Source organism: Temnothorax curvispinosus, unplaced genomic scaffold (assembly GCF_003070985.1).
Source record: "Temnothorax curvispinosus isolate PA1 unplaced genomic scaffold, ASM307098v1 QBEX01017838.1, whole genome shotgun sequence".
Lineage (NCBI taxonomy): Eukaryota > Metazoa > Arthropoda > Insecta > Hymenoptera > Formicidae > Temnothorax > Temnothorax curvispinosus.
This window is the reverse complement of record NW_020227618.1, coordinates 692,068-830,235: the sequence shown is the minus strand read 5'-3', so window position 1 is coordinate 830,235 and position 138,168 is coordinate 692,068. Positions and strand designations below refer to the sequence as shown.

General features: G+C 37.2%; 3 protein-coding genes and 1 long non-coding RNA gene across 5 annotated transcripts; 2 read left to right on the top strand and 2 right to left on the bottom strand.

The window, feature by feature from the left end:
• Positions 1 to 20,501: 20,501 nt before the first annotated feature.
• Positions 20,502 to 56,503, bottom strand: LOC112467874. The gene is made up of 3 exons (XR_003042336.1): positions 55,676 to 56,503; positions 36,441 to 36,756; positions 20,502 to 25,752 (listed from the first exon to the last, which is right to left on the bottom strand). It is a non-coding gene; the product is annotated as an uncharacterized LOC112467874 (long non-coding RNA).
• A 15-nt stretch (positions 56,504 to 56,518) lies between these two features.
• LOC112467873 (protein doublesex-like) lies at positions 56,519 to 80,678 on the bottom strand. The gene is made up of 5 exons (XM_025036761.1): positions 79,376 to 80,678; positions 72,749 to 73,217; positions 71,808 to 71,847; positions 57,746 to 57,925; positions 56,519 to 56,945 (listed from the first exon to the last, which is right to left on the bottom strand). Exons 2-5 carry the CDS (start codon positions 73,013 to 73,015, stop codon positions 56,824 to 56,826), a joined length of 609 nt encoding a protein of 202 aa, XP_024892529.1. The 5' UTR covers positions 73,016 to 73,217; positions 79,376 to 80,678; the 3' UTR covers positions 56,519 to 56,823.
• A 22,826-nt stretch (positions 80,679 to 103,504) lies between these two features.
• LOC112467866 (protein UXT homolog) lies at positions 103,505 to 104,526 on the top strand. 2 transcript variants are annotated; one of them, XM_025036749.1, is made up of 2 exons: positions 103,505 to 103,615; positions 103,875 to 104,526. In XM_025036749.1, the coding sequence occupies exon 2, from the start codon at positions 103,896 to 103,898 to the stop codon at positions 104,334 to 104,336; it is 441 nt and encodes a 146-aa protein (XP_024892517.1). In that variant the 5' UTR covers positions 103,505 to 103,615; positions 103,875 to 103,895; the 3' UTR covers positions 104,337 to 104,526. The 2 variants fall into 2 exon arrangements, with proteins under 2 accessions (XP_024892517.1, XP_024892516.1); XM_025036748.1 differs by having other exon boundaries at positions 103,505 to 103,729; positions 103,875 to 104,525.
• A 4,089-nt stretch (positions 104,527 to 108,615) lies between these two features.
• LOC112467875 (elongation of very long chain fatty acids protein AAEL008004-like) lies at positions 108,616 to 111,227 on the top strand. Its single transcript, XM_025036763.1, has 6 exons — positions 108,616 to 108,671; positions 109,018 to 109,208; positions 109,343 to 109,423; positions 109,614 to 109,776; positions 109,944 to 110,083; positions 110,923 to 111,227. Exons 1-6 carry the CDS (start codon positions 108,626 to 108,628, stop codon positions 111,085 to 111,087), a joined length of 786 nt encoding a protein of 261 aa, XP_024892531.1. The 5' UTR covers positions 108,616 to 108,625; the 3' UTR covers positions 111,088 to 111,227.
• Positions 111,228 to 138,168: the final 26,941 nt, after the last annotated feature.

Genomic DNA, 138,168 nt, shown 5'->3' with positions numbered 1-138,168 from the left:
TATCCCGTATTTAAAATAAAAACAAGATTGGGTGCTACTAAAAAGAAACCATATTAAACCATGTTAAATTCGATAAAGTTAAATATTGACCAAAAATATAAAAAAAAAGATGTATAGAGTGAAAAAAATAACCCTCCGTTTAAAACGAGAAAACTGAAACCAGCGCGGAGGTGCATTACGATTCGAGATCATCGCGAAAGAAAGATAATGTTATCTACCACAACGTATAATACGTTTTTATAAATCGCGAAGCGCCATTTTTCTATGAAAGGTATAAGGGACGCAATATTGTTAAAACCGGTTTTCAGTTTTGCTATTTCCCAAGCCAATAAAGAGGAACGCAGGATGCAATTTGCCGGTTACACTGGTTTTAAGTTCTAAATTCGACAGATCAACGCAGTCACACACGCAGTACGACAGTGACGAAGAAGCTACTCACAGCTTCTCTCCTCCGTCTCTTATGCTGAGGCCATAGACATGGAAACGCTTCGATAGTAAAAAAAGAAAATAAATAAAAGTTTGCACGTGACAATATGCTAACTGACAATGAACAAATTCTCGATAATAGTTAATCACAATTCTCCTGAGCCAATATGTCGCATATCTACGACATAAACACAATGGAAAATATTCTTCGCGCATTCTACAAGCGTTTGAGATCACAGTAGCATATGATAATCACGTGAATATAACGAATCCGGAAAAGGAAGAAATACTACTCATAGAATTTTCGCTGGAATTCGCGAAAGACAAAATGCCCTCCGCGCGTGTAAAGTATCGTTTGGAAGAAAGCGAAGGCCCGAAAACAAAACGCAGAAGAAAGCGAAGCCTAGAAGGGACAATTCTGTGAGAAACACTACCGAGCCCTCTGCCTCTGTTTTTAAGCACGCGTACCATGTGACGTCCATCGACGAGAGCCTCATATTGATGACACACGCATTGGGACACTGTGAAAATAACGAAAATTGCCGCGAATATAAAACGCCAGTAAAGCGCGTCCGCGCGGACGTGACCGAACCATTCTTCTCGATCGACGTCTCCAACCATAGATTCGCCTGATTGTTGAGTTTAAGTTTTATAGTGAGTACGTAGACGCAAAGCGACTGGAAGACTCGGTCCGGGCAGTGCTCGTGCCGGCGGACGATTTGTTCCCCTTAAATCGCCGCCTCGGGACGCACGACACCGCGGTCACACGAGCTTCCCGATCGCCGAGATTTTTTATACATTCCGCAATAGTTTAAGTGCCGCTTCGAATTATCGAATTAATTAATGTGTTTTTTCGTATTAACGATGTTTTATTGCTAGTAAGTCTTTCTGAACACGTGTTGAGTGTCTGCCACACAATTGCGCGCTTCCACTTCCGAGGCGTGGATTCGGTTCTTCGTCGTGACCCGCCTCCGTTTTGTACAAATATAATAAAGTAGCTAGTCACGTTCCGTTGTTTCTCTTCGCTTGGTTACTTAAATCGTTAACATGTTAAGAGCCGCGAGGCCGAGCTATTATGACGAAGAATTAATTGCTCGTTCGTTCTGTTCCTCGAAAGTAGGTTTAGCACGCGTGGAAGGAGGCGCGCGTTGTATGGCACTCATTACCAGTTTAGAGAAATCCGCGTATTTGGAGAAATCCACCCGACTGTTGTATAGATTATGCCGTTATCAGAGGGTGCCACGGACAGTAGGGGAAAGCAGTATTATCAATTTACTTAGAGACGACCTCTAGGAGCCACGCATAAATCGCGGAACTGTAACACGAACGCCTCGGTCGAACGAGAACGATTGCCGTTCCTTTTGCCGAGAATCTTACCATCATTCTCATCGACGTACGTTTCTCGTCGAGAAATAAATCACTTAGAGGACGCAAAGATGTTCAATCTCAATCGTTCGAAAGTCGATCGAAGCGACGGCTTCCGGTTCTACGCTCTTCCACGCCAGTGAGCAATGTTTCCTTCTCCGACGAAATTCTTAAAAATGCAGAGGATAAAAGAGTGATACACATATACGTACACACACGCTACACACGCATCACGATATACACGCAGGCTCTTCACGTTTTTGAATCCCAGTGCCTGGAGTTCGCGCGTGAACGGCTCGACTCCGATCGTCCGTCGAAGATCATGTTGTACCGTGATAATTAATGCCGTCAAGTAACTCAGCGAACACGTGACAGACAATTCGATCGGAGACAATCCACTCAGGATTGCACGATCGTTTTAACCGGTTTTAGGTTTATCCACCTTCTCGCAAGGATACAGCAAAAAGAAACAGGTATTCCGATGCGATCCGTCGTCGACGACTCCGACGGTTGCAAAAGGAACACTCACAGCAGAGAACACGAGATTTCGCAATTACATTTTATATACTCAGGGAAATATTTTTAACGTTCTTAACCAGATTTAAAAAAAAAAAATACCTCAGTTACAGATACCATAAAAGCATACGTGTTTTTAATAATTTACATTGCTGATCCTTGCGAGCCGCAATAAACTGAACTAGGTCTGGTCCATTCTCCGAACATTTCGACAGAATTACCGGTTTTGATTATCAAAATTACAGCCACGGTGCGATCTTCGTCGGAATCACGAATCGACGCCGTGTGACACGCGCGCGACTGCGGGCACGAAGTACCCTGAAGACCATTGTGTTTGGCCTGGGCAAAGTCAGGCGAGCGTCGGGCCGGCTCTCAATTTTGAAATAGCCATTTCGACTTAAGCGAAAAAAATGAACAGACCCCCAAAACCCGACGCAATAGACGAAGGCAACCGGATAAAAATAAACCGTCACACGAAACAACAGTTTCTCGCGCGGGGCCCGGCCGCGGCTGCCACCAAGATATATCTCACCCTTAAGATTATACCCTGTTCTCCCTTTCCTCCCCTCGCCCGCCCTCTCCCGCCCTATTTACCCGTGATTGTCCCGTGCTAGCAACGGGGGTGCATAAGGCCCCTGTGGGCCCGCAGCAAAAATATTGCCAGGCTTGCCGCGGCCACGTGAACCACGTGGATTCGGGACCCGCGCCCAATCTCACTCACAGCACACACTGGGCCGACTCGTCCGATAGAATGTGCCTTCAGTGTTGATTTTATACGAAAAAAATACTAAAATTATACAAAGGGGCCCGACATAGACCGAACGCCCACCCAAAGCCTGACTGGTGCTCGCCCGCTGCCCGTTTAATTTCATCCTGAACCGGCTATGCACATACACACATGACAGGCATACAGGACAGAAACAAGATTCACACTTTCGCACGAGCGACGACTGCTGTCGAGAGGACCGCCACCGTCAATCGGCGCCCCGAAAGATCAGCGCCGCGCCGTAAGCTCAACGAAACGACGAGCGTAGCACGTCGTCGCGGAAGAGGGGGTCCTCTAATTATCTTCGGTACACCGACACGCGAACAGCAAACGTTCGCTAATTACTGCAACTCGTATCGGGACCATGCGTAAAATATATCAAATCGTAGTGAGACATTCCGTTGTCGATTCAACTGCAAAAACGAAAAAAGAAAGGAGCACACCCGGAGTGGTCAACGTCGCGCGTTTCCGGACGAATCCGCGCACAATACCACGATGCCTCGACCTCGTCTTGGGGCGCAATTAGATGCGCGTTAAACGAGGCCACGGCTATCCCATGGGCATTATCGTCCTCGCGTGACACGCGTACGCTTAATAAGATACCTCCGAGACCAGGTGCACGAGAGCTGTGTGCCGCCATACTGTAGTAACGCATGTATCGCGACGTATGAAAGCTTCGTGTACAATTCGCCGGGAAACGCGCTCTCGAAAAACGCGTCCTCGGAAACGTTTGTCCTCTTGACAGGATCGTCCGCTCGAAACAGCATTTCGCGAGAACAGAAAAAAAAAGGAAAAGAAATCACGCGTCCACGCGACGAAGATGCTCACCCACATGTATACACACGCCCACACGAGTTACACAGACAAGATATATATATACACCCTCGCATGCACACGCTAACCTATCCATGCCCCAAGGAAATATTTTGGTTCGTGCAAGGAGTTCGGAACGCTGCTTTGCACCGATAATACACACGTGTATTGATTAAATGCAATTACTATGCGATAAGTATAATTACATAATATATATGTGTACTATGGTCTCTCCCACTCCCCATCAAAGTAACCCGCATGTCGCGTGTCGATTCCGCCAGCGATCGACGGTCGCCGAGAGCGCGCGCCCACCCGCGACGCTCCGATCCGGAACCGGATGTATTGTTGCATCCAATTCGGAATCGAGCGACACGCGCTGCTTGCCGCGACCCTCGCCGCGATCGCCGTATCGTCACGGCCCGGCACTCGGCGCTACCTACATTCACCGAAACCCCCAAGAAACCCCTTAAGACTTCCCAAATACAAGCGTAGAATTTAACCACATTAACTATGAATGACGAGAGCTACGTAAGAGCTAACTAACTAACTACAATTAAACTTACTTAATTATTAACAATTAAACAAACAGTAAAGCAGTATAAACAGTAAACGCCCAGTAATCATTGAATTGTGTGTCGACAACTACATAACTAACTACCTACCGTATATCGAAGTAATAGCCGTATGTAAAAGGAAAGAAAAAAAACTTGTATTCTACCAGTTGTATCAGCCAGTCCAGTTCTAATAAGCAAGCGATTAAAAGTAACCCGATACCCGGTTTTAAGTCCCGCTCACCCGCCCCTCAACCCCTCTCCTTAAACGCATGAACCTTCTTCAGTGGATCATATTCAATTATCCCGTTTTTATCCACCGATAACTGTCCCACAACTCAATTACCGATTACCCCCAGAGATCCTTCCCCCGATAATTACCCATATGGATCTAATCGCGAACCGTTACCATCACCCCCCGCCCCCGCCCCGCCTCGACCCCCCGCCGAACTCAATCAATCCTCCGGAATATAATCCAGTCAGTATAAAGAACCCGCCGGATAACGTATTTATCATTAGTGTTTTTAGTAGACAGACTTGTAATGAAAAAGACTTCGTTTACGATTGTACGCACACGTGTGGGGAGACCATGTAACTTTAGCTCCGCCGCTCATTAATGCCGCCCAAGCGCTCGCGATCGGCGAGTCGCGCCGGATGAGTTGAACCAAGGCCAGCTCGACGATCGGCTTCGAGATCTCGCGTTGCGACGACCGGCCGTCCTCGGCCGTCCTCTCACCCGCGAGAGACCCTCGAGCGTCGAGCGTCGAACGGTGCGTCTCCCGCGACGACCACGTCCTCGAGCACCGATCGCGAGCGCGGACGCGCGTAACGCCCCGAAATAACAACCACCAAGCTGGTGTTAGCAGCTAGCGCCCCTTTCGATTCCCCCATAACCCAATGTCCTTCGACGTCCTCTCTACCCTCGAGCCTACCCACCCACCCACGGAAAAAAAACACCAACTATCCCCCAACTAGTCCCCCTTACCTCCCTCCCCTTATCCAATCGCAACCCCTCGATTCCCTACGTGTTGTATTATCCGTTATTTTCGATATAATATTATATATAGTATACTAATGATATTTAATGATAATACGACGATGATAAGGTATGGGAGACGTTTGGTCACACACTAGTAGGACACCACACGGATTACGCCATCCTCACACGACCATTTGATCGACACGGGACAGAGACATTTTACACACGAGGACACGTAATATTACACTGGGCACACGCATACGCATACGTAACACAGTAAAACAGGTATACCAGCAGTAATAGACAGACGTAACAGCAGAAATAAAAATTGATAAACAGAACACTAGTTGCCGTGCAGTTTGTGAACAAAAAATAAATAACAATGGTAACCTACCCGCGGGTCCGCTTCGTTCTTGCCCCGTGAGACTGGGTCGCGCGTTCTCCGCGCGCGCGTAGAATCGTCTCTCGCCGCGGATCACTTCCTTAGAGAATGCTGAGGAATCAATGACGGCAAAAAATTAACGGGGAGACGCGCGCGACTCGGGCTTACCGTACCGGGGCTGAATCTGCCTCAAAGCGTAGCTGAACATTTTTGTACAGGACTTAAACGAGATGCAATTAACTGGATGTAAAATCTTGAGTTACAGAGCAGCACTATACATACCACACAGATGATGTATATATTTTTACGTTACAGAATATGCCTGAGCTTTAACAGACAGGCGCCATAAGACTGGTTCTCATTTCCCATGACAATGCGTATATACATGCCACATAAACTTAACAAGAAAAAAAAAGATCCTATATTGTAATGATAAAACTTAATGATATTTGTATACAGTATACCGCCTGGTGCCGCCGCGACACGGCGACCAGTTTAACACACACGCCATGGTCAACGAGACTGGGGCCCGCCCGCTCGCAACACAGGTGAAAATCGGATGAGACTATCGGATTCGAGGGATCGACCCGCGGAACGGGATCGGAGAGTCGCACACGGGGAGATCTCATCCCCCGTTGTGGCTCGCTGGTGAAAATCAAAAATCGATCCAACGATCGATGCGCGTGTCCCCTACCCCCGATGCGCGGGTCGAGCAGCCACTCGAATCGACACGGCGTGTCGATTACAATGTCGTGCCGTATTAACACGGGCGTTAGGTGGAGGAGAAACGGAAAAACAGAATTGGCCCACGAATTCGCGATAATCCGTGCGTTTTACACACCGTGGAAATTAACATCCTGATTTTCTCATTAGGCCGTTATTGCCCATCGAGCTCTATTAACTCGTGTTGAAAAAACCTAAAAAGAAAAGGAAAAAAAGTAACAATGGTTAGCAAGCGGTAGCGCAAACCCGTGCCGTCGGCTGTTCGCCGAGGACGGTTGCGAAGGGATGTAAAGACGATCACACAGCCCGGGAAGTGTTGCCTGCGGGTACCCCGACAGAAGCATAACGCGGGTAGGAGTTTCTAAACAAGAACTCCCGACGTGTCCGAGTGGCCACGTGCGACTCGGCACGCGGGAAGGTCCTAATTTTCCAAAAAAAAAATAAAAAAAAACAATATTAAGAATAATAAACACTAAAATCCATACTCCCAAAGTCTGTCGACGTTCGCGCGATCGATCGATCGAGTTGTCGATGAGAGACGGCTAGCTCCGACCGTCGATGTTACCGCATCGACGCGCGATCGATGCCTCTCCGTCAACGAGAGAAAAAAAATAAAGAGCAAAGTACGGGCCTAAACGACGAGAGTACGGTAACTCCCGCGATTCAGCGCGCCATCGATCCTCTCTCCACGAGAGAGCCTCGCTCTCGTCGTCGATCGGCCGATTTCAGCGCCGACGGCCGACGGACGGCAGGGAGATATTCACGACACACGTTTGAGTTACAGTGCAAGCGAACATCTGTAGAGCCATATACGTATAGTATGTTGTTGTATCTTAAATGATGAAAATGATGACAATTAAACGTAGTAAGTGTACATTTTTATAAAGGTCGCGGTTGCATTTCGAAAGATAAAAAAAAAGAAGAAGAAATACGTTAGATGCGGCAGACAAAAATAAAGGGGCGACATATTCGTAGCGAGGATTCATGATAATAATATTAATTTGATGAAAAAGAAAAAGAAAACGAGAGAAAGGGAAAAATCGAGCGAAAGATAAACAGGTGACCATGTGAGAATGATGGTGCGCGAGAGAGAAAGCGAGTGTGCGAAAGCGAGACGCGTTGAGAGCGAGAATACGAAGACATGTGCGACAATGTGAGAAAGTGATAGAATGTAAGCGCGACAGGACGTGAGCGATGCGAGATGAAGGGAGGAAATGACGAAATGTCAACCAGAGGTTGAATCCTACTATCGCGATTGACGGCTCGGTCACCGGCGGTCCCGTCCGTAATGGATGCAAGTAACGTTTAGGTGTATAAAAAGGAATTAAAAGATATCGACTTTATCTATCCTCTCGTGGTTTTTAGGATGTTCTAAAAAAAAAGTTATTGTAAAAAAAAGAGAGAAGACGAGAAAGAGAAGGCGAAAAAGCTGTTATAGAGGGGAAAGGAATAAACGAATGCATTGGGGAAACGAGCGTTTTGTGGCAGTGTGTACTTTGGTGGAAGACGAGTTAGTCTTGTGTGCGAGAGGTGACGCGAGAAAAAAAACCGAGAGAAATTTATTGTACATTTTCGGGAATGATTCTCGGTCGCCCGGTGACCGCGCCTCGATCTTCGATGCGAGGCTCGAAATTTCGGGGGCGCCAAAATAGCCGGATAACGCGCGCGAAGAGAGACATCGCGTTGATCTCGGCGGAGAATTTTCACTCGTCGTTATCAGCGGGGCGATATCGAGGCCACGATTGTGAATGTCTCTCCTCGCGACGGCATCCAAAGACATTATACCTAGACTTTTCACTTCGCGGTCCACAAGTTCGCGTGCGACGTTCGCGGGATTTCTCAGGAAGGAGGGGTCGAAGAAGGGACAAAATCGCGAACGTTAAATGCGTGTAAAAAGAAACAAAGCGGAAACGAACTCTGTCCCTCGAATCTCTATCCGTAGTAACTTGGCGCTCCCGTTCGTTCGAGCTGAAACACGCTTGTTTCGATTTCGAGAAAAATCGCGATTATGTCTTTTTTATATATTTTTGGCAAAGATACGTCGATACCATTTAGGCGTCGCAGGAGAGAAAAAAAGGAGATAACAAGTGACGTAAACAAAAAATGACGAGAGATCGGAAGCGTATCGCTTCCGTGATTTGTAAAAATTTCGTCAGATCGGAAGTTTACGGTGACGAGAGATAGGGTGGTAGAGAGAGAGAGTACGAAAGAGAGAGAAAAAGAGAGAGAGAACGAAAAAAAGTGAGAGAGAGTTGTGTGAGTGTGAAAATGAGAATGCGAGAGAAAGAGGGGGAGAGAACGGGACAGGAAAAAACGGTGGTAAAATAATATTTAAATATTCGTATCAAAAGAAAAAAAATGTGTAGGGCCTCGAACTACTGGCGACCGAATGGAACACGAGAGATACGAAAAAAGTTGCGAAACGATAGCGAAGGCGAGAAAGAGAGGCCGAACTACTAAAAATATTTATAATATATGGCTACAAGTACAAATTACTTCGACTACTGAGCGTAGGTGTATTGATGTGTGAACAAAATTTGGTTGGCCGATGACCGTTTTTGAAACCATCATACTGCGTATCAAAGTATGTAAAATTTATCGAATAAACGCTAGCGTATTATGATATAATGTAATCTAATAATGTAATATTGTAATGACGAGTCTAAATGATGATGTTACCTTGAAGTTTAGGAGCGCGCGTGAGAGTGCACGTGAATGAAAAAAAGAGAGAGGACAAAAGAGGTTATTGTGCATACGAAAACAAAAAAAAAAGAAAAATTACATCTTTATAACGATTATCGGTATGATTACTATTATTATTGCGATTAACTATTGTCAGTCATCCACCACCTAACTTATTATTGATATTGTTCGTTGACGATTTCAAGTCCATCCCCCTCTCCCAATACTATATATACATTATGTTATTACTACCCTATCGTGATTATAATTGTCACCGTTATTACGGCGATTGAGAGATTGTATTATTGTATGTACATGATGCGTTGACAGCGAAACGATATATAAGTTGTTCACAATTTCGAGACACATATACGTTCTTGGCAAACTATACAAAAAGAAACGGAGAGATCGACTCGATTAAAGTGAGAGGATACTAAGATCGATTGATGTAAGACAGTGAGGTTGAGCACGTAAGTGAGAGAGTGATAGTTGGTGGTAAGAATGAGATGCGAGAGATAAAATGAGCGCGAAGATATGCGAGAAAATGACGGCGAGTGAATGCGTGCGCGAGTGCGTGCAAGACTTACGTAGGGGGAGTGAGAAAGAGTGAGAAAGAGGGTAAGAGTGGCCGAAATCGGAAGAGAGTGAGAGTGTGCGAGCGACGAAAGTTATAGCGAGGGAGAAAATTCACACGCTAAAAAATTATTCGCACGGGGACAAGCGTCCGAGCGGTCTGGCGCGGCTCGAGGGATATATAGAGAGAAGCGTGCAAAAGGGAAAATCACACACTCGCGGTATTTCGGTCGCCGAGCGATGAAAATAAACGTTAGGACTAAGGGATGGCACGAGGCTACTTCCCGAATCAAAGTGAAGATGAAAGAGAAATTCCTATAAGCTCGCCCGCATCCGGCAGCGACGCGTTTTCCGCGCCTCACGAAATTCTATTTTTGTAAGCATATTTCTATAAAGGTATACTAACGATACGGCAAAATTTATTATTCCTAGTGTGGTGAAAATGAAAATTGAACGTTTAGATTTCGTTAGTATAGTGTAAAGATGAAAAAAATTAACGATGTCTAGGTCCTATTCGTGTACTTAAAAGTGAACTATAAGGAGAATAAAATTATATCGTCGGCGGCGTCGTAGGTTGTAAAATTGTACATAAATTATTGCAAGAGGAGGCGCGGTGGGTTGCATCGCTGGCACGCGCTGCGCGGCTAGTTTTTCTTGTATATCTTTGGCTTAAATAAGAGGGAGATATGTAAAAGACACCTCTTTCGGCACGGGAGTCAAAATTCACATTCTCGCCGCCGCGAAAGGCCGTCGGACGAAAAACCCCGGACGTTCCTAGATATATATCGCGGCCATGAGACGAAGAGTGACTATTTCGTCGCGAATTGAACCTAGAAGAATATTAAACGGAGAGAGTGATAAAATGAGAGAGCGAGAGAGAGAGAAAGAGAGAAAGAGCGTGAGAAAGAGAGAAAGAGAGAGACAGAGAGAAAGAAAGAGAGAGAAAGAACGATCGCCCTCCCTTCTCAAAGCCCGAGAGTGAATTCGACGACGATGCACTGCCGCTTTTTGAAGCAAAGAAACAAAATAATATATATAAATATAAATATATTATATTATATATAGATAGATAGATAGAGAGAGAAAGAGAGATAGAGGCACCAAAAATGGCAGAACGGTAATCGTGCGAAATTCCGCGCGCGGCTGGATGAAACGCGGAGGGCGCCTCGTGCGAATTTCTTTCGTTTTGGGATCTCGATTTAAGTTTTGCACCCCTCGCGACCGATATCGAAATCTTTCGTTTATCTTGGACGAGCGGCGTCTTTTTTCTGGCGCGTTATACATTATATGTTATTTTTGTATTCTTTTTTTTTTCACTGCAACACCACATATATAGTATTTTCGGAGACGATTCACCACAAATAGAAACAGAGAGAAAGAAAGAAATAGAGAGAAAGAGAGAGAATGAAAGGGAGAGATAAAGGGAAAGAGAGAGAGAATGAGCGAATGCATATCGATGAGAGAAAGAGAGGGAGAGACAAGTGGAAAAAAGAGGGTTAGCGAAAAAGAGGAAAGAAAAAGAACGACAATAGAAGCGCGCGAGGGGACGCAAGGAGGGTGGAAGCTATCGACTACCAACTCAAGACGCGGGATCGAATGAGAAACAATTATGATTTTCGTTCGATCTCGCGTAGTTTCCTCGTTCCGAGTCGAGTTCAGTTCCATAGAAGTACGCGAATCGATTATCGGTACATCGAGAGAGGAGAGCGGACGCGGAATGTTAGAAAGTAAGACAGAGAGGGAGAGAAAGGCGGGCGGAAAGAACGTGTGCGGGCGTATATGCGGCGAAAGGAGCGCGAAAGGGCGGGAGAGAATGGGCGTGAAAAAGGAAAGAGCGGAAGGACGCGAGAGTGAGAAAATAAAAGAGAAGAATGAGAGAAAGAGAGAGAGAGAGTATCGTAGTACACGGAGACACACACATATACAACCACACACGTGCAAATACATGGAAATGCATACAGATACATACACGCGACATATGTGAAACACAAGAACACGCAATATTATATATATACGACTCCATAGATGATGGCGCGGCACACTCACATAGTGTCTCTCGGATTGTTCCACAAAACTTTTCATTCGAGTTTGCTTCAAGAAACCTTCTGTTTTCTAATGTATGACGTGTTGTTGTCGATATATAAAATAAACTTAATAAAAAAAAAATAAATCATGCGGTATATGTCTGGCAACCTTTATTCAGTTTCCCTCTTTCGAAGGATCATCGTCCCAAAATAATAAAACCTGATCCGTGATGTCGGTATGCGATCGCGGCACATTTCATGGTGTCGCGTCGTGAATTCCGAGTTCGCTCTCGGGATCTCCACGGTTTCGCATTCCTAACATATATGCTGATCGCTTATTTGTGCCACGAGAAAGACGTATTTATATATATCCCAAGGACGGTGCGATCCGCTGATAAAAGACGAGCGAGAGCAGCAAAGTTCTACTTTGATCCATTTGGCCGACTCGAAGACGGGAGGCAACCTGCAGAGGGTGTCGTCTCGACTTAGCACCCTTCGGGGTAATGTCGCGTACTATTTCTCACAATTACACCGGCAGCTTTTGATAGTTACACGTGTGTGAAATTTCAATGAAAAAACTTTCGAAAGGGCAATCAGAACGGAAGCCGACCCATATGCGCGCCGTACAAGTTACACCTACCTAAATCCTGCGGGCGCACCACAGACATATATTGTAGATAAAAATAACGTAATATTTATTACCGAATAACTTTTTCTCGGCTTATGTTACAGTTTAAACATAAATTTTTGTGAACTTTACATCTCATATTTGTTCCAGAGCTTTAGAGTCTAGCTGCACTCTTTTAACGACATATTTTAACGTTGAATGTAACGTTGTCCTTTTCTCTTTTAAAACTATTCTCAAGATTCTTGGATAGTCTATTATAAACTGTTTGTATATTATAAAAGCTGTTGTAAAAGGATAACATCGGCAATTATTTTTTATCGATTTAATAAGGACGCGAAGTGAATGATCGTCTTTACAGGTAATCTTCGCACATTTCTCTTACCGCACCTTGATCATATTTATATAGGAACGACTACGTCCTTATTTTACATTATAATTAAAATTATAAAAAGAGGCAAGAGATATAAGATGATTGCAATTATGATTCTTAGTTTTTAAAGATGATCGTTATGCAATTTGCAATTGCATATTCTCAAAGTAGATTATGATTTAAATACGCTATTATTCAAACGTGATCTCCTTCTAACAATAACCAGAACAATGTACAATTTCTTTTTCTATTGATTCTTAGATTCATTATTCAACTCTAATAAAAATAAAATTTAAAAAAATCTATTAATACGTTCATTATATCGGACAAAATACTAATAACGGAAAGTTAATGAAATGCAAGGTGGGGGTCCCTCTCAAACGCGAGGACGTTCTGGCTGAAAAGCTCGAGCCAGTACTCCGGTCTTCCGAGAGACGGAGTAACCGAGAACCATCCTGAAGCATGTAAATTCGCTTACGCATCTCGAAGGGCCATCCACCCTACGAACAAACAGCCCGCGCGAGAGAAGGAGAGACCTTATCCGGCGCGCTTCATTAGATCCTCAATGAAATTTCAACACTTTAACGCCCCGGCGAACCGAGAAATATATAACCAGTGAACTCGTTTTTACGCTCGGCTACCACGCATCTTCGTGGGTTCTCTCTCGGGTCCTTCGAGTTTTCTCCACCCCTAACGGAGGTCTCCGTCTCGGAGAAGGAAAACAAGGGTAGAAACAACCTTTCCCCTCCTGCCCCTTCAAAGGATGTATCGAGCATCCAAGACGTGCGCGAGGGGTTGCCTGGTTCAGGGTGGACGCAGCGATCCTGGAGCGCGGTAACTAAAACAACTCGTTTAACGTCGGTAAACAGAGGTAAACGGAGACCGACCGACGAGAAACAACTGTGGCGCAAAATATACGTTGTATTCCTCCGTTCACATGCCGACTGTGCACGCAAAACTCAACGCAGAAAACTTGTGGCATAACTACCGACGTTCGATATTACTTTCTGCTGTTTTTTTTGATGCGATTATTATTTTTTAATTCATTATAATATAAAAAGCTGCAAGATTAATAAATAAAGTGTTAGAAACGTAACGGAATATTAATGTTATCTATAAAACTATATTACCTGCAATATTATTGTACTTGTAGACTTCCAGACATATCGACTGTCCAAACTGTAGTTGCAATGTCGGTACAAGCAGTTCGAAGCAACACAGAGAATGCGCTGTAATATAACTTGTTTGTAACAAAATCCAATAAAATTAATTAAACAGCGTAATGTTATTTTGATATGGTCAATTTAAGATACGTGGGCGTACGATGACGAGATCAGTTTACCATTTTAATTTTTCTTGTTAACTTTCTCTGCCTCAACCGGTTAGGTAAGATAACGATATGAATATAAAGCGATATAAGTACAAGTGCGAATTAAACCCGAAGCAAACATTCGGGATTACTACTGGATATATTCGAATACAACAAGTTTACTTTCACACATCTAGAATAATATAGTTGCAAACGTAATTATAAAATGGCACACTGCGTATATGATAGTACATTTTACGATATTTATTTAATTACTTCTTTATCAATTTGTACAATTATTAATAATGAAAAAGCTCTATTTATAATGATAAACGACAATTCCGTATTTGATTATCGTTTTTGTATCAAGTGAGAAAATCATTCGTTCATATTTTAAGACACAGATAGTTCAGAAAACATCTTTTGATTAGAAAACAACCGAGATTACTTAGCTAAAAACGAAACGATTATTTACGTGAGATTAAAACAAAATGATACACATTTATTTAAAATATACTTTCTTTCAAATGTCAAATCAGTATCAGCTCGTCAATAAAAAGCAAAGTAATTAGTAAAAATAAAATTAATTTGCAGAGAGAAAACTGTTTTTCAATGAAAAAATCACTTGTTATAATGTTTGAAGAATAGGACATATTTCTACATATTAATTATTTAGCAACTTCGTGTGTATCGACGTTACAAATTAAACAATTTAGTATTAACGTAAAAACCGCGTATGTCGTGAATAAAGTGATGACCGTGAGGCTAAATCAAAAGTTCGGCGTTATTGAAACAAGAAAACCACGTTAAAATCCGTTCGGCTTGGCTGCAAAATAGGTAGTCTGTCATTAGGTAAAACCGGTTTCTTCGGCCCACCCTGCAGCCGTACGAACTTCTACTCATTGCGTATATCTACCATTCGGGATCTGTGATTTTCTCGATTAATAATTATGTTTCTCGTAATCTTTATCAGTTTTTGCAAACACTGTATTCCTTCTTGCAGGAAAATGTAAACCCGTCCCGCGCTGTTCCCCCCCTCCACCGACTTTCTTCAATATACATTCCAAACAGATTGACAGACAGATCCAAGGATGAGCGAAGATACCTTTCCAACGGTACGTTTCTCACGCCTGCCTCTTTTGCTTCCCCTAAGAATCGTGAATTGTAAACGAGACACGGTTGATCCGCAAACGGGATCGCAAGCGGACAGAAGGAAGAGAACATTCTTCATCTCAGAAGATCACGTTTGTAATCTCGAGTTCGCGATTCAGACAATAGCGATCGTCTCATTTCGAGTTTGACTATCCGACGAATCGGACAAAATAAAAAGGAATTTACACAAATTGTATACAGACAAATAAATCTCGTGACAAATCAACAATATCTAAACATGCTGAGAAACGTGCGATCCTTAGTGGAATAACATTCCGCAACTTTTTACTTCAAGGAGATCCGGGTACAGATACTTTCGCGCACTTGTATGCGCGACAACAAAGCAAAACATAATTAAGTAAATAACGAGAAGGAAGTAAATGCGTCGCGTGCAGATAATTTCTGCACGACTCCTGTTATAATCATTATCATTTTCGTTTCACTTCAGAATCCTCCAACGCAAATCTATCGAAACGCATTACACCTTTTTCACTTTATACAGTAAGTATCTATTATCTTGGAATAAAAATATATATCTAATTTTCTGAAATATACTTCGTTAAAATTTATATAATACGCTTGTAACTTTCTTTACCAAAAGGAAAAAAAAACAGAGTGCAAGAAAAGTAACATAATAACGCGTGACCAACATACGATGTGATTAGATCCGTTCTTGAAGAGAGCATTTGTTTGCATATATATATTCAATAAAGGATGTAGTGTCTCGCTCACGAAAGAATATATATATTTTACGAAAAGTACACTTGATGCGAAACGCTAGCGTGTCCCTTGATAAACAAAATTTAACACTTTGCACTCTTTTTAAATGCCATGTCTATTATACTTGTAAAAGAATAATAGATAAGTTAATGATGGATAAGTTTTCCCAATGATATTGCCCCGTTATCGGAGCTTCGAACATATTCTTTAAGTCTACATATAGAACGAGAAAATATGCACATACGTAAATCGATGTGCACTGCAATATGGAGCTGAAAGTATCAAAAACAACCGATGTGCTCGATTTCTTCTGTACTTGCATATTGTATATAGCGGCACACATGTGTGCATAGCAATTACGGAGATAAATAGAAAGCGTACGTACGCTATTCGAAAAGCTCCGCGAACCTCATTCGCATAATTACGCGGTTGTATTACACGTCTTGTCCTTCATTATTTTAATCGGAATGTAGGCTGTCTAATTGATCATGCATAAAATAACTCTTTTAAAAAAAGTAAGGCATCGCGCGAGCGCGAGTGTGTCTTCATGAGAGAGAGAGAAAGAGAGAGAGTTGAGCCGTATAGTTTCAAACATTCTTGTATCGCATCGATAACAATAAATAAATATAACGATAAAGCATTTGGTTGTTTTAAAAATTACCAACTTACTGTAACAAATAGAATAAATATCATGAGTAATGAAACAAATGAGTAGATTTATTTTGTGTGTGCGGCCTGGAAGATTTGGAAGCCACGAGATACATTTGTAATTTGATAGTTATGTATTCTATTCTCCGATTTACTGCGACAGCGAAAAGCGTGAGGAAAGAATGCGGGGAGAGTCAGAGAAAAGAGAATTTGAATGGCAGAAAGAACAGGGAGAATTTTTTACGTCTTGTCACATGCCCACGTCGGTGCATGCGGAATCGTCCTGTGCATAATAAATGGACAAATTGCAGCTACATTGTCACAGAAACGCGTACAATCCGCGGCAAGAGGCGCGTACATACAGTCAATATTGAATTACTCAGCCTTGTAACATCAGTGTGGTTCATCTCACAGCAGGAATCCAGTATCTCGATTGGCGAATGTTCGCACGGACGGTGCGGCCAGTTTTTTTTTTTTTTCGTTTCGTTTCTCTTCTGCGTACGCCGCGAACCGTCGCCGGTTGTTGCGCCGAGTTTGCATACGCATGAGCAACTCCGACAATATCAAGGAATCACGCGGCGCGCACAAGTCGAGCCGAAGCTATCGCTGATAAATGATTCCCCCTATATGACACTTGCGTCATCTCAATTTTATTGCCGTATATCTTATTAAACTTTAAAAATACCAGAGAGACAGAGAGAGAGAGAGAGAGAGAGAGAGAGAGAGAGAGAGAGAAAAAGAGAGAGAGAGAGAGTGTGACTGAGTGTCTGAGACTGAGAAATGAATGAGTGACTGAGAAGATTAGTTTTCGTTACGTTAATTATCAACAATAAATTTCTTGATTTAAAAATTGGCTTTTTCTCAACAAGTATTTAAAATATTATACATATTTAACTCATAGAAGAGTTTTATGTATTTCGAGACATATAAATCGACTCGTTTGACCAAAACATTTGTCGTTTTTACAAGTGATTCTTCTCTCGTTTGTACAAGTTAATTTCTACGCTAAAAAAATGGACAAGATAAATCTAAATAAATTAGTGATGGGATCTTTATATTGCACATTTAACGTAACCGTCGGCAAAAGTGTATGTATCCGACAGACAGGGAGATAGGGATCAAGATAGATCAGAAGAGAGTAGGTGGGGACGGAAAGACAGGAGGAACGAGATAAGTTGGTGACCTTGGTGAAGAGAATGGATACGGGGAGTAATTTTATGGCGAGAAAAAACTATTAGGAATATTACAACGGATAATATCCCGTAGCTGATTTACTTCACCTATATTAGGACAGATCATTGTAATGATGAGAATGAGGTAAGCATACTAATAAAACAAGAAGAATAAGAGAATGCGTTATATGCATTGAATGTATCACATATCATGTAGTTACATAATGTATAGCATCTTTATCTGAGAAAACTCAGAGTTCAAGAATAAACATTGTATATATTTACTTAACGTAATCAAGGACTTGGCGAAGCAGCAGTCGCGAACAGATCTAATCAACTGTAAATAAATTATTATACTGTTAACACCTTCTAAATTTGTAGTATATCTGTAATACGGATTATAATTAAATCAGTTAATAGAAAACGTGAATCCTGCCGCGAAATGTTTCGAAACTGTGTTACGTATTCTATGTTCTAGTGATTATTTCTATCTTGGATATATAGCGTTACAACATTTTGCAAAAGTAACATTTGCAATGGAAAACAAATATTCTACAGATGTTCGGTCCATTACAGACATTTATAGGACCAACATTAAGATATTCGTTTCTGAAAGTGACGTTTTTATACAGTATAAACTTCATGGCATGAAAGCCTCTAATAGTGTGATCATATCTTGCTCTTCCAAAAGAAAAGCTTCAGAAATGTGTATCAGAAAGCGCATCTTCCGAAACAGTTACATTTCTTTGGTATCGTTCACCATTGATGGTACCATTGATGGTAGCCTATAGCCGAACCCTCTGACGCAGTAAATGGCGCAGCGCAGTTCCTTTTTTACTCAACATTAGAGTGATTTTCAGCACGCACGTAGGATATGTACCCATCAGGGATCTTTTTTTTACGCTTAAAAGGAACGCGAAGATCGTTGCAAAGTGCTCCTTTGTTTCGTGAGGAAATGATTGAAAAGATTGCTCGCGTGCATCGGATATTTTACCTCGGCCGAATGCGCCGTAATAGCAGGTGTGATCTTCTGGCAGGAAGAAAAAGTTGGAGCGGTCGAATACAGATCTCAAATTTGTGACTCTTGCTCGCTCCCAAACCAAAAGCAAATCGTTGCATTGGGGCCTGATGTTACGAGCTATGTTAGTGTTGGTGCGATTACGTGGATTGTCCACTTTCGGCGCGACTGAGCAAGATGATTACATTGTTCCGCATTGTCCGTGTCTCCACACGTCTCCGCATTATTATAGCTATTATCGTAGCGTCGCTTTGACAATTTGTCGAGTAATTCAACGACAAAGTTAAATAGATTTCTGAATTACAATGTTAATCGGCGCGTGACTTCATTTTTCATTAATAGATATATTCGTAGAACAAAACAATACACAATTTTGACAAAAACTTTAATAATTTCTGAATAAAATGGCACGGTTATGTGAATCTTAGCGCAATCTAATATAATTGCTCTGTAACATTTTTATTGAGGTTCTCTATTAATTATTGTTATAGCGTGACAAATCATATCGGCACATTACGATTGACATCACCGATCACTTTACTTTCTTTTATATTATTTTTTGCGTTACATGTTGAGCGTAACCCAGGTAGCAAGCACTCGTCATTTTGACGTCAATTGACGTCAAAAGACGTCAAAATGACAGACTTTTGACGTCAATTGACGTCAAAATGACGAGTGCTTGCTACCTGGGAAGTGTTATAGATGCCATTTATTCATAACCGATTATCCGCGAAAGCGTCTTGTTCTCTGCGTTTATAACGTTAATCTTGATGCGGACTCGTTTCTTCTTTCCCGTTACAGAGCGGGCTCTCGCTCTCTCCATCCTATAATTACGCGGGCGTTTCGCGAAAAGTTTCGAACGCACGCTAAAGATGTTAACGGTAGCGGCAAAACATACGATTGCAATGCGGTGAGAAATTGCGGCTTAATATCACAGAAATGATTTTAATGAGAACGTAATCATAATTCCTAACGCTCTGCGTCGTCTTAAATCGGGAATAATTGCAGCATTGACCGAAGAATGAGGAAACCACGGAGTTATAGTCTCGGGGCCACGAAGTAACATTACATAAAACAAAAACGTCGCAGAAAGTACGAGCGTCGATGGAACATTAGAACGGTTTACTGTAATTACTGTAATTATTTAACGCGAGCAGAGTCAGGAAAGTATCAGAATTTTATTGGTCCCGTACTTGTCCGCTCCTGGAGAGTTGCAGAACGAGCTGGGCGATATCGCTCGCAAAATAAAAGCATGATATACGAGTTCTCTCTTTCTCTCTCGCTTTCGAGTGGTCGCCAAGTAAACTCGCGAGTTCTTGTATTCTCATAAAATGGATTCTGACATGCAATTAATTTCTGCTAATTGAGTCCCCGATAATCTTATTTATATAACCCACTTCTTACTTGAACGAGTTTAAGAGAAATCAAATAATATGAATATACGAAAAAATTAAACTTATGGAAAATGTGCAATACTTACCTCAATTCGCCGAGATACAGTCCTTCGATAATAATTTAATTCTTTTCTGTAATTGTGTTTACGGTAGGAAGCAGAAGAGATACGGAGCAACATTTCGCAGCAAAATGTCAGAAGAGAGAACGAATCTGCAAATTCCAATGGTTATAAAAATATAAATATTTTGGCCGTAAAGGAAATCCAAAGGTTAAGTGCATTAGGCGCCGCTGTGATTATATATAGCAGTACTGTTTTATTTATATGCCATATAACGTAACACTTAGACAATAGACAATAATACGCGTACGCTCCATATTTCGCTTCCTCATTTTCCTCCATGCTGCCCTTCCATTTCCATAATATCATAATCATAATCACCGTCCACATCTTACGATCGTTGTCATTACACCGCACTCGTTTCCAACACACAATATCTTTCTCTACGAATCGTTGGTTAAATAACTACAACAGCCAAATTTATTAGAACAAGTAAATAGGTCGTATTAAGTAGATACCCATTCCTTTTCTTAACTCGGATACTGTTATTGAGCACGTATTAAGGAACGATCGGAATTCATTCCGAAAAGTTTCACTGGTTACGAGCTGTTAAAAACGATCCGCAAAGTTTTACATTTTTCACACCCTAGCAATGTCGGTCTGACTCGTTCGATGCGAGCCAGGAAAATAAAGACGCGAAACCTCGATCGATTGCGATCGATCTCACGATCTAGCGATTTTACGTGTAGATCGACACTTCATACGGAGACATAAGTGCTGGTGTATCTTTTTTAGCTTTTTATTTAGTATGAAAATTGCGTATTCGCCTCATATTAGATCTTGAACAGCTCAAACAACAATATTCATACGAGGTTAACTTTGCAGCTGCGTTACAGCGCACATACACAATTCATTTTAGATAAATTGGTTAAAAGTATCCCAATGTATGTACGTATAGTTGTCGATTACTAACTAAAATGGTGTCTATTACAATTTTTCCAACAAAAGAAAATATTATCAAGTGTAAAATAACGCTTAGAAGAGTCTTCTCGATCGGAGAACGAGCACCCCGCATTTCGCAAGAGAGCTCTTCTTCACAACCGCGCTCACAACCGAGAGAATTTACGACCCTCCTTGTGCTAGAAAATACTCTATTATAGAATATACACGTCAAATATCAAACACACTATCCCTCCATCGATCGTTTCAACTGCGTGAAACGAGCGATCCTCAAAACCGGAATTGCACGAAGCACGATTTCTTGAATGATTAGCTTGCACGCTGCTATATCTGCTCTGATGCATTCAATGCATGCTAGACCTATAGACGTTCTCGCATTGAATAAAGCACTCTGGCATGCATGATTGCATGCACCAATTAAACGTCTCTATTTTTTAATCCAAATCTGACGTTTGACTTGTACTACGAAATTAGCACAATTGTTTCTTTTCTGAAGATGCGATGCTGTCGATCGTCTGCTCGATCGTGACTGTTTTCAATGTTTTAATTGGTGCATGCAATCATGCATGCCAACGTGCCTCGCTCAATGCATGATGTCTAGGATCTAGCATGCATCAGAGCAGGCATAGCAGCGTGCAAGCTAATCATTCAAGAAATCGTGCTTTATGTGATTCCAGCTTTTTAGGAAAAAGAAAAAGGAGCAATTAACAACTACTTCCTTTTAGAGAGCTGGCTTCGGAAACCCAAGTAGCAAGCGGACGTTATTTGTCGTCATCTTGACGTTGCAATATTGTCAAAGACGTTAATGTGACATCAAAATAACGATAAATAACATTAGCTTGCTACTTGGGAAATTATTCACGAATACGTCCCTCAATAAGTACTTATAATTAAAGAAAAATATAGATATCACGAACGATAGGTATATGTATAAAGGCCGAATTAATCGTCGTCGTTGACACCAATAATATATAATCTGATACTTCGTCACTCGCTTAGACTCGAACGTGTGCGCTTTTATTCATACAGCGCAATAGTGTTTTTATCTAAAGTGAAAGGACGCGTGTACCCCTCTAACAATACACTTACAAAATAGATTATATTACGATTACAGTTAAAAGTTATTGCTTAAAAAAATATGGCGACAGTATGTAAAACTCGCAAGGTCGAGCGAATCTGTTACGCGCGTTTTAGCGCAGCACCTCACGTTCGTGTTGAATTTGTCGAATCTCCATTCTCTATAAAATAGTGTACCTCAGAAAAGTGCAACAGCCGACAAATATAGAGATTATCTCAACGAAACGTGTGGACATTAACGTTCAAAGTACGAGACCTGCGTTACATCACGGCGAAGTTTGTCAAATAAAAATAGAATTTTAATTAATTTTAATAAATCAATTTAATAATTTTAATAAAATTATCAATTAAAAATTAATTTAAACCTCTCCTTTCAATTTCGAATTCCTCGAATACTTCACAGACAAAAAATAAATTGTCAAGATAAGATAAATATCTCATTTTAATTTAATTGATAACCCGGCGGTCTAATTAATTATATAAAATCCGAATTTCTTTTAGTTTTTCCGGCAATACAGACCACTGAAAAATTATAAATGAGTCCTCCTGTTTTCTAGAAGATCAGAGAATTCGACGTCGTTGCACATGACACTTTGCAAAACATGCGTGCGAACGCACGCATACGTACTTGACCGAGGTGACAAGGTGTGAGTGCAGATATATGCGACCCACAATAGACACATGTTTCACACGCAAAGGTAACGGACGTGAGAATAATGCATGCCGTTTACAGCGACCATTATCTTGACACTTCGCGATTCTAAGTTTCACGGAAACGTTACGAATATCGTTTAACGATATTGATGTAACTTCTGAGAATAGCGAATCTGGAACAGAATGCTCTCCAACTCTATCAAATGCAACAAGTCGCGTCGTGTAATTCGATTTACCTGTTCGCCCCGTTTCCCCGTCAGATGCTTTAAGATGATAACGCGATTGCGCTCCAATCGCACTGTTTTATTTACATCGATGTCGAAGTGAACTGCCTTAAATTAAAATTGCGGGTTACGACAATAAATACCAGCACGCCAAAAATTATAGGATCGGCCGCCACCCATGGATAGGTTTCTGCGTACGTCGTCTTCGTACGGACATCTGACGCGAGTCTCACACGTAACAAAAGGATCGCACGAAGTGCGTGCATTTTGTGTAATGCTGTGCGATGGTTAATTAAAAGTCAATCGTCGTATGGTGTCCGTGAGAATTTCTCTTCGCGATTCAGACATTCGCAAAGCGAAAGTAGAACGATGTTGTGTTTTTCATGCAAATGCGAGCCTGCTGGAATATCTGAAGAATACCCAGTACGATGTATAAGAGAATAAAATATATATAATCATATATATATATATTGTGTGTGTGTGTGTGTAACTATTAAATTAATTCTAGTTGAACTTCTAATCTTAAACTATCTAAGCAAAAAAAAAACAGAAAACTCCACTAAGCGACATAACACACTTATATGTATCGAAATAAATTTTAGTCATAAATTTTAAATATAAAATATAAATTCTCAAGTGTGATCTTGTATACATGAAAGCTTAGTTGATATGCAAATTAATTCCTTAGTTACAAATTAAGCGAGATGATGATGATAAATCTGACGCAGCACGGCGCACATGCCCATTTTTGAAACGCAAATTCATTTACGGAAATGAGTCATTAAGTATTCTGTGGTAATATTCGCGATCAAGCTATGCATCAAATTGTTGCTCGAAACGTGTTTCGCGTGAAGCAAGAGGGACGGAAGAGGGGCATTCGAGAAAAGGAGCAAGCAGAAGAGAATGAGAGTGTATATCGAAGGGACAGTGTTTTTCGGTGCTCTTATTTGTAAATTAATTTGCCGCGAACTGGAGCGACCAGTTTTTGAGCTGCTATTTTATTGTACCACGTCGCACGAACTGACACATCCGCCACGATTTTGCGCGCAGATGCGCTCGCCTTCGTACGAAAAGTTTTAATTATCAAAGAATAGCGGCTGATATTATCATTTGTCGTGAAAAAAAAAGGATTTTAATATGGGATTGGATTGACTCACGATATCTCAAGATTAATGCTTTACTCGTCACCAAGATTAATGCTTAACTCACGTTAATTGCTGCGATAATGACACTTATGTTTTACAATATTAGGCGCAAAGAGATGTTATATATCTGTTCTTTGAGCATTGGACAAGTATGATTTGCATGGATATTGCTTAATAAGAATAAAAGATATATTCTTATTCGACCTTTGAGGAATAAAAAGAATATGTGCATAAAAATTTTAAAAAATCTATCATATAGATTTAAGTATTATATGATCGATTGAAATTTGAACGTCTTACTCAATTATGCTCGATCATGCGTAGCTGCACGTTTCGCACCCCTTCCAGTAGCATTAAATAACATATATAAATTGAGAAAATAGCGTTTGCAGTAGTCAATATATACGTGATATATATGAATAAAGCGGAAAGCGTCAAAATCACTATAGGTCCGTCGAATAATTTGGCCAGCGCCTCGCTTGCATGCGCGGTCACCGCCGTCATCCAGTGTCCGGTTTTCCACACGCGAAATTGGCCACACGCGTCGTTGGGAAGGACCAGCGAATAAAACCGTCGCTCACGATCGGATAGATTCCTCAGGGATCCGCTTGACGCCTGTCGCACTTACGATCGTCTCTCCGCAGCGGGGGCTTGCCGCTGCTTTTGCATCTTGCCATCGCGTTCTCGCACCGAATTTAAAATGGGCGGACACATGAGAGGAGGACGCGGGACACAAACTCGCCGAGCAAGGATGGCTCGAGGGGAGTCTCAGAAGCGGAATGCCGCAACGTTCTCGTTCTCCGGGATTCTGCTTGATCGAGCTGCCTCGCGAGAGCAGCCTCGTAATATCAAGCTCCGTCAATTTCGTGTCGTCCGAAACGAAAATCCGCGCGTAGCGATCGTGTACAACCCAGTGTCCGTCTTCACAAGAGAGACGCGAGTGACCGCTCGGAAATGGATGAAGCTACACGCCCTGCGGGTCTTGCCGATCACGTTGGCTCGTGACGGTTCACGATCGTTCGATCTATCGCCATGGAAGATCGCGATGGCATCAATCATCGTGAGATTATTCGTAAAGTAGCAATCGTTTCATCGGAAACTCTACTTCCGTCTTCCCAGGAGAAACCGCAATCACGATTGGAAATCAAAGGACGAAAAACGTCTGAGAACATCCCGCGACTTTTTCGCGACTTTTCCACGAGTTCCTCAATTCTTGACTGGTTGCGATTTGCTCGGTCCACTGGGTATGTAGCAGCGTTGACCGCACACCTCACGAAGCGATGTCCGAAACGAGTTGGCGATGATCGATAGTCAGGTCCAATGCTCCCGACAGCCGTTCTATCACTTCGGAGGTGACGCGATTTTCTTTGGATTCGACATGCTTCCTTCGTCGATTTACTTCACTGATTGTCAGCGATCGATCTGAAAGCAGAAGTAAGGAAACGTTTGACAAGTGCCAAGTAAAAAATCGATAGTGATAGCAACAGGCAATATAATGTCGCTTATTTCCGGGATCTTGTAAAAAATCATATTTTACATTTTCATTCTAATTCCCATAATACCCATTTTTTTAGTTTTAATTAATAAGTCATTAATAAGTCATCGAAAACTGTCGTTATTTTATTAATAGTAAATAATAAGTGTGACATGTTTAAGTAGAAAAAATGCCGCACATATTATCTTTTTATTCTTCTCTGTTTATTATTTTTATCTTTGCTAATTTGGATCGGAATTTTGGACCACATTTATCTTCTATTTTCATCGTATAAAATTTATGGACAATGTGATTATTTCAAATAAGCCGCAATAACGATTGCTAGATGTTGAGATTGTATGTACAGCATAGGAATAATTATGATAACGTAAACGAATTGATTTTGTCTTGCGCAATAAGATTTACGCAACGCGTCACGTGTAATTCTGCGACCTACAGTTTCTGAGATTCAAAGAACGCGAATAATTCATATGTAATTTGCTTAAAAATGTAATGAAACCAATGGGATACCGTATTCACACATACGTGTGGAATATTACATATCCACTTGGATATGTAATATTCCACACGTCCTTCTATTAAAAATATCATTATTTTCAAAATAGTAATAATTCCGGTTTAACTGTGATCACTTCAATTGCTTTTTAATTATCACCTATGTGTTACACGCAATAAGAAAATATGTATAATTGCTATTTGTTACAGCTGCGATTAAAGTGCCAGCTGTAACGAGAGGATAAAAAATGTATAGACGTATATCTATGCCACTTGCGATTCGCAATAATACCAGGTAAATCGCGTTGTTTTATCGCCGTCGACAACGTTTATCAATGTAAATGTATGTTCGCCAAACGACCTGACATGCGGTGCAAAAACGCAATGTTATATTCAACTACGTTCAAGAGTGTGGTGCGTTTATTATTAGCATCAATGAAAAACACCGCTTATTTGCGGTCTTCGTTGCGATTACAGCAAACTTGTTCCACTCTTAAATTAACAAAACAATAGAGTATTCTCTCGCGTATAAAAATTATTCATGACTATTTCATCCATCGTATATTATACTTAATTCATTTTCTTCTGTAATTTCGCGACGCAAAGATTGTCCATCTATCAAAAACTTACAGTATGTACAAAAACAGTAGTTTAGCAGAATTATCATAAATTTGTTTAAATTTTTATTACAATGATCTTGACGTAGTCGAAGCCCAATGCAGTCGTTCAATATAAACGACGTCACATTAACACAGCTAACGCGAAGAAATTATCAAATGCCGGAAACCACCGACTGAGAAACGAAGCTCGGAGAGAAGTTAACGACCGCCATGTCGGCTTATCCGGCGGATATTAAATCTGGTAGCGGGACATTTCTCATTCGAGAAGTTTTCTCAGAGAGACGACCGGCGAGAGGAAACTTACCGCGATGTTTTAAGGACGCGTCGGGTCGCGAATGTGAAGGGGGGAAGGAGGCGGACGAGCGGTACACGTCCTCCGCCGTAAAACAAAATCCACTACGGAAGGATAGCGAGAGAGAAAAGAATGGATAAGAAAGGGAAGGGGGCTGAAGAAGCGACAAGGACGCGAAGGAGGAGTGTATTATGTTCGCTAAAGCAATGTTACCAACTCGAGAACTGGCGAACTAGCCGACAGTAAAATCCATTTTATGTCCCCCTCGTAAAGCCAGTCAAATGAAACCCGGACTTAGTTTTCATACGTGCATCCACTGGCAGACTCGGTTTCCTGCCCGCCACGACAGCAGGTTGTAACAGACTTTTTCAAAGGTCTAGACGCATTGGTACCCAAAACGGATCTCTCTGTCGAATCAATTTTGCTTGGCGAAACTTCGATCATGACGTTCTCGATGACAAACATCGCTACGGTTTCGTTTTATCTTCAAAATCGCTGCGAGCTATATATTATCTGCTTAAAAAATATCTATCAAAAAAGAAATAAGTACAAATAAATCAAGAAAATAAATAAAATAAATCGTAAAATCGTAGAAACTAGTAGAAAATCCAATCAAAAAAGTCAATTTTTTAAATTAAAATTTTGAGCCGTGACGCGCCATATGACATTTCGATTGAGACTTCCATTTTATCTGACTGATACATAAAGCAGTAACTTGTAAACAAAAAGCGATACAAGATAGACGTTAAAAATGATCAGGCAAAACATCGTCCGGCACTAAAACCTGGTCGCCTCGTAAAACACGTCCCGCAGACATACGTCCCGAAAGAGTAGCGGCGATAAAGACCCAGTTCACATCTCAGAGGATCGACTTTGAAAGGATCTTTCGTTAGGTGCCACGAACTTTTTCTCAGAACTGTTTTAATCGGCTCCTTTGTTTGTCGATGTTGCAATCGTGTCTGAGATTCGCCATAAAACTTAATCATGATCCGACTTGAAGAAAAATGCGCGAGAGACCGAGAGACGAGTGTACATGTGAAGGTGGTTTCGGCGAAAATGCGATATTTCGCGGTCTATTATTGCGGAATTACGACTGGCTTCGAGGAACTTGCAAAACTTTAAACTGTCGAATCAGGTATCAAGTAACGGAAGTGTTTACGAACTACAATAAGGAAAATTATTTCGAAGACAAGACATATCCGATAGATAAACGGGAGGGAATGCGATAAGAGAAACTGAGAGTTCATTGATACGCGCGCGATGGTTATAGTCGCCCATCAATGTTACACCTATTTAACCGGTTGACGACGCTCGGAATATTATTTCCACTCGTAAAGCGATCCCTGTAACGATCGACAGTTACTTTGATGCCGTTTCAGGGGCGAGACCGGGCGTTACGCTCGTTTCTGGTCGTGTTGCAATACGCATTCTTTCCGTCTCGCTTTAGAGCTTGTGGATTTGTGCCGGTACGCGATTCGTCGTCACGTTTTCACGAGGCTTTAACCGTCCGCGTCTGAGTCTTTTTTTACGAGCGACTGGTTCGTCAGAGTGCCAACCACTTTGTTAAGTACACGTATCTGTAACGGTGCGTTACGACGAGCGCGGGATCTACTCGTGTTAAGTGGATGCGCGAGCTTTCAAGGAACATTCGACGACCGATTAAGAATGGCACGAGAGAGCTAATAGCTACTTCGAACGACGTGAATTTACCGTGTCACGTACAGTCTACATGCCCGTATTTGCATTTTCTTTATACAGTTCTTCAGACACAGCGATCGCTGCGCATTATAAATATGACATTTTGCACTCATTTTAATTTGCCAGCGCGTTTACCGACTCATTATGTATTATTTCCTTGAAAAACTATAATATCGTGCCATTCATTATCCACCGTCGTTATTTCTCGACAAGAAAGAATTCCTAACAGGCAGTGTATCGCAGCAATTACACTATTCTAGGACGTTAGAAAGTTTTATATGTAAATTATATAAATAAAGTTATATATCCGATTCTGTTAAAAACTGAAGTATGCGTGTAAAATATAATTTCTCTATGTTATTAACAATAGTAATGACAATAATCATTACAATAACGATAAAATAATAATGATAAAGATAGTATTAAAAGAAAAGTAGAAGGAAGAAGAGAACCGATGATTCGGAGGTATCAGTTCACAGTTTATGTTTATATTCTTTCTAAAGACCCTTTCCTCCTGATTGACCATGTAGTTCCTCATAAAAACGTGATTTATAGCTATACCGCCTCACAACATCCTCAGTTGTGTAATTTATTTATGTCCCGATAATTCGCAAATTCGCGTTATTTCTATCTAGCGATTTCCCCGGCTAATTCGTCGAACTGATTGAAAACTTATCGATCGGCAGATTAAGCTTTTCTTTAAGGTACAATTTCGCGAAGAGAAGCCAGTCTGCGCACGTATGTTCGGGAAGAAAAGCTTTCATCGATGAAGGTTCTCTTCCGGTGGACGATCTAGGCAGATCTCAAAACGAACAGTGACTTTGCTCGAAAAGTCGTAAACGTGGTCTAAGGAGAAGACATCCAGGCACATAACTAAAATGGAAACGGTCGCGGCGGGTTGCGGTCGAGGTGGGTGGAGGTTTATCGTCTGCTAGTAAGTGCTTCGCGGATTCTCACACTTCTACCCGCGCGCTACCAACCCTTGACGAGGGTTTAGGTGGGCAGGAGGGAGAGAGAGACCGTAAAATCACTGTGGAAGCTTGAAATAATACCTATTCACTCTACGTTAGCCTCAACTCGTTTCATTCCGAGTATTAACGAATAAATAATTGTTTTTTTTTTCGCATTTTTATTGAGTTTTATTTTTAATAGTTTTTAAACCGCTTTCATTCTTCCAATATTAATTACATTCGCCTTGATAAACTTTTGCAAGTGAAATGAGCTCTATTACGTTCGTATACATGGTATTTATATGTACTATAATTAATTCGTCATTCGACACAAAAAAGATATGCATTCTACGCATAATGGTGTGCTAAGTTATCAATTTACACCGTTATAACGCGATGCATGAAGATCGAATCGCGTCAATCGTTTCAAAATAAAGACATTATCACGTCTACGAAAGAGATTCTTTGAGAGATAACTTTGCTAGGGGAATGACTCGTTCGCGAACACACGGACTACCCTATCCGTTGCGCGAAGAATTTGTTTATCGAGCGCGATCGCAGATCGGTAAGAGGCGCGGCCACCTTCATTAACGAGACGCGTATCCCGGGTGGACCCCGGTGGCTTCGCTCGCCAGAGTTAGGCGGGCAAGTACGTCGTATTTCATAGAAGCCTGGTTGTATTTTCGCGCGTATGACTTTAACTGTCGATGCGGACTTCGCTTGTATTTCTTCTCAAGTTTTACTGGCGCTAGGTCGACCGCTCCGAGCCGTAAACGTCAGTCTCCGCTAAAGCCCCGCATGCCGGGTTGCCTGGGTTCCTTCCTCAACCTTCCCGCTTAGCCGTCGCCTTCTTCTTCTTTTCATTTTCTCCGTCTCCCTTCGTCCTGCCTTTGCCTTCGAGCGGCCGAGGTCTTCGGCGAGCACCATGTGAACTTGTCTTACGATTCCTTAGCCTTTGGCGCGATCGCTGAAGGACGTCACTCTTGACAAGTACACCGACGAGAAAGCTTACAAGAAAAACCTACACGGGAAGGTAACGCCCGCTCCCTTCGTATACTTCAAGAAATAAGGTTTCGTCGCGGATTACACGACGCGAATTATGTCAGTCACATTTTGTTTTCTGTCTTTCTACGTCGCGCTGAACTCGTTATATCGATTCCGTCTCGGACAGTTCACTTGTGAACAACAACGGCATATCGAAATTGACTGGTTTCTTCCCTCGATAAAAAGAAATGTTTCGCAGTAAAAGCGTGTAACCGGTAATCAGCGACAACCGATACAAATTGTACAGAAGGCGTCCTAAGGCTCGTCTTACGCGCGTTCGTCGACCACTGTAGTTCTCCAAATAGGTGAGAACTCCGGCCGTTTTCGCAAAAGTCCTAGACGGACGGTGGGCGAGGTTTTAGGGTCGACCGGAAGATGTTGGTACCCGTATCGTCTCGGGGCTTCATTAAAGATGCAATATGGTAGGCTTTTCGCCGAGCAAGCAAAGGGAACGGAGCGTGCGCGAGCGCGCAGTCGGTCGCTTTTAAAAAAGTTACGACGAAGTTTATGGAGGTTTAATTGTAGCCCGCGACTGTGGTTAGAAAGTAGTAAAACTCCTTTTGCCAGCGATGCCGAGTCTGTTACACTACTTAACGCTCCCCAGTTCTTGGTTACATACGAGAAGGACGATGATGAGGAAGAGAAGCGGTGTTCGCGGCGGCTCACGCACTTTGGCGCTACTAATTATTGCTTTGTCTCAGAAATTACGGCTCCGTCCTCTGCACAAAATAAGGCCGACAGTCGTTTCATCAAGGTCAAAGATATCGTCTCGCAACAATTTCACTAATTCGATCGTTGGTTAATCGATAATTTTGGCGGTGTCAGTACAGACGCATCATTAATGAGAGTACTGTGCACGCCAATGTGTAATAGCAATTATGTCACTTATAATTAATAACTGACATGCATTGCAGCAGGTGCGATATCGAAGCCACAATATATGATAGGTTGCAGCCAACAAAAGTATAATTTCGTTAATTTCGCAAAAATATTCTTGCCGTTTAGAGAAACTGTAATACTTATGAAAAAAGACACTTTTCAACAAAAGTAATCATAAATTTATTTATTTATTTATGGGATAACGTTTATATATATATATATATATCAATAACGGATCACTCGGAATAACGAATCTTGACTATGCGGGATTTTATTATTGAGCTTGTATAGAAATTTGGTAATACGTAGAAATAATAAACGAAGAAGAAAATATTCACTGTAGAAAATCCTGTTATAAGGATTACAGTACTCTTTTACAACGTCTTATATACATGCGATGTTCTACCGTAAAAGAGTATATGGTGCACGTAACGTTTACTTGCTTAGCATTTATACTTACTCTGCATTATATTGTATTTCATATAATACTTCGGCAGACCGTTATATCCGTATTAAGTGAAAATTATCACGCAAGCTTATTTAGTGCGCATGTTCTTAACCTTCGGAATCGCGAATAGCGTAATATATGCTCCAAAATTATAGCTCACGGTGGATGCTTATATTCGCGGCGACATGCCTTGCAGACCATGACATGGCGTCGTTTCCTCTTAACGCGTTTCCAGCAGATTCTCTGTCCTCGCGGCCATGAAAGTTCCGCTCGCGCAGATTTAAATAATGAGTGGTAGATTTACGCTTTTCGTAAAATTTATCGTGTAAAAATTAATGTTACCATCTTATTAACAACGGGCATCAGGACAAAAATTGCGAGTTTTCCACAGATTTCCGCCAAATCGTTTTAACAGAGGGAAAGAGAAAAGCTAAAATTAATAGATACCTGAAATAAGAAGGGTATCTGAAAGAATTGTATGAGATATCTTGATGAATATATGATGAATATATGATTTGAGTAAAAATTATAAGAAAATAGAGAAAGTAAAAAACTAATAAGAGCAACGTAATAACATAAGAATCATTAGTAACACGCGACACGATCAATCAAACTCAAATTCGTGGTCAACCATAAAAATAACACTGCGATTTTACTCCGCAATTATGATTAACAATTTACCGAAAATAGATCCGCGAGTTTTAGTTAGATCATCGACATTCCGCGAGGCATGAGACTATACTTCGATTTCACTCTAACGTCTCTGTCACATAAACTCTGGTAGTTTACTGCGCCTAGAGCAAAATAAGCGGAAGACTGGGGTGCGCTTTATTCACGACTTTGCGGCAATGGGGAACGTAGGAGAAGGGGTTTTAAGGAGAACAAGAAGGCAACGACGACGATGATGAGGTAGGAGGAGAAGCACCGTAAAAGAAGAAAAAGAAAAAAAAATATCCACCGAGCTGTAAAGCGAGCCGCGTTTACGACCGTCGTTAAGACCACTCTGAGCGACCTGTCTGATTACATTGATGCTGCTTACTGCAAAGCGGGACTAATTCTTCTGACGATTCGCCGAACGCTCACTGTAACTATTAGAAGCGATCACGAATCCTTACTTTCTCACACATGCGACATTAAATCGGCGACGATCGATTTTTTTGTGCCGACGAGCCGAGAAAGGAGTATTAACGTATGTAATTGCTCTAATGAGTTTGTTGCACGCAAGGGTTGCCGAGAATACTTCGCCGAATCGATTCACGATACAATATAGAAAAAAAACACCAAGAGAAATTATACGGTGCATCGCATGCGTATACTGCGTGATTGTTTTCTCAGATGTAAAAGAGGGGATATTGAAACGCGACGTCATACCTGTCGCACAAATGGCGATAACAATCAACGAAAATATCATCCGAGGCGTTTCGCGCTCTTTCACCACCCGTCACTCATATTGAAAAAGGGAAAACATATATGTATATTTTTATATGTATACATTTTTTATACATATATATATAATGTACATATACATAAAAATATATATACATATACGTGATATAAAAATGGAAGCGCGGTAATTAAAACGTACACTTATAAATAAATATTATACATATTATATATTACAGGCGTGTAAACAAAGAATCAAGTGCACGGTTGCCCATCGTATTCCATCGTTCGGAGATCGACTCACGGAGAACGAGCGTCCGACGGGAAGACCGACTCTCATTTCAACAACCCTAATCACGGGCTGCAAGCAATCAGTATCCGAGATAGCCGACAATCCTCGCCGACGTTTTAATTACCGCTTCCATTTTCATATCGCGAATATCGCCGCGCGCCGTTTAGCGAGTTGTTGCATTTTTAGGTCCTTTTACGACCATCATTGCGCCGCAACGTTGATGCCCCAACGACGGATCGCATGCACTTGATAATTCTGGATTACCTCCCTCCAACGGTGTATATACTCTAGCGTATCAACTGCTAGATAATTCATATGATAAGAGCAACTGGTTTATTGCGCCGCGCAAGTTTTTTCCAGAATTTCAGACGCGTATATACTTGTACATCGGCGATATTCATCAGGGATACTATGAATTTTTAAGTATCAACCGCTATCATACAATAAATTGAGACGTTCGCATATACGTGAACAATACGGTGAAACTACACTTCGATGAACTGCCCGTCATGACGTCATGACAATGAAGATGCTGCGGTTTGCGAAAACATGTCACAAATGTAACCATATATTATTACAAAGTTACAACTCTATTTCTTCTCGATTTAGACATATGGCAACGGAGAATACATATACAGTAGCCTAAGATATTAATGATATTATCACAATGATATTATCATAATTTTGAACGACAATATTTTATGACTACCTTTTCAACTTTTTTTTATGGGAACCGCCATTATCTCGCTCCCTTGTATTTTCATGTCGTAGCGTGCGTTCTTTCGTGACCATATTAACACGCCACTTCCGTTGGCCAACTCTTTGTAAATGTTAAAAAAAGAAAGAAAAACGTCCCGTTTGTGTGTAACACACATATCTTACTTCACAAAACGCCTCTTTCTTTAATTAAATTTATTCTTTCTTCCCTTTGGATCATTACATATATACACATGTTCTGTGGATGTATCAAACAGTGCTGACGTGGGAAAATCATGTATGAAATTTATTGATGACTCCTTTTTATTTTTAAATCTATTCAATCAAAGAATCACTGCGGTTTATAAATAATATGAGATTGATCTTTTAATAAATTTTGCAGAAAAGTAATGTAAAATTTAAAATTTGTTTAATGATATTTTCCACGATTTTAATTCAGAAAATATGCAGACAAAACTATTAATTAATATTTATAATTTTATATATTAAAATATAATTTAAAAAAAAACTCTCGTATGTGTGTGGAACCTAGTAATTTCAATTTGAAATTCACTTTTTTCTGGACAAATTTTGTGATTAATTGTATCGTTTTATAAATATACGCACACGCATATGCATTCATTTGAAGTTTATTTAAATATGCAAACCACGAACCGCTAGAATCCCTGAAATGTCAGTAATTAATCAAGATTTGCCACAATCTCCTTGGGACGCCAGCAAATATATGAGAGCAAATTAAATGTAAATACCGTAGACAGCTTATCTTTAAGGCAACTCGCGTAATCCCTGATAGCTGACCGGCATCGCGGGTTTGAGTCCTGCTTTCTCACGTATAGCAAAAGCTGTTTTCTCCAAATCGCTCAATGAGGGCGATAACCGTGTATCATTGTGAATAAGAATGAGACGGAGAGAAAACTGGTCAGCACTCGTAAATTCGATTCTTTATGGTGTTTTGCCACTGTTAAAGCCGAGAAGGCGGGGAGATGTATCTTTGAGCTCTTACACGCTTTATACATGTTCTGGGCGGCTGCTTTGATGAAGTTAGTCGCAAAATACTCGATACTAATGATAATTTCTTTGTAAAAAAAAAAACATAATATAAAAGCCTATAACTTGCTATTCTCTGCAATACGAAATGTAATTTAATGCAACTCGGCGGTCTTGATATCTTTTATATTTATAATCTTCTACAATTGATTGCTATTAATTCTGATTATAATTCTTGACACATCAATGGATTTAATATCTGACAATATTACGCAACGATATTATACTAGCATGACGAATAACAAAATAATCGCTTTCGATAATTGCAGATGCTAAAAGGAATTTAAGGGGAAAAAAAATCTGATGATAAAGAAAGAAGTAAAAGAGATGGAGCAACGAAGAAACACGAGCGGATAGAGTCAGAGAGATGAGCAGCCGTTTGCCGGTCTAAACGCCGCGGTCTGCTCGACTCTCGGAAGGAAGGGAATTTTATAGCTTAGAATCTGTTTTATGTGCACCGGATTTGCGATTACGACCCGGACTCTCGACGATCCAAACAAAAGAAGAGCACCCGGGAATAATATGGAGACCGCAATTTATATTCTAAACCGAAAACTAATCCTTTTCCTTACTTTATATCATTTTACACCCGTTTTGCATGCCATAGTAAATAAATGGGATTGTAAGATATACAATTTTTGCGTATCTAAATATTCGATACGGTAATTAAATCGGCATAGTTCATTATGACTTTATAATGAATTTTTACCGAAGTTACGAAAAAAAAATAAGATAACGAAGTAGACTTACCAATAGTATTTAGAAGATTCGGTTGAAGGGTAAGTAGAAGGATCGGTAGAAGGTTCAGTAGATTCAGTAGAAGGTTCAGTAGAAGATTTAATAAGCGGTTCAGTAGGAGGTTTAAATGAGTTTTCAGGAAACGGAGACGCTAATGTTGGTGGGGGACAAGTAGGGGGCAAAATTGGTAAATTTGGGAATGGATACTGTGAGAATTTTATGTCAACAGGTTGTCCCTCGTCTGGAGATCCGACCTTCGCCATGACCGGCGGTGGCGAGAAATAACAGTATGTCTCCGGGTGGTATATCATTGGACATCCATAAATGACTGGAAAAGAAAAAAAAGAATAACTTTATTTACCGCTGCTATTGCTTGGATTGCTTCTATTGGAAAACTTTCATATTTGACACACACAATTGACTCTAATTTAATTTCAAAACAAAATATTTTTTACTTATTTCTACGTTATGATCATATTTATATTTTCGATTATTATCGTTGTTATTTAATTATTTATTTATTTATTCATTCATTATGTTTTATTTTTGACTTATGTTAATAATGACTTATTTCATCCCCGGGTATTTATTTCTTTATTTTCCATGACACTAGCTTTTTTTACACTGAAAAAAGTGTCCAGCAACTTTCATCAGAAAAAACTGTTCAAGTACCTTTGGAGATTTTGGAATCCAATTATACAACACTCATCAAATGTATACACTTGATAGAATTTATTTCCCCTAAAATGATCGATTTGTCAAAACATATTTCTCACAACGCGCCTCCCCAGTTACCAAGAGCGCAAAACGACCTATCACATGGACATGGCTTCGCTAGACAGTTGCCTTTTGTGCTTTCATTGCTTAATTGGTGGAATATAATTTTAATTGTTACCACTTTCGCTGGAAATAATGAATACCACTCACTGTCGAGCTCTCTTCCTTTTTTTTCTCGAGCTTCTTTCATGGCATAGAGTTAAGCGACCTAAATTAGTTGCCCCTCTGATTGCTGGGATACGCCTCTAGCACCCACTGAACTGGATCGATTTATAGCCATCGAAATGGTATCATGTACAACATTTTATCCTAAAAATTTTTGCTTCACATATTTGAAAGGCGCGAATTTGAAAAGTAATTCATATATTTATCGATATTGCAATTGGTACTAATTGAGTTATCTCAAGACTAACATAACGACGTTTAATATTATGAAATCAACTTACTATACAAAAGTCAAGACCTAAAGAAAAAGATACAAAGATTAACATTTATCGCTCGAAAAGAAAAATCGTCAATCTACAGTACGATGCATTTTTATTCTTTAATTTGAGACATAAATTTTGTATGACTTAGACGCAAATTACACGTCAAGTTACTTAATTGTGGCAAGATCTTGTCCAGCGTGCATACTGATTACGAGGGCACTTGGAAATTACCCCGGTGAATTATGTGCGAGATTGCAGAATTTATTATACGCTGAAGATTATGCGACAGTTTCAATTCGCGAACAGTACTCTCACTTAGAGCCAATAATTGCCGGTTCAACATGTTACGAGCGACGTTGCTTGATTGCGGGGATGTACCCTCGCCGATCCTTGATGCGGGCCGATTTATAACGCATCTATCACATGTGTCGTAATTTTAGAGGCTGCATCTGCATACTTATTTCAACTTACGTTCAGCTCTTCTCCAAGAAAGGTTTGATGCACGAATTTTATGACACATCAATGATTCCCTCTATTATTACTGCGCTTGCAACGAATAATCGCAGTTAAAATTTACACCATCGTAAACCTCGAACTAAGAAATCACTTTGCAAAATTTCAATTGCGTACCTCGTTTGTTAACACATCTGATATAAATATAATAGCGACATGTGCTTGCGAGATTTGTCATCGTTTTTGTATGAATCCATATGTGCAACTTTTGCAACTTTCATATTTGTATAAAAAAGATACAACGAGCAGTATTTAATATTTCCGGAATCGAAAATAAAATAAGACAATGAAATATAAGGCCCTGGCGATCTTTGCTTTCTTTTTCGTGTTTGATAAAAAGGAAGAATATTAAAATGTATGTATATACACACCAATACAGATAGATGTAAACTTTTTATTCTGTCCAGTTCAGATTTAGATCTATCGATGATTATATAGACGGTCACGCTTCGAGCAACAATTTTCATAGCGGTAACGTCTTCGTGTTTTGCACCGAATGCACGTCCGAAACATTATCGGCCACTCTAATATTTATGCCGCGTACCCCGGGCAAGCGGTGCGGTTATCAACAAACTGCGACTTGCATTCGCGCAGAAAGCGTATTCTCAAGATTTATTATGGGTCTCCGTTCTCTATGTACCTTCACTCCCGTCAAGGAGGACTGCGTCGCGTCGGCCGTAAGAGAGAAACTTTCCAAGCACTTGTCCGCGCAGTTATCGTCGGTGCAGTTATCAACACGCGTGCAAGAATGATAACTCGATATCGGATGATATACATTATAAAAGGTACATTTATTATGGAGACAGAGAATAAAAGACGCTGGACGCTAAATCTTATAGTTAACAGTAAAAAAAGGATGTCTATTAAAAAGCAATGTGAATTTGACTGTCTTTGCTCTCTCACACTGCGAAGTACAAACATTCTTCCTGCCAAACTACAATCACAAACACTGAGTGGTAAATATTTTTGCAATAAAGGTATAGATAAGAGAGAAATAGAACGATCATATTAAGCTATCAGCAGAGAAAGCTTAAAATTTCTATGAATAAGCTGGCAAATACGTGTGGAATAGAATTTTATTCAATACGCTCAATCGAGTATAGTTATATAAAATTGCATTCGTAATAGATTTAATTACGAGAGTTTTCTCGCGGAAATAATTGTTCAACACATTATCAATTAAAGATATTAACGCGTTGTTTGGTATTACATGGGAGTTGTGAGATCGGAGAAGACGCAAGCAAGTTGGTGACCTTTCGGACACGACCGCTACTCGATATAGGAATGATTTATTCCAGATGCAATCTGGAAGATGAATCCAAGCAGCATAGAGAGTACTCGTAAGCCAGCCGTAAAAATATCGCTTGCCTCGTAAATTACATCCAACAACCATAGCCTTGCGTATACGCTCGTTTCACCCGATCCTTTCGCCACGAAAGGTGTCCGCAATCGCGCGATTTTTTAACGCTACATTCTCACATGTAAACACCGATACGTGAACAACGAAATCGCGTTTGAGAAATGGTCTTACGCAGTTTATAACACCACTTTCTACAGAAGTATCAGAAAAAAGGATTCGTAAAACTCTATCAATTATTAAATTCAAACTTGCTATGTAATGATGGAAGTAAAAGGATAATTCGAAGAAGGGATATAAACAGAAAACAACGTTAAACACTACGTATAAGGGAATAACTTCAACGTCGCGATAGATATTACAGGTAACAGAGTATTATCGGATCAAACGTGCTCAGAAATAGGATTCGCAGCTGCGTGTTCGCTGGCTTACTTAATCGCCATAACTTCCGGTCGCCTTAGAATTTCGTGACGTCACCTACATCCGTCGCGGGATGAAGTGTGTGATGCCAAATATAAAGCTCGGAAAACTCATGAAAGCGCAATTTACTTTTAATTTTTTACTGCTTATCGGCATCGTTGAATATTAAGATCGGGGCTTCGCTTTGTGCACAAAAATGTAGATCAACTGATAGCTGTTCAAATGAAAGTGTTATGCATAAATCCAATAGTAAGTACAACGTGAGAATAGTCGTGTAAAATGTGTGTAACATAAAATAAAATTTAGAATTATTACTTAAATATCTTAGTGATATTTTTATTTTCTCCTTTCATTTTTTTCGTATCCTCAATTTAGAGCAAACAAATTGATTGAAAATTTTCACGATTGACACTGCTTTTGCAAGCGCAGATGAACGATTTCTGTACATCGACCGTTTATCTGCCGTTACAACGTAATATCTTCCAGTAGTATGTCATTTTAAAGGTCTTTCTTTTTTATTCTTTAATTTGATCTCTGCAATTTAGCCGCGACAAACTATGCATATATCAGCAAACAGCTTACAGAGCACACGCATTCTTCCCGCATTGAGATTACCGGTTTTCCCGATGGCGATGTTATTATCCTTCCAGAAGCCATCCGTTGCGTACAGCAAGCTTACGCATATCCGCACAACTACACGCGTAATTTGTTAAAATGCTATTATTAATGAAAAGAATAAACCGTCTAAATAATAGGTACTAAAATAAACATATAAACCTCGCGAGTTGTATACCGTTCCGTCCGCTAGTTTAATTCACATTGATTGCTATCTAGAGCAGCCAGGATTAATTAGTAACAAATTATAGATCCTGAAGGGAAATGCGCAAATATTCCCACATAAATTTTTCAAAATAGCCTATGATTTTAAATTAAAATAGTTTAACATGGGAATGATTTTCATATTATTTAATAAACAGAAAATTAAAATACTTTTCCGCTTAATATCGAAGTACTGCTTATAAATCAAAAGGATATTTTGGATATTTATCGTGTATTAAAATTATAAGTTCTAAATATAAAAAAGTCTGTTACATTCAAAAAAATGTTTAAAAAAAGAATCAAGAGATGACACATTTATTGGCACAAAAATAATAATCGTATAGATACATTTAAAAATAAATTCTTAATTTTCTTCAATACAATAGGCCGGAATGATGTTGCTTATACTTAACGTTACGTGCAAAATAATTTCTAGATCGAAGAAGAGCGTACATAAAAAAGCGTCAAGGTGCAACGGATCGAGTGAAGTAGCAGGGAGAAGTAAAACAAGAAGGAATCAGCATCCTGAACGGCACACACAACCCCCTTATGCGCGTTGAGAGTGAACGGCTATGCGTGATGCAAAAGTTGTAATATTATTTGAAAGTCTTTCAAAGTTGAGGCGATTCGAACGGCCGGTTTTACGACGGAGCACTGACGTCGCACAATGCCAGCCCTAGTGGTTTTACATATCGTAAAGTGCGTGCACGCGCGAGCTAAGGAGCGCATATAAATCGGCTTGCCTGCTGTTATGTCTCCCGCGTGCAAAGGGTCGTTTACCATTTTATGTTCTCGGGTCCTTTAAGTCCAGGTCCCCCCCTCGCTTCTTTTTTCCTCTTGACCACCCGAGTTTTGATTTCAAATTTCTTTTTTAAAGAAACATTGTACAGTAAAAGTCGTTAAATCACACAATTAAAAGGCATATTCTTGTGAGAATTAATAAAGATTCAAAATCATGATCCTTGCAATAGCAAACACCTGGACTGAATCGTATGACTTAAAAAGTACTTGTATTTCTTGCAGTAAACTAAATTTCAGTAAAAAAAGAAATCAATTCCAAATTCATCTATATATGATAAAAACATTATCCAAAAATGTATATTATGTACATACATTGTATAATAACCAATAAATATGCTTATTACTTTATACTCATGCTCACATCAAGCTCGTAGTTTTTCTTAAGATAACAAAAAGCGGGAAGTTTGTGTCATAATTATGTAAGAAAAATAGATCAATATTAATTATACAAGAAGATATTAATGATGTATTTCAAATCATCTGTGACCTTGTCTTGCATTTTAATATATATTTTTCCATATTATTATACGCAAAAATGTCACATTTTTCATTACAACGCAGTTTTTTTAATGAGAAATAAACAACATGTCTCACGTTATGCGATTGTTAATTTGAATAAATTGACCACGAAGCGCGCATTGTTATCAAATGTCTAGAGCTCGTATTGGAATTTAAAAACCAATTAAATTTAAAACAGCAAAGATGCAAGTATGTATGTATATATATGTGTGTGTGTGTGTGTGTGCGTGTGTGTGCATTTAATGAGAGTGTACAGCTTATTTTCACGCCAAGAAAAACTTAATTGCATTAATTGCAATAGAAATCATATGAGTCCGCGCTTGATATCAATAAATTATTTATCGCGATGTATATGATAATGCACATATAACGTGCGCAAATTACGCATATTAAGCGTATGCTTGTTGTATAAGGTAAGCGTTATCTATCTTCGCAGAAAGACGATACTCGTACGATGCATCAAAGCTCGACTCTGAGTTTGTGCAGAACGTAACTTCGACGAGCATGAGATCATTATTTAATTCGCATTACTCGATGAACTCGTGAGATTCACGTTGCGTGCACGTGCGTATTATGCGCAACGTAACGAACATCCTTACTATCGCTATACAAGCATTAATATATGTATATATCATATAATTCATCAATAAATACGTATACAATTATACATATATTATAAATGCACACATATAAATTTTAAATGCATGTATATTAAATAGAAATAAGTTATAAGTTTGAAACTTAATTACAAAGAGACGTTATGCTAAACTGAAAAATCACAACGACATTACGTCAGACTTTTACAAACGAAAAAGAAACGGGACGGAGACAAACTTTGTATTTGTGGAGAGATACAATTGAAAGGAAACGCGCAATGGCCTTGCGTATATAAATACGTTGCAGCTTCGAGAGTACTGTCTAAAAAAAGCTTCAACGTCGCACATAGTATCGTCCTTGCACTTTGTGCATGCGTATATGCGTGAACGCGTCGCTCTGTGACATTAAAGCTGGATCCAGCTTGAAATCACGATGGATAATTTTCGCGCGCGGCACGCGTAATTACTCAATTAAAATTAAAGATTTTCAATTTTAATTAAAAACGAACTAAACGACGAGAGAATTCGCGTTCATTACATATTGCGGGGAGATTATGATAACTTTGGCGACGCAAAATGAAACTGGTTTCCAAAGTATTTTAAATGTAAAAAACAATGAAAACCAAAAATCGCTATGGATTGTTTATTTTCGTGATTTTTACAAAAGAAGCAATATAATAAGAGGTTAATTATGCAGCTTATACTCGTAACAATGTTTTATCTTCAATGTTTATTATTTACATATTGAGACATATACTATGATCTTTTCGCTTGCAAAGTTACTTCTTAAAAATAAGATGGTTCCGTATGGGTTTCCAACTTTCCACGCGAGGTCCACCCCATCCCACCCTCTGCTTGTTGCTTACAGGATGAAACGAGGTCTATCATTGTACGGTTGTGGACCGCGCTTCACGTGAAAAGTTAAAAACCCATAAGGAACTGTATAATAGACCTCCTTTCGCCCTGCAAGCGCCGGGCAGTGTGGGTAGACCTCGCTTCATGTAGAAAGATGGAAACCTATGTGGAACCAGTGGAACCATTTTATAGTTAAGAATGTAAGCAGTTAAGAATGTAAGCAGACATAGCATATTCGCGCTTGGCGTGTAGGGTGGTGTCAAGAGAGAAAAATATAAACCTAGGCAAAATGTAATATCCTTCTTAAATGTACATGGTGTCAGAAAATTACGTTCTATGAACTAAACTTATTTTGTTAATAACTTTTTAATAAACTATAAACTTTAATAAATGAGCGCGGGCTAAAACCTTTTGAGGGTTATTCAGGGTCATAAACTTGATAATAAATACTGACTAAATCGCATTGCCAAAATTATCGTAATCTTGACCATATTGCAAAACTATCTTTCAAACATTCCGTTGGATATGATCGAATGACCTCGTGTAATTCGTACATATACGCGCACTAATACATCCATCGCGTCGACGGACGAACGGTCGCTTGCATTCTAGATAAGATAAGCGCGGCGCGCTTATACAAGCCGCTCAAACGTTACGCACATTATTATAGTCACTAATGTCAAGGAAAACCGCAGACTTCTATATATAATACATATACTAGACTGCAAACTCTTGCTTGTGTGATGTACCCAACTTTTATGTACCAAACTTGTACATATAAGTTAGAGTGCAAGCGCCAAATAAGATTTCAAGTAGTAACAAGCCAATAAGCTTACACGTTCTTACTTTATCTACACATGCGGTCATATACCTATATACCTATTCATTATGAATTTGTACTCTTATTTAACGCGTGCGTGCATAAGACTAATAGAAGACTATGTAAGAAGTAAGTACGCGCGGTCTAGTATATTATATAAAAGTCTATGAGGAAAACCGAGACACGCCTCGCATCTATCGCTCCCACTGCACGCGCACGTGCGCTAGTGTGAGTGCACGTGTCATATCATCTCCTCTTCCGTCGCGTTGCAAGTACAACACGGACCGATACCTCATTCTTCTCCCCGACGTTTCTCCCTTCCTCCTTCTCCTGCTCCTCTTCCCCCTTCTCTCTCTCTCTCTCTCTCTCGCTCTTTCGCTCTCGCCTGTCTTTCTCTGCGTCCAGCTTGCGGTTATGCAAGCTCACGGCGTGCATTGCCAATTTACTCGACCGGATTGCCCGCAGTCGGCGCTCAGCCTCATCCTCTCGTCTCATGCTCCCCTTCCCGTACATTGCAACTCCCGCCGTGTCGTTCTGTAATAAAAAGGCAGTACTTCCTCCTCGTGCTAGAACCGTGTCTAAGTTACACATATTAACTCGTCGGTGCAGAGACTGCAATCGCGATCTTTCCTCTTGTTTTGCTTCCGTTCGACTTCTCACGTTCGTTTCGTCCCGCTCCCTCCCATATCCCGAACACGAGTCCTCCGGTTTTCTTCTCTTTGCCTGCCGGCTTCTCTTGGCCTCTCAGAGGTCTCTCTCTTTTTCTCTTTACCACCATTCCTCCGTGCCTCTTTGGAGCCCCACGCCTGGATCTCTGTGCCGATTCGCGTGGCCTCTCTCTTTCTCATATACGCCACAAAATCTCACTTGCACGCAGAGATCTGTAATTCAGGGCCGTACGAATCCAACCGCCACTCACGTCACATCAGCATACAGACTGTACCGACATAGAAATCAACAGATTCCTTTTGTTACGTGCCTACCGCGCGCTTATTTCATTGCATGCCGATCCGCGAAGATTTCACAAATGCGTACATACGTTACCGTACGATTTGCATCCGTAATCGTCCTGCCTGCACGTTTCGTAAACCGGTAGTGATCAACGTAAGCATATTAATGCATCTACTGGAGGACTGCCACACTGGGATGACAAGCCGTAATAAGAAACAGTGCAAAAGTAACAAGCGTTATATCTGCACCTTAATAATTGTTGAATCAACCCTTGAATCAACAACCATACAAATTTAGCTCCGTTTACACGAGCTTTTCCTTCCTCTGATTTGCTTTATTTCTCGAACTTTTCGTTCAAGGACATGCGATCATCACAGCTTGCGCTATCGCGCTATCGAGATATCGAAAAAAGTATTGAAACGGCTGCCGTGTTATTTGCAGACTTCAAGATAAAATGAAAAGTTGCATTAACGGTATTCGTGTAATCGGCGGCGACCGTATCGATTTTAATCCAGTTAGAAACACGGCGCGAGGAAGAAGTAATATTGGTTTCTGATCGTGTTTTTATTAAGAATGCATACACGCGTTCATCTTTTTAGAATCGATTATGCCAAGAGTAGACCTATCATAAGTAATCTCGGAACATTGGAAATTGCAAGGAAGCAGTTTGATGTTCATGCGAGTTGCATGCGGTTAATTCATTAATTTTTTTTTTTGGAAATCGTAATCTTAATGTAAAATTTTGACTTGCATACCAATAACATGATGGAGACTAATTTAAGACCTTTGCCGTATTTCTTAGTAAATAACAAATATGACTATAAAAAACGATAGATAATTTAACTCAACAATTCTTATTTCTACACAATTACCTGTATCTCGTAATATCGAATTATCAAGCTAACGGAAATTTATTCCTACGATATAATACATATAATATGCCTTCTCTCTTTCGTTTTTCTTTCTCTCTCGTTCGCTACTATAATAGTTGTATATTCACATTTCACCTGTCTGTCTAGGAAATTGTATTGGTCTGTTTTGCTTTCGCTTATTTTGCTTGGATTTTGTATCCCCCTTCCTTCTCCTGAAACCTTTTGCTCTATTTCGCATATGAAAGTAACAAACACAAACTTGTTTAATTTTTCATAAAATTGAGATATACAACCGGATAGATAACAAGTTAATTCCGCAACCGTCTTCGAGGCATTTCTTGCAAAAGTACGAGAGATAATGTTTTTCGAAATAAATTTCACATTACTGATATTCCATGAGAGAAAACCTGATTTTCAGTATACAGCACTTATATATAAGTACCGTATATACTGTACTGTATCTTTATCAATAAATATTCCAAGCAGGATCAATATGCAGGTATATATTAATAAAACTTCTTTTCTGATTCAAAATTAGCGTTAATCCGATATTAGTTGGCTAGTTCCATTCCCTGAATTTCGGACTGAATTCTAAACACTAAGAACATTGATGATTGTCATTCAGCGCTGCAATTTTCATCAATGTAACTATCTACCTTCTTTATCATATCACATAAGATCACGCGTAAGATCAGCCGTTTATAACAGTATATGCAAAAACTGGAAATGCAGCTCATGTCAAGTGAGTCATTATAAACGATACTGAAGGAGATACGAGAATACAGTCGGCCGAGTAAGTCACGTACTGCCGTCTGTCTAATTTCGTCCATGACCGGCGTCCCGCTTGTTGCTAGACAGACTAAGAAAGCGAAGACACATCGCGGATGTAACAAATCGCGAATAAGAATCTGAGAAAACTTAGGAACGCGCAGCTGTTCGGAAGAAATTAGCTGAGATGCATTAAATCACTAATGAAAATTCGCCGATGCGCTTTGCTAAGCCTTTGTCGTCCTGAAGTTCTTTCCAAAGCCGTTAAGGGTTACTACTAAAAAGTTAGGGGTTTCTCTAGATTAATTCTCTTTCTGTCTATAATTTTGTAGTTATACATGTTCTATCAATCGCAAATTCTTTGACAAATTTGATATCTCTTATTATACAAAAAATTTTCTTACCAAAAACATCTCTTTTTATAAATCTTTCTAATTCTCAGCATTTATTATTTAATATAATATATCACTCGTGTATTCACTCTTTCAATATCAATTATGTTTGCGTAAACAAAGTTATGTCCTGCAACAACTTTATCCGTACGAAAAAAAGATATTTATTTGTCCCATATACTTTATCTAATTCCATAATTTCCAATACCTATATTAAAAGCACACTGCACACTGCAACTATAAAATATAAACGTAACAATATAAAGAAAGAATGTTACTAATTTTATTTTCCAAGTGCGAATTATAATAGCCACTAAATATATTTAAGTTTAAAAGTCAAAATGCAAATTAAAGTTAACAATACGCATATTAATGGATATATTATCATACTGTGTTATTTACCAAAGAGACAAATAACAGTAGCAAAAATTAATAAAAAACTGCAATGGTATATATTATATGAATAACGCACAGTTACTCAGTGTGTCAAAAAGTTCGATTATCTCACCTTTTTTCAAGTTATAAATAGTTCAACTATTATAGTTAATTACAAAATGCTGGCACATATAATTTTAGATAAAAACAAACATTAACTTTTAAATAGCTACCGTTGTCGTCGCAATTTCCGTCTTAATAAAAATGATAAATGATAAACTCGATGATAAATAAACTTTTCTGCCGCGCATTAAAAAAGTTATAAAAGTAATCGATCGCGAAAAATTTATATGAAAATCATCAATTTGTAATTCTAATCCTATGCGATCATACAATGACAGCTCTCTTCGAACGATTACGTTGTATAAAACATTTTTCAATGACGTATATAGACATGTAAATGACAATCACCTATAAAAAGTGACACGTATAGTGACACGTATAGTGTAAAGTATAATTGATTAATTTTCAAATGCACCTTTTGTGCAGCTAGAATAATGGATCGCAAAAGTTAAAATAATTGATCCAATCTGATAGTCATCTATAATTAATCAAGAAATCTCACTTTATCATTAAAATTACAATAATTTCAAATAATTTAATTTAGTTACCAAAACATTTCCAATTTGTGCATTTGTAATTTGTAAATTTATATATGTACAATTTAATATTACATTATTTTCTGAAATAAAGTATAACTTTCGACAAGTAGACAGCAATTGAAAAACGTAAAATAATTGTCAGACTTGTGAGCGTAACGTCATTCCTTATGTGTTTAAATTGTTTCCGCGCAATTGCAATGTAAAGAGTAATTATTACTATTTGATGCGAGTGTCGTTTTACTGTCTGACAGCTATGGTCAAGGTCTTCGTTCGCGAACGCATTCAACGCGGTAACCTTGCACTCGCGAACTATACTGATTGTGAGAAGAAAACTCACGTTCAATAGAAATGTTATGTGTGAGCGACTTGAAGATACTGCAGACATGTTTCGCATATGTATGCATTTATTGAATTTACTGAGGGAGGAAACAAGAGATGTTTTTTATCAAGAAGGTAAAAAAAATGATCTTGATCGCAGCTAGCGATTAAAAAAAAACATCATTCATATTGATTGGCCGGTAATATATACGGGTATATCGATCATAGGTCACTATGATAGCCAGCATGACAATGAGTATACGTTTGTACAACGTTCGTGCACACAAGTTAGCAATAAATACAATACAAACAATCAAACAGAATTTCTGATATTCATTATTAAAAAAAAAAAAATTGCACATCTATCATGTATGAGCTACACTTATATACAGATATTATGAAAAACATATTTTAGATAGAATATTTTATATATAGAATACCTATATAAAATCAAATTGCATGTAACAGATAAAACAACATGCGTATTGGATCGAATACTGTATCACTAAACTAAATAAATAATCTGATTATACTGATCATAAAACTGTATTTTATAATGTAACTAATTATATTGGTAATATTGTTACTTATTTGTACTCACAGACAATGCGTTTATGATAGAAATTTATTAACGCAGGCAATAACAATTACTTGAACTTGGAACAAGCAATCTCACGTGACCGTGCACATTCCAGGAAGCTATTATAGACACCAATTAGAGTACCGTCAGACATTAATCGCGCACGATATATCTTTGATAGATCGAATGTATCGTCGGAATAAAAATAGGGATCGTCCTTGTTCGTGCAATAAAAGGCCGTTAAAATTGAAACGATATATATTAAATGTAATATTAATCTTTTCCATTATAATAAAATATTATTAAAGAGAAATTGCGAGCACAGAGCTTGTAACAAACGGCCAACAACATTCGTAAAATATTATCTTTCTTCTTCACAGATTAAAAAAAGTGTTAGATTCTGTTTATTATACGATATACGCGATGATCAATCAATGTTAACACACTGTGCACTGTAAAGAATACTTTTTCATGAATATATACTATAACTATAAACATAGTACATAGTGCTTCGTGTACATTGCTTCGTTTCTTATTTTGTGCTGCTTATACTGCTCCCGACGTGCAATTTTATAGATAATATCGGTGAATCAGTCGCGAAAAAACGACAGTGAACCGTGAAAATCTAATTACTCAAGTTAATGGCCTGATATTGCCGCCATTGCTCGGCAGTGTATTATTCCGCGTGACACGGCATTTTCTGCCGGTGTATGCTCGTTCTTCTTCTCGCGTGTGCGAAAGAGCGTGCACAATTTACTCGGGAAACGAAACTCATCGGTCATCAAACGGTCGCATCGATGCAAGTGATTTTGAGATATGGAATATTATCATCAATATGTCAGCTTTTTCGCCTAAGTCAATAGCAATAATCGTCACGTTCATCTAGAAACGCGATTCTTCTACGCTTTATAACGTATCGCGAAACGGAACGCGTGTATCGTGTGCAAATGATCTCAGCATACGGTATTTGTGTATCCGTGTGTCGTATATTGTATAGACATGTGAGATACGAGTAGTGACGTATTTGTGCAAAGTCGAGTGTTTCTCGTGTATTACATAGTCATAGAGTACATCAATCTTTATTTACTTCAGCTTGACTCTCGTCAAGAAGTCATGGAGTATACACAGGAGTTGACAGGAAGAAAAGAAGCTCCGTTTTTTCTCAATATTAATTCTAGACGCAGAATCTTTTGCTTGTGATATCAATTCGGCAATTTAATCATGAATTAGCAGAGCCTATTGTAAAATGAGATTAATGATGTTTGTAAAATATGTCGAAGCTAACAATCTTTATTATCTAAATCGTCTTATCTTATTTATGATCAGTTTCAGTAAGCAACTTCAGTAACATATCCTTTTCGTTTATTCGTATCGCATTTTATGCTCATAGAAGATCAATTTACATAATTCGAACCTGATGGTAAAGTGTAGATTATCACGTTTAGCGATACATTTTATTCTTTTGCAATTCCATAGTCCGCTTTAATGCTACACGTGCTTTTTCGAAGGCCGACGTAAATTTCACATTCAAAGAGTATTCGGTTCGTTATAAGGCGTTTAACGGCAGTTAGTATCAAACTGGTAGTAAAAATTGATAATTTTAAATGCACACATATTCTCCAGGCAAATACTAGATCTGAATAAGGTCGTACCACACCTGCTTGCTATCTACGAAAAGTGCCTTTCTAATTTTTCATCCTACCGAGCAAGATAATGTAAGTATGTACATACATACTTCTGGTGGAACGTTCACCGCAATCTCGTTCGCTAGGCATGTTTCTTAGTCCAATCAACAATACTTTATTTTTAAACGATATTCAACTCGTCAATTTAATATTATTATTATTATTATTATTATTATTAGCGTGATCAAATGCATTTGTTATCAACGCATACATCATATTATTGCAACGCAATTTTACATCATATTATTGCAATTATGAATCCTTGTTTGTTGATGTTGATCTTTGTAACTTGATTGTTGAAATTGTTTAATTAATATAATGCTTATGAATTAGATAATAATGAGTTGCATTGCGAAATTATATGTATGAATGGCACATAACGGTACTATAAAAATATATAAGAGTACATTCGAAATTTGCAAAATTATTCAATATTTGATACATAATTTCAATAACCATTCATTCAAACATTTATTTAGGTTAAAAACATAGAAGCTTTTCTATTCCATTCCGGACAATTACGTATCTACATGCGTTGATATATGAGATACACATGCGTATACTTAGCGATATGCTATACAGTGCATGCGATCACTAGACTACACTTACGCAAGGTCAATCGTCTCTCCAGTGATTCTAACACGTCATAAGTGGGCAAGATTCAACGCATAATACGCAATAAGTCCCGCGATATACTAGCTATCCGTAATGATATTATCCAATATAGTATTCTCAATAAAACGCCAAAATTGTGTTCTTTTGACGTGATAAATTTTATTGATTCTGTACAAAAAACAATATTAAAGCACAAATATCGAGAAACGCGTTTTTTTTTTATGACGTTTAGTTTACTTATCGAGAAGAACCATCAAAAATTTTTTTGAAAAATATCACAACTAATGTTTCGATTTTTCTGAGAATTGTGATATTGAAACCATTGTATATATTTATACATGGAAAATACGCCACGGCCGATAGATGTAACGCAAAGATTAGCAATGATTAATGATGCGGCCGACGCGGCAAACAGCAACATCACGAGATATTTTCGCATCACGTTGGTACGTATTGCACGCGCCTCGGTTATATCACGTCAAGTGGACCGATCGTAAGCGTTAAGTATCCATCTAGCGCGTGCCAAAAGTGTCTGGGGGTGTATGAAAATATATTTTCGCGTCGCAGCATGAGACGACTGTTACTCGCTCATATGCACGAACACGCGTGCAACGGATACGTGTGTGCAATGTGCTTTAATTCCTATCAGTGCTATCGCAATCGTTATCACCCTTTTACGCGGCGTAGCCGTGCGCGACCGCAGTAACCGGTAATTATCTTTACAGATTTTTATTGTTTATTATCTTCATACAGTTAACACTTATGGAATTGTATTAATCGCGCATCAAACGCGACATTCTGGATCCGATTTCCCTCATTAGAATTCATGCAGCAAACGACTCATCGATAAGTCTATTCGATTTGCTTTTTCTTCAGCGACTTAGGAGCGATTGGATGCATTTTAATTATATCTTTCCCGATATAGTCGTGTTGGCGTGCAATTATTGTACGCATTAAATTACGAATAAGCATAATTTTTTCTACGCTATGTCGGTCGCGATAACAAGCTGTTAATCATCTCGCGACCTGGACTTGAGAGCATCGGAGAAATGCCGTGTCCGACTTTAAACCGATTTACACATTGCAAAACGTTATGCTTTTTTTAATTTTTTGTAATCCAAATTATTTCTCATAAATAAGCGATCAAATATTTTGTTTTTAATTTTATTTAATTGGCGAATCTAACGTAAATCAAAGAATTTTTATTAATTGCAGCAATTTATAAAGATCCCGAAAACATAATCCGCGTATCAATTGCAATACTTCAGGAACTGTGCAAGAGATTATTATTGTGAAACATCAGTAAATTTAACAAAACCTCGAAAAATTATTTTAAATGCCCACAATTAGATAATATCGTTGTAATGTGCTTATTTCACACTTATGTGAACTATGGCATCGACACGTGGGAAGTAATTAAGGTGTATCATACGCGCATTAGTATCTGACTTATTATTTACATTATACCAGACTGGTGCTGCTACCTCTGCGCAGGTACTATTCTTATGGCAAAGCCATTCTTACTTCTTCACGAGGAGCGTCATTAATCTCTGACACGTGCGCGGAGGTGTGGACATCCGCTATTTAACTACAAGTGTCATTCCGATGCGTTTAGACTTGTCAGACACGCGTGCATGTTGGTTATACGTCAAATTAGTCAACGAAAGATGCACGTGTTTTTTTTTTCAGAGGGTAATACGATTATATTAATTAGGATATCCTCATTTATCAAATATATTCCCGCAAGATTCGTATAAATAAACCACGTTTGGAACGTTCCGAAATTATACATTAAGCGAAATTAAAATGTATATTTGACCTCTTGACCTAGTTCTTTTTATATATACTTTGACCAACTGACGACTCTCACTCAAGCACTTATTATAGATAGATAGATATGCATTCTTTGTACTACATGCTAATATTAACATGTTATTATAATATCTAGTACATATTAATCTTGTCACACACAGTATTTGATACCCGTATAAATTCACGTGTTTTATATGCCCCGTTGGTAACAGTGCGTAACCATGTGCTTAGTGAGACGTGAAGCCGTTAATCGTCCACTTGCTCATACCATCGTCGCGTCGTTGGAATGTCGCTTTCCGCATAGACTTAAATATAATTATCCAACCGGGCAAACAAGACTGAGATTGCATTCATTCTTTTGCGATGTTTATTCCAAAACAATAATAATCGGGATTAACGATATAATTTAACGAAATGCGCGACGACTAATTAGCAAGTCTGTGAAAGATAACGAGTCTGGGTTTGATCATAAATTGTGAATTTGATAACAACAATAATTAGTAATAATACTGATATATATATATCAGTATTATTACTAATTATCAGTCAAGATATATATATAACTATTACTTGTAACATGTAAAAAAATACACAATAATAATAAGAATATAAGCACTGAGTAAGCATCCTATATTGTAATTCTTATAATGACGATTTTATGATAAAATCACAAGCATAAATTCACCAATACTTCTTTGAATTAAGGAAACTAAATTCAAAGAAATTTATTTTCTTGCAAATAATAAATTTTTTTCAGTGTATATAATTAGATTATGTCTTAAGGCACTAAACCCTTTCCATAAATAAACTATAAGCGATTTATAATGGTCAAGTAGAGTCAAACAGTAGTCAATTGGCTTAACACATTACATACCTGTTTTTCCTTTAGCAACTGTGTCACCTCCGTGAATTTACCTCAAATACATAAATTGTTCACATGACTGTTTGAAATACACTAGTGGTATAAAAGTTTTAATTGTGCGAGATTAAAATACAAAATTAAAAATTAAAAAAGTATTGCAGCTACAAGAAATGATTTCAAATATTTTTTATGCAAAGGACGAATCCGAATTCGTAAGAAAATATGTGATTGAGAAATAGTGCGGTAAGTTCGAAACATAAAAATGCAATAAAAAAACATTTCAAAGTTTAATTTTTAAAATTATATTTTCAACACGGGGGTAAACTTACACGACTAAAAAGATATAACTATAGCATAAACACATAGATTAAACCTAACGGCTTCAGCTTCACGCGAAAATACGTCGTACGAAGTAATTATTTATACGAGGCTGTGTCATGAAGCTTATTAGATACGCGCATCACATGTTTAATTGCAAGATCTGTGGCAATGATACTAATCGTCAACAACTTTGCTGTTGAATGCGACACGGTGCAATAGTGGCGTTATTTCAGCGTTGCCGCAAATCGTTCGTCGACCGTTAAATAAAAGTATCTCGCAACGGTTCTGGGCGAATAGTCAATGATCCGGAACCAAAGCGATTTACGATGAAGGAGAGAAGGTTTTATCCGAGTATCGATTATCCACAGTCATAATTAGCAAGAAACGTGTATTTTTCTTTGACGCCTTAGGCCGCTCCTGACTTTCTTCGGGATAAGACAACCGGATCTGCTACGCATATCTTTAATAACCGATTAATCATTTTTTTCCCCGCGAGCTTGAGTCTCTTATAAAAATTCTTATCAGAATATTCAAGTGGTTTAACGAACATCGTTTAACAAACTCCGTTTAGATGCTCATTTATATTATTTATATTATTTATATTATTTTTACGCGTAGCATATTCTTTACAAAACACGGAAGTCAGCGAAATAGAATATCGACTTTGGATGTAGGTACTAAAATCAGATATAGCTAGCAAAGATCATTTTCGTTTACGCTGGCTGTTATCCAATAGTAAAATTAAGCACTCGCGTTGGAGAGTTGAGACAAGTATGTAACGACGGCTACATTATAATTGCAAAAATATCCGGTAACGATTCCTGCTTGGCACGGTTCGTATATTTACTGCGGAGTGTTATAAGTGTGGTAATATGTTACTTTTATGTAACAATGATAATAATATGTTACTTTTGTACGTCAAGGAGTCCGGTTCTAATAATATAGACGTAAAATGTATATATTATTGGCAACACCCCATTCAGGTTCAGAAACTAAATATTTTTAATTCGCAGACGTAATTTTTTAATAAAATGCTTTATCAACGAAGCAGATAATGAAAGTTAAATAAGTTGAATTAATCCGTTTATTTATTATTCATCTGCACCTAGATTCTCTCACTAATTCTCACCTGTTTTGCAATAACATTATTTCTCATTCCGATTGTCAAGTTATACACAATCGTCAATTATTTTCAAGCAACGTTATTGATTGATGGTGCAAGAGCAGATCTTCAGGTGTAGAAAAACATCAATAGCCACGCATTATCGGCCTGCTTTGCCATTGCATGTACAACGGCTGACAAGAAGCATTCTCGTGAAGCATCTCGGTCTGCGAGAATACAATGGAATTAAAAATGTTTGGCGTGTAAGTACGTAAAACTTGCGCGTTTAAACGCACCGCCGCAACACCAAACAGGTTCTCACGTTTTTGCATAATCTTCATGACATAACGAGGCAACATCTTCTGTGACGAGATCAAAATTGTTTCTTCTGAGGCGAGAAAAGACTTTTCGTTGACTTTTCTGGTATTTTTCTTCTATAGCTTTCTCAAGATTATCTTCACGACGAAGACATTAAATAGTTTTGCAATCAAGCACTTTATAATAATTAACAAGGCATCAGTTTTCATCGGAATATAATTATAAATAATTTCCACGGGAACGTATTTTCTTACGGATGTCAGGTGTACGCGGAAATAGAATTTTAATCGTATCGAAATTGGCAAGGTTCTTGAGAGAAGAAAATAAACATGTACCTATAATTCATAGTTAACGTTTAATCACAAGTATTTTAGAAAATGTCGGATTTTATTTATCGCAATGTTTCTTCTGCAAATTTTTTTCCGTTTTTCCGTTTTCCGTTCAGTATAGCCATAGAAGATGGAAATTATAAAACACAATACAATTTCTTCATTTAAAAAAATCGTTCCGTAATCTTTTAAATATAATATATATAAGATTTTCAAAATTTCAATACTTATGCTTTTAATATTTATATGCCAATTTCGATTTATTATTCTGACATCGGCAAACATTAAATATATCTTCTTGTTGCTGCGCTGGTTCCCAATTAAGTTTGTACCAATTCTTGAGTGCATAAATTTGCATTAGAAATATATTGCTGAGCTTCTGGCTTAAATTTAATCAATTTTCTTTATTACTCCATTCATATGGAGGTCAGTATTATCAAGAAGTAATCAAATCTAATTATAAACTTCAAATAATTAGAAGAGCAATGCTAAGTTTCAAAAATTTAAATTTTTGATTATATGTAATTTTCAAGGTGGAAGTAAATTATATTTAAATAAAAATGGAAAATATATTAAATATATAATTATGAATGAAAAAGTTATATTTTGCACGATATTCCGGCGACTAATTTTCAACTGACGAATTATAGCTATAAGACAGAAAAATTCAAGTTAATATTTCGATAATATTGAATTTATTATGTAGTTTTATATTTATTTCTATATAGTAATAAATAAGAAAAATTCTTTATTTAAATTTAAATATTTTACATTTAATATCATTATTTGCTAAAAAGTTTATTATTTATTTTTGTGTAATAAACATATTTTTTAAGGCTCCTGTTCACTCATTGCAGTCATCTTGGATTGACGTCAGAGTAAGAAAATATATCATGAAAATTCTTGCAACATACATTAAAATAAAAATATTTTTCAATAAAATAGTGTAATCGATAGAATAGACTTGTAAAATATACCAAAAACTCCCCTTTTGTTTGAGTAATCAATAAATAACCTACATGTGTCGAATTGAATTGTATCTAATCTAGGAAGAAAGCAAGTTGTTTGACAGCTGTCGAATTGAAATAAATATTTGCTTTTACATATTAATTATAACAAAATAAAAATATTCAGTATTTTAACACACTGCAATATTTTAAATATAAAAACACTATTCTAAAACGGAAAATAACGCTGTAAGTTGCAAGAATAATTTTTCACGTTATTTTTCACGTCTTATTCACAATTTTGCTAAGTGTGATGGTGTCAACGCGGACGTGACAATCGAGCCAGCAGGAGCCTTAAATATTTAGATCGTATGTAATACTTCTAAGTCGACGATTCAAAAATTTTAGAAAGAAAATTTTAATACATGCGTTCGATACTGCTCTTTTCCAAAAATATTTTCTTTTTCTTTACCTTGACGGAAATATTTAAAAAAATGTCTCACCTTGAGAGATGTTAGCAGCAAATTCCAAAGCGGCATTATTTTTAATTCCCGCGTCCAAGTCATAGGCACATTTGTTGAGGCTGGCTAAGATATACCACATCTTTGAAGGATCTCTCAAGACCGTGAAACCAGACTTCTGTATCTCCTGCAGAGTATAGTTTGTTAAAACGTGAAAGCCATCTGAAATTCAACAAAGATTCAAACGTGAAAGAAAGTTGCTGTGTTCATGCATATGTATACATATATGTAGGTATATGAGAATAAATGTATCCATGGATATCTGAACTGAGGGAATTTGTGGAGAGGGTTAATAGTGGATTAAAGATAAATGGAGTCTAAAATCAAACAGAGTTGCGGACAAATTCTCCGATAGTTACGTTATGATATATTAGACACTGCGGCAACCAATAGTAGCGCATCTAGTCCTTGTGGCTCCGCCCACTAGGGACTCCCCGGATCGTTTTAAAAATAAGGAAATGGCCCCTTGCCTTTCGTGCCCTCACCCCCGTCCATTCTTGAACACCATCACTGCCCCACTCCCAGCTAATGTCGATAGTTCCCTTTTCCTCCCTCTATCGCTGCGAAGCCGACCCGTACGACCCAGCGGAATAGACAACGGCGCGATGCAGGTGCCGCGTCACCGGGACGCATGGCGTTGGTTCCCTCCTTTTACGCGCCCAGGTGTACCCGGCCAACCACGTGCTGCTGTGCGCGCGTGTGCACATGACGAGAGCGAGAGAGGAAGAATAGAGAGCGATGGGAGGAGCCGAGATGGGGAAGAGTTCCGGGGAAAAGAACGAGAATATGGAGAAGGGATTTAGCAGCGTGACTTTCGAGTTCGCGCGCGCGTTTTAACTCATTGAACTATAATACTACTGCCACTACTGGAAAGAGCACACACATATTCCTATATATCAAGAAATACGGTAGTATTTCGCGCCAAGTGATGTACACCGCAGCAAGAAACAGAAAAAGAAAAAAAAGCTGCTACCCAAAATCTCTCTCTCTTAATTCCCGTTTCTGTTCTCCAACCATATATTGTTCGCTACGAACTTTCACCAGGCGACGCCATTTTGCATGAGATGCACTATAATACGCGAAAAGAAAGATATCGCAATACAGCGAATATAACAGTCTACAGTCTATTATTATCCGCTATTAACCCTAAGCTCTAAAGCAGTCGCGTAGATGATGATTTAGCCTTTTAATATTTCATTCTGTCCGTAACTTAAATCACTAACAAATCAACAATCAAACTCCCTTGACAAACTTGATAATATGCAATATACTTATTTAAAAAAATTTTAGGTATTGTTTCGGAAACACGCTGCGAAATTGGGCTTTTAAGAGACTTGGGCTTTTTTAATTATTCAAAAATTAAATTCAAGCCATTAGCATTATAGTAAGCTTATGCTTAAAAAAACTCACTGACATTGAGACTTTCCCGTTTACAAAAATGGAACATTTGTAATTAAGTTATATAAACATTACATTTTATAAGTTTCTATACGTATGACTTCTCCCTCCTGTTACATACTTTGTGATAAGGATTGTTCTCATATATCAGCCGAAGGAGAACGCATTATCGCATTAAATCCACTCTCGTTACTATGCGATTCTCAGTAATCTACGCTCGTGTTATCGGCGACAGGATCGATTACGTAATATGAGAGGAGTTACAAATGATATCATTCGGTTCCGTGAACAGCGCGATAAAACAGATGTGACAGGATGAACGCCTGTTGTGCATATCTCATCATGATACGTTTATATTTATTTCTTATCCGACCGAATCCTTTCGCAGAAGAGAAACGGAGAAATGTATATATAGCTAAAATTCGGGACCGATGAAATAATCCCGATAATATTTAGATGTGTCTCTCTAGTGAAGATATGAGTATGTTGCGCTATGACGTTATGAATGACTGTCCGTACTCTTTGATTATATTAATTGACCCGTCTCGTAACGAAGAAACACGATCCATTCGTGTAACATTAGTTAACAGGAATAATTTTATATTGTAATCGATATTTAAAGTATCTTTGACTGGTCTTAGCTTCTTCGCTATTTTCATAATCTTTTTTACTATTAAATTTTTTTGACCCTACTATATTCCGAAGTTATATATTATATTTACAGATAAATCCACAACTGTAAACGAGCGCGAATAAATGCGAATGAACAACTTATTTCAACGTGCGAACGCGGCGACACAAATTCTTAATCTTACAAAAAATATATACACAGTGAAACAGTGAGATATACGTTTAATATCCTCACGGTAGTTTAAAAACGAGAAGAGACTTTGAACTTAACTACAAGATCTCCAACATATGTAGCGTAAAGACGACACATTAACATTTGGAGATGATATAATGGATTAGTATCTAATAATTACTGCTTAATTAAATGGAAAGTTATCACATGTATGAAATTAATCTCTATCAGTTAATATATAAATACATGTGAACAAACACATTTTCTACATCCAAACCTAGGTAATCATTCTAGGGTGTAATCATTCTAGATGTAACCATTTCGCTGATATCCTTGGAAAATCAATAAGATGAACAAATAATTATTTTTTTTTTAAAGCCGTCAAAACGTGCAATTTTATATGATGGAAAAATGTTACCTTGAAACGTGCGATAAAAATATCATTAAAATGCAATAAAAGTAACGTAAGTTACAAATATATAGCCTTATCAGAGCATTATCGGCGCTAGAAAGACATTTTCATGTTATTATCATAAATAAATAAGGAACGTACATATGTCTATCAATATTTATTTTTCACTGTCTTCTACAAAAAATAAAACCTATCCAAACAATCTTGGATCATATTCTTGTGATTGCACCAAGAAAACTGGGAATTTAATTACAAAATTAAATTACCGAAAGATGTAATTAGACTAAAACATCTATTAATATCTATTAATTAATTGTCGTACACAAATCTTATACGCAAAAAATATAATAAAAATGTGATAAAATAATAAAATGTTTCACAAAATTATGTTATAACATTATGTTAAGTACCACCAAAGCTATTATTATAGTTGTGACTCATTTTTTACTTTGCTATATACCTATAATAAAGTGTATAACATGTATTTCAACTAGATACTTTAAAAATAGATATGTGCGCAAGTCTCTTAAAAGTGTATTGTTCAAACCGCGATGTACTAAAGAAACAACTTTATTAAATTCAATTTTGATTTTGAAGATATAAAAGATAAATATACATTCATATTAAATAAATAAAGAAACAAAATAAAATGTCTGTTATGGTGTTTCATTAATATAATTCTGCTGGAGCTGCTCCTTTCGTACCCTTTTAATTCTTTGACCCGATGCGCGCGATAAGTATCGTGTCACCTGTTATACCGTCTTATCGTCGCAATTAGCGTTAGATCATAAAAAAAGTAGTAATTAGCCAGCTTCGATCTGTCCGGCCAACAAAGACGATTATGCGAGTTTTATAGCAGTGGACTCTTTGATCACACGAGAGCGCTCGTTAAATTGGTGCCGCGTCAGTTTCGTCCTTAACGAAGGCAGAGCGCCGCCGACTTTGTTAGATCCTCATAAAACGTCGTGTTCCTCAACCCGTGCCACGAAAAATTTCTTGGGGTCGGAGTGTACATCGTAAAAAACTAACTATGAAACGCGCCGCTCGTAAAACTGTTTCCGAGACCGCGGGATCAGCATGAACGTTAACCCGAAAAATCTGAAAGTTCGATTCTACGTGGTGAATCGTGCCGCCAGCAAACTTTAATCCCCTAAGTCATTATTGCTTCTTGTTGCTATCAAATGTAAATCGTGTGCGTCCGACTCATATAAAAGGATCGTAAGACCTCCGGGCCGTCGTAAATCCTACTATTCTCGCGCTTGAACAATTTCAACATAAACCACCTCCAAAGTTACATGACTCAAAGGAAAATAACGCGCAATGAAGTAACTTGAAAGGAAAAAAAAAACAGTTGCTACCATTCAATATAAGTTTCTTTCTTATATAAGCAACTCAAAAGTATTTTCATCATTACGATCAATTATTCTAATACTAATCGTAATAAAATGTAATAAAACCCTTGCGTGTCAATGACAAAGGTATTCGGCAGCAGGTAGAGCAGTAACGATCACTTTTAACACGTTGACACGTTAGTCGAGAGAATCTGCGTATTTCGAGCTCGTCACGGACTAGGAGCTCGTATTGCACAGTCAAACGTGCCTCCCTCACATATGGATCGCGGCTCGGTATAACGTTGGACACGACATTGCATCAAACACAACATGCAGGGGTTGAACAAGCTTTGTAGCAATGATACCGTTGTGTCACCGCGCGTAATCGAAACCAAGCGTCGCGTCACCGTCATGATACGACTGAGGGTTCGTTTCGTCGATGAGGAGCGTGTGTGACACAAACGCAACCTAACCATAAATATAAGCCAAATATGTGATTTATATAAGCTATTTATCAATTTAAAATAATTAATAAAAAACAATCTAAAAAATAGGTGTAATTTAAAATATTTAAAATTAAAACAAATATTTATTTTTACGCGGGAACAAGAACTAAAACATACGTCGAACGGCAAATAGGTCTCTGATCTATTGATAAATTTGGGGAAAACGCTCGATTATCGATTATCGACTGGCCGCGGGAAATAATCCCAACTATCCTCGCTACCACACTATTTCCATAAATATAACCGAAGTCTCTGCAACAATTCCTCTGTCGCCTATAAAAATAGTAAACGCGGAACCGCAATAAGTTCCAGCGGAAAGAGTCGAAGGAACGGTCGTGAACGCAGCGGCTTTTACGAGACACGACATTTCGAAAGCAGTAAAATTCTATCCTGTCAAGCGTTCGCATAAAATTCTTGCTCGTCAGCCACTGTGGCGCAAACTCAGAGGGTGTAAGGAGCGTGCTCTCGATTCGCGAAAAGAAGAGAAAGAATAGATGTAATCGTAATTTCGTCGACCGCTTAGGCAACATGGGTAGCGTTAAAGAGGATAACGTTGTTTCTTCGTTAATTTCACTTATGTGTTTTGTGACTGTACAACGTCGTATTACTCGCAACTATAAAAGTGTAAAATAAACGCTCCCCGCCTCCAAATACATAGACAAACGTCTTAATCAAATGTTGCGCTAGTATTCTTTTACATATCTATGCATGTATGAAATACATCTTATGAAAAATAAGCGGTGCAGCCTCCGTTTTATGCCTATCTACATCTACGAAATTCATGCCTCTTAATTGTTGCCTGGCCATAAAATGAAATAAACAAATAGAAGAAACAGTTAATCGTAATTGCATGTCACCGAACTTTCAATAAAGAAAATGATGATATGTTTCACGGGTATCGAGACGAAGTAGTTGTGCACGTATTACTACTACAAAAGTAACGTTGTCTACCGATGCGCGAACGACGTACAATGCAGAACGAGAAAGAGAGAGTGACGCAGACGAGGCGACGAAAGCGAGACGAAGAAACCATAAACACACTCGGAGACTGCTCGAGATGCCGCGAAGATCGTTGCCCTCTCGGAAGAGAGAAGGCGAAGGTCGTAAAGATTTTAGGACTCTTTGGACACGCGAAGTTGGCTCGCGCGACGATTCGCGAGAATGAAAATGAAGCGTCCTGACCCGCGTTTCCACCGTAAATTCCTTCGTTCCTTGAACGTTTCTCGTGATTCGCATCGAGTAAGCATCGACCAAGAGAAATGACATATAAGAAGAAAAAGGGATGTATCGCGCCACGACGAACACTCGTACACGTGCGCGCCTGCAAGTGTGCACTGTCGTCAGATCGTTGTCAACCACTGGGCACCATAATATTTTATGACATTTTTGTAATAGTGGTAGGCTGCCTCGCACAGAGAAAGAGATACGAGAGGGGAGAGAAAGTGACAGATCATTTAACCCCGTGCCTCGTAAAAGAGAACCGGCTCGACTCGCTAGACTGTGACCAACTTTACTACCCACCCTGTGCACCCTCCTTCCTATCGAAGTGGCCCTGCTATCAGGTGGCCAAAGCATATCCCTCTACCCGTGGCTAAACCACCCTCAAAACCGCTTCAATATATGCGGCTTATACATTTAAGCGACTAAAAATCACACATCAAGATTTTGCTTTTTTCGATTTTTCGATTACTCGATTGCTCCATCTATTATTCCGCATGGAAAGATATTCTCCGTGACAAATGATAAACGATGATTGTTTTATAAAACTTGTGAGCAAAATGTGACAAGACTTTTGTTGAAAAGATATCTTAACTTAGTAATTTCTAAAATCAAGATACATAAAAACTAATTCTAAAAATCTTCAGCAACATCTGTTAAGAATTAAAAAGCACTATAAAGAAATAAATTCATAATGTAAATGATTTTCAACTAATCTGATAAATTCTATCAATGTACCAAATGAGAAAACCAAACACGCAACGTTATAAATACATAAAACGACGCGCTACGATAGTTTACTGCCAACAATAGGCACGGCCGAATGACAAACATTTTGAATTGAACAGACTGCTTTTACAGCTTTCTGCACCGTCACGCTTGATCGTCTGTCGAACATCACGTGCTATAACAAATTGGGACACATTAAAAGTGCTACTTACAGACAGTTACGCGAGATAAATCAATCTGTTCTATGGAAGAACATAATCAGGCGCGCTTGGCAAAGACATCGTAGCCGTAAAACGTAAGGGATACCCAAAGTTTTCTTTCCCTCAGAATAAGAATATGCGACAACAAAGAAGCAACGAAACGGAGTCGAGAAGGAGACAAAAGCCTCCGTAGTATCATCGCAATGCCTAACGTTAAACGAAAGTGAAAAATCGATTTTTTGTCGGTGTGCACTGTAGATTATATCGTCGCCAGCAAGTCGTAACTTTCGCATCAGTGACATGACGATGGTAATAACTAAGATCGGGACAAAGGGTGGTTTCATCGTAAGAGAAGGAGAGATGAGTCAAACTGATGCAGGAACTCGACTTGCTAACGCGAAAGATTCGCTTAACAGGCTTTTGACGCTCGCATTATAATCGTAAAGTCAACGAAGCAAAAATCCTGCGATCATAATCCATACGAGATGTTGATTTGTCGAATCGTATTTTGTACATTTGTCACAGATACAACGATCTTATATTATATTATGTATGATACTTTTATCTCGGCAAATTTGAAACAAGTTCAACACGAAAGTCATATTAAATACACTCTCATGTAAAACTTTTTTAAATTTAACAGGATTATCTACATTTTTCTATTTAATGTACGTAAATAGAAATATACTTCCAATTAAAAAGATATTTGTAGCTCTTGAAACGTTTTGTCGCCTTTATCGATATATTATTTCGAAGATCGTAGTGAATCAATCACGTTAAAATGTATGAAAACTGTAACTATAATCCGTAATATAATCCGCGTCGATGTTTTAATCGCAAATTATACTCTCTTTATCCTTCAACGAAACGTTCACTTCTGCATGTGGGTAGCCATTATTCACCTCGAACTAATCGCAAACTTATTGCCTGTTAATAGTGTTTATACGATAAAGCTATAAAGCAAACGCCTTGTGTGCAGCTTGCGCGTAGGAATGGCTACAAATATCTTGATCAGCTTGATAAATAATTCATCGCAGCAGCGATAATTCATATAGCATCAAAAACTGAACTAATTATGACAAAGAGCTATTTACATATTACAAAAAGCTGTATATGTAATTTAGCATTTTAAATAACAGCGAAAAGAAAATATCAATAAAAGGTATCATGTTATCAGAAAATATAAACTTATGAAGACTACATAACTAAAATAAAATAAACAATATATTAATAAATAGTAATAATATGAATAAGAAAAAAGTTCATACAACTTCGTATAAAAGTGCGTATTTAAATGCATTATTTTAACCTTTAGAAATTCTTATCCTACAATTGGTCTTGCCTATAGTTAATTAATATGTAACACAGTTTCATAGCTTAATAAATTTTGTTTGTGTTCACGAAAATTTCAAAACAGTCGCTACCTACCTGGGATAAGAGGCAACTTGCTAAGTACCGTGGTCGATAGATTGATCCCTATAAACTCAACCGATACGAGGCCCGTAATATAACAGTTATTCGTAAGTCAGTATATCGATTATTACACACAATTTAGATAGTCTTTAGACTTAATATAAGGCAGCAATAAAATTACATTTTAATTAGAATTCCATGAAAACCTATGTCTTAACATCAGGCTGTATTTGAAAAAATACACAAATATTTGGTAATAGTCTAGCAATAAGTACATAAATGTATTACACTACTTAAGGATTCCTACAGTAATATCTAATCAAAACCTAAGTATATCTTTGCAATCCCTGAAACACTACTTTTTCTTCTTTTGTTCTTTTACTTCTAATGTTGCAATAATACTCCTATTTATGTAACATAAAAAATAATCTGAGAATGTCATAAATGCCATCTCAAAATGGCACGTGCATCCTTGGAAATAGCAGTTCTATTTTTAGAGCGTTTCGTGCAATAAATCCATTCTTCTCGGTTCGATCAAAAGATCTGCGAGAATGATTATCGAATTTTGTAAGTGGTTAGTCTAAACGAAATGTCATCGCACGCTGGCCAAGCAAGAAAGGAAACCGACACCGAGATTTACGAGTGGGATTTTCGGTGAGGTCTACCGAAAGGGAGTTAACGATCGTAAAAATCTCAATGATGATCAGTATAAGAATACGAGAGTTCTCTCCGTTTCGTAACCGCAAACGGTATCTCTCCGATTAACTTTCCGAGAACGGTAATGAGGGTCTATTAGTACATATAAAACACATAATTATAAAAATCCATGGTTTAGGTTTCTTTCTTCAAGACATCTTCCGAATTTCATACTCTAACTAATTAGACTAGCAACATAATCAATAGTCTCGATAGAAATGTCTATCGATTAAGACAATTTATTGTGTTCAATTATATATATATATATATATATATATATATATATATATATAATTGAACGAGGTGTTATACTCCACACACACAGAGGTGATTACAAGTATAATATAATATAATATAATATAAATTATACGAAGGTATGCCGAGTGCAAGAAACAACAAACTTCCTCTTTAACTTAATTATCACATGAAGCAAACGAACACGAGCCAATTTCATAAGCCACACGTAGCTACTCCACGTAGGAATAACGACGCGTTATTAAAAGCCCGAACTTAATATTTTGAAATACAAGCTCGTAAAGCCAAACTTTACAATCCCCATATACTTGTAATCACCTCTGGAGTATAACACCTCTACAACGCCATGGCGTGATGCCGACTTTCCGTATTATCGGGTGTCGCGCCACTTTCCCATTATCACTGATCACGATAATACCACAAGGATGTGCCCATGTTAATTTCGATGATTAACTCCGGTGGTTAACCCGCGCACGTATACGCTGTAAATTAATTAGCGCGCATTTATGACCGATTCTGACAATGCACTTCGGAGCTTACGTAAGCATAAGCGAAATGCCCGTGATGTTTCGTATACGAAAATGTGAATTAGCCTTATCTCTGAAATTATTTTCGAAAACGACTCAAAAAATAATAAAATATATTACTTCACGAATCAAAAAAAATTACGTAAACAAAAACGCCATGATAGGAGAATAAGTTCAATGATAAATGTACCGTTCACGAAAATATCCCCTTCTTTCCACTGCATATTTCTTCGTTCTCATAAAAAGACTTAACAATCCCGTTGTGGTATTATCCCAGTGGGAAATTGTAGATGCATTGTGTATACATTGCTTTCTCTCTCTTTCTCTTTCTCTCTCTCTCTCTTTCTCTCTAGAAAAGAGAATCACGTTGTCAATTCAGGTTTAGTGGTTAGCTCTGTGCACAAACTTTCTTCGCTTCCTTCAACCCATTTCGGGGACAAACTATTTCGTCCAAAAGTGAACAAAATAACGATAACTTTTAAAAACGAGCTGGATCGTAAAAGCAAGAGCGAGCTCCTAGGCTTCGGCTTTGGTTATAAGTTCGTATTATATTAGTCGAGTTCGCATGACCCGCCGGCCAATGCCGGCGCTCGTAAAACCAGGGTTAACATTAGGGTGGGTTGTCAAATGAAAGAGTGGCTTGAGTTTCGTTGGAATCCCTGTGAACGATGTTATAAGCACCTACGTTCGTTCACTTATACACCAAACACTTTCCGAACTTGGAGGCGACAATGACAAACACGACGTGACGACTTTCCGCATAGATTATTATTGAAGAGCAAAATAAAACGATTCCGACACAGTCGCTATCCGAAAAAATTTTCTTATCGTAAATTTATAAATCTCTGAATATTCTTTTCATTTATGGCACACATTGCATTATATGTGACTTTATTTATTTGCAAACAAAAAATCCTAGCTAGCATACTTCGATTTCAAAAGCCAATCGATAAAAGAAAAATGAGGCAAGAAAATTGCGAGAATGTCGAACGTACTGGTCGATTTAGCAATCTCAGAGACAGTGTGAGAATTGTTCCTCCGTGAAAGACGATCTCTCTTTCTTCGTCGAATGACATTTTGATGCTCGTGTACGATATAACGGTTTAAAGTGTACGTGTGAGAGTAAGCAATAATCTTCTTTGCTTGAATGCACTGAATGCCGATCTTTGTTCCTAGATTCCGCAACGGAGGAGGTCTCACTATCTCGCTACTATATGTATAATTTATTCTATAATTATTTCGCTTCATCATAACCATAGAGCAGTACCAGAAGCGAAATGCACTTATTACTTTATCACCGGAGACTATCACGGTTCGTGAACTTTGACGTTCCATCGTATTTTTTTTTTGCGGAGGTTGCTCGGTAAAAGGCCGAATAACCGCAGAGTCATGCGTTTGCGTTCTTAACTGCACTATGTGTATACGTAAAAGTCGTGCGTAAATAACAAAATCCATGGATCGCCGATTCTCGCACTAAACTTACATTGTAATGTTTAGATCCTTTTTTGTACAATATAATAAACCGTTATGCACGCGCCCGATTTATATCGTTGAATTAAATTGATCAGCGCTAACACGCGCGCGCGCAACGTCGTCGGTATACCCACACGAACTTATAAATAATTATATCATGATATCGTCCCATGCAATATGATATCAAAAGGAAGTATATCTTTCCGGTTGTTCCTATTGCAAAATCTGTCCTAATGTCGGAGGAAAAGTTTCTTACGTAAAACGTAAGCAAACCTTTTTTAGCGGAAATAATTTGAACGATTAAAATAATTATTAGATTGTTACGCTCGTTTTATACAAAGCAATAAGTATATAGTGTGAAAAAGAGCCTACAATACGAGCTAAATAATAGGATGTCAACTTAATAAGTTATTCATATAAAAATTAAAAATTAAAAAGAGTAAGCGTTCCGAGTTAATTAATGGTTGCCTTTCTATTTATGACGCTATTAAATTCTACTTTAACTTTCGTCAAAGTCATTCCACACCGAATGTTATTCATGGTGTCACAGTTCTGATGTTGTAAAAATAAGTTAGAAATCACAATATACCTATAATCAACATCGACAGATCACAAATATTTCTTTGCTCGCGATGCTATCTTTTCTATTTCTCTTATTCTTAACTACATTAACTTAAAAAAATTAAAATATCCATGCGACTGTAATTGGTATCTGTCGACAGTTAAATATCTTTCCTTTCTTGAATCTCAGTTATCTTAACATATTTGTCATCGACATAAAACAATTTCACTAACTTCAATAAAATGTCGACAATGTCGACAATGAGCATGTTTTAATCACATTCAGAAGCGTAAAAATCGGAAGCATAAAATTTTGAGCAATGTTTTATGCTAAATAAATTTTCAAACAACGTAGCGTTGAGGATGCGTTGCCTCTTAAAGGATTTCACAAATGCACGGAAGATGAGAGATACCGGAGTAGAATGTGTGCAACAGGTAGGCAATCTCAGTTTTCATCGCGTACATACATGTATGTACGTTCGTCATGTAAGTGCAACAGCAAATAGGTGATCAGCATGACATATCAAGATATATTTCTGCGATATGAGTACATATATATACACTTAATAAAAATTTATAGATTTACTAAAAAGTAACTTTTTATTAAGTTTATTTTATATAACTATTTTTTTATTAAATTTATTTTATTTTTATTAAAGTTACAAATTATTTTATGTTATAAATATATTATATAGTAGCCATCAAGATTCAAGGAAGAGAAGATATTTATTTCTGTTAAGGTGATCCTAAAGCCATGATTCTAGCCGATTTTTTTCGGTTTTTTTCTTAGCACTAATCTTTTAATTGGCTTTATAGAAATGCAAAATTCTTGTCTAGAATTGAAGTACGCATCAAAATCTAGGTCATGGTGGTCGAATTTATATCGAAAACGAAAAAAAAATTAATATTTTTGGTTATACGTGACGACCACCACATATAAATTCGACCACCATGACTTAGATTTTGATGCGTACTTTAATTCTAGACAAGAATTTTGCATTTCTATAAAGCCAATTAAAAGATTAGTGCTAAGAAAAAAACTGAAAAAAACTGGCTAGGATCACGGCTTTAGGATCACCTTAATATGTAAATACGAATTACGATCGTGTAGATGTTTTAATTTTGTTTTTAAGTTAATATAATTGAAAGAGATATAAAAATAAAAAAGACTTACTGCGAATAAACAAGAAATCTTTAATTTAAGAAACTGCATGTGAAATGTATAAAGATTTAAAAAAATATCGTTTGGAGCAAACTACTTATAACTGTCGACATATTAATCTACAGTTCAAAATTACGCGATTGTAACATACAGCCGAAAATAAATAATCACACACATGAGAAAAGTAATTGCGCTTTAAAAAATCTAAAACTATTTTGACAGAGAGAAGAACACGTTCAAAGTTACAAAACGTAGTTTTAATTCCTTGCACAAGAAATTAACTTATTTCGGATTATAGTTAGTTATAAATGTATATTTTGCATATAGAGCATAACAAAATAATTCTTATTCAAATTAGCAAAAGAGCACAGTGCAGATGGCAGACAATGTCTATAAAACGTTGTATCGATCTAATAATTTGAGAAACTCGACAATGGTCATTAAGAAATACGGCTAAGCCAAGGACTAAACTAAATAAAAAGTATGTGTGTTTATTTTTCGTCTATTATTTTTATAAAGTTTATACGTTCATAAGATTTTCGAGATTATATCTTATTCAGAATATTTTCAAACATTGCAAATAATTACCAGAAAACGCTTAGGACAGCTTTCAGATTTATAGAAAACGTACGCGACTCGAGAAAAATGTATATTTTCGAGTGCATTGATCTGCAACAACTTATACGTGAAACTCTGATGACTCCACACAAGTCAATCTTATAATCATGATATTTGATTATAGCCTCATCGTTCCTACTAATCACACTATAAAATACCACTCGCATCGCGACGCAAAGGTCGCGATACTGTCGGCTAAATAATGCGTTATAGGTGCCGATGCAGCTTATGCGAAGTATTCAAATGCCAGACGAATTTCATCTTGTATATAAGCGCATTGAATGACATAAAAGACCAGGTAAATTCGTGGCAATGTGACGCAACACGGTTTTAGATTGCTGCAAAGCATGCTATCACTATTGAATAAGAACAGTTCACCGTGACTCGACATAGATATGGGATGTATTCTAATTTAATTTGTTGTGACACTCGCAGATAACATAAGTATTCCTCACTGCTTACATTAATTATGTAGTAACTATTGGCGGAATATTCTACAAATTATCTCAGAAATATTGCACAAATATTAATAGAAAAAAAAATACAATCCTCTGGACAATGTAATTTGAATGATATCTCGTGTAATAAATTAACACAATGTGAGACAAATCATATCTTCATTTTTATCATTACCTATCTTTCCGATTTCTTTATACATGATAAAATAATTATCATTTGTCTCATCTAAGCAATAAACATGCAATTTATTATATAATGTATAATAATATGTCAATATTACTTACACTTTTTGAAGTTGGTCAAAAACCAAGGCATTGGTGGTATCTGTTAAGAAAAGAATAATAATAACAGTAGTACACAGATGTATACGGTAGTATACTGGTAATAAAGAATACATTACGGTTGCGATATGTAGTACATTAGCATACAACATACAACAGAATTAAAAATTAAAAATCTGCTTGTTCTCAGATTTTTAATTTTTAATCTTATTGTATTTAGGGATTAGTCGCTCGATTTTAATATAAAAATAACAAATTGAAAATATAAATCAATATAGCTCGAAACTTGTTTGTACAATTTTTCCAAGTTACGAATTGAAACTTTTAAACTATTCATTTATAGATTTCATAAATTGAGTCTAACAAAAATCAAGAAACTAACAAATGTTTAGAAGTTTATAATTGCATGATAATCCACAGCTGTTACACATTGCCAATCGATGTATAAATATATATATAGAGACAACCCTCTTATATCTAGATCCGTATCTAAATACCCGTAATAATCTTGACATAATATAATAAATTCTTATCCGTAAATGTTTTAATAAATATTTAAAATTAATTTAAAACTATAAATAATTCGTAATGATATCAACTTAAAATCGCAGCTTATGTTGGTTATTTAATTATTATCAATATTATCGATAATTGCTTTAAATTTGCATTTGCGCATTTTCAAATATAAACTCCATTAAAATTTTTTCTTCAAAATTAATATAGAAATTGAATCTATAAGCTGCTTTCTAAAAGTGCACTAAAATATTATGATGTACTACATCATGTAGAAGTACCTATGTTTAAATTAAAATGTGATCAATAATAAAATGCACAAATATATCCTTAGTTATAGAATGAATATTTGATCAATTTTTCGGAACTGCAATGTGTGTATGTGGTTACAAGTTTCTCATTCAAGCTTGAAAGACAAAAATAAGACTAACCTCTTCAGGTGCTATTTCTTTCTCTTCATTCTTAAGCGCTCGTTTCATAGCTATGTTCCTTGCCGATAATTTCTGTTCCGCAACAACTACATGGCATATTAAACAACCGCAGTTTTGGTATGCGCAGTATCTCTTGTGTCCTTTGAGCTCAACGTTCTTCACTCCGTGACGTTCGCATCGCTTACATTTCGGTGTTGTCCGCTTATAACCCGTTTTAGAACAATCCGAATCTGTTGACGTAGATTCATTCTTTTTCTCTTTATTCATGACGTTCGCAGGACTCTTTAATATTAATAGACGGAAAGCCGATCTTCTTTTTCCTTGTCGCGATCTCTTGCCGAAATCGAAGAAACCGATTCCGTTGGATCTGATCTCGTTTAAATAAGATAACGGTAATTATTATCCGTTATCCTATGCATAGAGCTGTGTTCGCGAATCTTTCGTATCGCTATCTGTATAGCTCTACTTTCTGAAACATGCAAGAAATTATTTTGACCATTTTAATGAAAAGATAAAAAGAAAAATAATTAAAATTAAAGAATTGTTAAAACTGTGGCAATATAATATAATACCTTAGCAAATAGCACGAAAAAAGAAGAAAAGGGGAATTTTATGTAAACATTTGACACATCTAAATTCACAAGTCATGATAATATCAGTTGTATAATACATACATGCGAGTCAAGTATATAGCCGGTGTTTGTTCTATTTCTCTAATGATCGATGTATAATCAAATATCATACTTCGCCTGTGTGCAATATTTCTGGTGAAAAATAATTTTTAAAATCTATTTGCGCGGTAACCAAAACTGTAATCAAAAGTTTGCTGACTCGGTCGATTTACAATATAATAAACGTTATTCAGGAAATAACGACATGTTTTATCTACTTGGATTAAAATAATATAATGATGAGTATTCGTTTCTTTAAAAAGATGGCAATGATCAAATCTTCGATCAACTATAATGCTGTAGTATGTAGAGTGTACAGAGTATAAAACAAAAACAATAATTGATTAAAATTAGGTTTATAGAATGAGTTCAATATGCACGTACAAAACGGCTAGTTCGCCGAAACAAAAAATGCTACACACATAATTTATAAGTGTGCGAAAGGAAAACAAAAGAAAACTTAGAGATAGAATTACGAAAAATATATCTCGAGATGATGCATATGACAAAAATGGCGCATCTTTCAAAACAATCAAAACTAAATCGAAAGTGAATCCTACTAATCTGTCATTGACTTCCAACATAAACTAATACGATAGTTTGTGTAAATTTATCTGTTTTTTGTAACTGGCCCGGCACAGGATGTATTAAAAGCAAGCTAGCGACACTCGTGCAAACATTCTAATATTAAGGCTCCTGCTCGATTGCCAAGTCCGCGTTGACAGTACATAGCATCACACTTGGCAAAATTGTGAACTACAAGACGTAAAAAATAACGTTAAAAAGCTAAATTATTCTTGTAACTTACAGCGTCATTTAACGTTTTAGTGTAGTGTTTTTATATTTAAGATAATTGTCGTAGTTAAATATGACAAAGACTCCCATTTCATTATAATTTAATATATAAAAGCAAATAATTGTTTCAATTCGACAGCTGTCAAACAGCTTGTTTTCGTCCTTGATTAGATACAATTTAATTTTACATGTGGATTATTTATTAATTACCCAAACAAAAGGGGAGTTTTTAGTATATTTTTAAGTCTATGCTATATATCGATTACAAACGCTATATTATTACATGCGTATCGACGTTAGTTAAAATTGACGAAAAGCGCGGTATTATAAGAATATGTCTTTGGATATGTTGTTTGTTCTGGAATATGTGCAACAACGAAATTCTGTAAGATCTATAACCATTCGTGTATTCAAGTCTCAAGATAAAGGATACCCGAGCCTGAAATGGGTAATGGATAAGTTCTGTATCTCTACAAAAATTATGATAAATCCTGACACGGCTAAAGCCACTATGAAGGACACGAGAGTCACGACCTCGTGAAGGTAAAGATACGTTTCTCCTGGCATCTCCGCAGATGGTTATGGTAAGGTGAGGTAAAAGATACGCCATACCAGAGAAATACAACACATCAAAACCTGTCTCATTAAACATTCGTGGCTTATCTAAGAACGAAAGATCGCAAATCACAGATTTAAAAAACGGCTAACTATCTCAAGTAGAGCAAAGTTCAGATTCCGCCGGGTATCGCAAAAAAGATGGGAATAAAAAATGATATCTATTATTTAAAAAAAAACAAATGTGATATTTTAACATCATTAAAAACGCAATCAATAATTAACTTAATAAATGATAAATTCTGAAAAATTATATTGCAATTATATAATTATAGACGTAATAAAAATTTACTTTCGCAGAGCTAGTAGAATGTTGGTAAATAATAATCAAAGGAAAAACTATTTCATTTATTCCTCAAATCATCCAGGAGTATAGGTTATAGTTCTATGAAGTATGCATAGTTGATGTCGCTTATAGAACGAAGACACTCTAATAGCAGAAAAAAACGTAGGTGTTATCACCAGCTGTACATGCATATAAAATAATTTCATGTACAACTTTATGAAGAAAGTTTCCGTAGAAAGTATATCGCGCGCATCGATTCAAATATAAATGTTTTATATGATGTACAGTGTACACAATACGCATTATGCAACACGTAATCTATTAGTAATCTCTGATATTAGGCATGACTAAATATAAAATTGTAAGTTGTAAAAGTTGATAATTGATATAAAAATAAATTCTAATTTTCATGCAGAAAAGCAACATTAAGGGCCAGTTCCACAAACGTCGGTTAACTCTTAACCTTAGGTTAACTTACTCTTCGTCTCTTTCTAAGGGAGACGTAATTAAAGGTAAATTATTCAAGTTAATCAGTCTACATTAATTGATATGTAATAGCGAAATGGAATCTGTTATCGAAATTACAATTGCTAATGCATTTGTTCTCGAATATGAGAATGCAATAAGAGACGATGCACATTTTAAGCAGAATCGCGGTGCGTAGCCAATTATTTTCCAACAAACACGGAATCTGAAAGGTAATCATTACTTGGAATTCCGAATATACTATCATGAATAACTCTAAAAAATAATGTGAGTCGCGAAGCAAAGCGTCGTATGTTATTAAGAAAACGTCAGACAAAATCAGACGAAATTCCTTTACAAGTTTACTATATCGCGTAATTATTATATTAATATTTAAAACGCCCATTGCAAAATAAAAACTTCGTAAGTATTATTTTGTATCCCGCAATTGAAAGTCATATAGTCGCCTTGAAATATACGTTGAAGGCATCACATCATAATTAGAATGAATCGTAATGATATTGAACGACAAGCTAATCTTCTTACATCTCTTATAGTACATTTCATGTGTAGTTATATATTTTAATACTGCCAGTTAATCGTTATACACTTTTTGACAATGTCAACAAACGGTTATAAAGTGAATCATTTGACAACTAATTCATTATACAATATTGATAAATTTAAGTTATATTTAAGTTATATTTTTAAAGCGTATATCAATGCATAAATCCTGGGATAAGGCGTATATCCTATTCCTGCGTATATCAATAAATCCTAAATAGTCAAACTGACTGATAAATATTCTTTGCAATATATCGGATTAAAGTTACATTATTTCGTCAATTTATAATACATAAACGTACATTTTTTTCACAATTCTAAGAAAGAAAGAAAGAGAGAGAAAGAGAGAGAGAGAAAGCGCATCAGCGTTTAGTAATGCTACAACCTATTATTACCTATTATATTACAACTTATATTGTTTTTCTTTTTTAATCGTATAGAAACATTCAGCTTATTGTAAGTCAATGTTACGAACATTGTAGAAAATCAGCGACAATATATTGTTTATAGCACATGTCATATTGGCAATGATCGTTGTTTCCCTTTGCGATAATAATAATGGCTGTCAAAAGCTTATAAAATCTGTATGCGCGATACGAACAACTTATAGAGTCATATAATTCACAATGTATTCCGCAATGTCTCGACCAACCATGGTTGCAATTACTCACAATCATATCGATCGTATTAACCAGAGGCAACATAGAAATCAGCATAGAATATCGCAATAATCTCAATAACATAATCCCGAATAACGTCTCTTAATATCAAGATTTTAAACCTGTAATGATAATGTATTCGCACAATTAATTAAATTGTTATTAAATCTTATTCATGATTCTTAGGAGAAAGCATCTTCAGATTTCTGAAATTCAGAATATTTATGTAATTCTCTTTTTTTCCTGTTGTGCTTTTTGTTGCCAAAGAGATTCATGACAATTCCGTCCAATCTAGCACTGCATATTGCAAAGGACATTTATCAAATCCGTATTTTAAGATAACGTAACAGAAAAATTGCCAGGCACTGTACGCTGAGGTATCTATAAATAATATGTAGAGATATCTGCAAAATAAAAATTTCGAGCATATCTCACTGTGCGCCAATTATATCTATATATATAATATACAGTAAATTTATACTATACACTCGCGAGAGACTTAAGATAAATCGCGCGTTATACGACGCGTACGCGGTTTCTACGAAACTACGAACAGCGAGATAGAGCAAGGAGCCCAACCACATCGCGATAGGGAGCGAATACATCTCCGCCTAGTTACATTGTATCCCGTTCGCGCGACTTTTTAACTAACTACGACTTCCTGGCACGTCGGCGTGGAGGCAGATGCCATCGGTACAGTCACTCGCAAAAGTGTTACTTTCGGACAAACTGCGAGAACGTAAAAAATTATTTTCATAATTTCTGCCGTTGCGTGCGCGTTATTCTTGTTCGCGTTATCATCACCTCCCTGGACTTTTGCGTGTAATTATTTTAATTGTTGCTCTGCTATTTAACAAAATGTGTTCTAACGCAAGGAGGATTAATATTACATGCTTAACGCATTTTTAATTTAAATGTATGTTTTAAAAAATATAAAAGTATTCAAACTATATTAAATATACAATTTAAGTCTATTTTATATTTGCTCAAATACTTTTGCGAGTGACTATATTGGGTATCGCGTGAAAGATCTCGCCTAATTTAACTCAGATTTCTTTTAACCTTGTTCTAATATTGCTGTCGGCCGTTACATCTCTTTAACTAATTTGTGTATTTACTGTTTCTAGTGTTTATAATTTTTTTATTCAATAAATTTGCTATTATTATTAGTAGTAGTAGTATTATCGTCATTATTATCATTATTAATTACGAGCAAAATGTCCGTGCTTATTATTAAGAATTAGGACTCATTATTAATATAATACATATTAATTCGTATAGCACCATCAGTTGATTGCTTATGAAATGTGATAAGATACAACATATTCTATAATTTTAGCATATTTACCAAATAATATTTAATTAATATTTTGTTAATAAAACTATACTAGAGAAATCTCTAACACAATTTTAATACAGTCTAACATAGTCTCTTTGTGGAAAAACGTTAGCGTACATTCGTACATTGTGGATCGGAGGAAGCGAATTAAATCGCCTATATATTTTTAGGATTATATTTTTATTGCGTTCCATGCTCGAGTATCGTTGATCTAAAATTGCACTTTTAATGACAAGGTAACCATAAGCAGATTAAGATCGATAGGCAACTGAATAAAAAATCGCGTAAGACCGGCAGTTAAAGTTACTTAATTGACCGAGATAAAACTTTATAAACTATAATAACTTCTGCGGGACAAAAGGGCAAAGATAATAAAGCAGAATTGCATAAACGCTCGCAAGAAGCTGCAAGTTTCTTTGCATGTAGGCAATTGAAACTTTCGTGTCGTCGCAAACTTGGCAGCGTTGAATGATATCGGATGCACCGTAAAATTTGCGCGCAAAATTTTTCGATCGAGGCATGTTTCGAATCAAAATGCGCCTTGTATTTTTGTACATTTATATACAAGTGTGCTAACACTTCTTACTGTATAATCATTATACAAATAAAAGATAAACGAGCCAAAATGGCGATAGAATACGTTCTATCCTTTTACATCGTTACGTGTTTGTTATAAACACAATTCCGAAAGATAGAGTAAAAAAAATAATGTAAAGAGTGTATTCCTTTTAACTTATAAGCGTGTATGTATAATGTATAATTTTTTCCGTAATAATGTTGCGTCAATAACTAGCATTCTATGCAATAATCTTATCTGCGACAGTATCGCTTAAGCTATATAGGTATCATATAATATATTGCCACACAACAACTACGCTAGAATATACTGCAGTAAATTTCTTCGTTGTAAATTATTCCATGAGAAAGTAGCTGAAAGTTAATACCGGTATTATTAAACTCCAGCTGAAGCTGCGCGCGCAAGAACGGAGTAACTCTCACCTTGATAACGCATATATAAAGTTTTTTTAAGTAATTATGCCAATTTACATGTAACTCCTAATCAAAGCGCGGCCTTTCCTTTTTATGTTTTCTTTTATTACAGTACGTTGTTCGCGGCTCATTTCTTTGGCCATAAGAGTTTTTTACATCGTTTTACTGAAAGTTAGCGCGCGCAGCATCTAAGTTCAATTACCGGGGAGGCAATAACAAGTTCATTGAGATAGAAAAACTCACCCTGTCATCTGTCTCTCTCTTTTTCTTTCTATCTCCTTCTCTCCCTCTCGCTGGCTCGCAGTGGCTGTTTCGTATAATGAAGGCTTTGGACAAATTGACGGTGTTCGAGAGAGGATCCACTGGCTCTCGTCACACGCGAGCACTGAATCTAGTAATCACGCGAGATCCGCCGGCGCGGCTCAATCGAGAAGAATCCCCTCACCCGTGTATATCTCGCATGCAGAATTCTTCTGCGTAATTTATCCGTTACCGCGTGGCCGGCCGTAGCACTCTGGATGCGTTACACGTGCCGCGCTAGTGTGGCCGCGCTTTAAATAAGTATCGTGGCACCGCGCAATTTCGTTACGCGCGTCTTCAGCGGTGCACGATGCACGCACGTTGCGAGGGCACACCGCCGATCGCAAGCAACACGAGCGACGGGGACAGGAGGGAATTGAAAAGGAGAAAGGGAAGGGAAAAGCGCGGCAGGAAGTCTCCGCCTCCGGAAATGGACAATCCTCCCCTCTTTGCCACTTATCTCGCACGCTTTCTCGTCTCGCCCTTCTTGCCGTGCGCACCTTCTTTCCGCTTTTATTTGCTTATATACAAGATATATATTATCTGTCTATCTTTTAATAAACCTTGTCTTGTTTTTTTCTTTTCTTTTCATACGATATGCGGGTACGATCTAGAAGCACGAAGCAAGCAGATGCAAGCCGGCAAAAGATAAGTGGTAGCGCAAAAATTAAAACGGATGGCAAAACCGCGGGCACTCGTGTCGCACACGCGCACTTCGTCCAAGGTCTCGTCTCTCCTCCGCGCCGCGTATCACACTATTCTATCGCCGTTGCGTTGGTTCGCCGTCCTTCGCGTGTTATTCCTCTCTATCCGTCGCCGACAAATTTTCTGCAAGTTGGCAAATTCGCAAACTCCGAACTAGTTCCGAGATCCGTCCCGGCAAGTCGCTGCGCGAGATGAGAATCCAACTAGCGCGAAATTGAAATGCGGAGACATGGGGGGAAAAAAACAGCGAAGCAAACCGAGCACACTCGTCGGGGTCAGCCAAGAGACAGCCGTCAACACGATCGATGTGCACTTGCATGCAGTCCGTAACTTACTAAGACCGCCGGTAACCAGGGGTAGTGGACGGAGGGATTTTTCCCACCACTTGGCCATCTCCATCGCAAGTGCAGCGGGGACCACGTGACTGGCTCGACAGTCTCGTACTTAGATGGAACGTAGGGCGCTTCTGGGGCCCGTATACATTTTTTAGTATTTTTTTTTTATTATGTTAATTACGTTAATAATATAAAAATATATGAAGAATTGGAAATTCATCAAGACTGGAAAAAACAAAATAAATTTATTATTAGCATACACCACTGATATTATATATCTTTCTCTTATATATTATAAGTTTTGTAAAACAATTTGAATTAATCTTTAGATTAATTTAAAAATAAAATTAAAAAATATATAAATTACAAATTCTAAAGAGCATGGTCTATGAAAAGCAGACTTGTACATTCTAATTTAGTTCCGTCCAGATATCTGTAACATCGCGCAAAAATAAACTTTTAACTTTATTATAACCATCTAAGTAAATTTTTTAAAATTAAGTTATATAAATAAAACATGAGTTTTAACTTTCATTATCTTGCTCCATTTATATAACACACATATATGGATTTTACTTTTATTTATTCTTATTCTTCCTATTATTCTTAAAATAAACTGTATCTTGTTTTTGGAATATGATATGTAAATGTATGTGAGTGTCCGCAGTGTAGTCAGCTTGAATCCGTGGATAATTGTAAGCCCAAATAATTGAGCGAATCAGTTGTATTGTATCCCTGCGGGACACAATACATTTGAAAAATTATAATATTAATAAATTATATTATATTTAGTCGCCTCCCTAATACTTGCTATTTCCTTCCACTACGGACTCAAACAACACCACGTATTTCGGTGGAGCATATACGCTACTTGTTAGGGTCATGCACTTAGGTATGATGCATACGTCTTATGACAGTGTTGCGCCTGCGCGAAAAAGTCGTTCCGTCTATTCCCTCCGATCCGCGATCTGCTGGTAGCGGCGACACGATGCGAAATACGTGCTGGCCACGGGCGATGCAGGGTGGGAGCACGTCGCGGTGAGGATACTGAGGATAGCGGACACGACAGTCGTATCAGGGGTACGCGGCGTGCGGGAAACGAGTGGCTGGGAAGGGATACCGCTCTCGCGCGGTGCAGTGGTCGGGCCGGGTGGAGGTGACACGCGGCTTTGGACGGAACGTCGAGGTTTTACGATTGAATTCGTCCGACCGACAGAGACGATCTGCCGCGTAGATTGTATCGCACTTATATGCGACACATAGCGCACTTCGACGACTACAGATGACTAATCGTTTCTGCTGTTTCTGACTGATATAAGTAAATGTCTGTTGAGTTGAAGAAAGTTTCAATCGATCCATTGCTATCAACTGAACAGTTGCAAAAGTGTTTCTAATGTCGCAGAAAAAAATATTGGACACAGAAACCTTTGACAAAAAGACCACATTAATGATTAAGGCAAATATGTTATACATCCAAATTTAAATAAATTTTGTCTATTATCTTTGGTTTGCTAATCCACGCGATTTACGATATTCAGTAATATATTATATACGCGTTATTTCGATGTATTGATCTAATTAATGAATAAATTTTCGATCGATGTATCTTTGCATCGTTATTCTGTTTTTGCTATTTTTCGAAAATTATCGCGCGATATCTGTGTTTCAAGCTGGTGTTGCATCGGACAGCAGTATCATCAAATATTACTACTTCGCGCCTACGAATGCATACCGTCGTTCGTGGTTGCCAACTCGGCAAGCGAGCAGCAATCAGTCACGTCGTGATTTGACTTTGGAATTGATTCCATGAGTGCTGACTTTATGAATGAATGAAACGCATAGACTGAGACGCCAAAGAAGAGGAGATCCAAACTGTATATCGATTATATTGTTCTAAGTTCCATAAGAACTTTGCTGTTTTGGTTCTGTCCTAAATAATAGGTTCGAGTAATTTGTTCTTTATAAAAATCAATTTATGACTACACAGGAGAACGAATTGCACAATGGACGTGTGACAATTTACACCGCAGTTTATTGACAACATTTACGTCGCTACGTTATAACGGCGAATGTCTGACATTGCGAATATCTCGATTATGTGACATGTGACATTTAACATGAGAGACTATAATATTTTTTTTTTATTATTACTATTCCCCACGCCCTCGAACTTTTATCTTCAGAAGGCTCGCTATAGCGAGAAAACACATGCCAGAAATCGTTATGTAATGTAACACTAAGTACCGTGTATGCGAACAATGCAGTCCGAATAACTAAAGACGGGTGTATCGTACGGAGATACACCCGGGAAACGGAATTCAAATAAAGAAACTGCGTGTGTGTGGTATGTTCGCGCGCGGGATATAACTCGCGATCGTAAAACGAAGCTACATAGTCGTAGAAAAGGATTTGATATTTGTGTGTGTTTTTGTATATGTATATAATATATATGTATACACGAACTTTTATATATTTAATATCCTTCGCGTACAACGTTCGCGCGCAATGTATCGTGCACACGCTATATCCGATAGGATTCTTTTTACTTAAGTAACCGGAGAGACCACAATGGTCGGATAAGTGGTAAAACATGCCAGCCCCGCGTCTGCCCATATCTTGAATTTACGACCCATTATTGATTTTTTTAGCCGTTATGGCAATTACGTAGTTACTTGTTGAATATTTTATTTCGCATTATGATTGCCGATATTAGACAATGTATTACCAGATAATTTCAAGGGTCAGTTATAGCCGTCATTGAAACGTTATAGATAACGTCAAAAGGACGTTGTTACAATATGAAGTATGTTCTCAGCAAGTTTCTTCTTCGTCGATGTAATTTATACCCTATAACGCGCCTCGTTTTATATCAGAGGGTGAATACTAAAAATTAGTAAAAATCGATTGTCTTTCTTTGGCACAAGAAACTTGCACATGGAGCAACAAACTCTCACATTTTACGAGTGCAATATATGTTATCGAAGTGACATTTAAAGCGTAAGATAAAAAAATGTTTATTATTTTCGTCTGTAAATGTTGCGTGCGGTCTTAAAGTAGAAGCTGTTCTAATCCACAGCAAGGAAAGCGTGAAAACTCTAAATCTATATGATTCTAAATCTTAATATCAAAAATAGATATGGCAAAATATAAATCAATTCTATTCCTCATCACAGAGCACACACATGAGCGTAATCATTATAATAATGAAATTTTGAAACCTATATAGACTTCAGACCTATTTTAATAATAAAATCAAATTTCCTATCATGTCATTATCGTATCTTTCGTGCAAGACTTTTTACAAATAAAATATACTTTCTTCCTATTATCACTCTTTTCTCCTTTAATCGTCACAACTTAATGCGATAAATATTTCGTTTTAAACCGCGAGAAAAGCAAGCAAGAAAATCACTGTTGTGGTTATCGAAAAGAAAAGGCTTTAGAGAGAATATCGCGCTTAGCAAACATAGAGAGAAGACGTGGCGGGGTAAGAACGATCGTAAAATGTCGACGAAATAGATCCAGGGTGCGATAGTCAGCGCTCGGACAGAATAAATACATACACACCGATGCCACGGTTGATACTCCACTTGCGGCCGAATTTACTGATTGAACCGCGGCGGCCGTTCTTGCGGTAGAAACGGGTTTTACGCGCGTTCCGGAGATGCCGGCGCAGCACCGGAAGTGTTCCCGCACGGGACGACTGCACCGAATTGTTTCGGGAAAAAGATCGTAAATCTCTCGAACTCGATTCGGTATAAAACAAGTGAGTTTGAAATCGGGGCTCTAATCTCACCGAAACTGGGCACGCGATAATAAAAAAGTAATGTTCACGTTCCCTTAGCGCATATGTCTCATAAAAACGTTATTGGGATTTTATGTCTCGAGTAATTAAGATGGTGACGGAATTGTTACTATATAGTTTATAAATTCTATATCTCATAGCTTATATATATATATATATATAAGCTTATATATATATATGTATATATATATATCATTTTGCGCAATTATATATTCATTAACAAAAAAACATGTTAAAATCGAGCTACATTTCTTCAGATATGTCCATTTTATTGGCATGTACACATACACACGTAAAATATTTTTAGAACGTAATTTAATTTATTAAAAAATTTAAATTACTTGAATCAAGACCTGTCCGTTTCGTAATAGAACTCGTGTAGAAACCATTTGCATATTAATATTGATAAATAAGATTTCAAATTATTTTACTCGACTTCTGTCTGTTATTCTAATATTATATAACCTTGTTACAGGTAATTCCCCACTATTTACGATATTTCGAAGATTGATAATTGTCTGATTTGATAATTTTTAAGTCTGATTATCATTTTTTACATTTATTGACGGCATATTATCATCACATTAGGGCCAGATACTTTAAGAATTTTTATAAAGTCTCAATTCTATTACTAGAAACTTGGAGTGCTTGATAGCAAGCTTGATATAGGCTTTGTCATGATATGCAGTATAATTTTTAATAACAGGGGACAGCATGACAGCATGTTGTGTGACGAGCAAAATATTAAGTTCATAATAAGTTAAGTTTCACAGTAAGAAAGTAACAAGAGCAAAAAAAGATAAAAGATATCGAGCCATGCATACACGCAACTCGAGTGTCAAGTATCCAGGCGGGGATTCGCGATATAGTCTGAGGTCCATTGAAAATGTTCTGCGCCTGCAACGATGGCACAGTGCATTCCACACGGTAACAGCGACAGGGCAGGCGAAAAAAGATAACGTCACACATCACGATTGGACAGAGACCGAATCATTCCGATAAGGAATCGTGAATTGTATGCGCGTGGCATTTTGCAAGATGCAACCAGGCGAATTTGATTTAAGGCGCATCCGGTGAGCATCACGAAGAGCGAAGGTATAACGGGATGTATTTGATTAAACGATTATCGTCACGATCGCGTGATTTTTATTACGAATCGTACGAATTAAAATCGGCGAAAATGCGAATAATTTCATTGGCCACTTTCAAGACTTGTAATTTGTAATGTCTCCTTCCGAACTGAACAGCGTGCATATTTACTGACTTTCGCGTTTTTGTATACGTATATTTGCGGTTCTCGATCTTTCGGAACTTTCTCTCGAGAACTCGCGCAGAACAAAGTGTGCATCAAAGTTAAAGAAACGGTTCCGTGAACCATTTTTACCTTGTCGGTCGATTTATATTCTGAAGCGTATATTTCGTATAAATTTACATTAAATAAGAAGCGCTCGGCTCCGTCTTGAATCAACGAATAAGTTGTTTCTGTTTCCAAAATTTTGTTACATTTGTTCAAAATAAAAAATGTTAAATATATGTATATACATTAAATATCTATTTTTGTAAAATATTGCTCAGAAAATATTTTGATTTGAAAAAATGTCTATTACAAGAAAAATTTTTTATCTCTACAAAAATATTTCGCGAAGAGTGAGCGCAGCGAAAAATTACGTTGCGTATAAAAAATTTTTTTCGATGTCGCGTGAGCAGATACGATGAGAAAAACTCAGCAAACACATTCGCCGAAGAAGAAATAAAAAAGGACAAACCATTGCACTCTCAGAGATGCGATATAAACAGGATAAGCAAGTGGCCGGAGAAGGGCAAGGCAATAAAACACGGTATAAGCATAAAAAAACAGAATTAAGTAAAAGAAAGGTGCGTATGCGTCGATTAAATTGCTCCGTGATCTGCAACTTAAAATACTCAGATACGGCATTAACGTGCATTTCTGTTCAAGAAAAATACCGCAAGGCCAATATTAACAAGCAAGCAATTCCGTCAAGGCGGATCTATGTACACATGTATGTGTACCATTCTAAGCTGTTTGCAACACAACGATATTTACTTTCAGCGAAAGACATTATTTGGCATATTGGTATTTTGAATAATTACCTACAAGAAATTTCTCGATTCGAGAAATAGCTGAAGAAAATCTTATATAATGAATCCATATATAATTCGTTCAATTTACGAATCGATGTAATATATTAAAAGTTAGTAATTTTGAATTTATATCTAAATAAAAATGCTAATGAATATTCAGAAAATTCTTAAACATCGGTAAGCAACATAATTATTTATTAATATTTAGATATCAGTAAGAGCGGTATAAAAAATTTTGGAAATATAAATCTGCATATAATAAATCTAAAAGTCCAGCAATTTTACAGATATAAAAATATTTTGCAAGACATTGTTATGGCACGGCGAGAAAGTTGCACTCATACCGAATATTGATGACGAAAAACGCAACTATATATTTACACGCAATTCGTAATGTTTGAGAAGAAGATTATTTCTTACATTAAATTCGACACGTGAAACAGGTTCCACCGTGACTGTTGCGATGCACCTGCAGCCGACGCGACGCTTCTTGCAGCCGTTTCTCGACGACGATTTCTCAATTGGCGCTTAATTAAAGGTAGGTTGCTCTTTATGTGTGACTAATTGAAGGGGTCCGATCAAGAATGTATCTCGAACCAAAATCATTTCGTTTGCTCTTGAAAAGTCATCTTTAGCGGAGTTAATACGGAGAATGCGGATACGTTTATCAGCATTCAGGACTTGGTAGAATCATCGTTAGCCACCGCGAGTTGGAGAATCGCGGATAATTAGATTCTCTCGTGAGATTGTGTGGCGAATGAAATTCGGCCCTTTCGCAAACTTCATCAGCATTAATAACAGTTCCCATTAATGTTAATAACATCCGGGCCGTGTTTCAGGCGGGCTCGGCACATTATATTATACACACTTGATCTTCGATCGTTGCGCAAAGCTGTTTATTTTCGCATGCAAACGGGATATTTAATCGTACAGTCGTAGGGATCATTATTTCTGAGATACCGTCCGTTTCAAATTCCAGTTCATCGTTCTGCAATTGATCGATGGAAACGATAAGACAAAATATCTTGACAATAAATAATTATTAGACTTATTTTCGTATTCGACATTCGAGGCGACATTCTTCGTGTGAACGACGCCTAACATCGTGCATGGTAACCGAAGTTGCCGGTGGGCGTCAATGGTTTAATTCACCGCCTTGGGCAGCCGACTCTGCTACCTGGTCGGTTAGCACGCCATCATTTACGTGAAGCGTAATTCATGAGAAGCGGAGCACCTTACGGACATGAACGGTAGAGAACTGCCGGAACTATTCTGCAGATAAATTCCGAACACCAAAGCGAGTCAGCGTTGCATCACGAGCCGATACGAGCCGACTATGTATATTCGACCCTGCAGTTCCCCCCAGTCAGCGGCCTTGACCGGACATTACCTGCTTTATGATAGCACTTAAAAGAAAGTAGCCGAATTACAGTTGCCTCTCGTCTTCTGAATGATTGATGAACCTCGGATACTTACGTATTGTGATAATTAGCTGTCAACCTTGATCTTTGTAACTTGAGATAAACAGGCGACTGTTAATTCTATCGGTAAAGCTTGTGTGAAAACATCAAACAGATTAACTGGTTTAACACTGGTTTTTATCTGGCTGTAATGAGTTATGCACTTACATTTCGCAAGTTTAATGGAGAATCAGTAACAAAACGATAAACGATGCATTGTAAAATGAAAATAATTTAGTTTCCCAAAATTATCGATATTGCATTTTTTACATTTAATATTCTTGCATAAGTAATAATTTCCAACAGTATTGTAAAATATTTTGCTCCGTCTGCTTTGGATCTTAAATCGAGTAATTTGGCAATGCACTCCTAAATTCAATACTTCGGAACGAAAACAACCAGTAGCGTGTTATTTTATCAGAAGGCAGCGCGACAAACGTTTTGTATCTGCACATATAAATTTTCCTGTCATTTACTCTTTCAAGTCACGTAATAATATCGGTTATTTTCATTTAAAAGTATTGCATTAACATTGACGTTTCCGAAAAAATTACAGGAATAACAGCGATAAACGTACGCATATGACGCGAGCTATAATTATTCTGTCTGCTCGCAATTTTCTAAATTGTAATGCGGGCAACTATCTGCCCATGACGGAATTATTACATGTTTTACTGCGCTAAGGTAAGCGAATACTATGTGACCACTGTTCCCTATGCAAATGCATGCTAGCTATACCGATGTAAAGCAACTTACGTGACATGTGCCTGTCAATTCTGTTTAAATTAGCGTAATGTCACTTTTATTTAGGAAATATGTAAATCGGGCAGTAAAACATATATAAAGCTATTATGTTTCGATCCAAAATATCTCATTCGTGTTTCGAGATGTGAAAAATTTGACAATTTTTCAAAAAATGCAAACATCCGTAATTTTAATTACGAATTATATTTTTTTAAATTAATAATCGCAAAACGACCGTAACCGTAAAATCAACTGACCATTTTTTTCCGAAAGGCAAAATTTTTATATATCTACGTATGCCGCGCACAAAATGTTCCCTCTCGAACAGCAATCCTTCCCGGTAGAAATGCGCGAGAGCGATTTAATCGCATTTGGCGTGACGCGACACGCGATGATCAAAAAAATGGAGCGCCTCTATTCTCCCTCGGCAAACCTGCTCACGGCGTCTTTCGTGCATTGGTACCCTTCGATTTATCACATTTCTTGCGTGCGTGCCGAGTATTACTTTGGCATTTTGCTGCTTATGAACTTCTCTGTGCAGGCGATATGAAAAAAAAAAGAAAAAAAATCGCTATAGGGGAAGCCCGGGCAAAGCGAATGCCCTGGGCATAGCGGATAGGCTTTTTTCTCGCTCATCTATACTTTATAGCGCTATGAGTCTCTAGCAGGTAGAGTGAGCGACCGGCTGCCGACGCCATAACAGTGCGAAAAAACATGTAATTGCTCTCGTGAGTTTTTTTTTTAAGAAATAATAAATTTTGTGTTTTCTTGCGAATTTTGCTAAGGTATAATACGTAGCTTGATTTTAGTAGTAATTGTTCCTTTTAAGCACTGTGAATGTTTTTTATAAGAATTCCCTATTTTTAAAACTCTATTGGAGTTGAAAATTTTTCACTTGTTGCACATACCTATTTCAACCTTTTCAAGTTCACCCCAAGTAGATCCTTTGGGCAAAGCGGATGAACCATCTCTTGGCCTGGTCATATTGCGATTGCTGTTTTTTCCGTTTTAAAATGATAAAACAGACCAACTGAAATGAGCGGTGACCAACATACAATGTTTCTGCTTGGTGTGTTCTGAACAATACACGGACCCGCCGTTCAAAGACTGCAGATCCAATGTAGCCAGTGCACCATAGATGGGCCCATGAAAGCTGCACTGCATATGGAGAATTTGGCAGCTACTTTTGTGACGATTGCCAAGACTAATGTTGATTTATTTTGCTCCATCCGCTTTGCCCAGAAAGGGTCGGGCAAAGCGGAATAGTCTCTTTTGCCTTAGTTTTTGATTCCAAAGAGGTTTAAATGTTTAAGTTTTTTATGTTATTTTATTTGAAAGTTGATTATATTTAGAGGATTATTAGAATAAAAAAGGTTTCCGATCTCAATTTTAACCGTCTTTTTTCTTGCCAAACCTCAACACATCCGTTTTGCCCGGGCTTTCCCTACCCCTTCTTCTCTCTCTTTTTTTGGTTCTCTCCCTTTCGTTCTTATCATGTCATCTTTCTCATTCCTCGCTTCTTCTTCTTCTTCATCGTCTGTGTCTCACCTTCTTTCTACGTATTACTCTTTCTCCCTTTCACCTGATTTCACCATCTCATTTCCTCTTTCCCGATCTCTCTATACCTATCTCTCTATCTAGCTCACTCTCCCTACTCCCTACGATTCCACAGAGTTGCTCTCCTTCTTACTCCCGTTCGCTCGTTCCCCTCAGCCGTATTTAGTTACCCATAAACGACCGGCATGCAACTCCTCGGGTGTACGCATATTGCATCGAACCGCGTGTTTCTGCCACGTTCGTGTTACCACCGCTTCATGTACACGTGCGTGTAAACCGCTGCACGATCGCGCACGCACGGACGCACGCACGTTACCTGCCCTGCGTATTGCGCGCATCGCCCGAGGATGAATTTCGGGAATACATCGCTCATCTTCTTTCCGCTTTCCTGAGCCCACGATAGACGTTTCGGTACATTGTGAATAACTTGTATCAAAAATCGATACCGACTTGATATATTCGCGATATCAGACATATCGCGAATAACGAGAAGAGTATATAAATAATCCATGTTCGACGCTGTTCTTAATTCTGCAAAGCTCGACGTAACAAAAAAAATCGCCTCTCACGATTGAATCGCCTCAAAATTGAACACAAGATTTTATTATTAATATAAGTAAACGACATAATACTTTACCATTAATACGCAAGACTTTTCAAAAATAAGTAACGATTTTTTTATTTTTGATAAATCTCGTTTCAATTATTATTATATAATTTTCAGTTATGCAGCTTCCGTATATTAGAAAAAGAATTTTTCTAGTCTTAAAATTATTCTTAACAATAATTTTTTTACGTTACTTTATTTTTTATACAATACTGGTTAATGAGATTAATATATCTATCCCGTTCCCTTTAACCTGCCTTAATATGTCTGTGCTCTTAAGAGTCAATTTTACATGCTCAAAATAAATTCAAAATCTCTCGATCGGTTATTTAGTCCACGTGATGAATATTTCAATGTATAAAAAACAATATTCTAGACGAGATTCTAGACTCATATAATAATCGATATTCACATAGAAATATTATTATTGTAAGACACTCATAAAAATAAGAATTTATATTCTATATATTTTTTATGTTATTTTCGAGAAAAAAGGCGTACCGACCGGCTATATAATTCACGCACGGCGATTATTATTCGCTGGAAATTTTATGCGACCAATTTCCTACACACGTGCATATATGCGACGAAACGTCCTCGACTTATTTTATATGAGACGGTATTACGTGTGGTCGTAACTTACCGTTACATACACAAAGGTACATATATCTTTTAGGTTATCGTTGTGAAATTTGCATTCTATTAATTTACACAATGTAAAACAATGTATGTAGCCGTGCAATAATATGCGGCTACCTCTCGAATATCTATTATATAAATTATAGGGATATATTCTTATAGAATTTATAAAATTATATACCTATAACATATGTTACAAATATATAAAAAATGTGATTCTTTAGATAACAAACAATAAAAGTTTCATATAATATTAAATATTAACATAATGACTACAATCACACTTGCGTTTTGAGGCACCGTCTAATAATAGTTCGTTTTTTGAAAATACAAGCTATAAGTACTTATATTACAAACAGTAAGAGTGGCAATGATCAAGTATGTGTTCGAATAGTATCTAAAATTGGTCTCAAAGTATCTATTAGTTGGCCGTTTGGCAAGGCTTTGTGTCACTTTATAATTGCTGCAATTATATTACGTATATCTTTGTGTTATTTTTGACAATAATTGTAATTATCAATTATAAAAAATAAATCAGAAACATTGTTGCTACCAATCGTATTGTTTTCAATAAAAATGTGCTTAAAAAATGAAAGGTGCTCAGTGTGTAATAAAGTGTGAAATGAAAACTGTCCTGTTAAGAAAATGTATACTTATCAAAAAATAATACTCTTTAGAATTTTTTTTCTATTCATAATAATTAATTTAAGTCGCTAAAACATCTAATTCAGCAACATACTAATCGATCTGTCTCTTTTAACAAAATTAATAAAAATGTAGATATAGTTTTTATTAGTATATTTTTCATGTAAATCAATATCGTAAAGTATATTCGTTGTAAAAACTTCTATTTTTTATGGCTAAATAGATTATATTATTAAAAATAATTTACAAAACGTAATTATTTCTGTTTACTTTATATTTACCGCACATACCTATAGCAAATCATATCAGATATAAATTAATAAAATTAGGTATCCAAGAAAAATTTGCAGCATCTATCGAGTAAAAAATTTTTTGTCGGAAATTTTGTGTTGGTATTAAGCTTTATTAACGAAAGTAATTGATTCAACATTCTACGCACCGACTACCACGGTCGGCGATAAAATGTTATTTTATGACCGTGGTCGACACACTCGACACTACTGGCGAATCTGCTATAGTCAGTCCGGTCCTCACCGATCTTTTGCCAAAGACTGTACCGGCAGAAATAGCGGGTCGCCGATCAGATCGTATCCGATCTCGTCGCATCGTACTTTATACCACGTGCGTAAAATGCTGCGTATGCGTGTGTCCATCAACACAAAGTACGGTAAAGTGTAGCATTATGGATTCTCATAAACTATTTTCGAGACCATAGGAATATATTTCGGTCCCATCGGCCATTGCACGGTTTTGTATGTCAGACGTAATAAAGCTTTGCATGATCATTGAGATACGAAGTGGAAAGACCACAATCTGGGTTTAATCTTCTTGGATGTTTTGGTGCAACGTTATACAGATTAGGGTATTTTTAGAGTGGAAATTACATTACGGAAGAGAGAGAGAGAAAGAGAGAGAGAGAGAGAAAGAGAGAGAGAAAGAGAGAGAGAGAGGTCAAGTAAATTTATTCTACGACATAAATGACGGACTCGCGCAAGCACAGAGAAAGACAGATATAATCCTCATAATTTTATCGACTATATAGATATCTGCTATTTTATCAAGTCTCATACATATATTGCAGTTATATTCCTTGAATGATCCCTCCATGACCCTGGCAAATATTGCTATCTGTGTCATTAGCTTTTAAAACGTCTTATCACTATTACTGTAGCAGTTACGATAGTATGATCCATATTGCAATTTATGGACGAACGATGATACGCAATTATCACTTGCAAGATACATCCGATTCAATGTGTCTGAATCATTACGTAAAACGATTTCTAGTCATTTCTAATCGGTTATCTATAGCTTGCATTATAGCTTATAAATTAGGACACTCTTATCGTAGTATTGTAAACAAAAATGATGATTGTTTTAGGTATGTTATACCGATTTTTTAAATAATTTTGCATTAATGTTGATATAACACACAATCTCTTTATCTTACCGACATCAAAAATGTGTCCGAACTAATTACCATCTATATGATGCGTTTTACGAAATGCATTAAACAACAAAATTAAAAAGTAATATCTTTTATGATCTCTTAAATCGTATCGAGTCAAGTTATGATTATTCACACCGCCTTCTCTCGGGAACTCAGGAACAGGTTTTAATTTATAAATACCAGGAAAAGAGAGAGAGAATACCGTTAGCGTCTTCGATGTAATAATTAGTCGTGATACCATCTCATTCCAGCAAACATCAAAATTTTGCAGCTCACTCGCATCGTCACTGGACACTGGTTTTATAATTCGATCGCTGAATCCTAACTATTTTTTTATTATTCTATTCAAGTTGTAATCTTGAAACTGAATATTGATAACATTAGTTATATAATTTGAGTCTCGCACCGAAAACGGAAAAATTGTTAATTCGCTATTATTAAATACTTTGTACCATATATAAATTTCAAATTTCTTGAATTTTTATTTATAATTCGTTGTTCCCAATTTTATTGTAATACATCATTATAATAAAATACTATTTCCCAGTTAGCACAATTATACACTAGGTTAACAAGTAAATAGATATTTTGTTGTTCAAATATATTTCTATTGTTTTACATAAAAAGCAAAGAAGATACTGTATCATTAATATATCGGATATCTGATAGCAACGGCTTCTCCTGTCTTGTTTCAAATAAAGATTTAATTTTGCACGATATAATATTTATTACATTCTTCTAATGCCTTTTTATACATGTCCATTTATTTCTATTATCCTAGCGTATTTAGACAACGAGCTCTTAAACAACGCTCTACATTTCTATGTCCCCTCGAAAGTTTCTTCCTCATAAACCGTTAATAGTTTAAAACTCCTCGGCGAGCTAGATAAGACCTAAAGTAGTAAAGATAAACAGTTTATCTCACTGCACTAAGCATTTGTGAGGAGATTGTAAAGTTGTAACTTTAAACTTTCGCGAAAGCACACGTTGGTCACTTCATATGAAAAGGCAATAAATGACAGGGCAATTTACTATGTATATATTCGCTATTGATAGAGCGATATGTATCGTCGACGAGTGGCCGCAATATTTATACGAGCAATCTTGTGTTCATAACAAAATATCACATTGTACTATTCAAATTTCATTCGAAATAAAAGATACGCGTTTATATAATTCAATTTCACAACACTAGATAAAAATGGATAAAATTTTCTGTTAACTCGACATCAGAAATGAAAATTGTATATATTTTTTTTTACTGTCGTGCATATCTCATTTTTTCAGTTTTGGTTAAAAATGAAAATAAATTTGTTAAAGAATCCTTTTGCAAATGTGTGTATGTGTGTGCTCCAGGTATCGTCTAAAGTTACAGTTCTATCCGTCGTCTCTCTTGACCTCTGTTTTTCTCCACCACTCTCTTTCTCTCTCCCTCTCTCTCTCTCTCTCTCTCTCTCTCTCTCTCTCTCTCTTCCTCCTCCAATTTCGCCGCAGCACTTATTTAACCGTTCCAACAGGCCTCGTGTCACATTCTTTCAGTCACTGATAGAAACTTACAAAGTTCACTCGTCCAAGAAAGCGGCGAATGCGAAGCAGCTCTGTCTGCATAGCATTAAATTTTTGCGCACATTTACCAGCTTTCCAATTGTTCTTATCAGTGGCTTTATGAAAATGTTGTTATATTATACGGATGATTTCTTAAGCATAAGGGGAGATGATGCCAATATTTGTATTAATGCAAAGACTGTTGTGCAGCTCGAGTGAATTATAGATAGGTAGGTATGTATATTGTAATAACCGATGAGGTATTCTGCGTTCTCTCTTCTCTTCAAACTCTTTTCGTGTGCAACATAAATAAAAATGTAGCACGCGGTCGAATTCAGGTTTTGGGTACAAAGAAAATGGTATGGTTAATAACTGATGAAGTGATGAGATTAATAGATTAGATTAGGTAGTAGTAAATTAGAAATAAGTATATAATATTTATGCTTCTGTTATTTTGTTATATTTCCAGGACTTCTTTGTAACTAACTAAGCATAGATGAAGCCGTGTACGTATGTGTGTTCGTCGTATTATACACGGTACATTTTTTAATCGACTACTTTTGATTGCAAAATAATTTCACGATTAACAGATCATAATTAGCTGTAGAATACGATCTTTTTACACGACATTCGTTGCTATTGAAAGATAATTAAACTCTTTACAGTGTGTTTTAATAATTCGTGAACAATTAAAAACAAATAAAAAATATTTAGAAACTTATTGCACCATTCTGAACCATTAATAAAGTGTCACTTCCTATATATATTTCTGTAGATAATAACAAAATGTATATATATTGCAGATTCATTATAAACCTCGGTAACGACGATACAAGCTAAATTACAGCGACTTTTTAATTCTCATCACAAGTCCGAAAGCCGATTCTTATCTGATTTATTTCGAGGCATTTTATGCAAGCTGCCTGCTCTACCAAGTGAGTAACCAGTGACATTGCTGCAAGACAACTTGTCAGGCGCGGCGCAAGGATTTAAATAAGACGAATACACGAGAGAGTGTCGGTCGAACTCAGGTACGTGCGTCCTGGACAGAGCAAAAAGTATAAAACAGGGGACGCAATGAAAAAGGGAAAAGTAAGAAGGCTGCGGATATATATATATATATATATATGCGGCACAAAAATGCGCCGCTACCTATAGGGCTCATTTTCTCGCAGTAAATTCGCAAATTGCTCTGTCTTGCTCACGTATGAGTAAATCCTTTGATGCATTATAATCGGATATCATATTTTTTAAATACATATATAAAGCTACTCTTACACAGTTCGTAACATCATATTTCGGATTCAATAAGGTATCTCACACTTCGAAACATCCTCCGAGCAATTTGTTAAACTATACTTATCAAATTTTTGTAAACCAATTTTCGGCGTGTCGGCGAAAGTCGTCGTAAATTGAAACCTATAGAGTATATGGACTTTGTTGGACCGGGAAATCTGATACTCTATGCGGCCGAACACGACATTGAGATCGTGTCGCTTTTTCAATACCATTCGTTTCTCGCCAAGGCACGCAGATTTTAAGGAACTCTAACTTGCAAAATGAAGATCTGTGTAGTCCTATTTTGTAACTCTTAACAACAGTTTCGTAAGTTTCGTTATCGTTATATTTGCGTTGCGCAGATATTATTATGGTAAAAAAAACTGTCGTTAAGAGTTACAGAATCAGCCCCCTGATAGTAGCTTGATAACTCACGCTATTTGTGTGTTTTTTAATTCATGCGCCATATATCAAACTTTATAATTACAACAAGCAAGTCTGTCATTTATATGCGTGCGCGGCGTGTGTAAATTGCAATAATTAATTATTTCATTGTTTTCTGTGAACATACGGTTCTTATAAAAAGGTAATAAATGGATACACCAAATATAATAAATAAAAACGAATGTTCCTATTGTTTTAAACCCTTATTAACGACAAGCGATAAACTATTTGGTTTATCCAATTTCTACGATTTACGTAAGCTTTACTAATTATGTAAAAATAGGAATACTTGCGCAAAATGTAAATATGTTATGCCAATGACTGTAATTAATATGTGATATTTTTGTATTAAAATGTGTTCATATCAGAAGATAAAAATGTCAAAAGAAAAACATTCCGTTTCGTGTGGGTGAAGAGATGATCTTTAACACTGCAGCGATACAAACAACCAATTTATCCTCATATTATTCTTAATTTAGTTAGCTTAAAAATTAGCACGTAGATTTATTGGGAAACTGAACATTTTAAATATTTTAATCTTTTATCATTCAATTAAAAAAATGTGTGTTTTACTTACTTTTTTATGTACCATATTAACGCTTCCATTTTTAATGAATCTCGTTATTCTGATAATTTGTAAGAATGTTTACTAACTTTATTATGTAATAAAATAAAATTTTATAATTTGGATTTTATGATCTGATAGATGTAATCAAGAAAAATTGATAAATTAAACAACAAAATTTAAAAAATATTAGTTAAGATTGATCAATATCATTTATGTGTACTAACTATATATTAATATAAACTCATTAACATGTTATTATTCATTGACTAAATATTATACATGTCATTAATATATTACCAAAGTTGAAATCGAATTAAAATAAAAATTTAAAAATATTACAAATTGAAAGTATTATAGTAAAAAAAGTATTATATTGATTAAAATAAGGAAGCATGCAAAAGTAAATTTTTAAATGTATAATACACAATTAATATAACTGAAATTATTTTTCAGCAATCATATGTCCAGTTTTGTGTACGACTAAATTTATACTAATTCATCTATGTGTAATTGATTACTGTTTAAATTTCAATTAATACAATAATTTTGGCAAGTTGATTTGATTATATGCGTAAAAGCCAGCCTATATGTCGGAAGAAACGAAATAATTATCTAAGCCTTAAAACAAAACTATTATGTTTAAAATTATATCATCTTTGCTGCTTCTTATATTTTTCTAACTGATATAAAAATCCAGAAAAGAAGATTACAAAAGATTTCAAATTTTAATGTTCTATCGTGCTGGTATTATATGTATATGCCATTGTCATTGTTAATCAAGTCTCTTACATTTAAATGTTGCTTCTACATTTCTTTCTGGCAATGTTGAAAGCCTCAAGATCGTGCAATTGTGGTCTAAGCTCGGATCTTCACCGCTGTTATAAACAGAGACTACATTTGAATCAGCGGTGACACGAATTGTGGCGATGGCAGATGGAGACCCGTTACGGGCAGTAAGTAGCATGGTGAAATTTCATCTTGTCGCAACAACCCGACGACAATAACTGAACGCGGTACAAACTGTCGGCATCTCATTATTGCATCTGATGGAATCAAAAAGAACTTCTCAGTTGTCACAAATGAAATCATCAGTTATTTATCATATGATTATTATAAATTAAAAAAATGCGACAAAGCAAATGAGTATTTCAAATCCTATATCACAGTTACTCTACATTAAAAATAATTGAGCCTTTCGATAATAAGTTTAAAAACATAATATAATCGCGAATACGTATTTGCATTTAATATTTTTCTTATTGTATGAGATTGTATGAGAATTTAAAATAAATACATAATAAAAAAAAAGTGACACGTCTTACAAATATTTTAAATTTTTTAACTAGATGCTGCACAATTTTGTTCCCAATAATTCTTTTATTTATTTAAAAAAATTATAAAGTAAAAAAACGATATCTATAATATAACAATATATAATTTTAAGATAGATATACTTGCTACTTCCTAAATGCTAAAGAATTTAATATTAATAAATGAGACTAAATGATTTGATATACATACAATATATACAAAGCGTTCACTTTCTATGAAAGTTATATATACATATCTTGTTATATGTATTTCGCGGCTCAGAAATTGAATCCGTTCGACAAATCGTTCGATCGTTCGACAAAAGGCAAAACTTTGATCGAAAGATATTCGATTGTATGACGGACCACCATTGTTAATGCTACTTTGCGCTTCGTCATGATCGCCGAGTCTATAATACCTTCCTCTCGTTCTAAAGCGAGTCTTATACCGAATCTGAAAGTCAGTTGTATATAGTCAGTTATTGCTGTACGATTCGTTTCGTTGGCTACGGAGTATCTAAAGACGAACTTAATACAATTTTATATATAAAATCTGACTAATACCGGCCTCGCCGCCGATCCAGATAGTTGCAATCTTCGTCTTTGAAGGACAACACGATCGGCGCGACAAGATAATACTATCCGGCTTTCTCGCCGCGGGAAAACTATACGAACGAGGCCGTCTTTCGGAGACGTACAGACGTATAAAAGCGCTACAGCATCCCGGCGCGGTCGTGGAGTATTTCTGCACTATATAAGCAACACGTTTATCCCTGGATGCCACATTTAAACGTTGCGATGACTTTTATAGGCCTATGCATGAATCTGCACAACTTTTAGGTTCAGTTACGATGTGCCTGCCGCACGCACCGCGCCATTTCCACTTAATGCACAACACACGTGTGTATACATTCATCGCGTATATGGTATGCGTGCATTCACGTATACCATTGCGCATTTTGTTGCGGACACGATGTTATCCCTCGCTTGAGGGAAGAACACTGCTGCCAGTCCTCCGACGTGAAAAAGCATGTAAGAAAATAATTTGTCTGGGGCGTCCATCACCGGCATATCTCTTTACAGGATGATAGAATGTACCATTAAACCGTTTAAGAAATATTGTTGAATGTAATTCAGTTATTCCTTTGTTAAATAAGAATGCCTCATTTTGGGATGTACGTTGCCAGCCACATACGTTGGACGATTGGCTCTTAGCGATTATTGGTTGCAATAGACCTCAAGAGAAATGCTCTCTTGTGGATATATTTCAAAATATATCGTGATATTAAACGTGGAACGATTGATAATTATAGTACTAAACATAAAGGAAAGTATTGCGCTCTATGAGCTAACGTCTCTATATGGTTTACTCTGTAATAAAGTCTTTAAAGAGATTTATCAATTTATGATAAATTATATTACTTTCTAGATCGCAGACCTAATGAACGGAGGAATCGCTTCCATAATTATAACATGCCATAAAAAGCGATTTACATCCACGTATTTTGAAGATTTCCTTTTATAGGAAGAGTTAAAGACCGAATAATTATTCTTACCCCTATACTTCGTTTAATTACTTTACCAAAAGGCAAACTGCAAGACATTAGTAATTTATGAAATCGCTAAAGCACAACTAAATTATTATCTCGGATGTAAATCACAAGTTATATCGCGGATACTGTCAGATAGCCTTGACAAGCAATCTTGGTGCCTCGCTTGGTGCGCAATGGTGCTCGTAAAAGGGTGCGATACACCTACGTTACTCTATGCTTGCGCGAACACTGCACACCAAAGATAAGAAATTAAACGGAATTCTTATAAGCGGGCAATAAGCGCTCGTCGTGTCTTCAATGTCGCCGGTGATGCCGCGAGAAAAAAAAATGTTCGTGTTTTCTTGAATACCGGTTACGAGGTCCATGAAGCCTGCACGTGGCCCTGAATGCCGTGGCCGTGAGAGAATGCGTGCAACGCACTTTCCGACGCGATATCGGTTCATCAGTAACAGTGTCTTCTCGGCCGGTGGTAGGTCCGATTAATTAGCCGCGAAATTCGCCGACTTTTGTTCGCGCACTCGAACCGCCTGTGCAAATTTAAATTTTGTCACGGTAATGCGAACGAATGTGGAGAACTTAGACGTCGTTATTTCATCAAGAACACTTTATTGCGTTTTAGTTTCTGTAATCAGCAGTGCTGTTCCGTAAGATTCGCCGACCTCCCGCTGGACAGAAGTATATAAAACCGGAGTATTTATACAAAATCGTATAGCCATGTCGTGCGGTGAGCACTTGATGGAGAATCGGTATTAAAAGTCTCGATGGTCAATTTGTTAAATTATAATGTACTATTCATAACACAAATACTTTCATCACACGTAAAATAAAAAAAATTGTTTTAATTTAAAGAATCTTAAATTATTATAAAAGATAAAAATTGTAAAGAATGGCACAAAAATATAAGTAATATACACGGGGTTATATAAAAGTTTATAACATAAATCCTCACGCGCCAGTAAAGAATTAATGCCGCCACTCGTTGTAATATCGTCGATGATCGTTGAAAAAATCTCGTCACCATAACGTACCGGGACGTTGAACGCAAGTCATCGACGCTATACAATCATTTTGCCGCGGGATGGACGCGAATAATAAACTATAAAAATATCGAAGCAAAACACAATTGAGGCGGTCTCCACTCCTATCGGCCGTTGCGCGTAAATGTGGATCGAAAGTTTCGGTATGGGTTTTTTTACTTAGACAGAATGAACCATTTGTATCGGTCAATCCCAAAACGAATATTCGAAATACTTCGCTAAGTCATGGCAGAATAGCGTGAGCGAGATGCATCGCGAGATTGTCTGGTCTTGTTTTGTGCCTCGTTATTAAAATGAAACGACATGCTTCGTTCAAACCGAATGAACGACATGTTAGCGAAAAAGTCCCAAAATAAACTGGTGTCGCTATATGGAAAAACGATAAACGAATGGTCGTCTTTTCCGCGATCATATTTCACTGGCGTAAATAATTTATTTCTCGAAAAAGAGAACTTCCCGTTACACGTATACCGGCGCTTTCGTTACTCAAACCGGCTATTGAGTCCCGGTTTCGCTGTGGTCACCGTACAAAATTAGTTACAAGAAATCTTGCAATATAATTAATGCACCGTACCGAACAGCGTTTTAAAGATACGTCATTCTTGACCCAATCCGATTACACATTCATTTTTCTTAATCCATTCCAGATCAAACCATCTCTTATTATCATACCGCGAATATTTTCCGTATTTTCGTTAAATTGTCAGTTATTGTCGGAACAATCCCGTTACGCAACGATTGGTTTTACCAAATAAATAATGTGCCGTTGCATAATAATTATCGTATACATGTAGTCGTCACTTTACCGTACATCAAAAATACAATTTAATATATATTTATTAATTGAAAGAGTCTGTTTCGTAATTGTCTGATATATACGACGACGTTATGTGCGCAACTCTTTAGTTACTGCAAATGAGAAAGTAAATGAAAGAACATGAAAAACAGCATCGTGCACGGCACAGTGTATACATTACATATATTCATATACATATGTATACCTTTCGCAAATATCTTGTATATAAATATTGTAATCATAAATATACGTATGTATCGTCTCATTGCTATTTTAATTCTGTGTTTTAAGTGCCAACCTCGGCTTTAAGAATTTTGGCGTTCTACTCCACATGCCAACTCTGTTGGTGTAGTAACATTGCTAAAATATTATTTCTCTCTTAATATACCTACACAAATAAGTATGAGATATACAATATGCATTGTAAGTCTGCGCGTGACTTAAAACTATGTGCGCGAAGTAAATTATTAACGTTGCAAAATCTGCGAAACGCAAAGGGTTAACTTACAAACAATTTGAGATTATTATTAGCAATTCGGTAATATGTAATATACATTAAAAAATATGTACATAGTATATATACATATACATTTTTTAACATATAAATGTATTTATATTTAAGTGTTATACATATGTATATATACAATACGTATACGCAGAATATAACATTGTGTGCGGTTATCGTAAGTACCGGTTATTATATATACCTTCCAATTCAAGTGCTACGCACGGGTACGCTGTGCGTATACTGTATAATCGAGCAGCATCCTATACAATTATGCAAAAGACTACCGACGATATATTGCCGATATCGTGTCGTAGTTATCGGAAAAAAAGTGGAATATAATCTTCGATAAAGTGGACATTAAATAATTTTGTAACATAGCTTGCTCGTTCTTATACGAAATTCAGAACTAATGCAAATTCTAACATTACTGATACTTACGTGAGATTTTCTCAAAACGTATTAATAATAATTTAATACGTTATATATACGTTATAATAATAAACGTTATTAATAATAATCTCACCAAAAATTAAAATTAACAGCAAAAATATCTATTATTAATACCAAATGTAATCAAATACATGGTATATTAGCTTTCATTTTTCGATAATTTGATACATTAAATTTATCATATTGTTATAGAATGGTTAAAATACATAAATTTTTATGTTGTATAAAATTCATTATTTATACTAAAGCACTTAATTATAAATATTAAATAAAAAATAAATTTTATTTAATGTTATTTAATGTATCTATATGTCGTTAGTATTGATATGTGTAAATAAAAATAGAATAAATTGCATATACTTCATATAAAACAAGAATTGAATAATTTTTTAATAAATATCTTTCTTTTAACTTAAAAAATCGATAAACTAAACTGGTCGGGACCTTCCTTAGCAGCTGTTGCTTCATCTCTGTTGAACTTGTTGCTTACTACTAGATCCGCTAGGGGCGCTAGGTCAAAATGTTGTCAAAATCAAAATAATGCCACACACGATCGAAGTAGAACGTAAAAATGTCATTCTATTTACCAGATTTATAATTCGATTTTCTTTGGCTTTGGCACACTTTAATCCAAATCCGATAATGTGAGTGACATTATCATCATCATACAAGATAAAGTGCAAACGATATACACGTGTGAAGTTGTTATATGTAACATAACCTGTTATATTCGACATTCGATTGTTCAATATATTTAGGTACTTCTCTCCTCTTCCCTCACCTTAGACAACCGCGTGTTATTACTGCATGAATATTTAAGCATATTTTCCCAAGCATCATATTAAATCTTTCTACAAACAAGCCGTTCTATACTTCAACTAATTTCGTTCTTTTGTTTTGTAGTGCGGGGGCCTATAATTAATTATGGATCCGCAAATTCAGCAAAAGGTCTTACAATTTGAGACCTTCGTAAACGACGTACTGAAAGCCGACCTTGCGAAATTGGCCGAAAAACTAGACGCTAGGAATACTGACGTCACCGAATTTCTGCAACTGAAATCGATGATAACAACGTTTCAAAATACAAATGTCGAAAAAACCGGATTCAAGACCAAAGTCGATATCGGAAATAACTTCTTTATTCAAGCACACGTTCCAGATGCTTCTAAGATCTTATTGGATGTTGGTTTGGGGCACTACATTGAATTCACTTTGGGCGAAGCCTTAGTCGTTATTAATATACGAATTAAGTTACTTGAGCAACAAATCGCGAATTTACGAAGCGCGATTGCAAGAACTAACGCTCATATTAAGTTAATTCTTATCACCATTAGAGATTTACAAGGGATGAGAGAAGATGTTTGATAAAAACTACTGTGACAAAAGAAACTTAATATAAGAATATTAAAATGTAACTTTATTTTGTTCCTAACAGGTAAGAGAATTGCTCTGTATATGCTCACTAGGTGTGTACATGTGACAGTAATATGTAATTTATTTTTATAAATTTATAAATAAACTCGTAGAAAAAAAGTAGTTCCATATATTTTAAAAAAATTCATGCTTCTCTAAGACTCTAATCGTAAGACACATTTCCTTTTATCATTTAATATATATCATTAAAGATAGCGATAATTAAAATCATCGATCAAGATATTTTATGTTTTTGTGCATTTTTAATATATCTTTAACCACACACACACACATACACAAGATAAAGTGACATGCTTTAAAAGTGCTCCTTCTGTCCCCTTTATCAAATTTTAGATGCAGCCACTTATGCAAATATCTATGAAAGTAGCCTCCCTAAGCATTTTTTCCCCTATTCTCCCTTCATACGTGCATCTTGTACTTTATGACTTAAGCTAATCCCTAAGCTATACTGTCTATAAGTTAAAAGCTTACATGATATGCTTCAAGTGTTTACCAGTATACTTATGCATATATTATCCATCCCTATTATAAAATGTTCACACAATATGTATTCACTTATTAACTCTTCAAGATCTTGAAGGAAGATCCAGAGTTTCTTGAAGGGTTAATAGTATTTCAGATGGAAATTTCTAAACTTTGAACTATTGATATTGAATATTATTTACATTTAGGATATTAATATATACCTCAATTGCAATTATCGATACAAATTTCTAATTTTTTTATATGATGGAAAAATTCATAATTTAATAATTAAAATATGCTATATGTTATTTTTTGTTTAAATATAAACATGTGAAAGATTGCATTATCATAATTGATTTAAAGTGAAAGAGGAATGTTATATACATATATATTATGTATAATAAATTGTTTGATAATATGTTCTTGAAGATATTATAAATATAAGAAAAGTTGTTACAACATTTTCTATAAGCCCTATATAAACTTCTGTCGGTAAAGAAGAGTGTTGCAGAATGCATTAACTATTATCTCTTATCGTTAAGAACCCTCTGTATGAGATACCCTCGGTATCTCACATGCATATGCAAGATTCACCTGTCTTAGTAGTCAACAAGCTAAATCTTTTCCTTATACGGGCATTAGGGATTTAATTGGTTCAAACACATGAATTCGTGACAAATATATGTGAGGTCATATACGGTCATACGGTTGGATGTAATAAATCGTACAGTTTTACCAGTCAGTCTGACAACAGCGAGCGCCCATCGTACATCTTAGTTATTTCGAAATAAAGAGTTTATACCATCAATCTGCCAATCATTGTTCGAGTGTCTTTCGACCCTCAGTCGACTGTGTCCAGTCTCACCAGTGCACAAATAAATTTTGAATTGTACGTGCCTTTTTCTAACAATAAGGTTCTATCGTCAGTGGATAATATCATATTTTCAAGAATTTAAAGATAAATATATGATACTCTATAAAAAAATTAATTGCTATTTATTCACAGCATTTGTTCACAAATAATTTTATGTTATAACTAAATATTCTTTTAATAGCGATTGATAGTAAATATTTTATCAGTAAGCTTTTAATAATGTTACTCTTGAAATAGATAGATGGCATCGATGAAAAGTCTCAAATTATATTTTCTTACAATATACTAAAATCGAGATTAAAATGTTTATATACATTCTTTTTAAATCATGTAGATATCTGCATTATTTAATTGTTCTCATTTCTTTTGTTTAACTAATACCAAAGTAAAAAAAGGAGGACATAACTAAAAGAAAAGTAGTCTAATGATTATTTGTCAATCATTACATCAGAAATAAAGGAGGACATAACTAAAAGAAAAATAGTCTAATGATTATTTGTCAATCATTACATCAGAAATATAATTTTTCTCCATTTAGCATTAAAAATTAAAAAAAAAAAAAAGACGAACAGAAGCATTTAATATATATTTCAAGAGTTTAGAAAATATTTAGACGAGGTTTAATGTAAATTTTTTATAGACATTCAATATTCCGAAATTCTGGTTCCAGTGCATTATAAATATTTTTTTAAACTTTTTATATCGTTTAGTAATTATTTTCAAAATATTTTATGTTTCCTTAATATTATAAAATAAATCATCATAATATATATACATACATATATTGCATAGATACATATATCTTCTAGATGTATATGAATTCTATATAAATTTAATAATAGTGTCATCCTTTCTTCTCATCAGAAACAAATTCTTTGCAAAAATATAAAAGTATAAAAATATAAAAATATATAAGTATTGCATTTCAATTTCTATAGAGAGAGGAAAGGAAGAAGAAATAACGAATTCCGGACACGGAAATCAATTTGTTCGGTTCAATTATGCGAAACGCAGTAGTTGGATGATCTGATTAAGGGAGGTCGAGCAGTAAATTTCTAATACTAAGAGAAGGTCAATTCGTGACTATCTTCTCAACTCGAATCGTATAATATCGAGACAAGTACAAAGTCGGCTAATCCACATTTAAATGACTAAGAGAAGAAGCCGTACATCTATACTGGAATATAATTCGCCATGCACCATGGCTGTATACTCGCATTCACACTTTTGCGCGTGAAACATTATATAAACATAAATTTTCGATATTATATCATTGTTGATCAATCTAATATATTTAAACCGCCTTTCAGAATTTATGCCAATATGATAATTTGATAAATGTAATATAGGAAATGTTATTAAAATGAGAATTATTACATAATAAAATACTAAATATACATTAAATCAGATAAAAATGTGCTTAATAATCCATGAACTTCTTTTTGATTCGCAAATAATGCCCACGCAAAAATATCCTCATGTAAAATAAAAATACCGAAGAAATTATTAATGTATTAAGAGATATAAATTGTAAAATATTTTATATATTAACATTATGTAAGAGAAAAATACATGACTTTTATTGAATAATTTCATTATATTATTCTTTCTTATTTAACGCGTATTTTGGCGGTGTTTGGCAATAAATTTTTCACGGGGGCATCTTGTTCATCAATTACAACCCTGCGTTCTAAGCCGACGCTAGGGGTTCTTGGCCTGCAGATGAACGTAAAGCGCAGTAGGGTACTGACACGACGGGTTGTTAACATCAATATATTAGTTTTACACAAGTGTTAGTTTCTTAAATGTCGATAGACATGCACAAATTAAAGTCACAATGTGGGAAGAATTTGCCAAATCTTTCTTCAAAGGTGTGTGTCTTAATTGTATACTTCAATACTTAATTTTTAATACATCTCTATACCATTCCATTAATTTACGTTATTAGTAAAGTTTTGACCTCCGAAAGCTTAATGATTTTGTGATCCCATATCATTACGCATATATTATATTCCATGATTTTAGATTTTAAATATAAACAAAAGGTGTTTATAATATAATATTATTATGCATGTTATAATGCAATAATATAAAACTGTATTTAAAATATTACTTGATAATATAAAAAATATATATACACTGGAAAAAAAATTATTTTCTTTTTTTGAATTTAGTTTTCTTAATTTTAAACTCAGAAAAATGTTTTCTTTACCCAATACTTCTTTGAATTAAAAAAACTAAATTCAAAGAAATCTATTTTTTTGCAAATAATAAATTTTCTTTTCGGTGTATCTAGAAACGTTATCGATCACAAATTACATTATTGCTATATAACCATCGCAATATTGAATAAAATAATCAATAGATTTATTTCAAGGCGTTAACAGCAATTAGTTTTTAGAGGATTATACGAGCGACTCGTTAACTTTTATATATATAAATATAAAAGATCGGATTAAATCTATACTATAATTAACAAGCGCAAAAAATCATTTTTTGCCCTTTAAATCTGTTTGCTAATAAATTGTCATGTCTCTGTATTCGAAATATTTTTTCATTTTATTTAAAATCAAATCTATCCGGCATAGATATTTCGGTAAAATGCTGACCCGACACTATACAGTACAGTCGATGTTAGCAATCAACTGCGTGACAGAAGTTCGATGATTACGGGAGTTTCGCTTATAACTTTATTCCCTCTATCACGTGCGATATCCGTTTGTAACTTCATATCTATAATGTAATGTATTTTATACATCCCTATATAACTTCTACATGTTTATCGATCATCAAATTTTCCTTGAATTTATTTACTCTATTGCTAACGTGAAACAATATAATCGCTCTTTGCTTTCCTTTAACTGCCTTTATTCTTCAGGATATGGGAGTTATGGATATTTATCATTACCTTGTCGATGAAATTTCGGGTAAGTTAGACGAATAAATTAGATCGAGAACGAATGTCATAAAAAAGCTTATGAAAAAGATGATATTGAATATGAAATATTATATAATACGTGTATATAAAAATAAGTACATATTAATTGACAGCGTATAATATTATATTTACGCGGAGAAAAGTACTTATTTAATTGAGTATATCGAAAAAAATCTCCATATTAAATAATATAATCTTTAATCCTTTTCTTTAGCAATTATATAAGTTTTCATATTTTTCTACGAGTTATATTGCTACAATCTTTTTCGCAAGCTTAAATATATTATTTCAAATGTTTTATTGTCCAAAATTAAAACTTTTTTATCGATTTGCAGATCCCAGAGTTTCTGACTGGCCCTTTATGTCAAATCCGTTTGGTATAGTATTGATTTCACTCGCTTATTTGTTTTTTGTGCTTTATTTCGGACCACTTTACATGAAAGACAGAAAACCTCACGCGCTCGTCAAAACTATGATATGTTATAATATTTCTATTGCAACTGCAAGCGCTGTTTTATTCTATGGTGTGAGTATGATAAATAAATAAATAATTTAATATACGCAAGATAAAATTTTTTAATTATGGATGTTTCAATTTCGCTATTCATATTTCTCTATTTACATTTTTTAATCTAAACTATAATCTTATCTGTTTTTTAGATACTCACATCTGGTTATACAACGCATCTTTCTATGGGATGTGAGCCCTTTGTGATCTCAGACGATTCTATGTCGCTTAGCGTAAGTAATTGTAATTAAAATCTATGATAAAATTAACTTATGTATTTTATTGCTCATTAAAACCTACGTTAAAACTTTGACTAATTATTACAAAGATTTGTAATTTAACATAAATGAAATTAAAACTCAATCGATATAAGAGTATTTAATACAGAAACACTCGAGATATATGAAATTTTATTATTTAAAGATGGCTCGATGGATGTGGTGGATTTTAATTCTGAAAATTGCCGAGCTTGCAGATACTGTCATTTTTATTCTAAGAAAGAAATATAATCAAATTTCTTTCCTTCACGTGTATCATCATACAGCGACTCTCGTTTTGGCGTGGATCACCTGTAAATATGCACCTGGTATGCACTAGACAGCAGTAATTATGATAATTTTAGAAGAAACTTTTGCAATTTATGGAATTTATTTCCAAAAACAATATCGAGTACTGAAATATGTGTATATCTACATATTGATTTAATTCTAATTATATATGACAATCTACTTTCATATTTTATCTAATGTACAGGTGGCATGTGGACCTTTGTAATGTTGCCCAATTGCGCAGTACATGTAGTTATGTACATGTATTATCTCTGTGCTTGTTTAGGACCAAAAACACAGAAGATAATAACTCCGTGGAAGAAATATGTAACTCGTTTGCAACTGGTACGTACTTATATTTTACGTCTGTTTATATTCGTTACACGATATGGCGTTGTACAAAGTTCCAATAAATTTTTAGCCATCGCAATTTCAAGATAATAAGGTTTCCACATTCGATTTGTGATAGTTTTGAGAAGCATAGCGTGCCTATATCAGATTCATGCGGACATATGAAATAGCGCGTTTCGCGTGATATGTTCATATACGCGGACTTCATTGTGGTTACAGCGCTCCTATAACTCGATAACTGGCTTTTCACGAGGGATTGAAAAGCTCCGTAAGCGCTGCTTGCAGAATCACATGTGTTCTCGTCGAATCTCAATTCGGTTTGCATTTGAGCGTAACAGCGAGGGGCAGGGAGACGGGTGGACGAAAGCTCGCAGTACCGTTTTTAATTAAATAATCCGTTACCAGAGAATTTTTATTTCCAGCGATATCGACGGAACGATTTATCGGGTTACGTGGTTGTTTAATTTCGCGCGGAGCTTTTGCGTTCTAGAATTCCGGTCAGAGGTTGGACAAGGAAAGGCAAAATGGTGTGTGCTTTTTTGCATGTGGTATATTGAGCCTGTCAAGCGTGCACTATATGAACACTGTGTGTCCTTACTACTTTTACATTGCTCGCGTCGCGAATACTTATTTACATTTTCTTCGGAATAATTCCCTAATGAAACGCTTTAGGTACTTTTAGACTCCATTCCCATTTATGAGTAGGTATTTCGCATTTGCAAACTTTAATTTAGCTGTAAAAAGATCCGCGCGAAATGATTGTTGTAAACATGCGATGTGTGTCTTTTCTTCATTTCTTACGTTGAATTTCAACATTATATTATTTGTTTCAGATTCAGTTTGCTATTATGACGGTCCATACCTTTCAAGCGCTTCTACCGTCTTGCGAACCAACGCGGAAACCATTAGCATACATTTACATGTCTCAAGTAGCATTCATGTTCTATATGTTCTTAGATTACTATAGGAAGTCATACTTGCAAAAAAAGATTAAGTAAATATTAAAAATAATGTCTTATAATAATGCAGTAACTAGCTCAAGAGCACAGACATAAAAGATTCGATGCGTTCGCATTGGATTTGAATAAATGTAATGTGAATGAACAAATAGTTTCTCTCCGAGTTTCTCTCTTATATATATTGGTTAATTTACAGTTAGTTTGATAAATAGGAATGCATGCAAATTCTCGATAATTTGTAATAATTAGTAATCTATATAGATGGATTAAATGGAAATAGCAAAATTTTACAAGTTATGCAAGAAGTTTATAAATTTTATAAAAGAGTAAAAATTTGTTATTAATTTATTTTTTATATGTATTAAAATCTTATGAATTATATTTTTCAACATGCTGCATAACTGATTAATCGGCGTTAATATATTGTACTGAAAGGTACCGCTATAATTTTATATAATTTTATTCTGTAGATATTACGGATATTTAAAATTTTGCGTAATTCTGTTACCGCGATATTTTTATTCAATAAATAACAATTGCCAATATTCTACACAATATCTTGTAACATCTTTATTATTTTTCTTACACGTGATGATAATTGTTGAAAAGACAAGGAGGATAGGAGAGGAGAATCAAATATCCGAGTTACTCGTGAGATCTCAGGAGAAAAAGATTTATAAAAGGAATGCATGAAATACAGACAGATATACACACAAGTCACTATGAGATGAGATACGTTACGCTGTACGTAATGCTTCTGCGTTACGTCAGCTCGGATTTTATTCGCAAGACTATCTGCCATCGAATCTTTTTCTCCTTTCTGATTTGCTACGCATTATACAATGTTCCGGATTACGTCGTGTCCGCGTCGTAAATATGATATCCCGAATCTGCAACGCTGAATTCGCTCGTTTTTTTTCCTCTCTTGTTCTCATTTCTTCCTGTGTGTATGGTCTGTTCCTTCATGATACACGAGTATTTGTCATCGAAAACTACCGCGGGGATAAGATACGATGAAAATGGTGCTTGGAAAAACTTTAATTCTTGTTAACCATTTCTGTGAAAGCTGCAGTTACTTTTGTACGCGATTATTTCCCACGTCATAGAAGCTTGAGTATACGCGTGGCTCTCTCGGAGCCATCTTAACCAGAATCCTACTGTCCTAATACGTAGTCAAGTACATATACGTCGTTCTCTATGCAGATACGCGTGACATGGAAGACTGCATTACCTTACTCGACTATTTTCCCGCCTGACTGACATTAGCATAGCGGATTAGTGTGTCCATGGCTTTAAGTCGACACGCATGGCCTCGCGCCGATAAGACTTTATTAACATCGCCTGTATTTATCCCGTACTTCAAGCCGCGACCCCTTTCTGCACAGCACGTCTTTCCCTGTAGGCTCTCGCTGTATATATGCGATAGGCTAATCGTTTCGTCAAAGGCATAGCTCTATGTATAATGCTGAACATATACTATTAACACACATTGCTTTTTATCTTTTATATTTAATATAAATTTTTTTCTACACTAAAAAAAATGTATCATTTGCAAGAAGATAAATTTCTTTGAATTTAGTTTCCTTAATTTAAAAAAGTATTAAGTATTAAATAGATTCGAGAAAATATTTTAAACTCAGAAAAATGTTTTCTTAAACCCAATACTTATTTGAATTGAGAAAATTAAATTCAAAGAAATCTCTATTTTTTTGCAAATAATAAATTTCTTCTAGTGCATTTATTATTTTCTCTTATAGAAGATTAATATTGCGCTTTTTATATTTATTATGTTTCTTATATAAATTAACTTATTAACATAGACGTTTGTGATTATAATGAATCATAAATTATTATTATGCCAATGACCGAATAATTATTTTATTCTGCTATCGAGTGTTTACAAATTACCCTTCAACGTAATAACCAACGTGCCCATCTTCTATTCATTTAGCTGAATCGCTGCTTGATGTTGAACATATTGAAATGGTACGGTGATTTATTTACTTAGGTAGTCGGAATACAAAGAATCCGAGGACTGTGTAAGGCTATATTTGGGATGACGTACGAAAGAAAGGGAGAGCTTGCGCCGAAAGTACAAAAGATGGATTATTAAAGTTAGAATTTCATTATCTTGGTGCAATAAATATTTACTCGAAATAGCTTTGTCGCTCAATTTAGATGACTAAATCGTTTTGTCTATCTTAATTATGTTATTTTAATTAAATAACATGCGTTATTTATGCGTAATTAAATAACATGCAATAAAGTAAAAAATAAAAAGAAAAACGAGACAAAAAAGCATGAAGCTAATAATTCACAAAAACAAGTTTTTAAATATACATATATATACAATATTTAATGAATTGAATGTACTTTGGTTCCATTATTGAACAAATAACTTTACCAAGTTGGCATCGACGCCTGCTTCTAATTCATCGTCATGAAATATGAAGAGGCAGCAGCTCTACGTGTCGGCATGCAATAGTCCCGCCTACCAAAAAAAAAGTCGAACTCGGGAAGATCCTTTCGTACGAAATGTATGACCGTCTCGGCACCTATCTCGCCTCACTGTGGAGAAGATTCATTTTTCAGTCTCTCTCCGTGGGGCCAGCTTCTAGCCAGAAACGTGACCTCGACGCAATGCACAGCCACAACTTTTAGAGATATTTTGCAAGTTTCGAGTCGCGATGCACGTAGATGCGTTCTATTAGTGCGCGAGAGAAGAACATCGTTTGCGACTATTTCGAGAAAGAAACTCCAAAGGTACAATTACGCTTGTTTTAAAGTAAAAAGAAACTTTGAAGCACATTAGAACGTGCTTCTGGATAAAGAACCAAGAAATCCCGCAAGTAAAAAATTGCACGTATAAATAACCAAACCTATAAATAATATTGTTTTATTGCGAAATATTTTGTAACTGATATTACGTATGTATCATGTTTTTAAACTTATTATCAATGTTGAGTAATATCGAAGTATACGAGAAAATAAAAATAGAAGAAAAATTTTCATATACAGAGAATATCTTTTTTTGTCACTAAGAAAGTTCTCATATAGTCAAAGTGTGGCGACATGTTATAGATTATATTAATTAAATGATATAACACGCAGCAATTTTATTATATAATTATATACTTGATTGCTTATTTTATCTACATTCTTCAAACCTAAAACGTCCGTTTTACGGAAATGCAAATATTGCAGTCGCACTATTGGTAGTTAGTGCGCAAAAGTGCATATGGGGCAAATTCGCGCCGCGTAATGTATAGTAGCGGCGCCCCTTATTTTGGGAAAATTTTAATACCGCACCCGGTGTCATTATTGCTGGCTATGCGTGCCTCGTGACTCTTCGGCGCGGCGCAGCCAATTCTGTGAAATTTATAAGGTAGCACCGGCACCGGTCGCCGCTTCCATATTACGATCCTCCGTTACGATCGCTCGGTATACGACGTAATTGGTTGCTTAAATACCAAAGTACATATATACGTGAGTATGTACGTGTGTATGTGCACGTAGTATCTACTGAAACGGGCTAAGGTAGTCTCAGCTCTTTGGCACGGTACCTACGGCGTTTCGAAAGCTCGCTCGAATTGTCTGTCGTTATCGTATATCTCTTTTGGTGCCAGTGTCTTGCGACCTGCCACTTGCAGCATCGGTTACAGATCCGACGTATGCAATCCTAAATCAAATTGTAGCGGAATGTAGGTTTAAGAAAATAATGGCCGGAAACCGGAAACTGATGATGCAAAATCAAATCAAACTTTCATTATTCACCGTTGTATCAAGCAAGTTGTGTGCTTGCGCGGAAAAAAATTAATTTCTTTTATACCTACATTTAATCTAATTTGATCATACTTATTTAAATCAGTACCGTTTCATCGCGTTCAAAATATTACGAGTCATCACTCGCAGAATTATTCGTTTTTTGCGAATTCGTATATATTTTAAAAATGTTGAACAGATCTGCGAATATAGATCTGTGAATCTGTGCGCAACGTATATTAATAGCATATCATTAAAAATCCACAGATGTTTCGAAGCGGTCTTTAAATCTTGTCGAGACAATTTCGGAGATGAAAGATTACATCATATATCGCGGAAATCGTAACGCTACCGGAACGTAATAGAGGAGTCCACCGTATTTATGATCGGTGTAAAACATCGGATCCGCGCCGACTCGCTCGAAGCGAGAAAATTTCGCGGCAACATGTGGCACCACAGCGGAATTTAATAACGCCGCATACAGACTCGGGACCGTTTAGAATTTAATACTAATTTAAAAGAGATTAGTTCCGTATTCGGAGCCAAACAAGGATCACTATCCTCACTGGCAGCCCTTTCGCAGGAGGTGAATTTCAGGGACAACGAGTGAGCACAGAAGCGTAGTTCCCACGGGAGAAGCGGCTTAATTAATTGAACTTAATTTAAATTTAATTTAATTTCCCCTACCTTCGCAGACCGTTGATAGCACACGCGACTACCGTACATCTTATGTGTCGGTACAATCGGCACGATGAAAAGAGAGGTTTGGGCTTTTTATAAATGAATATTATAATTTGTGTAACTATATCTCTCTCAGATAATTGTGTTTTATAAACGTATTATTTTCTCAGTAAATTAATGCGCCATGTTTGCGAAACAATGTAAATGCTCTCTTTATACAAACTTTCAAGCAATTGTAAGTTATCATTATTCATTATTATACTGCGTAACCATGAGTTTTTGTTTTAAAAAATAGCATTCTATTAATTAAATTGTTAGATGAAGTGAACTGGGCTGCATAGCAGTGCCATAGCTAGAAACAGCTCCTACCGTATCTGAAGATACAGTAGTATCTGAAGAAGCTGTTAGTAACCATGCACTTCCATGCAGTCCAATTCACCTCAACTAATAACAATTCAATTAATAGAATGCTATTTTTTCAATTCAATGACGCAACAGTCCGAGTCAGACTTAGGCCTCCCCCAATGTGCTTGTGGTGCGCACGCAGGTTGTACACAAGCACATGGAACCTACAGTTTAACGCCGAATCCGAACGGCAAGGTAGAGGGGGTTTCGAAGCAAGATATACTCCTGACGGCCTGCCATTCCGTCGAGAAGGAGAGACAAGCGATACAATTTATTTATTTTGGTTCTACCAGAATTGGATTCGAACTTGAGATCTTTGGTTTAGTAGACCAGTGCGCTATCTGCTACGTCACGCTTGCTCATTCTCCTTAGCCGCGATTATTGATTATCGAGAATGTAATTTCTTTTTCTATAGCATTTATACGACTGTGCAGTTGTAATTTTTCAACCGAAACATCGGCGCGTGAGGCATACCGGAAGCTGGCAAAGATTAATGAACGTGAGGAGACGAGGAGGACACCGCGTGAACTGACAATGAGAGTGAAAAAAAAATGATTGCTAAGAAAATTTCTCGGTCTCACAAGCGACACGGGTAATTTCTTTCCGTTGTGATTTTTACGTCTGAAATGGTGAAGAGCTCGTTGTAGTTTGAAAGGTATTCATAATATGAGATGATTTACTTGGGGCGTAAATCACGGACTACTCGAGAGAGGCCCCGCCGAAATTTACCACAACGGCCCATCGAGAATTTCGAGATTCGATTTCAGGCCGTACACAAACCTCCTCGAACATCGAGGAGGTTTTTTTTTCCGTCCGGAAATCCATCTCGAGTAAAACTTCGATTGTTCCTTCTTCTCGTGGTGCGGCGATGTTAGAATGGAAATGCGTGTTAGAGGCAGAGACGCGCGAACGGCGAGAAGAAAAATCTGATTGGAATAAAAACTTTGAATATTTACAACTAGGACTGGGGTTCTCGAACGGCCCATTCGAATTTATTAGAGAATATCGATGAAATTTCTGCGTCGCGTAGGATTTAGGACTTTCAGTTGGAAGAATGAAAGTGGCTGCATGCAGCTGGAAAAGTCTTCTCTGGCCAGAGAGACGAGAAGATTTATTAAATCGCGCAGTGTACATGAGCAATATAAGAAAGATATAAATATTTAAATAATTAGTTTAAATATCGCGCATCATTTCTCGATAACTTATTAATTTTTCTTTCAACGAGATTAAATGCAAATGTCACGTTACATTCGAGAGAAGAGAATACTCGCAAAAAAACTTTCTGTTATGTTCCAAGTTTTATGCATTGATTCGTGAATATGCATCGACGAAATATGGCGAATGAGTTTAATCCGCAAGAAATGTGCGATCACTTCGTCAGAGGCTCCTCCCTTTCGATTCAAAGTTTTCATCTTAACTAGAGCCGTAGTTAAACTTCGGTGAGGCAATTTACTGACTTGTATAAAAAATGGATACCAACTTTTTGTTTAGTACCTACTCATCTTGCTGCCTGCCTCTCGACTAGAGAAACTAGATAATTCAGTAACTTCGCGTAATTTTATAAAATCTAGAGAAGTTTTAGCAAAACGTAATCTTTTTCGCGTTAACTGTCTTACAGATGGCAATAAATAATAGATTTAGAGGATTTTGTATGAGTAATGAATTTTGCTATTAAATTCTCACCATGTTATGGATTAACCAGCCAGCCAGGAAAATGTCGAATGACCGTCGCGTCAAATGCACTAGCAAACGCTGATTTTAATTAACATATATAGAATGATGTTGTATGGTTAGACACGGATAGTTTTGATCCAATACAACAAGTACAGACATATGCACAAAACGATATAATGAATTAGTCGCGTGATATGTGTTGTTAACACGTCGCGAATTTTAGAGAATGGATAAACAAAAGTTTATTTGAACTAAATGGAGCGTCGATTAATCAGAACGATCTCTGTCGGTGGTAATGTGATTAAATTCTGAATATTTCACACTAATATCGTTACTCTTATTTTATCGGACAATAATAAGTAAATTTTCATGTATTTTTTTCCTGATTTTTCTACGTATGACACACTAACGTAAATTATCATAATGTAACTCTTTCGTACAAAGATAATCAGACGTCCAACGCTTCTCGGTAAACACATACGGTAAACACATTATTGTAAACACAAATACAGAATACACGAATCGAATTTTATGCGATAAGCGTCAATAATCTTATTCATTTAATCGCACATTCGACGATATTAATACCGTCCGGATACTTTACGCGAAAAGGGGAATCTGATATCTCTATACGAATGATAATGTCCTGTTTCGTGATATTGCTAAGAAATAGGGAGAGTTACGGTGTTACCACTCGTTCTTGAGATAAATGGATTACGATCGACTACGCGCACCGAACCGAAATTAATTCAGTCACGATCGTCAAAGGCGCGACGAAGAATAAAACGGACCTCTTCTAAGCTAGCAGGACCAAATCGGCAGAATCAAACCGGACCTATCAGAATATTTAGTACCCATTTTATAACTAATTTGTACTACTAATAACAATTTTGTATCCCGTGCCACTTCGGAGAAAATCGTGGCGGTGCTACCTTATCATTAAGCTAGAAAGACCACAAGAAAAAAAAAGAAAAAGAGAAAATAAAATAAAGAAATTTGAAGGACTGAATTTGTACTACGTTGTACCATACAAATAAACTTAATACATATATTTATCCCTTCTGCTCAAAAAATAACTCACCGACCGATGCGCAACAGCGGAGTTGTAATTCTACGTTGATCTGTAACAAAAGAAATATTTTTATATTAAAGCTACGTCCAAGATAATCGACAGTAAATAATTATCGAAGTAAATAATTATTGCCCGTTTTTAAAACATTATTTTAACAAATATTTGATTTTAAAATGTAAAAAACAATCGCGGCCGCCGGCGCCGCAATAAGCGGCTGGATATTTCCGTGTTAACTAGTTCGCATAATTCATCCGCGAAAAATTGTGCAAATAATACTGCGACCGTGCGAATAAGAGAGAGACGCAACGTTCGCGACGTAATATCTCGCATACGCCGGAGATCAGACTCGACCCGAAATTGCACCGTAGTTAAAAACCACGAAAGTGGCAGAGTCCACCACAGAACTGACAGGACGGCAAAATATAATATATAAGAAAATTAACAACTACTCACCCCACGGTTGCTCCGCCGTCGCCCGATGCCTCCCAGGCCCCGTTCTCCTCTCCTCGATCGTCCTCCGTTACTCCGTTGGTCCATTGTCGCACTCACTCACAACGCGACGACGTTCACGAGCGAAAATCGACGATATCGTCTCCTCTTATGATCGCGCGACACTAAAGGCACACGGCACTCCCGGTATTAATCTCGCGACGCGGTAACTAAGAAACTTTTAGTTACACGGCGACAGAAGTACTACGTCGCGGTCGAAGAAACTACGAACGAAACTATACGATCCGCTTGACGCCCATGACGCCATGACGCCGCACCGTGACATCCCGCGATTCCCGCGCGCAGGTAGACACGACAAGTGCGAAGCGAAGATAGCGGAAAGAATTTCGTAAATCGCGCACGGCCAACTTCACTCGCCCGGAGCAACTGTCTCGAGAACGCGATTACGCGATTACGCGACTTTGATTAACTACGGATTATCCGAAAAAATGTAATCGAATGCGATATACCTCGGTATCCGTATAAATTCCTCGAAGCACATGAATTAAATGAACTTTCGATATATGTATCACAGTTTTTCGCAAGCTAAACAATCGGACCCAGCGACAGGCGACACCCGGCGACTCGTGTATTTACTCCGCGATATATGCGATATGGGAACGGTCAACGGGAACTGGAGCGAGTGGCGCGGGGCGCGGGAGTAACGAAGTAACGACACGTCTGACGTCAGAACAGGTCACGGGCGTCGCGGTAAACATGAGTAGTGGGGATAGAGTGGGGGTAAGGTGAATACACACTACACACGGTGCGCGGTCGCCGCTTCGCCGCGGTCGGTTAGTTCGGTATGCCGGGTATGCGTATCGCATAAAGCCTACCCCTCTCTATCCCCACTGCTCATGTTACCAAGGCGCCCGCGGCGGCCGCGGCCCGTTCTGATTTCTGATGTCGTTGCTCGCGGATCGCGCATCGCAGAGTAATACAAGTACGAATCGCCAGGTCCGATTATTCAGATTACAGAAAAATGTGATACATCAAATGTTCATTTAAGGCCGGTTCTAATACAATCAGTCGTATGTCGCTTATCCTATGTCGGATGGCCCAATGAGAGAATTTCTTTTTCGATAACGAATTTTTCTCATTGGACCATCGGTTACGTTCCGACATTGGAGGTATAAATCGCATTCGATTATACATTCTTTCGGATAATCGGTCTCACTTTTCTTAACCGTCAACTTGACTCGCGTCTTGCGTTGTGTCGCGCAGCTTCAGAATAAAATTTCCGTCGTTTTCGGAACGGATAAAGAACCCGAAATCAAGGCCATCACACACAAAATGCATAGCTTAGCATAAGACCCATAGAGATATAAGAATTTCGCTATGCGCGCGTAGACAAAGACAGAAAGGGCTTACTTATATGCAGCGTTCTTTTTCTATTCCTATATCGCAGCCTCTTACGTGCTAGCATATGACTCGCGCACTCTATTCTTATATCTCTAATCTATGATAAGACCAATGAGCATACAGCATAAAGTCGCCATATTGATTTACATAAGATGTTCATTGGTCCGTCCAGCGCGACGGTTTTATGCTATGCTTATGCAGCCTATGCAATTTTGTGTGATAGCCCTAATATATCGAATGTTTATTTAAAGCCTTGTGTCCACGATGCTAGAAATCGCTCCGAGATCTCGGGCGGAGAAAGAATTAACCAATTGCATTGGTCAATTGGCCGAATTGCTTAAATGTGATTGGTCAATTTTTCCTCCGTCTCAGATCTCGGAGCGATTCTCTAGCATCGTGGACACAAGGCTTAAGCTGCGGTCCACTTGATGCTACAAATGCTTCGAAGCATTCCTCTTCTCCTCTCTTTCAATAAAGAAAGAAGGAGAAGAAGGACGCTTCAAAGCATTTGTAGCGTCAAGTGGACCACAGCCTTAATACATGTGCTTCGCGGAATTAGATACGGATGTCGAGGTATATGTCGCATTCGATAATAGTGACTTTCTATTACGTTCTTTTGGACAGTTGATTTCGCTCGCTCGCGGCTCGACTTCAGAATGAAGTGACCGCCCAGATAGCACAGCTGATCTTCATGAATTCAAAAAGATCTGAATCTGATCTTTATGAATTCATAAAGATCAACTGTGCTATCTGGGCGGTGACCGTCGTCCATCGTTTTCGGTTTTCGGAACACGGATAAAGAGATCGAACGGACTCTACATCGAATGACGCCGCGACGTGTTTAATTAGCGATCACGGTCCCTATATTAACGTACGTTTAACCTTATATTTAATCGTGTTTGACAATTTGGCGATCGTAAGAAATAGACACAACGTTTTCATAAGTCGATAATTTAATTGCAGTTAACCAAAATCGCCTTGAATTGATAAAATTGATTACCTAATTGATCACCTAATTTGAATCGCCTAATTGATAAAGTAGCGATCGTATTATTTTCGGTTGGCATGTTCCGCGGATATTTCTCTTTGATCTTTGATTTTAATTCATCAATTTATTCCTCTTACGTCGCTTAGATTGCAACACGTAAAAGTAATCTCGATGTTATTTGTTGTTCAAAGTGCGAAAAGTACAGGTGTAGGAGGAGCAAGTAGCGTCCTCGCGACAATTGCTCTTGACGAGTGAAGTTGGCCGTGCCGGCCGCGGTCCGCTCGCGCAATTTGCTAAATTCCGCCATGTTAGATTCACTTGTCGCGTCTACACGGTCTACCTGCGGGCTGCGGGACGTGGGACGTCATCGTCACGGCCGTCACGTCACGGGCCACAAGCGGATCGTACCTATAGTTCTTCCGCCGTAATTCTTTCGTCGCTGTATAATTAAAGCTGCGTTCGCGCTTTGGGCGCTTTCGTACCGAAAGCAATCAAAGCGAACGCCTGAGTGTAATGAAGTACGCGCCGCGTCCGTGTCGTGAGCTTAATGATTAATACCGGGGAGTGCCGTGCCTTTTTAGTGTCGCGCGATCATAAGAGACGATGTCGTCGATTTTCGCTCGTGAACGTCGTCTCCATGTTATCGTCTATCTGCGGGATAATGGACATCGCGGCACGGGCCCGGGGCCCGGGGCCGACGTGGGCCGACGGGCATCGAGCGGATCATACAGCTTCGTTCGCAGCTTCTTCGTCGTAATTTTTCCGTTGCCGCGTCGAGTTTCGTGATCGGTCGTTTTTCCGTTGCATCGCGAGATTAATGCCGGAAGTGTCGTGCAAAGTGTCGAAAAAATCGCGCGATCATAAGTGACGCGATCTTATCGTCGATTTTCGTGAACGTCGTGAGTGAGTAGTGAGTGCGCCAACCGGCCAACGGACCAACGCTACGACGGAGTAGAACCTGGCGAATCGTGGAGATGAGGAGGAGGCCTGGGGAGGCATCGGGCGACGGCGGAGCAACCGTGGGGTGAGTAGTTAAATTGTTATTCGTCTATTACTTTGCTGTCCTGTCAGTCCTGTCAGTCCTGTGACGGAATATCCGCCACTTTCTCAAGTGCGCAACTTTTGATTCGTCTATTACATGATATTCGTTAATTAGATAATATTATCTTGTACACCTACTTTAATGTAAAAATATTTTTATGTTACAGATCAACGCAGGGTTACAACTTACAACTCCGCTGTTGCGCATCGGCCGGTGAGTTATTTTTTAGTTTAATGTTTTATTACGCAAATCAGTGTTTTTCCGGTTCCGGTTTATTAAAATTTTTTTATTTGAAATTTGTATTAAATTAAATTATTTACATTTAGATTTATATTTAGAATCGGTACTTTATTTGTCCCAAGGGGCCTTAAAGGGCGTTTTTAAAAAACGTACCCAAATTTTTACATATTCTCTATTCCCATAAAAGAAACACCTGGCCATTGTGCGACTCACAAATTAACACCCACCCTCCCTTTTCCTTCATATATTTCTAGTACCTAGACCGAATGAAAATATCGGTTCGGTTCCGGTTTCGGTCCATTAAAATACTTATTTATAAAGGTTTTGTTTTTGATTTTGGTTTTGTAGCTAATAAAAGTATCGGTATTACGCAAATTACAGTTTTTTTGGTTCCGACTTATTAAAATTTTCTTATTGAAATTTTTATAAAATTGGGGGGAGAGAGAGAGGGAGGGAGAGAGAGAGGGAGAGGGAGAGAGAGAGAGAGAGAGAAAGAGAGAGAGAGAGAGAGAGAGAGAGAGAGAGAGAGAGAGAGAGAGAGAGAGAGAGAGAGAGAGAGACGAGTGAGAAAAGACGGAAAAAAGTACGTCTCCTACTTATCCCGGCGGCATCGTCGGCTGCGAACGAACTTAAAACGGGGAAAGGATGGTAGAAAGTGTCGTTGATAGGATAGCTAATGAGGGGGAGCGAGAATAATGTCGTTATAATAAGTAGCTACGACGAAGGTGGTGAGGTAGTGTTTTATAGCGCGGATGGTTTGCGCTTCTAAGAACTTTAAATGTCCCCGCAGACGTTAAGTGACTCGGAGTGGAAGTCAGATAACGTTTTATTGCTATCAACCAGCCGCTATCACGAGACATTGCCGTCTAGCTGTTCCGACAAATGATGCTTATTTTGACGATGCGTATGTAAGAATTTTTTCTCCGTCCCGCATTATCCCTTTTCTGTTTTTCATCATATAGAATAAGAGTAAGATAAGCGTCGCGATATTTCAAATCATATTATTCGCGTATAAATAACGTAAATAAATTACCTACCGTTCCAGTAGCTTCAGCCATTAGCATCCAAGTGAATTGCAATTAGCACGAAAGTGTGTGCATATTTTAAGAGTTATTTAATTAATTTTGATAGTCAATTGTATAGATAATAAAATGTGCAAAACAACTGCTTATACCTAACAGTTTTTCTAATATATTTTTCTCTCAACTTTTTTAATAAAAATTTATCGTTATTCATTAATTCATATTCTACGAATAAATATTTGCCAACCTGTAGCATATTTATTTTAAGGAAGGGGATATATAAAGTATTACAATTATATATTATAACATTCTTTTTCTTTTCAATTTCTCAGTTCTGTTCGAACCTTTCCTTTGTTATTTTATGCACGGTCATATGCAATAAACTTTTTCACGCATTCATTGCCTTAAAATTAAAGAAAATTTATGACTCACAGAACCGATGCGCAGCAGCGGAGTTGCTCAGCTACATCAATCTGTAAAATGCAAATATATCCAAATTATGGCAATAGCCGTGTTTAATGTGAATCGGTGATGTTCGTTATAGGTATGTGGGGCCCTGAAAAGGGCCGTTTGTGTGCTGATGTGGCCCTAAAAAGGGCCGTTTGGTTGCGCCTTAGTATAACGGGCGTTCGCTCCAGGTGATGCACGATACCGTTCGCGTGCGGTGGAGCGGTTGCTGCGGTCCCCACGGGCCGGGCTTCCTCTAGGCCGGAGGTGTACAAGGCGGCGTGTAGGAGTCTTGCCTCTCGATATCCTGCTCGTCGGTTTGCGTGGCCTGTGTGCTGGCGGGACTCGTAATGCTCGCTTGGACTCTTTTCTCGACGGTCGGCGTCTCCCACTCGCTATCAGTTTGCGTCTCCGTGTCGCTAGCACGGGGCCGCACTTGGAGGCCTCGGTGTTCTCTGGCCGGGGGAACGGCCTGCGTCCCTTGATTGCGGTGATCTTTTGGCGACGGCGGTAACGGTGAGATCGGTGGAGGCACGCTTCAGCGAGGCGAGGTGTATCGTCTGATATGTATATCCCACGTTGTCAAAAGGTCTCGTGGAGGCCTAGTGAGAGGCCACGGCGGCGATTCGAGGCGGATCAATCTCCACGCTACAGGGCTGATGTCCTGGTGCTGCTCCGGCTGTTTCGGCAGCAGCGATTGGCGTGAAGTTGACGGCCGGGTGTGATTTCGTCGGCGCAGTATCTCTATATCAAAAGCTGAGCTCTCGTATGGTGGCTTCCTTATACGGAAGCCTGTGGAAGCCTGCGGTAGAATTGCTCGATGATGCCTTTGCTGCTGGCCTTTATATACAGGTGCCTGCTGAACTTTAAACGCGAGAAAGCTCAGCCGCCTGGTGGCGAAAGCCCTTGTTAGGCATTTTTGTCTTGGTGTTTTGATCGTGCGGATGGCACGTGCTCGTCGCGCGTTCGACGCGCGTACGCCGGGTTGCCGTCCTGCCGGCTCGGCTTGGTATGTGTAATTGGTTGCCGTTCCGTAGGCGCGGTATTTTGTGTGTGTGGTCTGTTGACCGCCACACTAACTTATGTCATAAAAGCTCAAAACAACTTCAGATATTTTGAATGAATTTTGTACTATAATGACGTAAATCGTAAAGTATCGCTTTCCCCGGGAATAAATCAGCGATGAATCTCGCACAAATAAAAAATGGCAAACAAAATAAAATAAGTCACACTTACCTAGGGGTTGCTCCGCTGTCGTCCGATGCCACCCTGACCTCCTCCTCCTCTCTCGTTATTCTGCGGTCACACATCCATGGCACATGACGAAACACTCACTGACTCACTCGTTTTTTTTTGTTATGAGAATATAACGTACACGTGTGTCGATCTGTCATCCGTTATTGGTTTCGACAGTTCGGATAATATTGATTTTCAGCTCGATTTTGTCTTTTCATTTTCTATTTCTGGACATTACATATATTATAGCAATCATTTGTTATCGGCAAATTGAAGTAGTGACTAATAGCAAGTTTGCTTTTTTACGCAAATTTTTTTCTTTTTAATGAAATTATAAATAAAATATCAATTCGAAATTTTTTCCGCAATTTTGTAAAAAGCAATATTATCTGAACTAAAAATCTCAAAAATCAAAAGTCGACAAATTGGTACACAAATATGCATATTTATAATCAACACTTTTAACTGGAAAATTATTTTGATCTTTTCATATTAAAATTTTATATTTTTTAGTAATTAATTTAATTAATCCTTAGTGTATTTGTTAAAGTACTATACGATGCTTGTAGAACATTCTGCATATTTTTACACAGTGATGAGTTCTGAAAAGCAAAAGTATAAATTATATAATAATATTAAAGTTAAAGTACTATATGATGTTTGTGGAACATCCTGCATATTTTTACACAGTGATGGGTTCTAAGAGCAAAAGTATAATAAATTATATTATAGATTTATTATTATTATTATTTTCATTTATTATGATACTATGACAAGCAAAATGATTTATTAGCAAAATACAATTTTCTCTACAAAAACCTCTAAATAATATAATTGTGTAAATTTCGAGCAAAGTGAGTGCATTATGATAGTATTAATTTCAGTACTATAATTAATATTAGAGATCATTGTTTCATTTCTATTAGTGCATTTTAACGAAAGCACAATTTTTTATTTGTAACGACAATATATCTCGTTATTTGATTTGTATTCGGCAAATGTATTCGAGAATTATAATCTATTTTCACTATAATCTATTTGTTGTTAGACAAGCCTATCGTTAGAGCACTATATAATAATTTCTGTTTTATCCGGGCTATTATTCTGCTTTTTCCGGGAATTATTTTCGAGTTTCGCACATTTCGGCGCAGGTGCTGATGCGGAACAGGCGATGTTTATAAAGCGGCGCGGAAGGTGCGCCGTATGCTTGATAACGCGCGGGCGAGAAATTGGGAAGATATATTCGCGGGGTTGATAAGTCGGCTTGCAAACACACAGGCGAGCTACGTATGAGCACGCATCGCGTTACGGTGTCTAGAACAGGCACACAGAGACGGGACTTTCTCGGATAATCCAGCGTGCCGCGTGTAACATAATAGAGAACGGAAGGATATAAGATACGGTTACGGTGGTCGCGGGGTGTAACAGCGGACCATCAACCCTCCCCAGCCGATTTCCCTTCTCTTTGTCACTTCTCCGGTTGGCGGAGACAGCTGCAGAAACTTGAGGATTTATGGCCTTTGCGGCCTGCGGATTTTCGTTTTCTGCCGAACGACACGCCGCCGCCGCTCGAAATCTCCGTGCCCTCGCGCGCGACGAAGCCGATGGAGACTCAATTAATATTTATGGGGGATAGCTCCCAACTAGCTCCGTCGTCTCCCTTCTCTCTTCTCTCTCTCTACCGCATCTTTCCTCTCGCCCTATTTCCAGCTATTCCCGGGGTGGAGGTTGCAGCATCGGTTAAGCTCCATGCGGTAAAAAGGAATGGCGGCCTGCGTTTGCTCCGACGTTCGCTATCAGTTTTATTCGCGCACTGGGATTCTTCCGAAGTATCGTTACGATACCTACCTATTTTCGAGCGAGTTCCTGCTCGAATACGGTTCTAGTTTAGCGTGCTATCTCGCGCGCTTATCTGCGAATAACACGTCTGTGACATGAATAGTAAGTTAGTCGGGGCAAACATAAATAGCTTATCGTCGTCGGTCGAATATTTTTTGACGTACTTGAAAAAAAAGTAACCCTTCATACGCGTAACATTCCCGTCTTACCATCCAAAATTTTTTATTGTCTTGTTAGCTTTTTCTGCGCTACACCAACAGCATGATTATATTCCAACTTTTACGTGGCAACGATGCGTCGAAATGTCGACAGACTTTTCCCTCTTCTCGCGCTACGTTGTAGTTACAAATGCCAAAATTACTTTAGACAGAACTTTTTGTATTTTATATTTATAAAACTGTTTTCCTGGTTTACAGTGAAAGTTATAATCTAATTTTTTAAAATACGTTTTGCCATTTATTAATAATCGTAATTTATTCTAAAATTTTTAATAAATTGAATAAATCCAATATTTGCATCAGTGTTTAGAGTTTAGGATATTACTAAATGCAGTGAAATGGTAATTAAAGAATATAAAAGCTATATGTATATATTATGCTTCTGAATTAAAAGAAATATAATTTGGCGTTATAAAGACAGATATTTCACATGCTTCGTGATACTACTTAAAATTCCCTAAGCAGCTGTGGCAGCTTCACGGGATCGAGAGTAAAAGAACGACGAATGGAAGCAGTACACTATAAAGTCTTTTTTTTCACACGGTGTAGCCAATGTCGGGCGGAGGTAGGGTCCAGTTATAAACCTTCGTGAAAGCAGGAACGAAAATTCCCTGGGCGGAAATAAAAGTAAATTAAAGCGCACGCGGTCGGTTGTTTAAAATGTAACAGCCAATTACTGACCTCCCGATAGTACGAGGTCGCCGATCGCACGAACGAGCAAAGCTTTCTTGGTGATTTTCTTCGGAAACTCTTGCTCTTTTCCTCCAATATAATTGCTCCATTTCTGTAAGCCTATCACACTTTTTTTCTGAAATAACATTCATATTTGCAAGTCTATTTCCAAATTGACCTGTCGAAGACACGAAATTATATGTACATCACATTTAGAACAATTAAATTTTACGGCATCTCGTACGGCATTTACCAAAAAGGAATAAGGAATGCAATTACATTTAAAGCTACGCCATGTGCTGTATACCCGTGCACTAATCAAAGTGTCTCACATATTTCGAACTTTTGATTTGTTCTATTATCGCAATTATGTGCCTTTATAAAATCGGTGTCGTGATTTAATTTAAGATCAAAGCTGGCGCGTGAAGAGAAAGCATTCTTACGAAATTATCACCGGCTTAAAATTTTCCTAATTTCTTAGCGTCCTCTTTGAGAATCGCACTGGGACAGGACGTTTCCCGCCTGTTTCTTATCTGCAATTTCGTTCCATTTCCTTAGGTGCGCTTTTAAACTATCCAATTCGCCCCTTCGAATAAAAAGAGTCAGCGAATGGAATGCGGGAAGGAGTTTCAAATTATTCGCTTTCTAACAGATATCTAGTTATCCAAAACAAGAGTTAAGCTCGAGTTAGGTGTGTTCTGTTTCTTAGTTATTACATTCATTTGTGTGCTGATATTTTTTTATCATGAGTAAAACAATATCGTTTTATTTATGATATTAACTATAGGATATTTATTTGAAAATAACAAATTAAAATTTTTAAAGTTTTGTATTAATTAATATCTTATACAACACACACAGAAAAAATGTCAAATGCAAAAATGTCAAAACAATAAAAGTTGTTAAATTATAAGCGAGAGAAAATATTTGTTGGATATATAAATAATAAATCTCCATTTTTTCTAGATTTTAAGCAAATTGAATTTTAATAGAAAAATAAATTTATATTTAAAATAAATTTATTTAATATAAATGTAATAAATTTATATTATATTTATTTGTTTGCATACAGTGATTATAAAATAATAATTGCAGTTTTAAATCCACTTTACAATATCACTTTCATGTTATCTACTATAAATTTTTCTATAAACTGCAAAATCTTTCCGTGAAATATTATGCAAAATAATAACTAGAATATGTGTTCGAGCTTATTGAAGCATCGCTGTATATCAATCCTGTAATTAACCTGTACCAGATGTATCTCTCGTAGGAATAAATCCATTAGGAGGGATTCTCTTTGTAGAAGGCCTGTCGATTATATCACTCAAATCAATTTAATAATTTATAACCGCGTAAGACATAACTCCGGCAAACTCTCGGATTTCTAAATTATCAATATTTCAGTTATATTTTCCAATCCTGGTTATAGTTTAATCTTGTTTTCATTTCGAGCCGCAAAGGGAAGAAGCTCGAGTGAGAGGCGCGTTTATTTCGAACACGTTGCAGACGACCGCCGTCGACATCGTTATCGGTCTACTCCTATCTCCTTTTAACTTATAGCCTCCCGCCGACGCGCATTAGGAAGATACTGGAGTGGATGAATGTTCAAGCGAATGGCACTCGATGCTGAAGTAGATGGAGGCCTGCGGTACATAAGTCTGCTCCATTAATCAGCCGGCAAACGGCATTTCGCAAGCTCGCCGCTCGCTCGCGCGACTCGATTTTCAGGATATTGGCCACTGTATACCGCGTGACCTTTCGAAAATTTATGTCGGTCCATAGCCCCGACGAAGCTCGATCTTCCTACGATAGTAGACTCCACCTGAAACGCACAGCGATTTCTTTCACTACAGTCGCGATGTCCCGGAGAAGAAACTCGGAAAAAATATAACATCGATACTCGTGGATAATGGGGCGGAATTCGTTTTATGGTAACGTTTTCAATTGTGATTCTGCAAGTGATAGTACTGTATCACATGAGAAATTGTGATACATAAACCTATTTTGCATCATTGCTTTTACTATGGTCGACGATTTCGATCGCGAGACAGCTAGATTTAGCTTGTGCGCATACTTGATTTATTGTTTTACATCACTACCAATTACGATATAAATTTTTACTGAACAATAAACCATATAGCGCAATGCGCAATTTATACGGAGTTTAACGTCGGAAAGTGCGTCGCAGCCGCAATAAATTTAAATTTTATCACTAGCAAGTCGAGAGGAGTCGCCTTAATTCTCTCCATCGTATGCATTAAACCGTATTGCATTACGGCGGTAAGAAACATCCGTGCCATTTTCGTCGGTAAGCCTCTTTCACCCGCGTTCGTTCCGCGGCCGTAAAACCGCAATTTATTAGTCGTCGTGCAATCCCACCGTTTCGCGAGCTTGCGGCCCCTCGAGTGGCGGCTGCACTTTTTCAAGCCGTTATACGAGCGAGTCGCGTGGAACGATTGCAGGCGAATTTCGGGTTTCGTTCGTCGGGGGGGGGGGGGGGGGGGGGGGCACGTCGACGTCCATGGAATTAGGCGAGGAAGGAACTATTTATCAGGCGTGTATACCGTAGCAGGCATTTTCTATGTAATCCGCAGAAGAGTAGCGCAGGCGGGACGGGGTAACGCGGACAACTCCCTATTGTTCCGAAAGCCTCGATCCACGGAATTCGGTCCTTCGTCTCCGTCTGTCGGGTGAGCCGGAACTGCCTCCGTAACGGTGGGTTCGCCCGAGTCCATTGTATCGTTTGTTTTCGCAAGAGGAAAGCCCAATGCTCTCTCGGCAATACAGAACGTGGCTGCGGTACGGTGCGGTGTGCGGTGGAGGTGACACTCGACGTTGGCCGCAGCGAATTCTGAAGTCTGAAGACCGCGCTAACATTCGGTTCTGCATCGGTAGTACTCTGCCATTGAATGCCGCCTATCCTCCGCCTAATAACCGCCCTGATCTTTGCATTGTCTGGCCGGAAGCGTTACGCGTCGAATGGCGGGGATCCTTCGATCGAGCATCCAACCGGATGCGGCTTCCGACAATCGGCCGAACCACTCATGAGTACCAACACGCGCTTAGATCTACCACTAAAATCCTTTCTGTCGATAGAACAGTTGTCGGGGTAGTTTACGTCGAGATTCGGTCGAGCAGGAAGGCACGCGAGTGTGCATTGTGCGCCATGAACGGTATATCAAACTATTTTGCACCGAGTGGTCGCAGATTGACTTCAAAATGACTATGTTAATTCCACTACGGGACTAAGCACATTGTAAACTCTCTCGATCGTATAAGCAGGAAGATGCGAAAGTTTGAAACTATCGATGATTGCGCTGTTAAATGTTTAATGGATGTAGTTCGATTCGTATTATTCGTTATATATTTTGATAAACGCGGTTCTATTATTTTTTAACGTGACATAGAATACTATCATATTTGGAAACTTCTTGCTTTAAAAATTTAGAATATTTTTTTATGATTATAAAAGGTTGGAATAGAAAATTATGGTATTATTATAAAAGTTACATAATTAATGATATAAGACTGGAATTTTGTCGTTATTTTATAATTGTAGTACTTACGTATGTGAGAAATTGATAATAGAAAACTATGCGGAAACAGAATTATAATTTTGAAAAAGATAAAAGAGATTTTCATGCGGATGATCAATTTTATGTGTAACGTAGAAGAGTAATTTACAGACATTGTCGAATAAGAGTAATATGACGCAAAGTTATGTATGTAGGCAGTAATGAAATCAGGTATATTCGAGTGTAAGGATGTATAGGAGAAGAGAATTTAAACAATTCCATTTTATTAAACTCGAATTAATTACACGCTAAACAAAAGTTTGGCATGCGGATTTCCCCGCAAACTTGTGATAAATATGCGGTATGTTATCGTACCAGTGATAAATCGCCAACGCTTTTCGGATCCACGTGAGCGTTTCGCGTAGAAAACTACATGAATCAGCGATAAGCTATGCGCTGCTACAGCCCGGCTAGACTGTGCGGAAAAATAATCGGAAATAAAACAAAGTATAGGGAGAACATCCCGCAAGTAAAATCGATCTTACCGCTTAGATGAACGAAGAATTGATTGCGGAGTCATCAAGGTTGCGACGCCGACGTTGTGGGAAATGATTTTACTAAGTAAGTGATAAGAGTGAAAACATTTTCCACAGCAGGTGTTAGAGCGGCAAGTTTCTCGATTATGAACACGCCTGAGGTGCTATGTTTAAAGCGCGTAATTGGACGAATAGCGAAGAATGGTGTATCCATCTAGATGGGATGATCAATGGCCGCTGGGCAGCATTGTGCACTCATAGACTTCAATTACATCTTTATCGGCCGGCACCATACCCACACAATACATCATCCGGGTAACCTTATATCTTGTTGGAACTTTTGGGGTCGGGTAAAGATTTAGGTTCGGACGAGTGACGGATAATCCAAACTGCCGTTCCACGTTCGATGGACGGGCGTTGACCCTTGAATCGAGAACGGAGCATACGACAACTTGAATTATATCTGAAATGATTTCAAATATTTTACTTGTGCCTTTAAACAATATGCTCGAATTTGTTTACACTGTCCAAATATCATATCTTTCTAATTTGATAAGTAGATCAAAATCAATAGTTCCATAATCTTTGTGTAATTTTCAATGATATTTATTATCAGATTTAATTACATTAAATTTAAATATAAAAAGTCCGTAGACACAAATTTTCATTTATTTGAAAGTATTTTTCACGGAATATAGGTTACTTTCTTTACGATAAGAGTTTCGTAGCTCTTTTCGAATTCGTCTAGATGCATTTGAGATCATCCGCTCAATTCTGACTACAGTGTCGACTGAAGATGAGTTAGAGGTGCTTCTACGTTGCATATCCCAGGACTGGTCTCTCACGAGCTCGATATTCTTTGTAAATGACGGATAAATGTGAGCACCCCTGAGGTAATCTAGACTCTATTGCCGTTATCAGGAGCGGCGATCAGAGCTGCCTGTTTCTCTTTGAGCCAACCGGGTCAACTGACTGCAATGTCAACACGCCGGAAGTACTTTTATAACGGATCCCTTCATAAAGCTCCGGAACTCCTTTTCTTCCTTCTACTCTTATATTCAGTTTTTGTACGCTCTGTCGACTGCTGGGCAATGGTTATTCGCGATAACGCGAACGTCGCGAACTAGCTCGCTGCGCGCAACTATCTTCGGCTGTTGGGTGTTGGGTTTTTTTTTAGAAAGAAATATTTATTCTGTCGTGGATATTATCATGGACAAATTTTCTTTTCTTATAAGACTATAAAATTTTTGGTTATTGCATATTTAAACTAATTTAGAGCATGATATAGAATATAGATAATATTCGAATTATCAGAGATAAAATATTTACGTGTCTTTTGATATAAATAACGATATATATTGTAGGTATTTCAAATTTAGTTCGGATTTACGTAAGATAATATTTTCAGTCGTTAATAATCTCGATCAAGAATAAAAAATTAAATATTATTTTTTAAATTAAAAAGAAAAACCTTTATTCTAATACGGTTATATGAATAAATATGATATAAATAGATCGTTTTATTCATCGACAAAATTATCGTTTATCATTCATACTTTGTATAGACTACTTTTCAATTTTTTCTTGCAACCGTATATCCTTCTCTGTATTCACTGGCACCCGTCCGGACGAGTAGCTTATTCTTTCACTGATTCCCGTCGTTCGGTCTTACCTGCTTATTCATGGAATGACTAATCTCAGTCAGCTCTCCAGGACGATTCAACGTGGCAACGTTTATCCGTCATTTGGTTTGCTGGAATGGAACTCTGCTCATCTGGCTGGTGGAAAGCTTGTCGTATTTGCCATCTCCCTTTGCGCCGTTTGCTCTACTTCATTTTCCGTTTCTGTTGAACGATAACAGAACCTCGTTGAACGTAGGGGGACACCGAGGCGGGGATGCGCAGAAGACGACGTGGATGAGAAGCACGAGGGTCCGGATAGCAATGGTGGCACGGACATGGAACCCGTTTGAAAGAAAATGAGACTAGCATTTTAATCACGTACTTTCAGTCACATGAGGATACGACAAATAGATTCGCTGCATGATATTCTTCTTTCGGGAAGTCGTCCTGTCCTACCGAGTGCTTCGTTTTCATCAGCGCCAGCGGTAGCGAGCATCTCCCTTGGCACAACGTTACCCTTTACTTTCGGTCTTTTGCGTCAGCTAGTGTGATGTACCCCGTATGCATACTCTGTTCTGATCTCCCTTTGCGACAGCCACACGATTAATGGGGTTTTTCACGAGGACGCGTAACTTTGCGAGACGCTGCACAGAAATTCGGTTGACCTGAAAGCTTCGACCAAGGTTTTTGAGTTTACTTAGCCGCATCAGAGAGATGGCACGATAGTGCTTCCAAGGCTCTCCTCCAGCTTCGTCTCGACTCTATTCACCGTGCCGGACGCTACCGGTTAAGATCGGTTATATGCTTCCGAATGCCGGGCTATATATCTCGTCGCAATCTCGGAGCGCGAAGATTTCACGTAAAGATTTTGCGAGTGAAAGAGCCAGTTGGAATTAAATACTTTTTAAAGTGTGTCGCGAAGATATACGTTAGCTCTTATATGCGATTTAATTATTGCAAAAAAAATTGATTATTTAAGAAAAAGTTATCTCATATGGCGGTATATTACATCGTCACTAATAAGAAGAGTAATATATCTCGGTATAATAGAACTGAATGCTATTTTTGAAAAAGCTTTCATATATACATATAGTACATAAATCTAGCTCACTAATGGACTGAAGATTATCCTATTTTTACGTACGCTTTCACTCTGTCGCGGTGACGGACTTTAATTCATCATGGAAAATTCGGATTACTAACGAGGTTTAAATTGTTTTCGCGACGAGAAAGAAGTATTCACGTCGTAATCTCGGTAACGAATTGATGCGACGATTTATTTGATAAATCAATAGAGCAGACTCTAAATTGTTCGTTCGGCTCAATGTAGGTGCCCACAAAGCAATTAAGAACCATGATTAACGGCCGTCTGTGTAACTCTCGTAAAGTTTAGTCCAGCTGGCCTTTCAACCGACATTCAGTATGTTGCAAATCGTTCTGGTTATATATGCCTCACAAGCGAATATTAGATTCTGTCACGTATGTGTAGTATCAAAATATATTTTGCTCTTACAAAAAAGCATTTTACGTATAATAGCGTAATACATTTTATAAGACTATTAGATAATGCCATTTAAATCATTATTTTGTTAATGACAATAAAATTTTAGCACGTTGAGCTAAAATTGTGGACGCAAATGTGATCTAAATTATTTATAATTGTTGGAAAACAGTTAGCTCGTAATTTGTGATTTGAAATGGTCGTTGTTAATAAGGTGCGGGGTAATACAAGCCGCGCGTATATCGCCTAAACTTTGAGTGTGGGAAAACTGCTGCTTACGTTGCATTCGCCTAATATTATTTTGGGGCCAATTAACTCGGTTGAAGTGTTACGCGATTGTTTTAATGGGCTCTAATTATTTGGGGATGCTGTTATGAAGTTGGTAACCGTCCGGGGACGTCCGAGTGTCGACGACGGGAAAGAGCACTGCGCAAACTGGAAATGGATTTAGTTTGGAATTTCGTGGTCTGGAAAATACCTATCTTTCTCCCCCCCCCCCTCTCTCTCTTTCTCTCTTTCTCTGGCCGGCCTGACCACGATATTTTCTGTAAAACAAGGCAAGATTCATCGTCGGTTGGTTACTGACCTAACGAGAAATATCGTGGAGAAATTCTGTTTTCTTTTCGGTCGATTACAAAACTAAATGGAGTTTAGGCTCCGTAACACGTGATACGTGACATTTAAATTGAGTTGTAATTGATTTCACGTACGTTACTTTATTTATCGTTTTTATAACATCTTAATCTTATTTCTAATTATCTTACGCGGATGAAATGTATAAGACTTTAAAATGCGGTTAACTTTGTACACATTATATTTTATACTGCAATGAAAGTGTTATTGTTATATTTTAAACAAAACGCTTTCGAAAACTTAAATGTTCTCGGCTAGAATTTCATTTCTTATCATACTTCCCGATCTCTTTCCAGGGAGGCTTGAGTCTCTTATCTTAGATCATAATTCGCGGACTCGGTTTGAAGTTGAAGAGGTTTCCCTTTACAGATGGAATAAAGATGGGAAGTTCTTCGGCAAACACCTACTTTTGCGCGTTTCTGTGACTTCTCTCTTTTGAGTCTGTTTCCGGCAGGTCAGACAATCTGATAACGCGTGTGTCTGTTAAGTAATCATTAAACTTGTACCGTGATTTGTTTGTAGTCATTTGAACGGTCCCTTTTCACCGTTTCTTAATCTTTTGTCTAGTTTCTCGAAAAATACCGTAAACTTTCAGCTTGTCAGACTTATTATTGACTAGACGAGAACTTTGTATAAATCATATACAAAATTAGCGCTTGATATTATAAAATTAACAAATAAAATTGGACATATATATTCGCGATATTTGATTTCAATTCAAATAATTTTATATTCAAAGTTAATTTTATACTGTCTTCCAATATAATAATCTTTAATGTGTAAAAGGAACAAATTATATACACACACTTATATATTTATATAACGCAACTTGCATTAATACATTGTCTAAAGGAGTACACGTGTAGTAATATATCACAGCTAGAGACCATTAATTTCTTGAAAAATGGCTGACATCAATGATGACATGAAATCCTCGTCGAAGCCAAGATGCTAAGATTGATGATAACATTGACGCGTGTAGATGGGTAAAGTAAAGTGGGGAGAGCGTGCAATCGGTACAACAAATGGCACAAAGTTTGTAGCGCGATGGGTAAAGGTAGAGCTTTTGGTTGAGCGCTCCGGAATTCAATAAGCCGCTTATTCCAGCACGTAATGCGGTAAGCCGCGCGGAAAAGTTTACGGCGCTTGTTAGTTTCGGTACAGTAGTGCCTTAAAAGTGATGTAGGATATGTGTGTGTAGGCGGCTCTCTCCCGGCAACCCTTTACGATACGCCCTGTAGCAGTTGATAATATCTGGTAAGCCATTACTTCCGTTTTCCGGGCGGACCCCGTAGCTTATCTTAAACTGGGAAGGCGGACGAGGAACCATCCGGGAGATTTAAAGTAAACTGCAGTCGGAGCTATGAGGCACTACGCGCGCTTCCTTTTCTTCTCTGTCCCCTCTTTTCGTCTGTACGAAGCTACCCTTGTCGCCTTCCCTTTGCACTTTTAGCCGGCCGCGGCGTATGTGCGCGCGCGCGCGTGTGTGTGTGTGTGTACGATTCTGTGCGCCCGCGCAAATGTACACTTACGCATTGTCTATAACACAAGGCGACCATTCCAAACCTCATCTTTTCCATCCCGCTATTCTTACCACTCTTTCTCCCTTATTTTCCACTTTGGCGAAATCGCGTTCAATTCCGGTGCAACCACGATCGCTTTTCGTCCTATTTTATGTACGCCGTACCAAAAGCGTTTAGGTTTCTCAGGACTGCTTCCTAAATTGCTGTTGCTGAAGAAACTTTAACGAAATTTCGATACCTGTGATACATAATTATGTGAAATGATTTTGCGAACCAATAATCGTGAGTCTGCTAAATCAACTTTCAGTTGATATCATATTGAACAATTTCGGGTAACTAAAGAACACAAATTTATAATCTTTAAAATTACTTTTGTCACTTTTATTTATCTTAATTATATCTATCACAATAGATTGAGTCAACTTCTTTTATCTTTACTTTTTGATCTGATTTTATATATATCATGTTTTATGTTCGTCAAATCTTTAGATGTTAATTATCGATATTAATAATTATTTTAATTTTACATTTTGGCTAGTTGAAAGGAATTCTAATGGTTTTAGGGAAAGGGTTGTGCCATGGTACGTGAGGAAACAACCATCCCTTCTTGCTTCGCTTGAAGTTTACTATTTGCATAA

What these genes read in the sequence shown, in the direction of transcription:
- LOC112467873 (XM_025036761.1), bottom strand. Translation starts at nt 73,015, where the DNA reads ATGAATAAAGAGAAAAAGAATGAATCTACGTCAACAGATTCGGATTGT. An exon ending in AAGAAATAGCACCTGAAGAG is followed by an intron (nt 71,848 to 72,748) that starts GTTAGTCTTATT and finishes TTTTCTTAACAG; the next exon opens with ATACCACCAATGCCTTGGTT. An exon ending in TGCTGCTAACATCTCTCAAG is followed by an intron (nt 56,946 to 57,745) that starts GTGAGACATTTT and finishes TCTGTCTTATAG; the next exon opens with CTATAATTCGTCAGTTGAAA.
- LOC112467866 (XM_025036749.1), top strand. Translation starts at nt 103,896, where the DNA reads ATGGATCCGCAAATTCAGCAAAAGGTCTTACAATTTGAGACCTTCGTA.
- LOC112467875 (XM_025036763.1), top strand. Translation starts at nt 108,626, where the DNA reads ATGGGAGTTATGGATATTTATCATTACCTTGTCGATGAAATTTCGG. An exon ending in GCGCTGTTTTATTCTATGGT is followed by an intron (nt 109,209 to 109,342) that starts GTGAGTATGATA and finishes TCTGTTTTTTAG; the next exon opens with ATACTCACATCTGGTTATAC. An exon ending in ATGTAACTCGTTTGCAACTG is followed by an intron (nt 110,084 to 110,922) that starts GTACGTACTTAT and finishes TATTTGTTTCAG; the next exon opens with ATTCAGTTTGCTATTATGAC.